Source organism: Salvelinus namaycush, chromosome 26, assembly GCF_016432855.1.
Source record: "Salvelinus namaycush isolate Seneca chromosome 26, SaNama_1.0, whole genome shotgun sequence".
NCBI classification, from domain to species: domain Eukaryota; kingdom Metazoa; phylum Chordata; class Actinopteri; order Salmoniformes; family Salmonidae; genus Salvelinus; species Salvelinus namaycush.
In genome coordinates, this window is record NC_052332.1 from 15236727 (window position 1) to 15358622 (window position 121896).

Below are 121896 nucleotides of genomic sequence, written 5' to 3' on the forward strand. Positions count from 1 at the left end.
TGTTATCTAACACTCTCGTCTGTACTCTACCTGGACTCTACCGCTCTAACCCCACTGTGTCACCTCTGACCTGTGTACTGTAACCCCCAGTGTCTGCCCATGCCAGTCCACCCACCAGCCCTTCCTCTCTATGCCCTCCCCGCCCTGCAGGTGGGTGACCAGATCCTGGAGGTGAACGGGCGCAGCTTCCTGGGCATCCCACACGACGAGGCGGTGCGCATGCTCAAGTCGTCGCGCCACCTGATGATGACGGTGAAGGATGTGGGGCGCCTGCCGCACGCCAGGACGGTGGTGGGGGAGACCAAGTGGATCACTAGCTCCCAGATAGCAGAGAGCTCCGCCAGTGGCAGCGTGGCCGGGTAAGAGAGATGGGGAAGGAGGGGGGTGGGGAGAGGCATAGGGAGAGGGTCTCTGTATGGCTGTACAGGTAAAAGAGAGGGGTGAGGGGAGAGATAGGGAGACTATGGTGGGTATAGGGTGAAAGAAGGGGGTGAAATATGGCAGGATGACAGAAGGGGAAGGATGAGATGGAGGTTTGGGTATGTGTGATATAGACGAGGGGATTGCAGAGGGGGTAATTGATTTTTGAAGATAAGCTACACTAGAGAGAGAGAGTGGTGGAGGGAGATGGGGGGAGGGGGTATTTAAAACTAGGATTCGCTAATTAAATTGGAATCTCCGGGTGGCACAAGCGCTGGATTTAATGTGCCATTTCAAGAGGGCATCGCACAATTTTTCCATCTTTGATTTTACAGTATGTCCTCTCCCTTTACTGGCCCCAACGGCCATGCTTTGAGTTGGCTTATTTTCTCATGGTCTAAAAACGAATGATGTTATCGGCTGCTTAGATTGCTACAATAAACTAGAATCACTTTCACAAAGACAAAGACGTTGGACTTCTTCGCATTGTGATGAAAGATACAAGTACCTGTTTATCTATTCTGCCCGTACTGTAGATCTATTCTGCGTGCATGTCATGAGGCACGTCTGTGTCGTAAATTCAGTTGAAAGACTTCCATACATTTCCATTCAAATGATTTTCCATGTCTGCCAGGTTATTTAGTGTCGCTCCCTGAAAAAGTTAAATGAGATACAGTAAAAAAAAGGACAAAATAGAAACTTCACTCAGACGTGAACGATGCAGTTCCATGAGAAATAGAGGAAGAAAAAAGGGAATATAAATGTCACCACTTAACCCATCAATCATATGGAAATGTCAGTTCCCAGCTAATCCCAAGCACATGAAGCACAACATGAACAGCTTGGTGTCTAAGCATACCTTTTGTGTTTGTCTGTCTGTCTCTGTCTGTGTGTGTCTGTGTCTGTAAGTGTTTAGAAAGTATTTACTAAGTAAACTGAAGTAAACAATAAATAAATAAAAATACAAAAAATAAGAAAATAGGTGTAATTGAGGTAATATGTACATGTAGGTAGAGGTAAAGTAACAATGCATAGATAATAAAGAGAGAGTAGCAGCAGTGTAAAACTGGGTGGGGGGGGTCAGTACAAATAGTCTGGGTAGCCATTTGGATAGCTGTTCATGAGTCTTATGGCTTGGGGGTAGAAGCTGTTAAGAAGCATTTTGGACCTAGACTTGGCACTCCGGTACCGCTTGCCATGCGGTAGCAGAGAGAACAGTCTATGACTAGGGTGGCTGGAGTCTTAGGACATTTTTAGGGCCTTCCTCTGACACTGCCTGGTATAGAGGTCCTGGATGTCAGGAAGCTTGGCCCCAGTGATGTACTGGGCCGTACACACTACCCTCTGTAGCACCTTGCGATCGGAGGCTGAGCAGTTGCCATACCACGTGGTGATGCAACCAGTCAGGATGCTCCCGATGGTGCAGCTGTAGAAGATCTTGAGGATCTGAGGACTGATGCCAAATCTTTTAGTCTCCTGAGGGGCAATAGGCGTTGTCATGCCCTCTTCACGACTGTCTTGGTGTGTTTGGACCATGACAGTTCGTTGGTGATGTGGACACCGAGGAACTTGAAGCTCTCAACCTGCTCCACTACAGCCCTGTCAATGAGAATGGGGGTGTGCTCTGCCCTCCATTTCCTGTAGTCCACAATCATCTCGTTTGTCTTGATCACCACACTGCCAGGTCTCTGACCTCCTCCCTATAGGCTGTCTCATTCTTGTCAGTGATCAGGGCTACCACTGTTGTGTCGTCAGCTAACTTAATGATGGTGTTGGAGTCGTGCTTGGCCATGCAGTCATGGGTCAACAGGGAGTGCAGTAGAGGACTGAGCACGCACCCCTGAGGGGCCCCCGTGTTGAGGATCAACGTGCAGATGTGTTGTTACCTACCCTTACTACCTGGGGGCGACCCGTCAGGAAGTCCAGGATCCAGTTGCAGAGGGAGGTGTTTAGTCCTAGGGTCTTTAGCTTAGTGATGAGCTTTGAGGGCACTATGAGCTGTAGTCAATGAATAGCATTCTGTCATAGGTGTTCCTTTTGTCCAGGTGGGAAAGGGCAGTGTGGAGTGCAATAGAGATTGCAACATCTGTTGATCTGTTGGGGCGGTATGCAAATTGGAGTGGGTCTAGGGTTTCTGGGATAATGGTGTTGATGTGAGCCATGACCAGCCTTTCAAAGCACTTCATGACTACAGACGTGAGAGCTACGGGTCGGTAGTAATTTAGGCAGGTTACCTTGGTGTTCTTGGGCACAGGGACTATGTTGGTCTGCTTGAAACATGGTATTACTGACTCGATCAGGGACTGAAAATGTCAGTCAAGACACTTGCCAGTTGGTCAGCGCATGCTCGGAGTACAGGTCCTGGTAATCCATCTGGCCCTGCAACCTTGTGAATGTTAAAGTTCTTATTCACATTGGCTATGGAGAGCGTGATCACACAGTTGTCCGGGAACAGCTGGTGCTCTCATGCATGCTTCAGTGTTGTTTGCCTCGAAGCGCACAAAGCTAGGGCTAGTTTTAGGGTAAAGGTTAGGTTTAGGTGTTAGGGTTAAGGTTAAGGTTAGGGTAAGGGTTAGGTTTAGGGTTAGGGGTTAGGGAAAATAGGATTTTGAATGGGACAAGAATTGTGTGTCCTCACAAGGTTAGTTAAACAAGAGTGTTTGTGTGTGTGTTTGTGTGCAGGAAATTAGAAAATGCTGGCAGTGATACCTGTGTGTCTGGAGTGAACTGTCATGAGTCATGAGTACAGTGCAATAATGTGTTCTTTATCTGTGTGTCCTGCAGCTTGTCCATGGACCAAGGAGCCTCTGCATCAGGAAAGGTAAGGCCCACCTCCACACAGAGATCTGTCTTTGAAATCAGTAGTCTTACACTTGTGTGTGCATGCATATGTGCTTGTCTGTGTGCATGTGTGCCTGCGCGTGTGCGAATGTGTGTGAGAACGCACTACTAACTTCCCGTGCTTGTGTGTTTGTGTGTGTGTGCTGGAGGCTGTGTGTGTGTGTGTGCACATTATCATATTTCAAATAAAATAAAATGTTATTGTCAGATGTTGTTTGTATGATCATATTTGCTCTCTCTCCATCTGTGTCCACATCTGTGACAGCGTGGCATCATGTCAGCCTGTAGGGAGAGAGGGACGCTGGCATTGCAGCCATGTCACGCGGTGGGCCCCAGTGTTATTGAGTGTGAGGGCATCAGCAGGGCGAGAGGCCAGGGTTAGAGAACATGACCTGAGGAGAGGGAGCGGGACTGTACATAGCTCTGGTCCAAGGCATTACGTGCAGCTTGCTGATGCTGTTCATTCTTTTCATTTTCCTCATCAATCTACACACAATACCCCATAATGACAAAGCGAAAACATGTTTTTAGAATAAAAATCAGAAATACCTTATTTACATAAGTATTCAGACCCTTTGCTATGAGACTCGAAATTGAGCTCAGGTGCATCCTGTTTCCATTGGTCATCCTTGAGATGTTTCTACAACTTGATTGGAGTCCACCTGTGGTAAATTCAGTTGATTGGACATGATTTGGAAATGCACACACCTGTCTATATAAGGTCCCACAGTTGACAGGTCATGTCAGAGCAAAAACCAATCCATGAGGTCGAAGGAATTGTCCTTAGAGCTCCGAGACAGGATTGTGTCGAGGCACAGATCTGGGAAGGGTATCAAAAAAAATCTGCAGCATTGAAGGTCCCCAAGAACACAGTGGCCTCTATCATTCTTAAATGGAAGAAGTTTGGAACCACCAAGACTCTTCCTAGAGCAGGCCGTCCGGCCAAACTGAGCAATCGGGGGAGAAGGGCCTTGGTCAAGGAGGTGACCAAGAACCCGATGGTCACTCTGACAGAACTCCAAAGGTCCTCTGTGGAGATGGGAGAATCTTCCAGAAGGACAACCATCTCTGCATCACTCCACCAATCAGGCCTTTATGGAAGAGTGGCCAGATGGAAACTACTCCTAGGTAAAAGGCACATAACAGCCAGCTTGGAGTTTGCCAAAAGGCACCTAATTACTCTCAGACCATGAGAAACAAGATTCTCTGGTCTGATGAAACCAAGATTGAACTCTTTGGCCTGATTGCGAAGCATCACATCTGGAGGAAACCTGGCACCATCCCTACTGTAAAGCATAGTGGTGGCAGCATCATGCTGTGGGAAGGTGTTTCAGCGTCAGGGACTGGGAGACTAGTCAGGATCGAGGCAAAGGTGAACGGAGTAAAGTACCAAGAGATCCTTAATGAAAACCTGATCCAGAGCACTCAGGACCTCAGACTGGGGCGAGGTTCACCTTCCAACAGGACAACGACCTTAAGCACACAGCCAAGACAGCACAGGAGTGGCTTCGGGACAAGTCTCTGAATGTCTTTGAGTGGCCCAGCCAGAGCCCGGATTTGAACCCGATCAAACATCTCTGGAGAGACCTAAAAACAGCTGTGCAGCAGCGCTCCCCATCCAACCTGACAGATCTTAAGATGATCTGCAGAGAAGAATGGGAGAAACTCCCCAAATTCAGGTGTGCCAAGTTTGTCGCGTCATACCCAAGAAGACTCGAGGCTGTAATTGCTGCCAAAAGTGCTTCAACAAAGTACTGAGTAAAGTGTCTGAACACTTATGTAAATGTGATATGTCAGCAAATTAGCAAACATTTCTAAAAACCTGTTTTTGTCATTATGGGTTATTGTGTGTAGATTCATGTGGGGGGAAAACAATTTTTGAATAAGGCTGCAACGTAACAAAATGTGGAAAAAGTCAAGTGGTCTGAATACTTTCCTAAGGCACTATATGTAATGTGGTTTGTGGTTGTCATTCTTCACCTACTTGACCATGTAGTGCTCTATCTGAACATGATGTCCCAGTATGCTTGTGCTGTAGAGAGAAAGAGAAATGCCTGATCAGCAGAAAGAGCCTGTAGTTAAAAGGTCCTCGGTTTCTCACAGACGCTCCGTGTTTTGTCTTTGAAAAATCTAATTTTATTTGTCAAGTGCGCTGAATACAACTGGAGTGGACATTACCTTGAAATGCTTGCTTATGAGCCCTTCCCAACAACGCAGAGTTTAAAAATAAAAAAGTAACACAAGAGGAATAAAATAAAATACACAAGAATGTACTGTAGAATGTACTGTAGAATGTATTGTATCACTTCCGGCCATGATTGGGAGTCCCATAGGGCGGTGCACAATTGGCCCAGCGTCGTCTGGGTTTGACCTGTGTAGGCCGTCATTGTAAATAAGAATTTGTTCTCAACTGACTTGCCTAGTTAAATAAAGGTGACATTTTGTTTTATATATGTACAGGGAGTACCAGTACTAGATCATTGTGAGAGGTACGAGGTATTTGAGGTAGATATGTACATGAAGGCAGGGTAAAGTGACTAGACATCAGGATACATAATAATAAGAGTAAAATAAAGAACAGAGCAGCAGCAGCAAATTATGTGTGTAAAAGTGTGTGTGCATGTGTGTAATGTGTATGTGTGTTTGTGTTGTCAGTCTGGGTGTGTGTGTGTGTTGTGTGTGTGTGTGGGCGTATGTAGTGTATGTGAATGTATGAGGGTTTTGTGTGGGCATGTCAATGTAATGTGTGTGAGTGTGTATATCTTTCCCGCTAACAATATTGTTTGGCCCCCCCAAAAGCCCCCCAATTTAATTATTAATATTTTTTTCATTAAAATAAAGAAATTAATAAATCTCAAACCCGAGATGCAAAAAGTCCTAAATGCAATATCCCAAGAAGGGAGTTACCCCACCTAAATAATGCAAACGTTACATTTTCATTTCATTCATGAGGAGAGAGAATGCAGGAGACAGTCAACTAATAAAGCAGGCAGCGGACCATTTTGTGGTGCTGAAACGTAAAGCTGCAACCTCAGTACAATCAAGAGAAGGTGAACAGCGCCTGGTGCTGAAAATATAGCTAACGTCTGATGCAAGTGGCGCACAGCAACAGATGGAGAAAAACTACACCAGTCAAGTAATTCATTTCAACTGTAACGTAGATGCAGGGAGTCAGGAAGCAAGTGCAGTTAGTGAGTTGAATGACGACGAACATGGAACGATACAAAACAAGAATAGCGTCTAAACATAGAAACATAAACAATATTTCCTGGTGGGTGATAACAACGGAGTGCTATGTAAAGGGGAAGTCATCAGAGTAGTGATGAAGTCCAGGTGTGCCTAATGAGGCGCAGGTGTGCGTAATGAAGGTTGCCAGGTGTGCATAAGAATGGGTTGCCAGGACCGGTGATCGCAGGAGAGGGGTCTAGTGGGAGTGGATGTGACGTGACTACCCTCAATGTCCAGGGGAGGCGGAGGGGTGTCGTGGGGGACGGCATCAACGTTGGAGCCTCACGTGGGCAGTGTCCCAAACCTCTACTGCGCGTCGGAACCACTCCTCCACCAAAGGGGCTTCAGTCTGGCTCAGGTACCATGGAGCCAGGGCCAGGTGGTACCCCAGGACGCACTGAAAGGGAGACAACCCGGTGGAGGAGTGACGAAGTGAGTTCTCCGTATAGGGAAGAAACCTCCCCAGCTCCTGGTTGGTCCTCTCCACCTAAAAGAAAAAGAAACGCACGCCTATTTAGGCGAGGTGCTGGCTAGCGGAGTAGAATCTGCCTGTTGGACTGAGGTCAGTACCTGGATGTGAGGTTGACCGTGACCCCCAGCTTCTGCATGAAGGCTCTCCAGACATGTGATATGAATTGGGGACCACGGTCAGAGACGATATCCTCCAGAAGGCCATAGTGCTGGAAGACCTGCTGAAACAGAGCCTCAGCGACCTGGAGGGTGGTAGGGAGACCAGGGAGAGGGATAAGCAGGCCACCAAAACGCACACAAGGACTCGGCTCTCCTGAGCGCATCCCTGATTTGTCTCGATGTCTGGAATTCAATCAGCTCAGTTTGAATTGCGGCCTCATCCAGCGAGGGTATCGTTTTCTTAGTAAGGGAGGAGAATTCTCCACCTGGGCGGACTGTGAGAAGAGTACGTACGCAACGCAATGATATTCTTGGGCATGCTGTAATCTTCAAATCTAGTGGAGAAGTTGTCCCTCAGCTGCTTGTTGAAATCTTCCATCACCTCTGTGACAATGCTGTGGCCTGGTCCCTCTGCCTGTTGTTTCTTCAGTGTGCTGAAGTGCAGTTGCCTTCTAGATGACAAGTCCAAATCGAACGACTCAAGCTTCCTAGTAAAGGCCTCAAGTTTTCCCACCATGTCCACAACTGTTTTCCCTCTTCCTTTTCACTGCAGATTTAACCTGTTTCATTTCCAGAATGTCAGGCAAAAAAGCTGTGAGCGTTGCTTGCAGTTAATGCCTCTGTCTGGGACAGGAAGTTCCATGCTTCAAAGTTCCAGATTCATAATGATGTCTGAGATTGAATTCTTTGCAAACAGCGACATTTTCATTACAAATAAGACACACTGGCTTGTCATTGGGAAAAGATGGTAAGATGAGCGCATATCTCTCTGCTCTTTTGATACTTTTTGAGAGGGACATTTTCTCTTGCTATCAAGCTAATTGTTCTGAACCAATGTTTTCCCCCACCAATCAACGCACAGAGAAATAGACACAAATAATTGAATAGAGACATGATTTTACGAGCGTAATCAGATCAAGATTATTGTTGTTGTCACTGAATTTATTATGTACTAATCAGATGTGTTAAAAATGTTGCTCAATTTGTAGTGTAGGCTAATAAATTGTGCTAATATTGTTCTAGCCCGCCGACTATTAGCACAGAAAGAAATTGGCCCGAGGCCAAACCTAGTTGACGAACCCTGGTGTATATGGTTTGTATAGTCTAGTGGGTGTGCTTGACTTTTGCCATCAGTGCCACAGGGAAGATTTATTTAGATGGAAAGGAGACAGGTGGAGAGTTGGGAGAGACAGCAGCTGCCAAAAGGAAGGACAGCAAGGGAAGAAGAGGAGAGGAAGAGACGCGAAGAGATCACCATCGATTACACATCTCCTCTCCATTGATATTACAAGGCAGTGTCTTCGAGTCCACAGGGACTTGAAGAGGAGAGGGGTATTGGGGAGACTTCCACAAAAAGTGTTACAACCCTTGTGTGTACAAAGTCAGTCGTCTTACCTTGTGGAGAGCTCTAAGGTCTCTTTAGCCCTAAGTGTGTGTGTGTGTGTGTGTGTGTGTGTGTGTGTGTGTGTGTGTGTGTGTGTGTGTGTGTGTGTGTGTGTGTGTGTGTGTGTGTGTGTGTGTGTGTGTGTGTGTGTGTGTGTGTGTGTGTGTGTGGTCAGAGCGATCTTGTAGGATGAACACGTTCCCTCGCAAAGTGTCATGAGCTTTTTTAGTGGATGAGTGAGCTTCATAAGATGCTGTGAAATCCCCCTCGGTTCATATCAATCAAATTGATTTAGAAAGCTCTTCTTACATCAGCTGATGTCACAAAGTGCTGTACAGAAACCCAGCCTAAAACCCCAAACAGCAAGCAATGCAGGTGTAGAAGCACGGTGGCTAGGAAAAGCTCCCTAGAAAGGCCAGAACCTAGGAAGAAACCTAGAGAGGAACCAGGCTATGAGGGGTGGCCAGTCCTCTTCTGGCTGTGACGGGTGGAGATTATAACAGAACATGGCCAAGATGTTCAAATGTTCATAGATGACCAGCAGGGTCAAATAATAATAATCACAGTGGTTGTCGAGGGTGCAACAGGTCAGCACCTCAAGAGTAAATGTCAGTTGGCTTTTCATAGCCAATCATTCAGAGTATCTCTACTGCTCCTGCTGTCTCTAGAGAGTTGGAAACAGCAGGTCTGGGACAGGTAGCACATCCGGTGAACAGGTCAGGGTTCCATAGCCGCAGGCAGAACAGTTGAAACTGGAGCAGCAGCACGGCCAGGTGGACTGGGGACAGCAAGGAGTCATCAGGCCAGGTAGTCCTGAGGCATGGTCCTACGGCTCAGGTCCTCCGAGAGAGAGAGAGAAAGAAAGAAAAGGAGAAAGAGAGAAAAAGAGAGAGAGAATTAGAGAGAATACTTAAATTCACACAGGACACCGGATAAGACAGGAGAAATACTCCAGATATAACAGACTGACCCTAGCCCCCGACACATAAACTACTGCAGCATAAATACTGGAGGCTGAGACAGGAGGGGTCGAAACAGGCAGGATATAACCCCACCCACTTTGCCACAGCACAGCCCCCACACCACTAGAGGGATATCTTTAACCACCAACTTACAATCCGGAGACAAGGCCGAGTATAGCCCACGAAGATATCCGCCACGGCACAACCCAAGGGGGGCGCCAACCCAGACAGGAAGATCACGTCAGTGACTCAACCAACTCAAGTGACGCACCCCTCCTAGGGACGGCATGGAAGAGCACCAGTAAGCCAGTGACTCAGCCCCTGTAATAGGGTTAGAGGCAGAGAATCCTAGTGGAGAGAGGGGAACCGGCCAGGTAGATACAGCAAAGGCGGTTCGTTGTTCCAGTGCCTTTCCGTTCACCTTCACACTCCTGGGCCAGACTACACTCAATCATAGGACCTACTGAAGAGATGAATCTTCAATAAAAACTTAAAGGTTGAGACCAAGTCTGCGTCTCTCACATGGATAGGCAGACCATTCCATAAAAATTGAGGTCTATAGGAGAAAGCCCTGCCTCCAGCAGTATACTTAGAAATTCTAGGGACAATAAGGAGGCCTGCGTCTTGTGACCTTAGCGTACGTGTAGGTATGTACGGCAGGACCAAATCGGAAAGATAGGTAGGAGCAAGCCCATGTAATGCTTTGTAGGTTAGCAGTAAAACCTTGAAATTAGCCCTTGCCTTAACAGGAAGCCAGTGTAGAGAGGATAGCACTGGAGTAATATGATCAAATATTTTGGTTCTAGTCAAGATTCTAGCAGCCGTATTTAGCACTAACTGAAGTTTATTTAGTGCTTTATCCGGGTAGCCGGAAAGTAGAGCATTGCAGTAGTCTAACCTATAAGTAACAGAAGCATGGATACATTTTTCTGCATCATTTTTGGACAGAAATGTTCTGATTTTTGCAATGTTACATAGATGGAAAAAAGCTGTCCTTGAAATAGTCTTGATATGTTCGTCAAAAGAGAGATCAGGGTCCAGAGTACGCCGAGGTCCTTCACAGTTTTATTTGAGACGACTTTACAACCATCAAGATTAATTGCCAGATTCAATAGAAGATCTCTTTGTTTCTTGTGACCTATAACAAGCATCTCTGTTTTGTCCGAGTTTAAAAGTAGAACATTTGCCGCCATCCACTTCCTTATGTCTGAAACACAGACTTCCAGGGAGGGCAATTTTGGAGCTTCACCATGTTTCATCGAAATGTACACCTGTGTGTCATCCGCATAGCAGTGAAAGTTAACATTATGTTTCCGAATGACATCACCAAGAGGTAAAATATATAGTGAAAACAATAGTGGTTCATATGCAAAAATATATATATTTCCATAGAAGTGATACCCTGCATGAGAACCCAGATACTATGACAGTACAGTCCTTTATAATGGCTTAGAAGAGGGGGAGTATCAGGTATCAAGGTAAGACCCAAGTGCAGACTGTGTGAAGTAACAATGTTTATTGTAACAGGGGCAGGCAAACGACAGGTCAAGGCAGGCAGGGGTCGATAATCCAGAGTAGGAGCAAAGGTACAGGACGGCAGGCAGGCTCATGGTCAGGTCAGGAAGAGTTCAGTAATCCAGAGGTGGAGCAAAGGTACAGGATGGCAGGCAGGCTCAGGGTCAGGTCAGGCAGAGTTCAGTAATCCAGAGTAGGAGCAAAGGTACAGGATGGCAGGCAGGCTCAGGGTCAGGTCAGGCAGAGTTCAGTAATCCAGAGGTGGAGCAAAGGTACAGGATGGCAGGCAGGCTCAGGGTCAGGTCAGGCAGAGTTCAGTAATCCAGAGGTGGAGCAAAGGTACAGGATGACAGGCAGGCTCAGGGTCAGGTCAGGCAGAGTTCAGTAATCCAGAGGTGGAGCAAAGGTACAGGACGGCAGGCAGGCTCAGGGTCAGGTCAGGCAGAGTTCAGTAATCCAGAGTAGGAGCAAAGGTACAGGACGGCAGGCAGGCTCATGGTCAGGTCAGGAAGAGTTCAGTAATCCAGAGGTGGAGCAAAGGTACAGGATGGCAGGCAGGCTCAGGGTCAGGTCAGGCAGAGTTCAGTAATCCAGAGGTGGAGCAAAGGTACAGGATGGCAGGCAGGCTCAGGATCAGGTCAGGCAGAGTTCAGTAATCCAGAGTAGGAGCAAAGGTACAGGACGGCAGGCAGGCTCAGGGTCAGGTCAGGAAGAGTTCAGTAATCCAGAGGTGGAGCAAAGGTACAGGATGGCAGGCAGGCTCAGGGTCAGGTCAGGCAGAGTTCAGTAATCCAGAGGTGGAGCAAAGGTACAGGATGGCAGGCAGGCTCAGGGACAGGCAGAGTGGTCAGGCGGGCAGGTACAGGACAGGCAAGAGTCAAAAACCAGGGGGACGAGATAAAGAGAGGCTGGGAAAAGACAGGAGCTGACAGGACAAAATGCTGGTAAACTTGGCAAACAAGAGGAACTGGCACAGACAGACCGAAAACACAGGTATAAATACCTAGAGGATAAGTGGGGAAGATGGGCGCCACCTGGAATGGGTGGAGACAAGCACAAGGACAGGTGAAACAGATCAGGGCGTGACAGGGAGAGGAGAGGAGAGGGAGGGGAGCATAACACTAGTTCCGTGTAGGTGTGCATGCGTATGTATGTGTGTGCATATGTGCATGTGTAAACAGAGAAAGCGTGTTATCTGCACAGTGTCCGTGCTCCAGTGAAGCCTACTATCTCCTGAAAAGGGCATCACTCAAATGGGATGTATTTGGTTTTCTTTGATTTCCTGGGTCAAACCATCCTAAACAATCTACATGAAATACTTGTCTCCAGATTCCTATGGGCCATAATCAAAAGTAGTGCACTGTGTAGGGAACACAGTGTCATCTGGGACACAGATTCAGAGTCCCACTAGTGAATAGCCAGCAGGCTTTTCCTGAGCCCTCTCACCCCCAGAAAGCTCTTGTGTCATGTCTGCCTGTGCAGAGCGCAGAGCCTCAGGCCAGCGTTTTAACACATATACAGCACGTCATTAGTTCAGGCAAATGCAGAGAATAGACTAGTGTTAGTCAAAGCATGGTGATGTCATCATCAGCCATAGGGTTGTGATCATAGAAATACAAATGATTATGGTTGTGACTAGGGTTGAACTGACCCCTCAAAAAAAGACAGGCAGGACATTGGTTTCATTAACAAACAAAAAAAACGAACTCTGTTGGGATGTTGTTGGACATCCAAGGTTCATTCAGCGGTTCTGTGATATGACCTGAAGCCATTATCTGTCACTCTGTCAGACGGAGGATAGATGTCAGACCCAATGTCAGTGTTGTTTTATGGACTGCCTGTCAAATCAATCAAATACACCCAGGCAGAGCAGGGTTAATCCCCATTGTAGCCTCTGGCCTTGTGTGTGTGTGTGTGTGTGTGTGTGTGTGTGTGTGTGTGTGTGTGTGTGTGTGTGTGTGTGTGTGTGTGTGTGTGTGTGTGTGTGTGTGTGTGTGTGTGTGTGTGTGTGTGTGTGTGTGTGTGTGTGTGTGTGTGTGTGTGTGTGTGTGTGCGCGGGCGCGTGCGCGTGCGGATAGGTGAGGTCTCTCCTGACCCCGATGACTGGTTACTGTAGTGATGGTAATTGTTGTTGCAGAGAGAAACCTCCAGCTCTGCTCACCCCTCCAGACATCTCTGAGCTCCTTCAATCTAACTTAAACACCTTGCCTTCAAGTAATTGGCAATCTGTGGCTGACGCTCTTAAAGGGATTTTGAAGTAAACAAAAACACAGGGCACTCTTCAGAGAGAGAGAGATGATGAGGAGAACAGAGGAAGGGAGAACGGGAACGAGAGAGAGTAGATAAGGAGGGCAATTCTACTGAAGTAGGGAGGGAGTTTCAATACATTTTCAAAGTGTACCCTAGCCAGTTGCTACCATGCCCAGAGCTAGCTGTAATACATGCAAGCGGGCAGCATGGCGTTGCAGTCTGAGAGCTGTTAGCTGAGAAGGCTGTTAATGCACTGTGTAACAGCTTCAGAGCTGTTCAATATGAACAGGGAGGAACACTCAGTAAAGTTAAATATCCATCCGCCGCAACCTCGTATACAGCGTCGACAGCTCTCAGCTCTCAACTCATTTCAGCTGTGAAGATACAGCAAGATGATGACATCTTAACAAGCCGAGAACTGTCGTCCTCTCCACACCCTTCTCTGTCCTCCACCTTGATTCAGTCCATCACACTGGTTATAGAAGGACTGTTGTTCGTCCCTCCACATCCCTCTTTCCCTTCCTCCATCCCTCTCTTTTTAATTAGAGCCAAAGGCCAGAATGGACCGATAAGCTAATTAATTAAGAATAGGTTGAACGGCAAACCGAGCACGGGTTCAGCACGGCAAAAGTCTCATAGCAAAGGATCAGGCATATGACCCCTTTCATTTCATGGTGAATGGATGGGATAGCCCAATCAGTGGCTATGCTCTAATTGATTTTGACACGGCTATTATTGGCTAATAGCTTTTCCCCCAAAGAAACCTTGTCTAAAGAATGACAAAGTCTGGTCTTACAATTAGATTGTAGAGGTGGATACGCTTTTACACACGATTCTCTCCGTTTCAGCCATCGATTGGAGAAGCTCACACAATCAGTGGAGAAGATAGCATGCTGGATTGTTCCGTTTACATCTGACAATGGAACAGTGGAACGCACACACACACACACACACACACACACACACACACACACACACACACACACACACACACACACACACACACACACACACACACACACACACACACACACACACACATACACACACACACTCCAGACCACCCTCCCCCCACCTTGACCCTTACCCTTAGTACCAGGATGTAGCCATTGTGTGGCTCCAGGGGCTCACTGCTCCTCCGTGACAGTCACACAGATAAGTTGCCCCTCGGTATAGCTAGGTAAGAGCTCATCCCTCTGATGAAGTTGAATCTAACGCTTAAAGATGCAATATGTAGTGATGGGAATTATAGATCTGTCATTCTCATCGAAAGCAAGTCTAAGAAGTGGTAGACCTGTTCTAAGTGCACTATTTCTATGCTTCATGTTCTTAAGTTTAATTTTTGCATCTTTTATTTTTGGTTTTGTACACCAGCTTCAAACAGCTGAACATACAATGTTTTTATTATGGAAAATATATTTCACAGCGGTTTAGATGGTACAATGATTCTCTGCATAATACTTGATTGTTTTGTCATACAAACTGAAATTAGGCAAACTATTCGAATTGATCAGTCAGGAAAATGGCATCGCGATTTCTGCATAGTGCACCTTTAATTGCTAGGTCAGAGGTTGATTTCACTTCTGTGGTGGTCAGTGATATGTGCAGGAGGATGAAGAGTGAGACTGGGAATATGTCCCAAATCACACATTTTGACCTGGTTATTAAAAGTAGTGCACTACACAGCTTTGGTGCCATTTGGGACACAGAGAGAGTTTGATTCTGCATGGTGCCATTTGGGACACAGAGTGCCATTTGGGACACAAAGAGAGTTTGATTCTGCATGGTGCCATTTGGGACACAGAGTGAGTTTGATTCTGCATGGTTTAGCAGGGGGTCCAAGATGCTCCAGTCCAGTACACTAGCTTGATGGTTATTGCTATGAAACAATAGTCCTTTAATTTCTCTATCGGATTGGATTAAGGAGAGCTGTGGTCTGGTAAAGTGATTTAATCAGCAGGCATTCCCCTGTGGGAAAGATGGATGTCAATCAATACACTAATGGCCTACCATCTAAAATGCCCAGTGTGAATGTGATAACTGCCTAGCTTTAGACGCTCAGCCACAAGAACATTTCATTTTTTTTCTCATTTTTTACTGTAAATCAACTGTTTGGGCTTGTTTTCGACATGTGGTGAAATTGGAAGAGGTAGAAATGTATAGCATGGTTTAAGGATTCTAGACTAGAGAATGTGTCCCTGGGCCTGATACCATTCCATTACATACGTGTCTGCTGGGTCCCACTCTCTGTAGGGATAGGGTTTAATACCTGGAGGTATGCCTTCCAAGGTCACACCTAATCTGTCCCACATCATGTGAAATCGATTTGTCCTCCCTTTGCGTGGACATTTTTCTTACCCCGTGAAAACTCTCCTCACCTCTTCCTCCTCCTCTTCCTCTGTCATTATAAATCCCTGAGCTGCAGCCTTGGATGTGTTCTTCCCCCTGTAAAAGATAATGTTCTAATTTCTCCAAAAACACTGAGCGTGAGGAAACAGAGAGAGTTGTCATTGTCACTAGGGACTGTGCTGAGTGGTGTCAGGCAGCATCGGTGTGTCCTGGTACAGTCCATACTGGGACAGAGAGGCTAGGACAGGCAGGGAAATAGACTGAACACCCTTCCCATGTCCTAGTTCATGTCCATTTCTTAGTTCTCACTGATCTGCCAGGTATGTTGCTTTCCCCCATCCAGTACTTTTAGTAGCAGTCAGGGCCGTAACCCCCCCATCCAAGACATTTTAAGAAAGTTGAAGCTCATTTACTACATTTCTTTACAATTTAAAAACAAAAAAATTATATTTGGAATACAGCAAAAACTACCCCAACCATTATCACATTTGATTGCTGTAGCTCCATTCACCTCAGTCGATCAACAAACATCTAGCCCATTAGCTATACAATTAGCCGCTACAAATTAACTCACATTAACTCAGCACTGGGATTCAAATCTATAATTTAATACGTACAGTAGGATCTGTTTGCAGAAAAAGTACGATAAAAACACACTTTTTGCCATGGGCTGGGGATCATTTGTTGCAGTTTTTAAGCTAATTTCCTGTAATTCTACAATTTGTTCCATGAGATGTCATGTTAATATGATATAAAAATCTATGGGGCACCCCTAGAGGTCAGGGCCCATGGGCATGTACCCTCTGTGCCCGGTCGGTAATTCACTATGATTACTACAAGTTTAGATAAATTAGTCTAGTTAGTCTAGCAAGCTAACTACAGTTGAAGTCGGAAGTTTACATACACCTTAGCCAAATACATTTAAACTCAGTTTTTCACAATTCCTGACATTTAATCCGAGGAGAAATACCCTGTTTTAGGTCAGTTAGGATCACCACTTTATATTAAGAATGTGAAATGTCAGAATAATAGTAGAGTGAATAATTTATTTCAGCTTTTATTTATTTATTCACATTCCCAGTGGGTCAGAAGTTTACATACACTCAATTAGTATTTGGTAGCATTGCCTTTAAATTGTTTAACTTGGGTCAAATGTTTCGGGTAGCCTTCCACAAGCTTCCCACAATAAGTTGGGTAAATTTTGGCCCATTCCTCCTGACAGAGCTGGTGTAACTGAGTCAGGTTTGTATGCCTCCTTGCTCGCACACGCTTTTTCAGTTCTGCCCACAAATGTTCTATGGGATTGAGGTCAGGGCTTTGTGATGGCCACTCCAATACCTTGACTTTGTTGTCCTTAAGCCATTTTGCCACAACTTTGGAAGTATGCTTGTGGTCATTGTCCATTTGGAAGACCCATTTGCGACCAAGCATTAACTTCCTCACTGATGTCTTGAGCAGTTGCTTCAATATATCCAAATAATTTCCTGTCTCATGATTCCATCTATTTTGTGAAGTGCACCAGTCCCTCCTGCAGCAAAGCACTCCCACAACATGATGCTGCCACCCCCGTGCTTCACGGTTGGGATGGTGTTCTTTGGCTTGCAAGCCTCCCCCTTTTTCCTCCAAACATAACAATGGTCATTATGGCCAAACAGTTCTATTTTTGTTTCATCAGACCAGAGGACATTTCTCTAGAAAGTACGATCTTTGTCCCCATGTGCAGTTGTAAACTGTAGTCTGGCTTTTTTATGGCGGTTTTGGAGCAGTGGCTTCTTCCTTGCTGAGCGGCCTTTCAGGTTATGTCGATATAGGACTCGTTTCACAGTGGATATAGATACGTTTGTACCTGTTTCCTCCAGCATCTTCACAAGGTCCTTTGCTGTTGTTCTGGGATTGATTTGCACTTTTCGCACCAAAGTACGTTCATCTCTAGGAGACAGAACGCGTCTCCTTCCTGAGCGGTATGACGGCTGAGTGGTCCCATGGTGTTTATACTTGCGTACTATTGTTTGTAAAGATGAACGTGGTACCTTCAGGTGTTTGGAAATTGCTCCCAAGGATGAAGCAGACTTGTGGGGGTCTACAATTCTTTTTTCTGAGGTCTTGGCTGATTTCTTTTGATTTTCCCATGATGTCAAGCAAAGAGGCACTGAGTTTGAAGGTAGGCCTTGAAATACATTCACAGGTACACCTCCAATTGACTCAAATTATGTCAATCAGCCTATAAGAAGCTTCTAAAGCCATGACATAATTTTCTGGAATTTTCCAAGCTGTTTAAAGGCACAGTCAACTTAGTGTATTTAAACTTCTGACCCACTGGAATTGTGATACAGTGAATTACAAGTGAAATAATCTGTCTGTAAACAATTGTTGGAAAAATGACTTGTGTCATGCACAAAGTAGATGTCCTAACCGACTTGCCAAAACTATAGTTTGTTAACAAGAAATTTGGGGACTGGTTAAAAAAACGAGTTTTAATGACTCCAACCTCAGTGTATGTAAACTTCAACTGTATCTAAAAATCTACTGCCATGGGCTAATTGAGTGGGTGACATATAACAAGAGGAAAACCGCTGATGTACAACTAACTTTCGAAATTGCAACCCTGTGTATTCTACTATTCTAGCCCTCAAGAGGAAGTTAAGACCCCAACTGAGTCCCCCCCCCCCAAAAAAAATTGCTGAGGTCTGGACCTGGGTGTTCTCATATGTATTTACGGCCCTGGTAGCAGTGTCATGAAGTTTAATATAAGCACTTTGATCCTACTATCAAAGTGCATTGATCTACATTGATCTACAACATTGATCTACAACAGAGTGCTAGACAGTGCAGTGGTGTGAATTGGACCTGTCTGGTCTCCATCTCGTCTTGTCTTGTTTTGGTCCTATCCCTCTCTCTGGGTAGTCATTGGAATGGTGTCAGTGGTGGTTGTAGTTGATGCCTTTGGTAAAGTGAGCCGTCATCTTGTCTGGCAGAATGGAGAATTGGCAAAGACCCCGTGTGTGTCCCTAATGGCACCCTATTTCCAACATAGTGCACAAGATTTGACCAGAGCTCTATGGGCCCTGGTCAAAAGTATTGCACTACATAGGGAATAGGGTGCCATTTGGCATGCAGACAGAATCCAGCAGCACACTGGCCATTGTAGTATTTGATTAATTATTAATTAATGGGTCTTAGTTTAACATGGGCTACAGGTTAGATCTGAGTCTTAGTTTAACATGGGATACAGGTTAGATCTGAATCTTAGTTTAACATGGGATACAGGTTAGATCTGAGTCTTAGTTTAACATGGGATACAGGTTAGATCTGAGTCTTAGTTTAACATGGGATACAGGTTAGATCTGAATCTTAGTTTAACATGGGATACAGGTTAGATCTGAGTCTTAGTTTAACATGGGATACAGGTTAGATCTGAATCTTATTTTAACATGGGATACAGGTTAGATCTGAGTCTTAGTTTAACATGGGATACAGGTTAGATCTGACACGGAACCCAAACCCTCTCCTCCTTCCAGGCTTTTTCTTCTCTGGACTGTATATTGCGATTGGCAACTTTCATAAATTAGGTGCATTACCGCCACCGACCTCGTTCGTCTTTCAGTCACCCACGTTCGTATAACCAATGAGGAGATGGCACGTGGGTACTGTGGTGGTTAATTTCTTTACTATCAAATGAGGAGAGACAAACTTATCACACAAGTCAGAGTTATACTTAAACTAAATCTTTAATAGTGAGAGCTTTGCAATAGCAATGGCTTGTCGACGAATCACCGTTTCTGATGATCCGTTGAGAGCGGCAACATAAAGGTTACTGAGATCTTTCATAGCAAAGATCCACCCCCTAGTCTACATAACAAACCACAGATGTTTGGGACGAGTCACAAGGTGAGACTTTTTAAATGAGAAAGGAGTATCCCGTAGCCAGATAGCATTCACTATAAATTATCGTTCAGTTTGGTCCCTAAGACGAGGTTCCACTCTCGTTCCTGGTACTTCATAGCACAAAAACACAAACTCATCCAATGGCATAAATCAATTGTCAACTCCAGATACTCCCATCTCATGTAAAACCCCTTCTTGACCCCACTCCTGGACAAGCTCACTGAGGGGAGTGAGCCTCTAGGTCATACACTAACCCAGGATAAGTGCAACATCAGAGATGACATACAATGGTTTCAGACACTACCACACACATCCCCCAATGCCAATGGAGGGAGTGACTGGCGCACAGACATTGTGGAGACAAGTAATTGGTTCTCCATTAATTATGCCATCCCTTCACATGGTTTAAGAATAGGTAGACGCATTCACATATGAAGACAATGTTCCCTCCTGTCCTCTTCCCTTTCTGATATTCTGCATAGCACCAGGGACATGTGAAAGACAAGCCTGACCTCTCCCCTCTCTGGGCCCCAGGTGACTGAGCCCCAGCTGAGGGAAGAAGTACAACTGCCAACACCAGAGTCCGAAGGGATACATTCAAATAACAAGTATATCACATAAGCATATTATGCAGATAAGACATCTTAATTATCTATGTTACCCAACTAATTCTGATTCTTCCGCCACAGTACCTGCTTCAATAAACCAATGAGGAGATGGGAGAGGCAGGACTTGCAGCGCGATCTGCGTCACAAATAGAACTGACTTCTATTTTAGCCCTTGGCAACACAGACGCTCGTTGGCGCGCGCGAGCAGTGTGGGTGCAATAATTCAATAATATAGATTTTTAAATGTATTTTGCAACGCTCGCGCACGTGACGCAAACGGTGTAGTCAGCCTGTGAGTCTTAGTTTAACATGGGATACAGGTTAGAACTGGGTCTCAGAGGCTAATCTCTTTAATTATTATCGTTGGAATCATACATGTCCTAACAACCATCAAATAAGTTGTCATTAAGGGATTTATTGTTCTTACACCTTGTAGGTTTGAACTATACTCTCAGGCTGTGTCCCAAATGGCACCCTATTCCCTACATAGTGCACTACTTTTGACCAGGGCTCTATGGGGATCAGGGTGCCATTTGGGACACAACCAATGTGCACTTTTCAATAGGATTCTTCAGGTAAATGCTTGTTGTAAGCATAGAGTTAATTAAGATACTGCCTAAGTGTGGTTTCACCTTGGGGTAGGGACTTATTTTTGGCAAAGGCTGCAACACCTCACTCCTCCAGACCTGGTGGCTAACACAGACGAATGAGAGTGGTTAAGAGTTTGGGATGAGGAGTCTGGGGCAGGTGGGGGAGGAGGGTGAGTTGCCCCTCTCTCCTTCCTTCCCTCCCTATCCTCTCTCTCTCTCTCTCTCTCTCTCTCACTCTCTCTCCCCATATCTCTCTCTCTCTTTCCTCTTTCACTCTCTTCTCTCTCTTCTCTCCTCTCCCTCTCCCCATCTTTTTTTCTCTTTCTCTCTCTTACACATAGCCTTGCGGCTGGTGACTTTGAAGTGATGTCTTTGATTAAGGAGTTAATTAAAGAAAAGCTGCTTGTGAGGAGATACAGAGAGCGAGAGAAAGAGAGATAGGAAGAGAGGGAGAAAGACAGGACAAGGAAGAGCGAGGAGAGAGAGAGAGAGTGTGTGTATGTATGAATTCGGGGTACAATTCTCATCTGGTTCTCAAGTGCCGTGGTGCCATCGCTGAGTGAATTGATTGGATTGGCTGAGCTGGCAGTGGCATATGAGAAGGGCAGTTGCATAGAGTAGGCTGTGGTTCTGTGGAAGAGATGAGAGCCTTAGTGCCCAGTGTTAGACTGATGTACTCTGGCCCCTCCACGCCAGCTGTGGGTGGGATAGATGGATGGATGATGAGCAATGACAAATGCATGTACATGGTTTCTCTCTCTTTTTTCTTTTTCTGTCCCTTTGTTTCTCATTTCTCATTTCCTGCCTGACACACACCTCCCCCCTCACCTCTGGGTCTCGCCTGTGTCACCTTCCTACTTCTCACCCACATACACACACACACACACACACACACACACACACACACACACACACACACACACACACACACACACACACACACACACACACACACACACACACACACACACACACACACACACACACACACACACACACTTTCTCCCTCACCTTGTCCCTTTTCCAACCCTCCTCCTCACCCCATCCTCCTCTCCCCCCTCCCCTTCCAGCCGGTGTTCTATAAGGGTGTGGCGGGCTCCCAGGTGACCCTGTCCAGCCTGGTGAACCAGAGCAGAGCCATGCTGGAGGAACAGGCCCGCCACCTGCTGACGGAGACAGAGAGGCAGACCATGGGCTACTACGTGGAGGAGTACCGAGACGGACACATAGAGGTGGAGCAACTGGTCATGGCCCTGTTTGAATTGCTCAACACACACGCCAAGGTGAGGAGTGATTGTGGAGAGACAGCGTGGGTTGGGTGTGTGTGGGTGGGTGTGTGGGTGGGTATCTTTTGTTTGTGTGTGTGTATGTGTGTGTGTGCGTGAGTGTGTGTTTGAGAGAAAGAGCGCAAGAGAGAGAGAGAGAGACTTAGAATTGTGTGTGCATACATGTGTGCAAGAAACAGAGAAAGACAAATTCCGGTGTGTTTTGCGTGTGTTCGTGCGTGTGCATGCGTGTGTCCGTTGTTGTGAGGTGCATCGTGTGTTGGGTTCTTGTGTTCCCTCACTCGTAGTGCTTATGGTGATTGCTTGCCTTTTCTCTGTACATCCATCACTTGAATGGCAAGTTTTGTGAGACTTTCCGTGATTTATGTTAAGGCTTTTGTGGTTGCTCAGACATCTGTTTTTCTCAGTATATTAGAAAGCCACTTGTCTTTCTGTCAATGCCCTTGCCCTGCACCTCATATAAAACAATGATTTATCAAATGTATTGAATTCACAATTGGTAAAGTGCTTTAAACAGTGTTGTTTTGTTGCAGTCTGCATTCCTCATGGTCTCCTGATGCATGTTATAGCTCCCTATAACTCTAGAACCCTGTCTCCCTCCCCCCCAACCCTCCTTTTAGTTCTCCCTGCTATCAGAGGTGCGTGGCCTGGTGACACCCCAGGATCTGGAGCGTTTCGATGGGATGGTGCTGCGCCGCGAGATCCAGGCTTTGAAGGCCCGGCAGGGGGGTGCCAGTGCGGCCGCCCTCCACCCTGACTCCCTCTCCATGGTTTCCTACCCAGATACCCTGGCCTCCTCGTCAGCCAGCTACATGACCTCCACCACCCTCAGCTCAGCACGGGTAGGAAGGCTGGGCCGCAGTGGACCCAAACTGTCTGTCTGGCTCTGTCTCTGGCTGGCTATGTTTGTCTGTCTGTCTGTCAGGCTGCCGTGTCCGTCTGGCCGTCTGTCCATCCGTCTGTCTGTATGTCTGTGAGAGTCTGAGTCACTCCTCATTTTTAGGTGTCACTTTTGTCTCGAAGCAGACCGATTTGAAGGTGTCCCTGTTTGATGGGTTGTAGAGGATAGAGCTGTTAGGATGACATATCGCACTTGAAGTGCATGGGGCAAGGACAAGGGTTTCTGCAGGACAGAGGTGCTGTGTCCCAAATGTCACTCTATTCCCTATATAGTACACTACTTTTGACCAGGCCCCTTAAAAAGTAATGCACTAAATATGGAATAGGGTGCTATTTGGGACAGGGATGAGAGCCAGGGATGAGAGCACTGTGCCCCTGCTGAGTTGGAAAGGGCTTAAACCAGGGATCATTAACTAGATCCAGCCATGGGCCGATTTTTTTCTGGAGCGGATGGACAGGGGGCCAGAACATAATTACAAATCATTTGTAGACTGCAAATTGACTGAAATATAATTATTTCAAACCTTGCTTACCTTTGTATAATATCACGTCTCTCTATTATGCATGGGAATACTTGGGAACAGATTTCTTAAATTTAAATCACTTGGAGCTGGTTTTCTGGTGTTTTTACAGTCTTTTATGTCCAACAATGAAAATTCCACATGTATTTTTAAAACCCTGGCCTAAACCCTTCACTAGAGATGAAAGAGACATATTTATCTCGAAACTTCCTCCGTTTAACCCCGACTCCCCCCTCCCTTTTCAAACCCCCAGGAAAGACTGCTGTGGTTGATAGATATGATGGAGGTAGGAGTTGTTGCCAATTCTCTTATTTTACATCGTTTTGCAGTGATTCTCTGCCTCTAATTTTGAAGTGAATACGGTTTGGAGTGCTTTAGTCTGCATTCATTTGTCAGGTTGCATAAAGACAATGGATATAACTTTTTCTGTTGATGTGACTGTCCTTTGAACATTTCTGTGTATCCCTGTGTGTGTTGTATGTGTGTGGACATATACTTGTGGGGACCAAAAACATTTACAAATTGGGGACGTTTTGCCGGTCCCCACCATGAAAAAGGCTATTTCTAGGGAGTTTAGGGTTAAGGTTATAATTAGTTTTAGGAGTTAGGGTTAGGAGTTAGGGTTAGGTGTAGGTGTAGGGTTAGGTTTTGGGGTTAGGGACAATATAATTTTGAATTGTGTGTCCCCCACAAGGTTAGTAAAACAAGACTGTGTGTGTCTGCGTATGTGCGCATGTGAGTGTGCGTGCGTTCGGCATACATGAGCATGCATGCTGGTGTGTGCTTGCATGCATGTGTGTGTATGTGTTTCCCTATTCGCAGTGCATACACACACATTGTTTCTGCAGGAGTAATTACAGACAGTCAGACTAAGCTGCTGCTGGCCTGTCCACTATTGATGTCTCCTTCTGGGGCGCAAACCAGAGAACACTACTAACCAGCTAGCTATGTCACACTCAAACACACACACACTCAAACACACACACAGGCATTCACATACACACACACACACCAAGGCATGTGCAAACACACACACAGGCATATGCGCACACACACAGCCACACAGACTCAATACACTCTGGACAGTTGAGATAAGCTGCAGCTGTCTTACCATAGTACACCATGGACAAGGCCAGACCTCCAGACCTGTGTGTGTATATGTGTGTGTGTTCGTGTGTGTGCATGTGTATATGTGTTTGTGTGTGTGCGTGTGCATGTGTGTGGTCTGGACTGTGGCCCAGCTTATAGTTGTTTATGCTTGAGTCACAGTTGAATGCTGCTGCTACTGTTTTGTAGAGATTAGTGAGTCTGGGGGATCACAAACATTGGATTTATCAACTAGACACAAAATGAGGTGTACAGTCACAAACCCAATCACATACACACACACACTGACAGCTGATCAAATGCGTGTGCACTCACACACACACACACACTCTCTCTCTCTCTCTGTCACACACGAACACATATAAATAAACAGCTTCCTCTCACCATGCACATGTGCAAGATAGAGGGAGGTAAGTACTCCCCGTGGCAATAGTGAGTGTATAATTAGGCTGAATTGGTAGGGTTTTGTTTTGGTACAGGAAGAGTTTAATGAAGGGCACTGCAGCTCTGAACTCACTAACAGTGAACAACATCATGCAGATATCTTTGGTTTCAATTCGTGTGTTTGCACTTTTTGTTGTGTGCAGTGTGTCTGTGCTGAATACCCACCTGTGGTATTGCGTTCCAAGCTTAGAGATTTGAAGGTGCGATATAGAGGTAAAGAGGTGTGTGTTTGTTCTATATCTACCTCCCAAACTTTGAGATTGGAAGGTAGATTTAGAATGATATTGAGTTATTTTTCCTCCCACGGAGAGATGGAACAACTCCTACGAAATGCAATTTGGATCAACATTTGCTTTGGGATAAACAAGCAGCTGTGTTTGTCATCTGTTCACGTACTCTCCCTCGTTCTCCCTCCTCTCTTGCTCTCTCCCTGTCTTTCTTCTCTCTCTCTCCCCTCCGCTCTCTCTTCTCTCTATCCCCTCATCTCTCTCCCCCCCTCTTTCTCTTTTCCCCTCTCTCTCTCAGAATGACAGTACGGTGGAGAGTAATGGGGGGGATACTCAGGAGAGTCTGGATGCGCTGCCTGACATATCTCTGGTGAGCCTTGCAGTAAGACCCAGACCCACAACCTCATTAAGATGGACAGAGCAGAAGATGGAGGGAGGGATGGAGGGTTAGGGCAAAAAACAACAAGGCTGAGTGAGGGAGAGGAAACAACAGATATGCAGTTTTATATATATACAGTATATGTAACGGGTGTCGTCGGAAGGAAGAGACCAAGGCGCAGCGTTCTTATAGTTCCACATAATTTAATCACGAAGTGAAACTAAAACAGGACAAAACAATAAAGAATACAACGACCAAACAGCTTCGATGTACAAACTCCCTGCACACAAACAAAGAACACGATCCCACAAAGAAAGAGGGAAAAGGGCAGCCTAAGTATGATCCCCAATCAGAGACAATGATAGACAGCTGCCTCTGATTGGGAACCACACTCGGCCAGAAACAAAGAAATACAAAACCTAGAATTACAGAACATAGAATGCCCACCCAAATCACACCCTGACCAAAACAAAATAGAGACATAAAAAGGATCTCTAAGGTCAGGGAGTGACAGTATACATACAGTACCAGTCAAAAGTTTGGACACACCTACTCATTCAAGAGTTTTTCTTTATATTGACTATTTTCTACATTGTAGAATAATAGGGAAGACATCAGAACTATGAAATAACACATATGGGTGTTAAAGAAATCAAAATATATTTTAGATTCTTCAAAGTAGCCACCCTTTGCCTTGATGTCAGTTTTGCACACTCTTGGCATTCTCTCAACCAGATTCACCTGGAATGCTTTTCCAACAGTCTTGAAGGAGTTCCCACATATGCTGAGCACTTGTTGGCGGCTATTGCTTCACTCTGCGATCCAACTCATCCCAAACCATCTGAATTGGGTTGAGGTCGGGTGATTGTGAAGGTCAGGTCATCTGTTGCAGCACTCCATCACTCCCCTTGGTCAAATGGCCCTTACACAGGCTGGAGGTGTGTTTGGTCATTGTCCTGTTGAAAAACAAATGATAGTCCCACTAAGCACAAACCAAATGTGATGGCGTATCTCTGCAGAATGCTGTGGTAGCCATGCTGGATAAGTATGCCTTGAATTCTAAATAAATCACTGACAGTGTCACCAGCAAAGCACCCCCACACCATCACACCTCCTCCTCCATGCTTCACGGTGGGAACCACACATGCGGAGATCATCCGTTCACCTACTCTGTGTCTCACAAAGACACAGTGGTTGGAACCAAAAATCTAAAATCTGGACTTATCAGACCAAAGGACAGATTTCCACCTGTCTAATGTCTATTGCTCATGTTTCTTGGCCCAAGCAAGTCTCTTCTTATTATTGGTGTCCTTTAGTAGTGATTTCTTTGCAGCAATTCGATCACGAATACCTGATTCATGCAGCCTCCTCTGAACAGTTGATGTTGAGATGTGTCTGTTACCTGAACTCTGTGAAGCATTTATTTGGGCTGCAATTTCTGAGGCTGGTAATTCTAATGAACTTATCCTCTGCAGTAGAGGTAACTCTGGGTCTTCCTTTCCTGTGGCGGTCCTCATGAGAGCCAGTTTCCTCATAGCGCTCGATGGTTTTTGCAACTGCACTTGGAGAAACTTTCAAAGTTGTTGAACTATTCCAGAGTGACTGACTTCATGTCTTAAAGTAATGATGGACTCGGTCTTTTACCAAATAGGGCTATCTTCTGTATACCACCCCTACATTGTCACAACACAACCGATTGGCTCAAATGCATTACGAAGGAAAGAAATTCCACAAATTAACTTTTAACAAGGCACACCTGTTAATTGAAATTAAATCCAGGTGACTACCTCATGAAGCTGGTAGAGAGAATGCCAAGAGTGCAAAGCTGTCATCAAGGCAAAGGGTGGCTACTTTGGAGAATCTCAAATATAAAATACATTTTGATTTGTTTAACACTTTTTTGGTTACTACATGATTCCATATGTGTTATGTCATAGTTCTGATTTCTTCACTATTCTTCTCCAATGTAGAAAATAGTAAAAATAAAGAAAAACCCTGGAATGAGTAGGTAGTGTCCAAACTTTTGACTAGAACTGTATATATATATATATATATATATATATATATATATATATATTAAACAACATTATATGTGTATATATATACCCTTCATCCCTTTCTTTCTTGTGGAGGAGTCTGTTTACAGACAGATATTAGTTCACACCTTCTTCCTGTTCCTCCTCTTCTTCCTCCTCTTTCTCCTCCCTCCTTACTAAGGAGGAACTAGTTCTCTGTTTGACACCTGAGGTAAAAGCTATAATCACCTACCACGGTTACCAGAGCAACGGTAACCGATGTTGATGGGAGGTTGTGTTGGTTCCAAGGCGATGTAATGTGGGACACAGAAAGCAGAGACTTGAAGAGTCTTAAAAACACTTGAACTCCATTCAGCCAGAACATATTTGTGTTAGTTCTGATTGCTTTCTCTTATAATTTTTTTTTACCAATCACTTCATTCATTCTCTGGCCACTCATGTTGCTGTTTTCGTTGTTCATTTCACCGTTGGTTTTGGTTGGAGGGGAGAGCTTGTTGCCGCGGACTGGGAAGGTGTAGCCTGAGGTTACACAAAGACCATAACTGAGTCCTGGCCTGACTAATTCAGTTGTGTTGAGTTCTGCGGCGTGACAGTTGGTGTTGTGTGTGTGTGTGTGTGTGTGTGTGTGTGTGTGTGTGTGTGTGTGTGTGTGTGTGTGTGTGTGGAATGATGAGATGTGCTATAGTATATGAGTGTTTTGTGGGATGAGGGGAATGTGATTTATTTGTTCTCCTCTTACCTTAGGATGAGGTGCACTCCACGTCCGAATCTCCCCCCACCTTCAAACCTCCACCCCCTCCAGGGGTGCAGAGACGCCCCAGTAGACGGGACCAGGTCAAAAAGCTTCCCTCCTCCGAATCCTCCCATTCTGGGCTCTACTTCACCGCCCCCTCCCGTAACCCCCACATTGACCAGAGGGGGGAGCAAGGACCCCCCTCCTCACCCAAGGTCCCCCCCAAAAAGGATCCCTCAGTCCCCCCGAAGAAGGACCCCTCTGCCCCCCCTAAGAAGGAGATGGCAACTGCCCAGCTCTCCATGGTCAACAAGCACCCTATAGGCCCCTTCCCCCGAGTCCAGTCCCCTACTAGGACCACCAAGCCTGCCGCCCCCTCTCCATCTCCACCCCCTCCGCCGCCGCTCACTGCCCCATCCGCACCGCCTCCACTTCCCCACAGCCAGGACAAGTCCTCCCCTGGCTCCAACAAACAGCACTTTGTCATGGTGGAGGTCCATAGGCCCAATGCAGAGTCTGATGTCAACGAGGTGCGGTCACTGCCCCAGGCACGAGGTAAGAGGCATGGGGGACAGCCAGGATTACTGAAGGGAGGAGGTTGGAAGTTGGACTCCGAAAACCATGAGAGCTGATTTGGACGCAATGGATTGGTTACACAAATAAGAGGAAGTGCATGTCTATGTGTACTCATGGGTGTATGTGTTTCTACCTGAGTGTGTCCCTGTGCCAGTCTCTAACCTCCTGCACCCATCCCCCCACCCCCCAGGTGCCAACCTGTCCCAGCTGTCAGACAGTGGACAGACGCTGAGCGAGGACAGCGGCGTGGACATTGGCGAGTCAGGGCGTTTCAGCAAGGAAAGCAGTCCCCGTCCCGCCCGCATACGCCCCCCACGACATCCCCAGGGGGCAGGAGGGGACACCCCCGCCAAACCGGTGAGGAGGACACACCAGCGGGAAGAGAGAAGACACAGAGAGAGAAAAGAGGGAGATGGATGGAGGGTTGAATGGATGGATGGGTGGATGAATGGATGGATGGATGATGGATGGGGGGGAGCCGAAAGTGAGGGATGACAAGAGGAGAAATAGAGCCGAGTTGTCTTCTGTCACTGCTCCCTTTGTCTTGGAGCTCGTTCTCAATCCTAACTGTGATTTCTTCTCTCTTTGTGCACATCGTTTTTCTTTCTTTGCTCATTGATTCATTTCTGTGTCCTTTCAATGATTTCTCATCCATTCAATCACATCTCATACTGCAGTAGAGGTCTCTCGTGTCCTCTGCCTGTCCCTTTATGCTTATTGCTGATTGGTGGTTGGGTGGAAGGGAAATTGTTGATTCGTTCCAAACTGAATGGGTGGACCAATAGGTAACAAAGGTGCAAAAGAAAAGTGTACATGGTCAGACCAGGCAGACCAGGCTCTCCAAGGTGAATATTTGAGTAAAAAAGCTGAGTTATGTTATCCACCCTCTCTCTCTGTCTTTTTGCAGCCGGGTCTCTTGGAGCCCACCTCCACACTAGTGAGGGTGGCAAAGAGTGCCAGCACCCTCGGCATCGCCATCGAAGGGGGTGCCAACACTCGCCAGCCCCTGCCACGCATCGTCACCATACAGGTGGGTGTCAAACAGCCTAAAATCCCTCCATCTCAAGTCATCTCCGAAATGACAGTTTGCCAGGCAATCCCCTGCACCTGTCAGAAATGATCCAACCATGGTACTGTTCTGCGACTCTGAGCTGTCATTGGTCCGTGCCGCCTCCTCTTCGAAATGGCTACGCAGCACAGCCTCTGTGAGATCAGTCTGCGTTTACATGCTGGAAGTAGAGAACTCAAACTGAGAGCTTTTATAGGTTTATAACCTTTAGAACACAAATGTGTCACCCTCAGAGAGTGGGGTCACAGCCAGGGTCTGCCATTCAATGGCAATCCTGGAGCAATCAGGGTTAAGTGCCTTGCTCAAGGGCACATCGACAGATGTTTCAACTTGTCGGCTCTGGGATTCAAACTAGCCACCTTTCGGTTACTGACCCAATGCTCTAACCTCTCGAACCACTAGGCTACCTTCCGCTCCACATATGGCACGTTCTGTGTTGGTATGCTAGCGAGAAACTGCTGCAAAGAGGGAGGGGTTTAGCTTCAAATATTGCAGTAGCCATAGCAACAGGGTCGAACATAAGGTAAGGTAAGATGTCTGTTGGGGGCTAGTTCAAGATGGCCCGAAGATATTTTAGGTATCTCGGATTGTTCTGGCAATTCTGACATAGAAACTTCATTGGGAGGAAGGATGTTTTGATCTGCTTTGTACATTTGTTTCACACATTTTTTTTATGATGAAAGTGGCCATTTTAGGTGCTTTTTAGACCTATGCATACCTTCTGTTTGACTCTATGATCTGTGAACTGTACATGAAACAGACAACATCTTGGTGACATTATACTTCTTATGTGCTCTCAAATATGGTGGTGCTCATAAAATGGATCAGAACTTTCCAGCCTCTCTGGAAATGTGATGTACTTGTAGAGTACGTATATTGTTCCTAATAATGTCTTAAAAAGACAAAATCCAAAATTGTACTCTTGAGATGTTACTATTAATATATTTCATGTTGAATAAATTAATGTGAACATTTTTATTTCTGAATCTAGACATACTACATATGTTAGAACAGTATAATGTCACCAAGATGTTATCTGTATCGTGTACAGTTCTCGGATCATAGGGACTTACAGGAGGTAAGGGCCACTTTCATCATGATAAAAAAAAAAGTGGTACAAATATCAAAAGCAGATCAAACATCCTCCCTCCCAATTAAGTTTATACATGAAAATGGTCAGAACAATCTGAGATACCCCAAATGTTATCGGGCTACGCTGGCGTTGGAATCACCCTTTCGCCTTTTACCCTTGCCAGGTGCTTGACATGAATGGACTACTCTAAAAGTACATCAAAAATGTTTTTGACTTGTTCCAAGCACCCTTTCACTTGTTTACGCAAGAAGATACAAGTTGAGCATGTTCTCTCCCTTTACCTGAAAGAGTACATCCACTGAGAGCACTGACCATTATGTGGAATAAAAGTGTTGCCACCTTGGCTGAAGGCCACAGCTATAAGAAGCTGAGGGTAATAACAGTGAGTCTGGCTGTAGCTCTGTTCTGCTCTGATTTGTCTGTGCCTCTATTTATTAGCATAAAGACTGAGGAGAGAGGAGGGCTTTGGAGGGAGCTGTGCTGTTCTCTGGAGTTCAGTGAACCACTGAAAGCCCCAGCTCGAAAGATGCTTTGGTGAGACCGGCGTGAAAGGCTAATGAAAAATAAAAGAGCCACTGATTGCGAGGAGAGCGACAAAGACTCTTGCTGGGAAATCAGCATATTCAAAATCAAAGAGAGCAAGAGAGGGAGGGGGAGAGAGGGAGGGGTGAGAGATATACAGAGACAGAAGAGAATATGTTATACTGTGTTAATAATAAAGGGGACGCGGACTGAGAAAGGGTGCAGAGAAGGGGAGATAGGGGAGGAAGAGAGAGAGGCGGGCTAGCGACAGACAGGCATGAGTGGGTTTTAATTCCAGGACCGTAGCTCTCCTCATCAACGGCTGTAATGGAAATGCACAGACAAAATGCATGAGCCATGATATATGGACGTGCTCTCCTCTCTTTTGTCTCATCCTCCTTTCTCTTTATTTATGCGCTTTATTTCTTCGCTTTTCACTATTTTAGGAGTTGGGAGTCGGCACAAAGTATCCGAGCGTGCTCGCCAACCAGGCTGATTTTCATATCAACGTGGCGCTGCCACGCTCCCCTACTATGACATCACAGTGTCCACAATCAGTCACCGGGGACACGGCCTCATCAGCATCGATATTAGTTGGGGGGGGGGGGGGGGGGGGGTCGGATGGTCCAATCATAACCTTTCCCATTCCACTGTAGCTCCAGTGAAGAACCCATGCCATTATCAGCGAGGTTAATATGGGACTGGGCGTTAATTGGCTCGAAATCACCTATAGAACTATGCGTCCCAAATGGCTCCTTGTTTCCTATGTAGTGCACTACCTTTGACCAAAGCACATCCTTGGGACGCACACTTTGTCCCGGACTCAGAGCTACAAGCCTTATCAATCACTGTAAACAGGGCTCACATCATACCCTAGCAACATTCCTGAACGATTGCTTACTCACACGTATACACATATAGAGTGTTCACCCCCGTTCACAACACCGAAGACGTTTGTTTCATTCAGGATGATACATTTGGGAATCATATCTAGGTCCGTCTGGTGCTCCCCGGGCCCTGTACAGCACTACAATAGTCTTTTAGTAGTAACGTTAGTTTTCCTCTTGTAGCTTCAGTCTCCCAGGTCAGCGCAGTCCACGATGTGGTGAACGTTCCAGGCCAGTAGCCCTGTAGAGTGAAGGCGCCGCTGCGGCCACTATCACTCCATACCACGCACCCTGAGCTGCTGCTGCTGCAGTCCCTATCACAGCCATCTCCATGTCGCTCCAGTGGCCCGGGGGTAATTGTGGCCGGCTCAGTAAAAAAAGAGAACCAATAATGCTCTAAATAACAGAACGTATAGTGATAATCATGCTGATAATGCATGAGATTTAAGGGACTGGAACTGTGGTGAGAGATGAGATCACAAAGGTCCTTTTGCCTCCTGGTTCGTTAGCAGTTGTAATGGTGACCAATCGCCAACGAGCATTTGACATCTGTTTGTGCTCTCTTTATCACTCATTTTGTTGGTCTTCCTCTCTCTCGCTCTCTCTCTCCTCCCCCAATCTCTTTCTTTCTCTCAGAGGGGCGGTTCGGCGCATAACTGCGGGCAGCTGCGGGTGGGTCAGGTGATCCTGGAGGTGAACGGGATTTCCCTGAGGGGCCGGGAGCACAGGGACGCCGCACGCCTCATCGCAGAGGCCTTCAAGACCAACGAGAGGGACCACGTGGACTTCCTGGTCACTGAGTTCAACGTGGCGCTATAGGAGGAAGTAGAGGAGGTAGAGAGAGACTTGTCATGGAGAAAGAAGGGATGAGGTATAGGCACGGCAGAGGTAGAGAGGAGAGGGGGGCTGTTGGGGCAAAGTGGTATAGGCCTACATACTGTATTTTACATGGGTTCATCTACCAACTACCCTTGGTCCCTCCACCTTAGTATCCTCCAGTTTAATTCAAGCTTTAGCCCACACAACTAGACACGGATACAGTTGCACTCTAAGTTGAGTTGCACCCATGAGATTTCGGTAACACTTTACTTGACAGCCAGTTTCATGACACATTCATAACCATGTCATATGTCATAACAGCTGACATAACGTGTCATAACCTGTCATAATATGGTCATAACACTGTCATGACCCATACAGTTACACATGTTGTGATATATATTGTGTTATTTTATGGCTGGTTATAAGAGTGCCAAAACCCACATTTATTCAATTTAGTTTTTTCCCTGCCCATAAGTTTCCTTTTATTTGAAAGTGTGTTTCTTAAATCCTTTGTTTTAAAATAACTTCATGGCACTGTCAAGAAGGTTTATGACCATCCTGTGTCACTTTACTTGAACTAAGAAAATACACTTTATGACACTGTCAAGAAGCATTACGACCATCATAATCATATAAGCCAGATAGGCCTATCACGTACATGCCCTTATATCAGTCATCAGTCAAAAAGAGGGTGTCTTGTCCTGCTCCTTCATTCATCCCATTCATCAGCAACAGAGTATTGGGGTAGGTGCATGTCTGACATCAACATGTTTGCAATAACAATGATCATTTAAAAACAAAATATATAAACTCAGCAAAAAAATAAACGTCCTCTCACTGTCAACTGCGTTTATTTTCAGCAAACTTAACATGTGTAAATATTTGTATTAACATAACAAGATTCAACAACTGAGACATAAACTGAACAAGTTCCACAGACATGTGACTAACAGAAATGGAATAATGTGTCCCTGAACAAAGGGGGGGGGTCAAAATCAAAAGTAACAGTCAGTATCTGGTGTGGCCACCAGCTGCATTAAGTACTGCAGTGCATCTCCTCCTCATCGACTGCACCAGATTTGCCAGTTCTTGCTGTGAGATGTTACCCCACTCTTCCACCAAGGCACCTGCAAGTTCCCAGACATTTCTGGGGGGGAATGGCCCGAGCCCTCACCCTCCGATCCAACAGGTCCCAGACGTGCTCAATGGGATTGAGATCCGGGCTCTTCGCTGGCCATGGCAGAACACTTACATTCCTGTCTTGCAGAAAATCACATACAGAACGAGCAGTATGGCTGGTGGCCATGCTGGAGGGTCATGTCAGGATGAGCCTACAGGAAGGGCACCACATGAGGGAGGAAGATATCTTCCCTGTAACACACAGCGTTGAGATTGCCTGCAATGACAACAAGCTCAGTCCGATGATGCTTTGACACACCGCCTCAGACCATGACGGACCCTCCACCTCCAAATCGATCCCACTCCAGAGTACAGGCCTCGGTGTAACGCTCATTCCTTCGATGATAAACGCAAATCCGACCATCACCCCTGGTGAGACAAAACCGCGACTCGTCAGTGAAGAGCACTTTTTGCCAGTCCTGTCTGGACCAGTGACGATGGGTTTGTGCCCATAGGCGACGTTGTTGCCGGTGATGTCTGGTGAGGACCTGCCTTACAACAGGCCTACAAGCCCTCAGTCCAGCCTCTCTCAGCCTATTGCGGACAGTCTGAGCACTGATGGAGGGAGTGTGCGTTCATGGTATAACTCAGCAGTTGTTGTTGCCATCCTGTACCTGTCCCGCAGGTGTGATGTTCGGATGTACCGGTCCTGTGAAGGTGTTGTTACCCGTGGTCTGCCACTGCGAGGATGATCAGCTGGCTGTCCTGTCTCCCTGTAGCGCTGTCTTAGGCGTCTCACAGTACGGACATTGAAATGTATTGCCCTGGCCACATCTGCAGTCCTCATGCCTCCTTGCAGCATGCCTAAGGCACGTTCACGCAGATGAGCAGGGACCCTGGGCATCTTTATTTTTGTGTTTTTCAGAGTCAGTAGAAAGGCCTCTTTAGTGTCCTAAGTTTTCATAACTGTGACCTTAATTGCCTACCGTCTGTAAGCTGTTAGTGTCTTCACGACCGTTCCCCAGGTGCATGTTCATTCATTGTTTATGGTTCATTGAACAAATATGGGAAAAAGTGTTTAAACACTTTACAATGAAGATCTGTAAAGTTATTTGGATTTTTACGAATTAGTTTTGAAAGACACTGTTCTGAAAAAGGGATGTTTCTTCTTTTGCTGAGTTTACAATATAAACATACTGTTGACACGTAGGCTATGGTGTAATGGAATGTTTTGCCTTGTGTGGTAGGTTATGTGAGTTTTGACACTCTTATGTAGCTGTCATAACCAGCCATAGAATAACGCAATATATGTCAACACAGGTCTAAATATATGTGTCATGACAGTGTTATGACATATTATGACATGGTAATGACCGTGTCATAACATGTTATGGCGCTGGGTGTCAAGTAAAGTGTTACCGAGATTTCTCCCATGGATCATGGACTTCCACCGTCCTTGTGACCTTGGTTTGTGGGATACTCCCTGTACCCTATGGGCCCTGGTCAAAAGTAGTGCACTAAATAGGGAACAGGGTGGGACGCAGGCTTTCCTTCCAGCAGAGAGGAAGAGGCAGGGGGAAACACAATTTTCCAATGCCATTTTGTTTTTGTATATGTACAAATGAACAAATGTACATACAACAAAAAAATATATATAAAGATAATCTATGAATTATAAAAACCTAATCTTATATGCTTAAAGAAATAGAATACTTCAAAGTGTAACTGTTAAGTCCCTTAATCGCTCCGCTTTTCTGCAAACATGTCCTCAAGTGAAGAGTAATGGAGATGATTGTGATTTAATTGCCCTCTCTGGCAACGCTAGTGTTTGTGTTTGCGCAGAGGGCTTGCTGGGACCTGTGTCACCTAGTAATTACTATGCCTAAGAAGTGGTAATGAGGCATTGGGGAAAAGGAACTGCTACAGAAGCTCTCTCTGAGACACACTCCCAGAACACACACGTGGACCAGCACACACACGCAGGCATGCCGTCTTACCACACACACACACACACACACACTCTCTCACACGCACACACATACTCTCTCACACGCACACACACTCTCTCTCACACACACACACACAAACACACACCCACATACATACATACGGGAATGAGGAGGGAGTCATGCCAATCAGAAAGAAGAGAGGAAGGAGGAACAAGAGGATTATTTTTTCCCCTCTCTGGGAGAGAGATAGGGAAAGGGGGTGTGCAAGGTAGTGATGGGAAGTTTGTCTCTTTTATTGACTAAGATTTATTTCAACTCGTTCAGTCAAAAGAACAAATTGTTCGACTCATTTCGTTAATTTGAGTCAGTAATGCCCAGAGCACACAGGACCCTCTAACACCGAGCGATTAACTGAAAAATCGAAAGAGTCATAATTCGACAAGTCTCTTGTTCACTTCTCGTTCACCATAGCGGGCTTATTGGAGCTGTCATTTGTGACTGAGACATGTAAACGTGTGCTATAAACAATGTACATTAGGCATACAAATAACATTAGCCTATTTCTTCATACATTTGAAATGAGGTGTGGTTGTGGCCGCAACCGGTCTAGATTGTGAAGGACTCTTAAATGACTGCCGTGAGGGTGATAAGCACAATGTCATTCGTGAACTGCAGCCCCCCCCCAACGATTTGTTCTCGAGTTCGAGTTTGTTGAGCAGAGGCTGTGTATGTTTTGGTTCTACAAATCTGTGTCCATCATAACATTCAATAATCAATTAATTGCATTCATTATTGCAATCAATTATCAGTTCTAAATATGTTTTTTTCTTCTCTATACTCGTGATCTATTTCCCTACGCACATGACAGAGAGTTGGGGGTCGGAGCACGTCTCTGGAGCCAGAGACGCTGAGCCGGAGGAGCGTGTATTAAAGGGGAATTTCACCCTAGGGGGAATCTGGGCTTGTTTTCATTATGTCTGCGGCATTTCGAGGACAGTGAGATGTAATTGCCCTGGAGGAAGGCAGGTCAGGGATTCACACGCTGAATGATACAACCAATGAAGACTTCCGGTGTATTGGGGGGGGGGGGGGGGGGGGTTGTCGTTTTTCAATAAAAAAACAAGAAGTCTTTCAGCGATATTCCTATCGGCAGATTCATTTCTAAATATACAAGCAGTCACATTTCAACATGAATTTGACGATGGAGCATCTATTAGCTACATGGTGACATTCAACCATACATGTTTCAACCGGAATATAGTGAAGAGGATTCTAAATAAAGAGTTGGATTTAGCTAATGTTAGAAGCCCAGCTACAGCCGATGCCAGCACCAAGAGGGCAGATGACAAAGTTATTTTTCCAGAAAGCCACCTAGCTAGCTAGCTAACTTTAGTTTATCTACTGAAACCCATATTGTGTATTGCTGGCAAACATACTACTGTATTACAGTGGGGGGAAATCTAATTATTTTTCTCTTTGCTAACTTAGCTAGCTATGTAGTAAGCTAACTGTCTCGCTAACTAGCTAAGTCAGCTAGCTAAACAACTACTGATAGCCATATCTATGACTAAAAATAGAAGTGGTTTTACAATCAGAGATCTTTTGTATCTCGATAGATATGTCGTAGATGTGGCCAGCTACTAAACAGCAAGCTACAATGTTACACCCACCCACCTAAAGCTAGGTTGACCAGCAAAGGTTAGCGCCTGCTAACTTGTTATGCGCCACGCCTCACATTTTTAACTTGTTAGCAAACGTGTAACATCAGCAACTTGAGATAATTTGACTAGCTAGCTACAGTGCGTACCGTAATTGACGAAGGTTGAAATTGGTTATGATTATGACCTTGGATGCATTTCAATCTCACAGAATTATAGGCATGACGCAAGATAGGATTCCCAACAGATATAAATAACAAGTAATGCATTTCCAGCCAGCTAGCTACATACGTTTACTAGCAAACAGTGAGGAGAAACAATAATACAACAATTTACTGTTGTAAATCTCTAAAACTGAAGCTGGTTTTACTATAAAAATATTTCCCACAGCATGCTTGATAGACATGGCTGTAGGTAGATACTGTCTGCCTACCTACCTAGGCACATTTGTACGGTCTGGTCACTGTAAAATGGTTGAGGGTTATGCCATATTTCTTTCTATTAGGCTAGATCATGATGTAAATGTAATCTCTCTGCCTGTGCACATGTATGCATGTTCAACTAGTCTACCCTAATGTTGATGTTATGCTGGCACGGTTCAACTGTTGCTCAAACTGTTCAATAGAGTATAATTATAATTTTTCTGTCTTAAAGACAATACCGTTTGGTGCCTGCACAACTTCCTGGAGTGGATTCTAGATACAGAAACAGAATTAATTTGCCTGCGTGTGTCATTTATAGCAGAACTGTATCCTGTGAACTGTATCCCTCTCGAGCGATTAGACATTATGCTGGATTTCAAGAAGATGACTCACGAGGAGCTGAATGGCAGTTTGATCATGACAACACTCCTCCCACAGTTTTACAAGCATTCCCAGATCTTACTGTGTTTCTTTGGAATGGTCATTTTATCATGACCACCTCTCCCATCATCTGCTGATCACCAGTTCTCTTAGCTACAGATTGTTACACCAGATAACACCAATGATTTAACCAAAGATGTTTGGTATCCATTACTGGGACTTACAGGACAGGTAGTGTTTGGTGTAGCACAGAGAAATCAACCTTAGCGGTGCCGTCTTTGTCCCCGATTCGGGGAAACAGGAGTCTCTCAAATGTTTGTGACCAGTTGCAGGGGGTCAGTTTGAATTTAGAAAATGCTCCGTTATTAAAATAAATAAGTAATCCATCAAGTAATCAAACTATGTGCGCCGCCATGACATAGAGCTCTGTGAGAGAAGACTTGAAATAGACAAGATGTCGGCAAAAATCTTTGGGTAAATCACATTATCTGGTGGAACAATCTGTATCTACAGTTCTCGGCACTTGTGTGTCTCTACACCTGAGAAACACTCTGACACATTGATCTGTACTACACTTTTCATACAATTTTTTTTGTATGTTACTTTTACCATATAACATTGTTGTTCTCTTAAGTTAGCATTAAATAGTGTACAATCTCCTCTATTTTAGATTTTGACAAATAAACAAACATTCTTTGGATATCTGAATGTCTAGCATCTGTTTGACACCACAGAGCCCTGGACAGCTTATATTAATATCGTCTGTGAATCCATAAGGGCAGACAAATGTTGATGATTGATAGATTCCTGGTTCTAATAATTAGCTGGTTGATAATCTGAACCAGGTTAGTGACAACTGGGTTTGGAGTGAAAACCTAAAGGAGGGTACTGTACATTTGGAAAGTATTCAGACCCCTTGACTTTTTACACACTTTGTTACGTTACAGGTTTATTCTGAAATGAATTTAATTGTTTTTTTCCCTCATCAATCTACACACAATACCCCATAAAGACAAAGCAAAACCTTATTTTTTTGCAAATGTATTACAAATAAAAAACAGAAATATTTTATTTCCATAAGTATTCAGACCCTTTGCTATGAGACTCAAAATTGAGCTCAGGTGCATCCTGTTTCCATTGATCATCCTTGAGATGTTTCTACAACTTGATTGGAGTCCACCTGTGGTAAATTCAATTGATTGAACATGATTTGGAAAGGCACACACCTGTCTATATAAGGTCCCACAGTTGACAGTACATGTCAGAGAAAAAACCATGGTCAAAGAAATTGTCCCTAGAGCTCCGAGACAGGATTGTGTCGAGGCAAGGGTACCAAACATTTTCTGCAGTATTAAGGGTCCCCAAGAATACAGTGGCCTTCATCATTCTTAAATGGAAGAATTTTGGAACCACCGAGACTCTTCCTAGAGCTGGACGCCCGGCCAAACTAAGCAATCGGGGGAGAATTGCCTTGGTCAGGGAGGTTACCAAGAACCCAATTGTCACTCTGAAAGAGCTCCAGAGTGAGAAACAATTTCTCTGGTTTGATGAAACCAAGATTAAATTATTTGGCCTGAATGCCAAGCATCACGTCTGGAGGAAACCTGGCACCATCCCTACGGTGAAACATGGTGGTGGCGGCATCATGCTGTGGGGATGTGTTTCAGCGTCAGGGACTGGGAGACTATTCAGGATCAAGGGAAAGATGAACGGAGAAAGTACAGAGAGATCCTTGATGAAAACCTGCTCCAGAGCGCTCAGGACTTAAGACTGGGGTGAAGATTCACCTTCCAAAAGGACAACGATCCTAAGCACACAGCCAAGACAACGCAGGAGTGGCTTCGGGACAAGATTCTGAATGTCCTTGAGTGGCACCACTAGAACCCAGTCTTGAACCCTGATCTAACATCTCTGGAGAGACCTGAAAATATCTGTGCAGCGACACTCCCCATCCAACCTGACAGAGCTTGAGATGATCTGCAGTGAAGAATGGGAGAAACTCCCCAAATACAGGTGTGCCAAGCTTGTAGCGTCATACCCAAGAAGACTCGAGGCTGTAATCGCTGCCAAAGGTGCTTCAACAAAGTACTGAGTAAAGGGTCTGAACACTTATGTAAATTAAATATTAAAGTTTTTTATTTTTAAGAAATTTGCTGAATTTTTTTTACTACTGTTTTTGCTTTGTCATTATGGGGCATTGTGTGTAGAAAAAAAAACAATTTAATCTGTTTTAGAATATGGCTGTAACGTAACAAAATGTGGAAAAAGTCAAGGGATCTGAACACTTTCCGAATGCACTGTAGCTCTCCAGGAACAGGACTGGAGATCCCTGTTCTACATGATCTTATGCTGAGCCACACTGGCTGCTTTTACACAGGCAACCCAATTCTGTTATTTTTCCACTAATTGGTCTTAATCACATCCAATCTTTTTCAGAACTGATCTGATTGTGAAAAAAATATCAGTATTGGGCTGCTTGTGTAAATTGTCCGGGTTCAGTAAGCTTTGTACTTATGGCAATGGGCTTGTCCTGTCTGCCGTGGACGGCCAGCTGGATAAGACTCTGCCGAAAGTGGTATAGGGCTTTTTAACCACCAACTGTTTGGGCCTCTTGCAGAAGATTTGCTGGTACTGCACGTCTCCTGGAATGACATGGTTGTGGTCTTAGCATTTTACACTTTTTGTGGAAGGGACGTAGGGCAAAACACCATTATGGGTAAAGGTATCAACCAAATGGGACTGGCTAGAGCATTGTTTAGGAACAATGAGGGGACGTTGGAGCTGGTTTTGAGGGGAAAGATCAGTCAACAAAGTCAATGGACTGGGTGGCGAAAGAAGGTGTGAAAAGTCTTTGGAATTCAGTTCTTACACAATATGAATTGTTGTGTATGGGAGATTGAGGAGAAATGGCACCTCAATAGCTCTCAAACATAACGATACATTTACTGTCTAAGCATAACCCTGCACAACCAAAAAAAAACTTCCTCTTCTCAAAGTTCTGTTTGTAAACCTCCCCCAGCCCATTGACTTTGACAAATCATTCTTGTCCATAGTAACCCTTTGCAGGGGAATTTTGTAGACATGTCTTGTATTGTGTTTTGAGAGTTTGCAGAGAGAAGAATGAGGTGGTTGTGTCATCACTGTTGTTGTCTTGATTTTATACCTTTCAGTGTCCCTTGCTAGTTTCTGTCCCACCATCTTCTCGTGCTCCATAACCACAAGGTGTGTTCGCTCCGTCATGCTTGTGTACCCAAAATGCTCCCGCTTTGGGGTATTTTCAGCAGGGCACTGTGGAATGACTCCAGACAACCTGAGTTTTACAAAAATAAAAGGTTAAAAGAGAAGCGGGGTAGACTAAATTGATTACATGGTCTGGAAGGTACTCTGTGGTACTCAGGCTACCTCAACCACCTATAATCTCATAGCACAAACACAAACCAAAACAAACACTACCCAATTCATGTTTATACCATGCTTACTGTAAATGTAGCTATCTTAGCCGTCAGCTTGTAAATATTTTGGCCAATTTACCTTCACCTTGTGCAGAGCTAGGGGTTAGAAGCTAATTTTGGTGGAATCAGATTCTGTACCACCTACAACAAACTACAAAACAATACACAATTTAACCACCCCACTAATTGTATTGATCTCTATTTGACTGGCTAGCTAAGCATACCTTATGTTAACATTCCAATATTGTCAGCTTGCTGTTAAGTAACTAGCGTAAAAAAAAATGGCAGAAAGATTGCTAAACAACTGAGACTGGCTGAGAACCACCTAACCAACTATAGACTATTTATACACATTCATCATTGCTACTAACACACAAACATAGAGTGAGTTAGCTACATCAACAATTCTATTTTTGGTAACGGAGTATTTTCCAGACAAGGGTGGAATAGATGGCTACCAGATAGAGATAATCTTTATTTGGTAACATTAGCTAGCTTACATTAGCTAACGTCAGTCAAAGATAGAACGAACAAACAAACATGTTTACTCTGCTGAAGGTAGCTACCAGTCTAGCAGTGACTACCATGGCATAGGCGAAATTGATTGACAGTGCGTATACCAAAATATAGCTTTATGATTTAGCTGATGGCTTTCAGAGTCCAATACAGGACTGTTATGTTAGCTAGCTAGCTAACTTCCCCGGTTAGGCTAGCAGGATAGCTAATGTTAGGTTACCTCTAACTCAGAATCTTAAATTTTGTTTAAAAATAATAATACAATTTATGGTATTGCATCACTTCTCAGCTGTTGTCGAAATAGATTCTCCGTCAGTTCTGCCTGAATATCCCTTTGATAATCTTTGGTTACTGAACCACTCTATAGCCGCTTATCACTGTAAGAATTGGTGTTAATCTCTGGTAGGTAGAATGGTGAACGATAACACATTTACTCTGGCACATTTACCAGGCACAGAACACCACACGGGCATGATGACAAACAGAGAAAAAACAATTTTTTTCAAAAAATCTTGCGTAGAGAAGTTGTGAGATTACTTTTTATTGGTAGTTCGAAGTAAACAACGCCGTTGTTCTAGTTTGTGGGCGGTATCAGCAATCGCTATGAATGCCGGACTTTTGAGTTTCAATATGAGCCGACGAATACACAGGGAGCTGTAACTTCCCGATTCTACAAGTGGAAAAATACATGTGCTCGTTCTAATTGTGATGTTTATGATAAAAACATGATGGTGTTTATATAGTAATGACTATATGCCGTTTCAGATACAGGGTGAAATTCCCCTTTAATCCTACTGTAGGGAGTAGGACTCATTGCGACTAGCAGTTCAATCGAATGACTAAAATGAATGAGTCACTCAGAAAAAAGATTCATGAGTCTCGAGTCAGTAAAAAGAGTTGTTAAAAAAAAAAGCGAATCGTTCGCGAACTGCACATCACTAGTGCAAGAGAGTGGGACAGAGGGGTTGAGTGAGGGAGGGGGAGAGAGGTGGGGTAAGTGAAGCAAAGGGACAGAGGGGGACAAACAGAAGAAAAAGAGGTCACATCTAATAAGGAAGAGTGAGTGAGGTGAGATAGACTGTGTGAGAGTGTGAGACAAAATACTGATGGAGGAGGACTGCTGGTTGCTGAAGTTTGACACACTAACCTGATTTATGACACGTTATCAAACCTTCTAGTGACTCACCCTTACAACTAACAAATCACCTTAGTCGCCACCGTAGACATACACTATATTTTACAGATATATTCTAGATTTATTTTAGAGATATTTCATATTCTTTGATATAAGAATATGGATGATAGACAGAGAAACAGAGAGAGAGAGTGAGTTAATTTAGTCATTGGTTAGGCCATTCCTTCTCATAGCAGGTCTGCACTGAGTGCAGCCTGTTCTTATTTGTTTCTAGTGGTGCGGTAGTGATCTGTCATCTAAGCACATCAGTATTTGTTGCGAGGAGCAAATTGCCCTCGGCGAATTCACAGCAAAGTGTCAGTTTGGCGACATTGGTACGCACCATTAAAACTAGAATCACCTTAAAACAGCAAATGCAACAAAGGACATTTGGCTGATTTGTGGTATTGTAGGCCTAGATCCTTTGTACCAACAATAGCCATCAAGTGTAAGTCAGGCTTCTCTTGATGTCTACTTACGTACAAGTGCTTTTTTGACCCCCTTCAGATGATAGAGGTTTTCCGTTATTTCATGCGTTGTATCCCAAACTCTGCATCCCAAATGGCACCCTATTCCTATAGCCCCCCCCAAATTATATCCCATGACTGAAACTTAAGTGGATCTCAGATCGATTTTCTGAGGCCAAATTAACCTCCCCTTTCATGTAAGAAAGTAATGACCATCATGCTTTTAGGGAAAGAGGATCATTTTCTATATGTATTAAACTGCGAGTTTGACAAAATCCAGTCTCCTTGCTAAGGGTTTCCCGGGGGTCCTCCCCTGGAGAATGTTTATGTAGAAGGACTGAGACTTTTTAAAAGGACATTCTACTCTAAAATGAATGAAAATTTAATTATGCTTACACCATCTAAAATGTAATTTCCACCTCCAGAAATAGGTCCAATAACATATTGGTAAAAAATTATGTTCAAATTATTTTAACATATTGGACCACGCAAATAACCTATGAATGTTCTACCTATATTGTCAGACGTGCTGTTAGCAATAAGCATCATTACTGATGAAGCATAGTGACTGTAACATGTACATAGGCTGAAGTATGGGGTTTGTCCATCTGCATTTACCCCATTGGACACAACATCCTGAACGTTATTATTCATTATTATTTTGTATTATTATTTGTAAATGTTTTGTTTGTTTCTATTGCCCTTTTAAGAAGACATTGGCCCTTTAAGAGCTTTGTTGAGCAGCTGTGCCTGAACCATGCTTGAAACTGCATTTGTAAAACATGCCACATGAGCAATTGAAGGAGTAGAGAAATAAACATGGTAGCAATGTATCATTTTTTTTAACAAAGGCCAAAACTGCTTTCAAAATACAGTTTGTCAAGACTGCTTTCAAAATTCTTTTCGGGCTATTGCATGAAGAATTGTTGTGCATTGACTGCTTGTCAGAACACAGAACACACAACAAGAAGCTGACTAGGTAAATAGGTCAACTGTTTTACAATGGGGTTGTCTGATTTGGTTTGAATAACAACATTACATGGCAAAAATACTAGCACTGGAAAGTTACATCCTGAGTGATAAAGTAGAGGCTTTGAATTACTTTGCCAGCAGCTACAGTAGACTACACACCGCTGTCTGAGTTGGGCGCTGCTGTGGTGTGCATTATAGACTATTTAATTCCCTTCATGTAAACACTGGAGTGTCATCAACAATCATGCATGTCAGTTCTGTCCACACAGCGTAACAGAGAAAATAAAATATTTGAGAATACATTTATTTGTGAATATAGTTCGTGCTTCTGTCTGTATTTGGCTATATCATCTGCAAAGCATCTGCCATTTGGGATGCAATGTTATTCTGTATTCATACTCAGGATATCAGACACAATCATGAGAAGACTCTCCTTTTTCCCCGGCAATGCTACCTCAAATGCTTATCATTCAGTGTGTGTGTGGGAGTATGTCCTACTTCTGTCCACAAGGCAGTCACTATTAAACACTGCTATCTGGGAGGAATCACACAGCTTCAGAGATGATGGCTTTGTTCCCTGAGCCTAGTCTTTACAACGTGCTCATGACACAGACCCTTCAGAGGGAGGAGGGTGTGCCGTGTCTAAAGTTGTTTCTACTTTGTTGCGCTGGAGACGGGAAGAGGATGCAGCGCGAGGGTAAGGAAGAGAGACAAAGAGAGAGAGAGAAAGATAGGTTGACCTGATGCAGGTGGAAGGAAAAGGCAAATACACACACACACACACACACACACACACACACACACACACACACACACACACACACACACACACACACACACACACACTGACTCAGGCATGAATCCACACACAGGGACTCTTGAAACAGATATCCTCCTTGTCCTGTAATGTCCTAAACACTGTTAGTAACATAACTACACCGCAGAAATGTGATTATAGCCATATCATTTGGGGCCCATAAGGTGCTGGTCAAAAATAGCGCACTATATAGGGAATAGGGTGCCATTTTGGATGCAAAAGTAGACTGGTCATTCTGATTAAACACATAAACCTGCACTACTCAATGGAATATATTGATAATCACTACTGTTTTTTCCCTGTCTCACTCGTGCCTCCCCATTGACTGCAAATGTTTATTTTAGCGTTCGTATTGCTTTCTACCCTGTAAAGCTCTTGAATTGCCTCCTTTTCGCCTTTATTTGCCTCTATCAGTCTGTCTATTTGCCTGCCTCTTGTACAGTTTAAGGAGAAGTGTTGTACACAGCCATGCTATTTATACAGAAAGTGTGTTTAATTTTCCAGTAAAGATACCTGCACAATAACTGCCTGGCTGTTTGTGTCTTTTTATTGCTAAGCCTTTGTGCTTAGGCAGTGCTGTGTGAGTTTATGACAATACAACAATGACATAGAAATATTAGAAATACTGGCATACACACTCACATTCAAGGCTACTAATGTTCCATATGGTCAGACAATACACAAACACGTGATTGTTACAGGAATCATACATAGTCATGAATAACTTATTAGGGTTGCAAAATTCCAGTAGCTTTCCCAACATTTTCAGGTTTTCCAGAAATCCTGGTTGGAAAATTCCCAGAATCAGCGAATAAGCAAGCAGGAAATCAGGAATCCTCCAACCAGGATCTCTGGAAGAGCTGCGAACTTTGGCAAAGTTACTGGGATTTTTGCAACCTTTATGTTATGATTCATTCTCTATCTGTCTGCTTGTCTGTCTGTTACTCCGAGTGCTGATCTAGGATCAATTTTGCATATTAGATCACATGGATAGGGGAGACTTGGGCCAATAATCATAAAGCGTCTCAGTTGTAGTGCTGATATAGGATCAGATATTAAGGTGTTAGCTTGACAGTCGTTGGACCGGAGTTCAAATCCCCCAAATTCGCTAAAACATATGTGGGAATAATGGGCGTTTTCATTCATGTGGAAAATAACTGCAGATACAGTTATCACACAATATGTCTAACAGCGCAATCTAGAGGAACAATAATTGATGGCATTAAAGTCGAGTTTAAATCTAAGAAAATGCTGCCCTCATGTGGATGAAAATTATACTAAATATGTTTTATCTCCCCCTTGATCAGTCGAGTCTTATTACATTCTGATAATTATTCGGGAGGCTATAGAGTTGATCTCTGACACACTGGACGTGCATTTATTTGATTCTGTCTACATTTCCATATTAATGTACTGTCAATGTTTATATCAGTGTATTTTTTGGAAACGTCAGTCCAAGCCAAGTCCTTCCCCCAAGCGATGCAGCGAACCAATCGCTACTTTGCTTTTGGTGTCAGTTTGGTTTCTAATAACTTTTCCGCCAGCAAAATCAGTGCCACGCTCCGAGAATGGAATTATTAGCCAACGATACTCTCTCGCTTTTTCCTGATGGATTGACGCTAATGCCCACGATCACAGGTATTATCAACCAGTTCATTTGCCTTAGCCATGATTTAGCCATGATCACATTTATGACCTTTAGTTTAAGTGATGGGAATTCGAATACTGATTAGGTAGATAAAATACTTGGATCGCGCCAACACAACATTGGAGAGTGTGTTCAATCCCTAGAAAGTGCAGAGTAGATGCTAAGCTAGCTAGCTAGCTACCTAACTATTACCCACTTTTTTAATGTACTGTATACTCTTTGCTATAGTATCTCCGATGGCTGAATTGAAACTGAACCTAGCTATAGTTCCGTTTGTTTTGTTTACTCAGGTAAAGTGGGTGGCATTGAGTGAAGTCGTGGTTTGCAATGCATCGCTTGGTGACATTGGGATGGGTCTTCTTGTAGTTGGTAAGCGGTTCTCAAGGCAACCAAGGCCTGCTACTTTGAAGTCTGCCAATGCTGCAATCTCGATGTCTCTCTGATTTTCTGCTTCAACTGCCTTGGATGGTATAAACACAAGGTAAGTTTAGAATTTGTAAATTTGTAGTGTTCTCGCATGTCACAAATAATGAGCATTCTTGAACAAAGTCACAAAGTGGATTCAGTCATTGATATAAAGTACTCAAAAGTACTGTGTGTGTGCGTGCGCGCGCGCGCGTGTGTGTTAGTACACTTAAGTAATGACAAAATAAAACAGAACTCCATTGCTATGCACATACAAAGCTATTCATAAAAATGTATACTGTAATTACTATGTATTACTAATGCTACTAGCCTACTACACAGGTATAACTTAAGATCAAGTTAAATGTCTGATGGGTTTTTGGGCTGTCTCTGTGTTGATGCTTTACCCCATCATGGACCCAAGGAACCCCTGAAACCCTGTCATTTTCCCCATACTTGCAGTCCGTTGTGGGACTATGTCTTCCACTCACTAGATGTAGGCTAACTGGTATAGCGTGTTGTCAGGATGGAAAGTCTTGTAAGTAGGCAGTTGGGAGACTTTGGAATTTTGCAACTCTTCCGTGGTCCCCTGACTTTGGTTTGGCTCAGTTATAACTGTGAGCGTAAGGCTATTCACAGCACTAGGCCCAGGTTGGTTTGTTATTCTCCTAGCTCTGTGTCTGTCTGCATGTCCTTATCTCTCCCCTCGCATTGTAAGAAGATTAGCCTACGTTGCTTAGTTAGTTAGTAGGCCATCTTAGCCAACCTTCACAGGACTGGACTCTCTCAGCGTGGGTGAAGTCCGGAGGCTTCAAAGAGATTCTCTGAATGGGCAGAATGCTCTGGTCCTCAGCCTTAACAAAACTGAAACACGTTGCTTTTGGCTCTGTTGACGTCTGTCCTGACAGCTTTGGGAGGGAGGGCTGGGAGGCTGCGAGAGGAGAGCCTGGCAGGTGCGCTAATTAGCCTAGCAGCTCTCGTTATCCCAGACTCAAGAGAGAGAGAGAGAGCTCCACAGGCACCCCGGGGATTAGCCTAGCTGTCAGTGGGGCTCTCTGGAGATGCAGGACTACTACTGGGTGTGCTCAACAGATCTGTCTGTCTGTCTGGCTGTCTGTTAGTCTGACTGGCTGTGAGCTGTTGGTGAGCCCCTGAGGGTTTAATAACCCAGCCTGACCACATAACGCAACCTCGGAGTGCCTCATGGACTGTATGCATACGCCGCTTGGATTTAAGCAACAGGTGAGTCCATTCTTGATGCTTCACAATCCACCAAATGGCTGTGATGACGGGTGAAGATGTGCATAATCTGAATGTATCAAAGATGCGATCTTCTCTTTCAATTCATCGGCCTATTTTAAGATCGACTGCCTAAATTGTTTATGTTGAATGCATTCTATCTAGGCTACATCAAAATAAGTTTGATGTTCACCGATGAACCAAGTCCCGGAGCTGAAATTGGCTGTGAAAAATGCCCTTAAATTGTTTGTCTGCCTGAAGAGCTTGTGTTCTCCCTGTTGTCTAAGTTTAGATAGGTTGTGCGTCAGCCCAGCTGCCTCCTCTCCGCGGAGAGAGACTCTCCATACATTTGCGTATGAAAGGAGGACAGAGGGGCCATGAGCCTGCTGCTTGTTCCACATATAGTGAGAGTCCTGCTTGTTTCCTCCACAACAAAGATGAGCTGGTGTGTGTATGTTAGAACACACTGCTGATGGGTTCGTGTGTCAGATTAGAAGCAGCACTCTCCAAATAATCTGCTTTTGGTAATCTGGCATATTGTTGAGGACCAAGATGCACGGTGGCCACTTTTCGTAACGAGCAAGTCTAAGCTTGCTGCTTCACTTTCCGGTTCTGTGTGTCTTGTAAAACTGATTTGTTTTCCCGTTTTTTTTGTTTTGTGTTCCATGGTTCCTCCTACAACACATTTACAAGTAGAATTTCCGTGTGCCTTTGTGAGGTGCTTTGAAGTGCATGAAAGAGTACTGTAGTATGGTGAGGAGGTAACAAGTGTCTCTTGTACAGATAAGGCTTTGTCAGCTTCCCCAGCGAACCCCCAGAAACGTCTCTCATTTGTCTTCTCTCCCTGCCTGTTGCCTTGTCCATGAGCCAATGCTCTGAATGTTATTTGGCTGAAGGTGGGGGTGAGAAGTGCAGCATTGAGGCCTGTTGTTCTTCGTGTTGGTGTTGTCGGTTACTATGGGGACAGTTAACAGCAACCCCAGAGCTCTATAGTAGGACTGAAGAGACTTTACACACCCATATTCCATGACATCCAGAAATAGTTGATCTTGATGTTCCCTGTTTTTGATAAAAGCCCATATGTTGTCCCATTGTTAGCCTAAATAAGCTATGTGCAATTTTTCAAAACTGAGCTACAAAATGTGAACCTCGTGATCTAATATGCATAGCCTAACTGATACTGCGTCACGGGGATATGTGTTTCTTCTAAGAGTACTGTACATTTAGGAATTCATTCATGCAATTTGTCTCCCCCTTTTTGTAATCTGTCTATGAATGAAGCAACAATTTTTTATATATATATATACGTATAGTAAATATGATGAAATGTAAAGATTGGGCATACTGAAGGAGCGACACATGGTTATCTGCTGATTGGTTTAGATGCTTCCATGTTAACAGTAGGGAGCAGCTGTGTATGAGGATGGAGACAGACTGTTCATTTCCTTGCTCTTTAATCACAGTTCATTAGCGCTGTGATCTGTGTTCTGCATCATATGAAAGACTGCCTGAAAGATGGCGTGCAGTTTGCGCTGTGGTGAAGTCACATCTTACAGAGAGGTAGGGATGCGGTAGAGAGCTGCATTTGGCTTTTCCCAATCGCCAGATGTTGAAGTGAATGTGTGTGTCCGTGAATATGTGAGCTTGCATTTGAATTGTGTTGTATCAGAACTGCGCAAAGTTATTTCTCTCACTATTCCTGTATTGTTGCTGCGTTTGGTTTCAGGGTATCAAGTGTCCCAAGTGACAAAGCTTTCCATAAGACGGACATAGGCCTTCAGCCAGTAGGCTAGATTCTAAGCCATGGCTTTGGAGGTGGTCTTCAGAGGAGCAGCCAATCAGGATACTGGGCGACACCAGACCTGGCTAGAGGTCAGAGGTCAGATCTGAGAGAGGATGGAGACCAGAGGCCAACGCACAAGGGCAGGAATTTTGTTCTGGACCCCCGCTCCTCAACGCCCCTCTCCCTTCAGCTCCATAGGCTCAGAGGTGGACTGGGGGGAAGAGGAAGAGGAGGATGAGGAAGGTTGGGACAGGAAAGCAGAAGAGGAGGAGGGCTTCCACACCCAGATGGATGAGAACGGGATCATAGGACTGGACGAGGCCTTGGAGGATGTGGGTCTGGGAGGAGAAGAGGAGGGAGAGGAGAATCCACCCCGGTACTCTGGAGCCTTGGAGGGGTCCCTGTCCCCCAGTAGGGCAGGTGGCCCGGGGCTGGTAAACCCTCTGGAGGAGCTGAGTTATAACCTGAGTGAGCTGCAGGACTCTGAGCCACCTGGAGAGGACAGGCACGCGCTGTCACTCTGTGAGTCACACATACAGTACTAACAATGTCACAACAATGTTATTGCTAACAATGACCAGTAAGGCTCCGGTCAAAAGTAATGCGCCATGTAGGGAATAGGGTGCCATTTGGGACTGGCAATGTAATAACTTCTTTAGCAAAATATCACATTTCAACCGAGCCAAAAGCATCAAAGGCCTAAGCTGCCTAAGGCCTGCAAGCAAGGGTGACCATGCTATGTGTGTATTGAAATTTTATTAAATAACCTAGTTTATGAACACGGTTACCGCTGAGATGGATGCATCTGAACTGACTCTTCTCCCATGCCCCTCTCTTTCTCTGATAGATGACGATCTCCTGGAGGACAAGGACAGTGTGGAGATCTGGAGTGAGGAAGAGGAGCAGCAGAAGGTTGAAGAGGAGCAGAGCTGCGTGGTCGACAGGCAGCGGATGGAGCATCTCCCAGAGAGAGACAGACAGCTGGACATGACGGAGGACGAGAAGGAGGTAGAGGAGGATGGAGAGGAGGAGGTGGACAGCGAGCCACACGCACACACTGACATGATGGCATATCCTGTCATAGCCGAGGCTGGGTCTGGCTGGGATCAGAGCCTTAGTGTCAGAGGAGAAGAGTGGGAGAAGGAGGAGAGAGAGGTCCGTGCCATAGGCAGTTATAGGGCCGACCTACAAATAGAGGAGACTAGTGAACTCTCAGAGAGTGACAACAGAGGGGGGGGACGGTTGGGAGAGAGTGTGTCTGGAAACCTAATTTTCCCTCCCGACCTGCTCTGTTCATCCCCCCAGTCTCTCCCCTCCCCTCCCAGGAGTTCTACCTTTCCTCACCTCCTCCACTTCTCCTCTGAGGAGTTGGCCTATGCTCCAGGGATTGAAGCTGAGACGTTCCCGGAGGATCCCACCTTCACAGAGAGCCTTCCGGAATCCCGCAGCAGCCGGATGAGCAACGCCCCCAGGCCTCATTGGGCGCTTGAGTCAGGGGGGGAGGATCTCAAGCCTAGGACCTCCCCTTACCCAGCAGCTATCTCTCCTGACTGTGGGATATCTTACCAACTCGGTGAGAGAAAAGAAAGGGGTGGAGAGAGCCCACAGGATGAGGCAGGCGTTAACCATCGGCAACACCCCTATCCGAGAAAGATAAGACAGAGCTTATCTGACACCCCACAAGCCATGGTTTGTTCCTCTCAGAAATCCTGGCATGTACCCTCACAGTCCCCCCTTCACAGCAGCACCAAGGACTGGAGCCAGCAGACCCTCAGGGAGAGCCCCCCCAAACCCCAACCCAGGAGTCAGGACCCTGACATGGACGAGGGCCGAAGAGGCCCACTGACCTACCCCACCCCAGACTTCTCCAAGGTAGAGCCCAGGGTCCACTTCCCTAAGAGCGGCTACACCCCCCCCAAGAGCAAAGGCTCCCCCAGAAAGAGGTCTCTGTCAGTGGAGCCCCCCCTGGTGTTCAAGTCCCCTGCTGACATAGTGAGAGAGGTGCTGCTGAGCAGTACAGACGGACCCCAATCCCCCTCGCCGCCCAACGGGCCCCACAGGCCCCTAAACTCTATGGTGCCAGAGGATTTCAGATGCCCACAACAGGCCAGCACTCTGGTACAGCAGCTGCAGGTACATACACAGAGATTAGGAGCACACCACGGGCACACACTCAGACTAACTCTGATTCCTTAGCGTTCTGGCATACTCAGACTTTTCAAGTGTCTGACACACTGACACCAATTTACTTACAAATTCACTGAATGATTCTCTAATTGACAATCTCTGGGTAGTGCTTCTCTACTTCCTGTCCAGCTCACAGTGTTCACTCTTCTCCTCCCTCCCCCTCTCCTTCCCCCTCTTTTCTCTAGGAGGACTACAACAGGCTGCTGACCAAGTATGCTGAGGCAGAGAACACTATTGATCGGATGCGTCTGGAAGCCAAGGTAGTCTATATGGTCTGTCCACTGAGTGTGCAAAACATTAGGAACACCTGCTCTTTTCCATGGCAGACTGACCAGGTGAATCCAGGTGAAGGCTATGATCCCTTGTTGACGTCACCTGTTAAAGCTGCAATATGTCACTTTTCGGGCGACCCGACCAAATTCACTCTAAAATGTGACTTATAGATCTGTCATTGTCATTGAAAGCAAGTCTAAGAAGTGGTAGATCCGTTTTATGGGGGCGTCCTTTCAGTTTTGAACACCAGCTTCAAACAGCTGAAAATACAATATTTTTGGTCATAAAACATTTATTTCACAGCGGTTGTAGATGGTACAATGATTCTCTAGACCATACTAGCTTGTTTTGTCATATAAACAAAAGTTAAATCAGTGTAGATGAAGGGGAGGAGACCGGTTAAATAAGGAGTTTTATGCCTTGAGACAACTGAGACATGGATTGTGTATGTGTGCCATTCAGAGGGTGGGCAAGACAAAAAATGTAAGTGCCTTTGAATGGGGTATGGTGTTAGGTGCCAGGCGTACCGGTTTGTTTCAAGAACTGCAAAGCTGCTGGGTTTTTCAAGCTCAACAGTTTCCCGTCTGTATCAAGAATGTTCCACCATCCAATGGACATCCAGCCAACTTGACACAACTGTGAGAAGCATTGGAGTCAACATGGGCCAACATCCCTGTGGAACGCTTTCAACACCTTGTAGAGTCCATTCCCCAACGAACTGAGGATGTTCTGAGGGCAAAAGGGGGTGCAAATGAATATTAGGAAGGTGTTCCTAATGTTTTGTGTACCTGTGTGTGTGTGTGTGTGTTTAACATTGTGTCAGCACACAAGTGTGTCATCTCGATAGCTGTATGTGCTACTCAACTTCTGTTGAGTAATTGGGTATAGACCGAGACTTCTCTTCAAGGCCCAGGGGCTGTATTTATCAAGCGTCTAAGAGTGTAAACTCTGATTTGGGATCAGTTCTGGCTTTGAGATCACAATATATCAAATGTATTTGGTGTCTCTGGCAGATGGTGTGGTTCTATTTAGTCCTCTCTGCTCTGCATCTGAATACATGCAGGCCACATGAAAGACAACAAACACAAAGCAGATGCTGGAGAGGGCCCCTCAGGTGGCCTGTATGATCATAGCCTGTGTTTGCCTCCCAAATAGCACTCTATTCCCTAGGTAGTGCCCTACTTTTGACATGGGCCCATAGGCTTCTGGTCAAAAGTAGTGCACTATATAGGATATAGGGTGCAATCCGGGACACTACTTGTTTCAGAGGGCGCCCCGCATGTATAATACACTACCTACAGAGGAAAAACACCAGCCTCTGTGGCTGTCGGACTTTTCTCATCACCTCTCAAGAGCCACAGTGAGATTGTGATTCAAATGATGGAATTAGACTCTCAAAGTGTGTTATGGAAAGGGAGTTGTAGAAAGAGTAGTAAACAGCTAAAGAATAAGATAGAACTTGTGTTACTGCAATCTGACTAGAACTTCTTTCAGTGCTGCTTGTGTATCCCAGTGTCCTATTTGGTAAGAGGGTTAACTACCCCACTTAGCTTTTGGCCATTTGCTTGATAGTTCTTAATTGCTCTCTGACCACCAATACTAGACACACACTTAATAGACCCATCCTGTCATGTGGGGTACAGTCATATGACCCTGCGGCTCACATTAGGACAATCGCGTGCATTGTTTTTGGCCCTCATGATGCAGTGGAGGAAAACAGGAAATGTCATCATTGATGTCCGAGCCCTGTAGGGGTGTCATCTCCAGATGGACAGGGTAGTGACAGTTTGTTGTCGTACTCTTGGCCGTTCACGGTACCTTGTCTCGTAATTGTTGGTTATAGCCTAGATGTTGATTTTAAAAGGCAATTTACAGAGAGGTAGGTATTCCTATCTGCTGTCTTCTATTCCATCTGCACCACAGTCTACTCTTAATACTAATTAAAATCTAGCTTACCCCCCTCCCTCGTGCCACCTCTCCTTACACACACTACCATCTGTCTCTCTCCTCCTCCCTCTGGAGACATAACAGTGTAGATGTGCTGGGAGGGCCAATTCAATCCTTTGTCAAGCACAGTCCAATACCTGCTTCTAGGTTTGCCTGCACAATTAAAGCTGCGATATGCACAGATACATGTGTGTTATAGATCTGTCATTGTCATTGAAAGCAAGTCTAAGAAGCGGTAGATCAGTTCTATGTGCTCTATTTCTATGCTTCCCGATATCAGTTCTATCATCCTGAGACCGAGGTAGAGCCGAGAGGGGTTGAAATAGAAACCTCTCCACAAAATGGAGGATGTGATGCATACGTGTACATTAAACACACATAGACGGTAGAGCCACCCATATACCTCAGACTTTCCTGTATTGTGAAGCATCTCTCCTCCAAGATAACCTGAACGTTGTGAAAATTCTGTGCAACTTCCAGCGCGTGTTTACTGTGAACACTGAGGCTGTACCTGCTTTAAGTTACAGTTTTAACAGTGGCCATGTAGACTACTGTGGCTATTTGATCATAATGTGGGCCTACCAGAGTGGACTAACATCAAAAACAATGGAGAAAATGCATTCCATAACATTTTAAACTGGAAATAGCTGTTCTATCATTCAGCCTACAGTAGCAGGTGTGTTCAATGTAGGCCTACATTCCATGAGACTTTAAAAAAAAACATGCAGGGCTTGATTTTAACTTGTTTTAACCTGTACTGCACGCCCGCAAACGTGCGCAGCTTGGAGGGAATATTACTCATTACATATGCTGCTGTTACTGTTTATTATCTATCCTGTTGCCTTGTCGCTTTATCCCTACCTATATGTACACTACCGTTCAAACGTTTGGGGCCACTTAGAAATGTCCTTGTTTTTGAAAGAAAAGCAAATTTTTTTGACCATTTAAAATAATGTGAAATTGATCAGAAATACAGTGTAGACATTGTTAATGTTGTAAATGACTATTGTAGCTGGAAACAGCTGATTTTTAATGGAATATCTACATAGGCGTACAGAGGCCCATTATCAGCAACCATCACTCCTGTGTTCCAATGGCACGTTGTGTTAGCTAATCCAAGTTTATCATTTTAAAAGGCTAATTGATCATTAGAAAACCCTTTTGCAATTATGTTAGCACAGCTGAAAAATGTTTTGCTGATTTAAAGAAGAAATAAAATTGGCCTTCTTTAGACTAGTTGAGTATCTGGAGCATCACCATTTGTGGGTTCGATTACAGGCTCAAAATGGCCAGAAACAAACAAAGAACTTTCTTCTGAAACTCATCAGTCTATTCTTGTTCAGGGGGTCCTGCAGATCTCTGCAGATCTCGTACAACGCTGTGTACTATTCCCTTCACAGAACAGCGCAAACTGGCTCTAACCAGAATAGAAAGAGGAGTGGGAGGCCCCGGTGCACAACTGAGCAAGAGGACAAGTACATTAGTGTCAAGTTTGAGAAGCAGACGACTCACAAGTCCTCAACTGGCAGATTCATTAAATAGTACCTGCAAAACACCAGTCTCAAAGTCAACAGTGAAGAGGCGACATCGGGAGTTCCTCTGTCCAGTGTTTGTGTTCTTTTGCCCATCTTTTCTTTTTATTGGCTAGTCTGAGATATGTCTTTTTCTTTGCAACTCTGCCAGCATCCCGGAGTCGCCTCTTCACTGTTGACATTGAGACTGGTGTTTTGCAGGTACTATTTAATCAAGCTGCCAGTATCTAAATTACCTTGTAGCCCTTCACAGTGACTCGGTACTGGTACCCTGTGTATATAGCCAAGTTATTGTTACTCATTGTGTTATTTTTTTGTCTTTTTGTCTCTCTGCATTGTTAGGAAGGGCCCGTAAATAAGCATTTCACTGTTAGTCTACACCTGTTGTTTACAAAGCATGTAACAATAAAAAAATGATTTGAAACTCTTATCATTTATAAAATTTGTAATTTTGACTCCTGTTTTTCCCTGTTGTCTCTATCTCCAGGTGAGCCTCTACTCCGACCCTCCCAAGCCCAGTCACGCTGTCCAATCAGGTGTACTCCATGAAGGGTCAAAGGTCATGACCCTAACTTTTCCCCACGCTCAGAGGGCGGAGCTCAGCTCAGGCTCTGTTTACCTAAATGGACAGGCTGCCCACCAAGGTACTAACAGCCATCTTATATATGCTTCCCAAATGACACCCCAATCCCTTTATAGTGCATTACTTTTGACCAGAGCCTTATGGGAATTAGGGTAACATTTGGGACACAGCCATTGCTTTGTTTCAATACGTTCTTACACTCCATTGACATTGATTCTGCCTCTCATTCAACATTTCTTTACACATTTCTATTGTCTTTTACTAAAAACCTATTTTCTCCCCGCACTACAGGACATAGTGGAGTCTCCTCTGTCTGTCCCTCCTCAGCGGCCTCCTCATCCCCCAGAAGCCTGGGCCCTGGAGTTGGAGAGCAGCTGACCAGGGCTCTCTCAAAGCAGGCTGAGAGGTTCCTCCAGCAGGTGCAAACATTTGAAGAGCTCCTGAGGAGAGGGAAACTTAAACCGTTTGAGCAGATGAAGGTATTGTTCTGATATTTATCTAATATGAGTCTTGCATATATTGTATAGAGGAGCGTCTCCCAGTGCTCACTGGCCACCATGTTGTTTGAGTAATGATGTGATGTTGTGTCCCTGCAGGGTTTGTCCCAGCTGCTGCAGGGGCAGGATTCTCTGGAAAGAGGTTATCTAGCAGCACGAGACGAACACAGACTTCTACTGCAGAGAGGGGCCGAGCTGGGCCCCTTTGACCCCGGCAGGTAAGACCACACTGCAGGATTATCTACAACACTGTGTTTAAACTGTTAGATGAAGTGGACATTAGGAAATACAAATATGGTGGACATCAAGTGTGTGTTTGGTTGTGTGTGTTTGTGCGTGTGTGATAGGGAGTTGGAGGGCCGTATATTCCAGTGTGGGATGCGTGTGGAGGAGCTCAAGGAACAGGTGGAGCAGACTGAACAGGATCGGCCCACCTCAGAAGCTCCTCCCACTCCACCTCCTCACCCCACCCCCTACTCCATGTCTGCAGGGGGCAGCGAGCCCATGCCACTCCCTGAGGTACCGTGACAACACAGCTACTGAAGATACTACAGTAGACTAGTCACTATTCATCCCATAGAATAAAGGCCTGCATTTCCAAGATTGTTAACATCTCTCACTCTCTCGCTCTTTCTCTCTCCAGAGCCCAGTGTTACCTCTGCCAGGGGAGTCTGGGGTGGGGGTGGAGGTGGAGGTTAGCTCGGCCAGCGGAGAGAGCGAGGGAGAGGAGGGAGGGATGCCATCCCTGCTCCTCCATCCCTTACGTCACAAACACAAATGCGTAGAAAGAGACTTCAGCATGCTGATGGACCAGTAAGTCTCAATCGATTTTAAACACTTTGGAATGATTTGGACATGAAATACAAAACATTCTAATATCAGGGATCATTTTTAGACTGCTTACAGAGTAAGGAAATATGTCATTATGTAATTTGGATGAACTATCCTTTTAAAGAAGGTCTAGTCTGTAATACATGACGTTGTAGAACAGAAGTATTCAAAATCAGCCAATGAAAGGCAGGCTGTTCTTTTGTTCTAAACATAATCATGCTATTGGTCAATTAACAGTCATGTAAATATCAGTTTGCTTACAAATGCCCCTTCCAGCTACCAGAGTTTCAGGGAGCTGCCCAGACTGCTAGACCTGGATCTGACAGAGGGAGACCATGACTCTTCTGATGCAGGAGAAGAAGCCACACATTCAGGTAGTGAGGGGACAAGAGAGGGACCACACCCAAGGACAGGGAGGGAGAAGGGCCACACAAGTCTCGCTCAGAGGTGAGCCTGAACTCTGCACCAGGCTTGTATTCACTAGGAAGCAAAACAGAAATGGGGAGTGACTACCTGAACTTATCCAATAAGAAGCCCTTGTTTTCGTTGCAGAAGGTTTTGCTACAGTATGCACTGTGTACTAATGAATACGAACACTGGATAACATTTATATTACTCTAAATTATATTATGTGTTTTCAGACGGCCAATGCAAGGTCAGCAGGACGCTACATTCTTTCCAACGGCGAGACCAAGGACCAGCAAATCAGTTCCTCCTTCCCCAAAGGACCTCAGCCAGTCCACTGCATTTCCTGATCTGCTGGCCAATGACAGCAAGAGGTCAGAGGTCAGGAAGTCTCATGGCAGCAGTCTGACCAGTCTGGAGGACAGTGCTGCCTCAGAGAGGCGAGGCTCCAAACTGCAGCCTGGGACCAGGAGAGTGCCGTCCCAGGTCAGTTATATCTTTTTTATTTGTTATAATAAATTAATGATAATTAAGTTACACATTTATCTCCACAATTCAGCAATTTCTACTGAGCCTGAAAGAGTAATTTGTCTGTCAAACCCACTGTGTTGACCAGGATGGGATCATCTCACCAGAGACTGACAGTGGTTTTGTTGGCTCTGAAAGCAGTCGTCTGACTCCTGCAGCACCTAGTCCTCTCCACCAGAGGGCCATAGCGAGGTGAGCTACTGGTGCCATCTCCCCCTCCTTCCCTCTTCCTCTACCCTCAGTGACTCGGCTGTCAATCTCACAGAACATGACAACACATTCCCCAGTGTCTCACACAAACACTCACACATACACACACACACACACACACACACACACACACTACTGACACACCTACACACAGCTCCGCACTGTGCCCTCACAGTGTCCCTGGCTAGTTGCCTACAGATCTTAACCTTCCCCTGTTTTGTTCCTATTGCTGTTTGCCCAAGACTGACAGGTCATGGGTTCCCTTGTAATCTTATCAGTGTGTGTTCCTGTCTTTGTTTTACTTTCCTTTGCCTTAGCCTGTCAGTCCCTGAGGAGCAGAGCTCAGGGAAGCCTCACCACACAGCCCCCGTGTCAGGGCAGCCTCTCCCCTCTCCCTGCACCCCCTCACACAGACCACAGAGGCCAACCTTGCTGGAGCACAGTGGAGGCTCTCGTCTGAGCACCCCAAGGCAGGTACGGGGGTCTTCAGGGAGAACCAGAGGGGAGGAAAGGAGGGGCACCTCCGCCTCCAGTTCCCCCCAGCACAGGGCCAGCAGGACCCCCCAGCCCTGGGCTGGCAGTGGGACCAGTGAGTTTGGACCAGACAGTGACCACAGTGAGTCCATGCTGTTCTGTCTATAACCGTCTTATTTAGGTTAGGTTTTTGGCAGTTAAAAAAATAGAAAAGCCAATAATTGACATTTGCACCTGCCGATTTTCCGGGAGAAGAAAAAAAATCCCATTGCGAATAATGCTTTTTAGTCTATTCATGGATGGAAATACCAGTTGATGGAAATACATTTTGACCAGTCATGCTTATCGGTCTATGGGTTAATTTGCATAATTTAGTGCAATTAAATTGGCCCGTGTGTATATTCGTTATGTATCTTATTTATCACACGCATACAGATACAGAGCCTTTGAGCTGAAAATCTGTCAGACAGTGCTTTTATAAGCCCAATCATTGCACAACAATTCTAAATGCAATCGTGTGTTAAAAATAGTTTTTTGGCCATGATTAAAAATAGCTATTTGTTTTTCAACTGCTAATTGAAGCGCGCTTCCCATTCGCCATTCAAATGCACAGGCAACGGAAGGTAGGCTTCATTAGCATTTTGAAAATAGTCTATTGGTCTACTGGTCTAAATAGTCTATTGTTTTATAAAGACTTCCATATGCCATTGAAACCAGTAGTCTATTTTATAAAGACTTCCATATGCCATTGAAACCAGTAGTCTATTTTATAAAGACTTCCATTTGCCATTGAAACCAGTAGTCTATTTTATAAAGACTTCCATTTGCCATTGAAACCAGTAGTCTATTTTATAAAGACTTCCATTTGCCATTGAAACCAGTAGTCTATTTTATAAAGACTTCCATTTGCCATTGAAACCAGTAGTCTATTTTATAAAGACTTCCATATGCCATTGAAACCAGTAGTCTATTTTATAAAGACTTCCATATGCCATTGAAACCAGTAGTCTATTTTATAAAGACTTCCATATGCCATTGAAACCAGTAGCCTATTTCTCTCATGTTCTATTGGTTTTCAACTTCCTTTCATTGTCTGGTAGCCAAACGCAGATTCGCGCGTCATCTACTGCCCTGTGCGCATCTCTGCGCTAATGTTTTGAAATAATAGGTTATCAACATTTTAAGCTAAACGTTCTGATCTGCTGCCTCAGATTCAGTGCTTTTTAACTTTTTTTATTTATTTTTTATGTAGCGTAGACCTACTGGTTGCATGAATTTGGAGATCTGTACCAGAGTCTGTTTGGGCTATTTCTTTCCCAACAAGCTGACCTACAGAATAGGTACATTTTTCTACTATGGGGGATAGAGATTGACATAAGCTCACAGACGACGCGTCCATAAGACTAGGGGAAGCTAAGCTTTCCCTAAGTAAATTGAATTAAATTGCCAAAATTACAGTATATAGCCTAATTAGACTCGTTAGCCTATTATATGGACAAGGTCGTTTTTATTGATCTGTTTGTCAGTGTCAGCACAGTGGGATACCCTGTGATTTATCTTAGTAGCCCTTTCCTGCAGTCAAATTAACTAGTGGCCTCATGGGTGGAATGTTATTCATATTTTTCATAATTTCATAATTCGTTTTGTTATATTTCAGTCTTCTGTGATGAATATAAAGTGTAATATTGGGATTCAAACTCTAAATGTAATACATTTCAACTCTATATCTGACATGGTACAGGCGTCTTCTTTTTTTTAAGCTCATAACCATGTGTGTGAGGTGTATACTTTTGTTTCAAAGTAGATTTGTTTGAGACTACCAAGAAACACTGTGTGACCCTGATTTAGCTCACTGCAGCATTAAAAATATTCTACTAATGTCTTCAGTCATATAAAGTGTAGTAGAATGGCATGAAATGTATTTTTCCCGTTCAAAGAAAGAAAAACGTATCTGATATAGCCTGAAGCCCAGGCCTGTACGCTATACGCCCTCGGCCATGCCTTCAACAGTCTTTTTTTACGAAGTGTTTGAGTTATATTATTAGCTTGAATTATGACTATCCAATCTACTCATCACATTACGAATAGTAGGCCATTTTACATAAGTCTGCAAATGTGATGACGCATGGAATGCTTTATTATAAAGGTGCATTTTTTTTATGGTGAAAATGTACATCCCCAAACTTTAAACTCACGCTCCGCCTGCAAAGGCTAGTGATTTAGCTGTTCATTACTCGTCTTGTTGGCTGAGGAAAAGTAAATGTGGACAGGTATTCTAACATCTTCCATGTGAGCGGTAAGGACACACGGCGTTGCATCCTCCACTTGCATGTTCTGTTAAGATGAATTACCATAAACGAAATGTGAGTTCGGTCATTCTGAACACCGTGGGTGGGCGCCCTAATCCGGTTATGCACCCAATGCATATGGTTCCAGTAAATTTCTCACGTGTCCGGTAAATTTTAAAATGCTGCTGGTGAAATGTCCAGCGGCACATTTTCATACCTGAAACCCTGGTACACAGTCTACTCTGTGACAGAAACATGTACCCTCCTGAGAGGAAGCAGGGAGGCAGCTATTAGCTGTTTGGCTATGTTTCTTTGCCCGTGTCAGTTAATTTAATCCTCCACCTCTCCCCTGCCTTCTGTTTTAAACCCCTCTCTCCTCTTTAATTCCTCCTTCTATCCTAAGTCCACTCTGCGTCAGGGGAGGATGAGGGACGTAGTGACCGTTCCACCCGAACGACCCAGCATCGCTACCAGCCAAGCCCCTCCCCCACTGCACCCTATCACCATGGCGATCCCCTCCGAGCCCTGAGCTCTGGTCAGCTGACCAACCGCAAGTGAGTCTCTCTCTACACAATTGCTCCCATGGCGATAGTAACACAAACAAGCACAGATTTATGAGTCTCTTTGGAAAGTATTGGCTGGGAGGAGAAGAGGGCCGCTTCACTGCAGCAAAAATACCAGCTCAGCTCAAAGGCATTTTTTTCTGGCAACTCCCAGTAGAATCTAGGAGGGGGGATTATTAGACGTTTTATATTTGATTTCCTTTTATGCTGAGGGTGTTGACTGGCTGGTGTCTATGTTTTATCTGGGAAGTGAGGTTCTGGTATTGGATCCTACCAGAGCCATATCTTTATTATATCATTAATATGTATTTGAAAAATCTATCTCTGGATCCTACACCGTTTTATTGGCAGGTGTCAGTGTGTGTCTAATGTGTACGTCTCCCTGGGTCAGGCAGAGTCTGATACATCAACTGAAATGCCAGTCAACCTGAGTTATTTTTACAGTCTGTATGATTTGATTTCATTACAGACATGGAAGCTGGTAAATGTGGAGACTCAGGAGGTACATACTGTACCCAGTGTTGACTTTTGCATGGTGTGACACTGCATGAGTGGACCATATTTATTGACTCACATTATAGGAATGAGTTTAGAAAAAGATTGTGTATGGTTTGGAATGTCAAATCGATTCGATTGGCTGGGTCAATTGTACGTTTTAACACCTATAACAGACGTGATATTACTACAATATTACTAACTACAATATTTGGAACAAGTAACAGTACAGTTACCAATGGAGTTGAAATGGCAGTGTCTACTCTATAACACTGAGGTAGAAAATGTCAACACTCTCTGTACTCATTCTCGCGTGTGTTTGTGTGTGTGCGTGCTTGCATGTTCGTGTGTTTCTGTGTCTGTCCCTCAGTGAGGCCATCCAGTCCCTGCAGGCGGAGGTGGGCAGACTAAAGGAGCGACTAGAGGGCAGTCTGAGACAGACCAACCCTCCCAGTCCTGTTAGAGCTCCCCCCTCAGCCCAGGATGGCCACACACACCCTCTCAGCTCAACACCTCGTACCAGGTTGGCCTTTTTTTTACCTTGTCACTTTTTTTAAGGGAGATCTCATCAGACTTTTGTTACTGTTGAAACAGGTTTATTGACATTTTTACTGGCCCATAGGGCTCTGGTCAAAAGTAGTGCACTAAATAAGGAATAGGGTCTCGTTGTCTTTCTTTCAGAGTTTCTGATTTGTAATGTTCCTTTTGATTTCTCTACTCTCTCAGGTCTGCTCAGCGAAGGAGGGATGGTGGTAGAGAGGAGAGCAGGGAGGAGAGGAGGTTGGGTGAGGAGCAGCAGGTGGAGGAGAGGTCTCCCAGGTTGAATGCTAGAAGATCAGCCTCTGTACCCAGACAGAGACCTGAACTGGACATCAGTGAGTTATGGGCTGACTGTAATGCAGAGTTTTTTTTGTTGCAGCATACATAAACGTTGCGTCCCAAATGGAACCCTATTCCCTAAATAATGCACTACTTTTGAACAGAGCCCTTATGGGCCCTGGTCAAAAGTTGGAAATATGTTGTACATAATGTTTTCGCCATTGTTTCCTTTGACCAAAATGAGCTTCTGGCCATCAGAACAGCTATCACTATTCTCGATTTGGATGAGGACTTCTGCTTAAGTGAGTCGTTACCGAAGGACATTTTGATTATCCTGGGCCAGGCCCAAATCTCCGACACTCAGAGAAGGAGGAGGCGGTGCTATAGAGGCCGTCGTGCGGGATTCCTGACAAGACTACGTTGGAGAGTGGATAAACCGCCTCTGCTTTCCTTTCAATTGTCGAACGTGCAATCACTGGAGAATAAACTGGACGAGCTCCGTTCGAGACTATCCTATCAACGTGATCTGAAGAACTGTAATACCCTATGTTTCACCTAGTCGTGGCTGAACAAGGACATGGAAAATATTAATCTAGCTGTTTTTTTCTCTACATCGGCAGGACAGATCGGCAGCGTCGGGAAAGCTCAGGGGAGGGGGTGTGTTTCTCTTTGTTAACAACAGCTAGTGCATAATCTCTGATATTAAGGAAGTCTCCAGGTTCTGCTCGCCTGAGTTAGAATACCTCATGATAAGCTGTAGACCATACCATTTACCAAGAGAGTTTTCATCTATATTTTTCGTAGCTGTCTATTTACCACCACAAACCAATGCTGGCACTAAGACTGCACTATAGGGCCATAAGCAAACAACAAAATGCCCACCCAGAGGCGGTGCACCTAGTGGCCGGTGATTTTAATGCAGGAAAACTGGAATCCGTTTGACCAAATTTCTACCAGCATGTCACCTGTGCAACTAGAGGTGAAACAACGTTGGTTACCTTTACTCCACACACAGGGACTCATACAAAGCTCTCCCTCGCCCTCTGTTAGGCAAATCTGACCATAACTAAGATTGAATCAACAGGACTGATCAACAAGACTAAAATTGAATCGTACTACACCGTCTCCGACGCTCATCGGAACTATTACAGACTACAAAGGGAAGCACAGCCGTGAGCTGCCCAGTGACACGAGCCTACCAGACGAGCTAAATTACACTACCGGTCAAAAGTTTTAGAACACCTACTCATTCAAGGGTTTTTCTTTATTTTCTTTATGTCCATTGTTCGTGTTTCTTGGCAAGTCTCTTCTTATTATTGGTGTCCTTTAGTAGCGATTTCTTTGCAGCAATTCGACCATGATGGCCTGATTCACGCAGTCTCCTCTGAACAGTTGTTGTTGAGATGTGTCTGTTACTTGAACTCTGAAGCACTTATTTGGGCTGCACTTTCTGAGGCTGGTAACTCTAGGTAGGCCAGTACATCACTGGGGCTGATCTCCCTGCTATCCAGGACATGTATATCAGGCGGTGTGGAAGGAAGGCCCGTTAAAATCATTAGACTAACCACCCAAGCCATAGACTATTATCTCTGCTTCCGCACGGCAAGCGTTACCGGTGCATTAAGTCTGACACCAGCAGGCTCTTGAACAGCTTCTATCCCCAAGCAATAAGACTCATAAATAGTTAACAAAATAGCTACACAGACTATCTGAGTTGACCTTGTATCTTTATTTGCCTTTTATTACATTTTTATGCACACACACACACACACACACACACACACACACACACACACACACACACACACACACACACTCACATACAAGCTGCTGCTACTCTGTTTATCTTATATTCTGTTGCCTAGTCATATCTACCTCCATCACTCCAGTATCCATGCACATTGTAAATACGGTATTGAACTGACCCTGTATATAGTATGCTAACTAACTTACTTACTTATTGTGTTCTTCATATTTCTTCTTATTTCTCTTGTTGTTTTTTTAGTAATACATTGTTATTAATTATTGCGTTTTAGGGTTTTGAGTTTGCATGAAAGGCATTTCACTGTACTTGTGTGTGTGATGTTAAAACTTGAAACTTGAAGGCCCTAAAAATTGTCAAAGACTCCAGCCACCCAAGTCATAGACTGTTCTCTCTGCTACTGCATAGCAAGCGGTACCGGTGTGCCAAGTCTGGGACCGAAAGGCTCATGAACATCTTCTACCCCCAAGCCATGTGACTGCTGAACAGTTAATCAAATGGCTGGCAGGAATATTTACATCGACCCCTTTTTATTTTTCACTGACTTTCTTTCACTGGACTCTACCCACACACTAACACATACCACACTGAAACTCCAACACACACACACACACACACACACACACACACACACACACACACACACACACACACACACACACACACACACACACACACACTACATACGCTCACACATAGACACACTCTTCACATACGCTGCTGCAACTCTGTTTATTATCTATCCTGATTGGGTAGTACTTCTACCCCAACCTACATGTACATATTACCTCAACTACCTTGCACATTGACTCGGTAACGGTACTCTTAGTATATAGCCTCGTTATTTTGTGTTACTATTTACTTTTTTTTCTAATTTGCAATTATTCATTTTTTTTAACTTTTTAACTGCATTGTTGGGAAAGGGCTCGTAAGTACGCATTTCACAGTAAAGTCTACACCTGTTGTATTTGGCGCATGTGACAAATAACATTTGATTTGAGCCTCATGTATGCTGCATTACACAGTACATACAGTGGGTATCATAATTATTCACCCCCCTCTTGGATTTTGTTGCATTACAAAGTGGGATTGAAATTGATTCAATTGAGATTTTCTTTTGCCATTGAGCTACACAAAATATTCAGTGAAAGTGAAAATAAAATACTGTAAATGTTTACAAATTACAAACAATGAAATAACTAAAATATAGTTGTTGCTTAAGTATTCACCCCTTTGTTCAGGTATGCCTAAATTAGTTCAGGAGTAAAATTTGGCTCAACACATCACATAAGAAGTTACATGGACTCAGTCTGTGTGAAATAATAGGGATTTACATGTTTTTTGTTTTTTATGACAACCCCTTCCTCTGACCTCCATAAAAATACAACATCTGTAAGGTCCCTCAGTCAAGTATAGAATTTCAAGCACAGATAAAACTATAAAGACCAGGGGAACTTTTCGAAGGCCTCATAAAGAAAGGCAGTGATTGGTAGATAGGTAACAATAACAAATCAGACATTGAATATGTCTTTAAGCCTGGTCAAGTTAATAATAATACAGTCCTCCTTTTGAACTGAGCTGCAGGACAGGAAGGAAACTGCTCAGCGATGTCACCATTAGGCCATTGGTGATTTTAAAACAACTACAGAGTTGAATGGACGTGATGGGAGAAAACGAAGGAGGGATCAACAACATTGTAGTTACTCTGCAAAATTGACCTAAATGACAGTGGGAGTGAAAAGAAGAATGCAAATAAACATATTTCAAAACATGCATCTTGTATGCAACAAGGCACAAAAATTATACCGCAAGAAGACATGGCAAAGGCATAAATGTTTTGGCCTAAATGCAAAGCCTTGTGTTTGGGGCGAATCCAACACAACACATCGTAACTGCCTCTTCATTTTCAAGCATGGTGGTGGCTGCATCATGGTATGGGTATGCTTTCCATCGGCAAAGACTGGGGAGTTTTTCAGGATAAAAAGAAACTGTTACAGTTTTGACTTAAATGTGCTTGAAAATCTATGGCAAGACTTAAAAATGGCTTTCTAGCCATGACCACCAACATCTTGACAGAGCTTTGAATTTTGAAAAGAATAATGGACAAATATTGCGCAATCCAGGTGTGCAAAGCCCTTATAGACCAATTCCATATTAGGATGGTGTTCCTAGTTTTTGGTATACTCAATGTAGTATATATCTAATATATTAGTGTTTCATTTGACATACATTTTAAAGAAATGTTCTTTTTTTTTTTTTGTAGATCTTTGAGAGAAAAAAAGACAATTAAAATACATTTTGATCCCACTTTGTAGCACAATAAAATGTGAAGAAATCCAACAGGGGTGAGTACTTATGAAACCCACTGTACATACACTTCAAAATCCACTTCACAATACAATAGCTTTCATTCTTTATTTACTAGAATGCTATGTTTTCTGGGTACCCTAAGTATAAGCTATCAGATTTTTGGGGGATTTAGTTTGTTTTATCCTCCAGCGACAGAGTCGGAGCATTTCCAGTCCACACCCAGACTTCGGTTCTCCAGGCGTATCCCAGTGTCCCCTGCAACGTGGGGAGGCAGCCGTGGCAGAGCAGAGACCGTCAGGAACAGCGGAGCCCACACAAGTAAGAAAGACTTCTGTTTTATATACAGTATGCTACACGCTGATATAAACGTAAAATATAGTATTTTAGGGCTGTCAGATTTGATTAGTTAACTCTGATATAAATGTAAAATATAGTATTTTAGGGCTGTCCGAGTTAATCAGTTAACTGTACATTTTTGGTAATATTAGTACACATTTTTTTATTGTAATTTATCGCATTGTCTGAAAGTGTTCAAAATAGACTGAAAACATCCCAAATATATAATCTATACAGCTAAAAACAACAATACCATGTAAAACCGTGTTGACGTTGAGCTTAAAGAAAGTGTGCTTTATCCATTTACCTGCTTTTTTTCTTACCGCTACTTTGGAAAAAATCAAGACTTCAATATCCTTGTAATGCTTTCTGTATACAAAATATTAAATTACAGCTCAATTTCAGCAATTTCTGATTTTGCGATTAATCGTGATTTATCTGTATTGTATTGTGATTGCAGGGCAGCATGTCAGTATGTCTGTAGGTGGAGATGGTGGTGATAAACCTGACTGTAGAGGGAGGCAGGCCCCTGTGTGTCCACAATGTTCCCCACAGACACACAGCCATGGACACTCTACACGTAAGAGCTTCTCTCTCATGTCCCAAATGGCATCCTATTCACAATAGTGTACTACGCATTGGGGTCTGGACGAAAGTAGTACACTACATAGGGAAACGGGTGCGATTTGGGACACATCCACAGTCTGTGGTGTAATGGTGGTTTGTGTGTCACAGTGACAGTCAATCCTGTGCCGTCTCCACTCCTTTCTGCTAACTCTTTATTCTTCTTTCTCTTTTCTTCTGACTGACGGGACCAGATGGGGGTGGTGGTGACACTGAGCCTATCCACAGTCATACTGGTCTTCATTCTCGTCACTGTCCTACGTGTGGAAGGTCTCAGACGTACCGGAGCACGAAACACGGTGAGCAACAGACACGTCCAAGTTACCATCTACTTCCTGTTTTATGTTGTGCTGTATTGCTTTGCCATTTTAATTGACAACAAACGTGTGCTGATTTTTTTTTATTCGCAGACCGACGGACAGAGAGCGACTCAGGTCCCGCCCACAGAGGCAGCTGGCCAATGAGCTCCCCCCATGGAGATGTGAGAGGCGTGTTCTTTGCAGCGCCGCCCCCTCCTGTGCTGGGCAGTGTGCCACTGGTCCAGTGTGTGCCAGTGTGCCCGCCAGTTCTGTGAGTACCCTGCTGTCTCTCTCTGTCTGGCCATGAAGTGGCCATTAGGTCATTTCGCTACAACCCCATCTGTTGCCAACCCTAATGAAATTTCTCTGCGCTGAGACGCACGATCTTTTGGTATTTGTTTCATTAGTCGATTGTTGATATAGTCCCAAAATGTTTTGAATGTCAGCAATCAAGTTTTCAAGATATAGAACTTTCAAAATACAGAAATACAGCCGGTATGATATGATGTAAAACACAGCACACATGGTGCAGGAGTTCATCTTTTGGCCAAAATCCTGACTTGAAGATGTAGGTGGTTACATTTGACATAAATCATCTAATTATTTTATTAGTGTGAATATTTCAATCACAAAGGTGCAATATGCAGAAATCGCTCCGCCATTTCCTGGCTGCTAAAATTCTAATAGTTTGCCTAATTTCAGTTTATGTATAGTGTAGAGAATCATTGTACCATCTAAACCACTATGAAATATATTTTACAATACAATATTTTGGGTATCTTCAGCTGTTTGAAGCTGGTGTACAAAACCAAAAGTAAAAGACGCAAAAACAAAACATAAGAGCGGGAAGCATAGAAATAGCGCACATAGAACAGATCTACCACGTCTTCGACTTGCTTTCGATGACAGACCTTTAACGCACATGTCTATGTGATTTTGGTCAGGTCGCCCAAAAGGGACATATTGCAGCTTTAAGAGGAGTAGTAAGTGTAGTTAGAAGGCCTGTTGTTGTTATATTTACCTGGCTTGTTCCCTGCAGGTACTACTCCAGCCCTGTGATGAATGTAGCTCCATCCCACCCCCAGCCCATCTACGTGTCTCTGGGTGGGGGTGTGGCCACTGGGGTTAGGGGTCATCATGAGCAGGTCAGAGGTGGAGCCGGCCGTTCCCTGTCTGCTGACCAGCGCTCTCTGAGCAGCTCTCTGAACCATGCTATCGAGGCGGCCAGGGGGATGAGGGAGGCCTCCCGACGCATGGCCCGCACCATCGCCACCGGACTGCACCACCAGGAGGCGCTGTCACAGTCCTGCATGTACTGATGGACCAGACCAGACACACACACCGGGGTTGTATTCATTAGTGTACACCGTAGCAAAATGTTTTGCAACTTAAAAGGAGAACAAGCGTTTCTTATTGGAGAAGTTCAGGTACTCGTACTCCCTACCCGTTTCGGTTTGGTGTCTAGTGAATTTGACCCTGGCAAGTCTTTGGACCAGCCACTCTGTACTGACATGGACATCTCTAAATGTGAAGTTATTGTACTGTGCACTATATCTTTAGTATAACAGTTTGGTATTTGGGGTAACATGAAGCAAGTGCCTGGGTACAGATACTAGGGCCTCAAGCCAGTCCTTAAGCTGCAGGTTTCTTGGTTGCAGGGAGTGAGGAACTACAGACCCTTGACATCAGTATTTGATCATCACCCAGTGGCTCAGCACTGATAGGAAAGTAGGGTCTACAAACTGTACTTTTTACAGGTTACTACAGGTTACTTTATACAGTACAGGTTATAGCTTTAGATGAAAGGTGGAGTGGCTATGTTGCAATCTCAGGTATCATATAGAACAACCGTTGTGGGATCTGGCAGCTTAAGTGGACAACAGCAGCAGTTCATCTCTTACTCATAAAAATGCACTAGAATCTGCATATTAATGATTTACGTTTCGAAATAACGGACATCTGCACATGTTTAGTTTGCTATGAAACCTGGAATTAGTTTTGGACATTTGTTTTGTTACATTTGTACAATGGATGTGAGACAAAGAAATTAAATTGCTGCTATGGATCTTCAGATGAGATGAAACATTCACACATTTTACCCTAATTTATTGATTCTAAATCAGGGTTCTCCAGCTGGCGGCCTGCAGGTGGTTTCATTTGAAATTATGTTTTAGTCAAACATATCCGTTTCAGTTTGCAGTCTACAAATGATTTGGAATTATGTTCCGGCCCCCTGACCGTTCGCTCAACAAAAAAGAAATCGTCCCACGGCTGAATCAAGTTGATGATCCCTGTTCTAAATGGTTTGTTTCAATTTTATTCTTCATCATTTGTGTAATAATGAGTTAATAATGTTAGTAATTGGTCGTGCTGGTCGTATTTTTATAGATGTCTTAAGAGTTTGTGTTGAACACAAAAATAAGACTTTAGAAATACACATTTCTAGGATTTCGGAAATGCAGATTTAAAAAAACAAAAACAGATCCTGACGTCTTTTGTACTATGATTTATTATCAAATGATTTTTTTAAACTAATATTTTGTAGCAAAATATTTTTATTTTTGCTTTGAAGCCAAATAAATGTTGATGGTGAAACAACTAATAGTTGTTATTAAGTAAACCAGATTGTTACTTTTGGCCATGAACTGCAGGTACAGTATGGATAAGTCACCTGACGGTCACTGTCAGAGGCCCGTCTGTACACACTGAAGTTGTACAACCATTTTGATACAACGCAGCGTTTCTTTGCACAAAAATAATAACACAAGCATTGTAGAGACACTACACAATGGATGTATACATTTGTATCACAGCCATCATGTAAAATGTGCTGTAGATCAGTCGTACAACCTGGGTGTGTATGGGGCAGGAGGTCTTCAGGGTCATACTGCACAATGAACTGTGAGCCTGAAAACGAGAGGGTTAACTCACAGATACAGCAGATGCACTACAGTGAAGAACAGCAGAATTGCAACAGAGTACCTTACAATGTAGCTACAGTAAGAACGTGCTGAGTCTTTCTCCTTGTAATGTAAGCCAATTTATTAGACAGCCTTGGTACATTGGTACACATGAAGTATAGTTTTGTTTGTGCTTCAACACTCGCAAACATAGAATCCCAATGAGTTAAACAGGTTTAGGACAGACTTACATTTTTAAAGATTTGTTTCTCTGATAAATAACTTTGATATACATGAATTGAATAGACAGAGACCCTATACAACAGCAACTGATAATAGGAAACAATTCAAATTAAATTAAGCGTTTGCATCACAGAAAACGCATAGTGCAATATACAACCTGTTTGGCCAGGCAAGAGAAATAAAAAATAGATATAAAACGTTGAAATATTGGTGTTACATTTTCTTTGCAAAGCCATTCGCCGTTGGAAGAGTTAACATTGCACCAGCAGAGAAAAACTAACGGACAGACAAACAAAATATAGATATTAGTTATTTTCCCAGTTCACCACTACAGCTACAGATAAAACATCACAGACACACGTGGCTTCACATTCGCATTTTTTTTAAAGGAAATCTTTTACTACTTCACTGTCAGAAACATCACCAGTCAACAGTGAGACACTAAAAACATCAACGTATGCCATATACACAACACACTACTCAGTGCATGACCCGGTTAAACATTTTGATACTAACCAATGATGACTTACACAGTGTACAAAACATTAGGAACACCTGCCCTTTTCCATAACCGGTGAATCCAGGTGAAAGCTATGATCCCTTATTGATGTCACCTGTTATTTCAACTTCAGATCAGTGTAGATGAAGGGGAGGAGACAGGTTAAAGAAGGATTTTTAATGCTTGAGACATGGACTGTGTATGTGTGCCATTCAGAGGGTGAATGGGCAAGACAGAAGATTTAAGTGCTTTTGAACCGGGTATGGTAATAGGTGCCAGGTACACCGGTTTGAGTGTCAAGAACTGCAACGCTGCAGGTATTTTTTCAGCTCAACTGTTTCCTGTGTGTATCAAGAATGGTCCAAGAGCATCCAGCCAACTTGACACAACTGTGGGAAGCATTGGAGTCAACATGGACCAGCATCCCTGTGGAACGCTTTCGAATACCTTGTAGAGTCCATGCCCTGACAAATTGAATCGGTTCTGAGGGCAAAAGGGGTGCAACTCAAAATTAGGAAGGTGTTCCTAATGTTTTGTGCACTCAGTGTATAATGTGACAGGATACAATACTGAAATACAAGCGGCCCTTCATGATTATTCTGTAAACATCTGCAAGCAATGGCCTTTTTGACACTAAAACGTAAAATCTCTCCAGAGAAAAAGGAAAAGGATGTGGCGAGTAAATACAGTCTTATGGCTGGAGGAGGGATGCTTCTAGCATTCTGTAGCTATTTACACAGCCCCGTTTCTCTCTATCCTCAGACCTTGGGTCAGTCTAGCTGTTTTGTCACTGTCTTACTCACAAGACAGAACTGTGATTGAATGATTTCTCGAGTTGCTTGGTTACGGTATTGCCACACTAAAGGATATACAGTAACAGTACGGACAATGTTCAGGCATGCTACTGACACAAACATCTTGACCAGCTAGGATTCTACCCCCTGATAGGACAGGGATGAGTTATGTTGCATGTTGAGTGATATGATTTTACTGCATTAACTTAACCTAGTGCCAACCAACTATAGTAAGGCATCCCTCCTCTACCCACTATCAATAAAAATCACACCAAGAAGATAAACTGAGGGGAACAAACAGAGAAAACCTCTACCTGTTACACTTTCTAGCAGGTTTCATAGCATACGATATTACATTTGGTACTTTCAGTTTCAAATGGCCTTAGTTGATATTTAAACTTTTTTTTATTTTAAATACTTTCCGTTATTTGCATCCATTGTAAAATATGAGAATACTTGTAACATGATTTAGATCTGTTTAAACATTTATTTTGTTCATTAATGCTATCATTGTTTTTGTTTGTAGTAATTTTTTTTGCTCAAGCAAGATACATACAGAATGAAGGTAGGATCTGGGGAAGGTGACTGGGGGGAGGTTAAGGTGAGAAGACTGGAAGGAGATGGATGGGGCTGGGCGATTTTAGCTCGCCGGTTCCTCGTCTGGTTTGTTCATGGTCTTGAGCTGTTCCAGGAGGGCGGTGGGGGTGAAGACGTGGGTCGATCCTAGAGAGGTGGACAGATACGCAGCAGAGGACACACACAGACAGAGCATGGTATTAGAGTTGCCTAAACATTAGCTCGCTAGGAAAATGTGTTTTCAGCTCTTGGCTATGAATGCTTTGATGGAAGCACTATTCTTGAGAATTTTTTTGGGGGGGGAAATAAGATAAACATAAGTACAACCAAAAAACTTGAAATCATAGTCAATAGCCAGCATTTAAAGAATGTATTGGTTATCATTATTGGTTATAATACGATGTGTGGGCTATTCACGCGTTTTTAAAATCAAGGAAGTTTGGTGACTTGTGATCTAGTGCCTGCCAACAATTCACAAAATTGTATGTCACATGCAATTGGATCGCTTGTGATTGGACAGTGATGTACTGACATCACAGAGCTGGCTTCTGAGCCAGCTGCAAAGCACTGGTGGTAGGAACCCTGTGACGACAGCTATAGGAGGGAGCAGCAAATCAGGTGTAAGCGTGTGCATGTGATCTAAGAAGCTTTTATCGCAGTGCATGCAAACAGTCTAATAGCAATATGTAAAATATGTAAAAAGCAGATTTCTGTCCAGCCATTCTCTGATTGGATGACATCAGGGAAGTTATTGTGCCTATGCTTGTAAATAAAACGTGAAATTAAAAGCTAAACATAACAGCACCACCAAAATATGAATGAGCTGACTTTTTCATAGCTGAAGACACATTTTGGACACAGTATAACTCAGGAGGTATTCGATTGGAGTAAACCAAACCTTTCTCCATATAGTTTGTCACCAAGTCGCTGAATGTGTTGATGGCTTACCCGCCATCTTGGACAAACCAAGGCTTTCATTCATAAAGTGAACCGCTGGACCAAAGTTTTGATTTACTCCCCACACCTACTAAGCAGTTGGATTAGTATTGTTGTTATTCTTCATCTGTTTGTTTCTGAAGCAAAGCTGCATGTTTCTGCCATTTTGGCTCACCAAGGAAGACGCTGAGGTTTATCTGTGCTAGGTACAATTCATTTAAAGCTCAGTAAATCTGATTGCTCATGCCAGTTAGGCCTTTCTAGATGTGATATTGACAGCCAATCAGGAGGGCTGGTTTATCCCATCATCAATAGGTACAGGCAGAGACAGGAGAGGAAGAGGCGAGTCCATCTTAAGTTGGGTCACCATAGTGATGCAGGCATCTTGGGTGTAAGGGAGGGTGGAGTGGGGTGTAGGTGAGCACTAGTCACAGACCAACTTTGGACTGGCGCCTGGTTCTCTCCTGTCTCTCAGCGTCTGAAACACACAGCTTTGCAGGGCTCTGGCCAGAAACACAGTGAGCCACGTTGCTCCCCAACACCCACTACATGGGTAGGATTATATCCAAACACCAAATAACAGAAACAAACAGTCTGAGTAAATTAACAATGGACATTTCGTTCAGGACGGGTTGAATACGGCAGTATATGGTAAAGCCTCCATACTGCACGTGGTGATTGATACTTACAAAAAAAATACCAAAACCATAAAACCAAAAGTTGTTTGAAAAAGATATGGCTTTAGCAGATAAGCAAGAATGAGATGGATGCCCTTTAATGCTGTGTTCAGGGAAACTCACTCAGGTGGCAATTTAACAAATTGTGCAGAATATCGCCACCTTACTTGCAAAATCCCCAAAATAGGCAGTGATGCGGTAATTGCTAATATTGGTGTTTGAAAAATATACCTTTCCTAGACTATGTGCTTTTAGAATCCTGTCTCTGTGTACCAAAACCCATATTGGTCTACTATTGGTTAACCATGCTGTATGGGCCACATATGGTGTCGCAAAAGGGAAAATATGGAGCTATATGGCGAACAAAGTGAGGGGGAAATCGTGAAGGCTTTTTATGATGTGTCGCATCTTTTCTAGGCGCTAAAGCATATCGAGTGAACATCGCTACATTCCCAGTGTCAGTGTCTGCAGAGAAGCACTGTGTCCGAGCGAGCAGAAATAGCAGTAGGGAGCTGAAGTTTATTCTTTGACCGAATGGTGTGGAGACCAACATTAGTGTTCTCTGCAGATGACTCCTGGGCCATGTAAGCATGCATGTGATGTCTGGTGGACCGAGAGAGCGTGAGTTGGAGGAGAGGTGGAGGAAGTTGAAAGATTGGGAGCAAAAAATACATCTACGAAAAAAAATGACAATCCTTCCTTGAAAGCCAACATCAACTCAAGGACCTATCCTGAAAAAAAACATTAAATCAAGGTGATTGTCTTGGAGGTGTTATTTACAAAAATAATTAGTAATAATAGTAATAATAAAGGAATAAAGATGATTCTCGGGGGTAGATTAAATCTGCGCCAAAAAATGATAAATTCTGGGAAACAGGTTACGAAACAGTCTGAGAGGGACGATTTAATCCACCCAGTTGAGATGAGGTGGGGGTGGAGGAGGGCAGCAGGGATGGGGTCAGGACGCCTGTAGCATGGCCAGCCCACATAGGCTGCACATCCTGAAGGCCCAACAGATAGATACTGCAACACATGCCCATTCTATCTGTCAGCATGACAAGGCCAATCACTATTGGCTGTGGGGGTCACCAATCACACTGTCTTACGCTGTGATTGGGTGTTGGCCTGCAAGAGGTGGAGCCTGAGGTGACTGGGCCATGCAGTGAGCCAGGGGCCAGACGGCCATCCCTGAGGGTGGGGCGGAGTTCAAGCAGTAGTGAATGTAGTAAGAGGAGTACGGAGGGAAAGAAAGCCCTTGTGCTGTGGGCGTTCAGAAAGGGCTTCTTTGCGCGGCTGCCTTTACTTTGTCAGAGTGTGATTTCTCCCTCCCTCCCTCTCTCTTTCTGTCTCACTCGTCTGAGCCTGCGTCTGGCTCCTCAAAGGACACCCTAGTGGACTCTCGGAAGTCAGGGTGCTGCAGGTCCGTTAAGAATTTGATGGGGGTGATGGTGTGGGTGGAACCTGTGGAGGAACAGAGGGCGCTTCACGCTCAATTCTTATCACATGCCATGCCACGCCCCCCATGCCACGTTCTCTTTTCTGCCACTTTCTCTGCCATCTCGACAAAAAGGGGTTAAACACACCACTGCACAGCACTACCCACATACTGTGAATAGTCATACACGCGCCCACACGCAAACACACGGACACGAAACCCAGACGCACAGAAAAAGACAGGGCGTAGCTGCAATTCAAAGACAACAGTGTTTTAGACAGAACAGGACTGAATCCAAAAGCATAGCACAGCAAAAAAACAGAGAAGACACACTCCCTTATGACAAGAACTGGCTGACCAGAGACAACATTCAATAAACAGGGAACACACGTCACCCAAAAGGGGTTTACACATATCACAAGGGGTATCTTAGAGAAGTGTTCATCAGAAACATAGCGTTTTCCGCCAGCTAAGTAGCTAGATCCTTAAGTAAGGCAAACTAGGGTCATGACATAAGCTTACTCTTCAAGAATCTTTACTGACTGGGATTCGTGGTGTGTGTACAGTGCCTTGCAAAAGTATTCATCCCCCTTGGCATTTTTCCTATTTTGTTGCATTACAACCTGTAATTTAAATGTGTTTTTATTTGGATTTCATGTAACGGGTATACACAAAATAGTCAAAATTGGTGAAGTGAAATGAAAAAAATCTGAAAAGTGGTTAAGTGGTGCGTGCATATGTATTCACCCCCTTTGCTATGAAGCTCCTAAATAAGATCTGGTGCAACCAATTACCTTCAGAAGTCACATAATTAGTTAAATAAAGTCCACCTGTGTGCAATCTAAGTGTCACATGATCTGTCACATGATCTCAGTATATATACACCTGTTCTGAAAGGCCCCAGGGTCTGCAACATCACTAAGCAAGGGGCACCACCAAGCAAGTGGCACCATGAAGACCAAGGAGCTCTCCAAACAGGTCAGGGACAAAGTTGTGCAGAAGTACAGATCAGGGTTGGGTTATAAAAAAATATCGGAAACTTTGAACATCCCACAGAGCACCATTAAATCCATTATTAAAAAATGTTAAGAATATGGCACCACAACAAACCTGCCAAGAGAGGGCCGCTCACCAAAACTCACGGAACAGGCAAGGAGGTCATTAATCAGAGAGGCAACAAAGAGACCAAAGATAACAGTGAAGGAGCTGCAGAGCTCCACAGCAGAGATTGGAGTATCTGTCCATAGGACCACTTTAAGCCGTACACTACACAGAGCTGGGCTTTACGGAAGAGTGGCCAGAAAGAGCCATTGCTTAAAGAAAAAAAAATAAGAAAACACATTTGGTGTTCGCCGAAAGGCATGTGGGAGACTCCCCAAACATATAGAAGAAAGTACTCTGGTCAGATGAGACTAAAATTGAGCTTTTTGGCCATCAAGGAAAACGCTATGTCTGGCGCAAACCCAATACCTCTCATCACCCCGAGAACACCATCCCCACAGTGAAGCATGGTGGTGGCAGCATCATGCTGTGGGGATGTTTTTCATCGGCAGGGACTGGGAAACTGGTCGGAATTGAAGGAATGATGGATGGTGCTAAATACAGGGAAAGTCTTGAGGGAAACCTGTTTCAGTCTTCCAGAGATTTGAGACTGGTACGGAGGTTCACCTTTCAACAAGACAATGACCCTAAGCATACTGCTAAAGCAACACTTGAGTGGTTTAAGGGGAAACATGTAAATGTCTTGGTTTGGCCTAGTCAAAGCCCAGACCTCAATCCAATTGAGAATCTGTGGTACGACTTAAAGATTGCTGTACACCAGTGGAACCCATCCAACTTGAAGGAGCTGGAGAAGTTTTGCCTTGAAGAATGGGCAAAAATCCCAGTGGCTAGATGTGCCAAGCTTATAGAGACATACCCCAAGAGAATTGTTTCACAACAACTTTTTTTGCATCTTCAAAGTGGTAGGCATGTTGTGTAAATCAAATGATACAAACCCCCCAAAAATCCATTTTAATTCCAGGTTGTAAGGCAATAAAATAGGAAAAATGCCAAGGGGGGTGAATTCCTTCGCACGCCACTGTATATGGGAGTAAGGAAGCTAATTGAGGTCAAATATGTTGTTGTGTGGATAAGCCAGAGTTTTAATGAGGTCGAGTGCGGTCGGCGCTCAAATGAGAGAAAGATTATCTGGATGAATTCTCTCCTTCGTCCTTCTTTATTCACCTGTGGTCAACATAGTGGGAATAGAATACAGTTGCATTGGCACTGATGATGGCAGACACGTTGGCATTTGTGTCCTGCTGACCACAATGAATGGAGACTAGGGCTGTGGGGGTCACGAAATTTCGTCAGCCGTTGATTGTCAAGCAAATAACTGTCGGTCTCACGGTAATTGACAGTTAATTAACAAACACATTTAGCATCTCCTGGCTTCCACATCTAGCCTACAAGCCACTGATGCAGAACTTTGAAACGTCTACATTTTAACAAGTCTAATAAATCCATGTAATATAGCCTAAACCTTCACAATAAATCCATTATTTATTATAGACAGGTCTAAAGAAGAATGATATGAAGAAAATTTAGTTTATTTCAGAAGAACAGAATATCATACTCGAGTTGTCCTTATGTTAGGTCCTGATCTGGCTATGACAATTGGCTGCGGGCTACACTAGTTCATTTAGCAGACAAGATTTGCTTAGAATTCCATGGCATTATTTTATAGTATGAAGAATACAATTGAACAAAGCTGAATAAAATAGAAAGGATCTTTTCTCCAAACGATTTGAGGGAGTGCGCATATATGCAGCTATTCTGTGTGGAGTGGTTAACAAAGAAATAGGTATTCTATATGCTTAATTTACAGTTATTAATGTAACTTTGTAGTTGTTCTACAAACATTGGGCTATATGTTTACATTTGTAATACATTGTAAGGATGCATGATGTGACTCTAATGATGATTTGAAAAAAGTCACTTGAAACGCATGAGCTCTGCTTTATTTTTTGAGCAGGCTGTACACACTTCATCAGTCTCTCATTCACAATTTGACAAGCACTTGATAATGCCTAGAATTTTACAGTGGCATCCCCTTTGTGTGGCCGTAATGCACCCTAAAAAAATACATGCCTTTTGCGGCCAGTGGCCGTTATGCCTTTCTCCCTGAGTGCTGCGCGCTCCGAATCACCTCTCACTCACATGGCTCTCCATCACGTGATCGGGTCTTTCTCACAGGCTACAAGTGAAGACAGACACATCGGGGTGTGTGCGTCCTTATCCAATTCTGAGGTGCATATTGAAGATATTGGAAGAACTGTCCACATTTACTTTGTCAGCCAACAAGATGAATAGGCCTAACGAACAGCAAAAACACTAGCCTATGTCAATCTACTATCCCCCATAGTACAAAAGTTGACCTATTGTATTCTGTGCGAGAAATACATATTCCAAACAGTCTGGGACAGTTGTGGGATGCAATAGATCCCAAATTAATACAACCACTAGCATAAATGTTTTGTATTTTTTACTATTAGTCTATTTCTTCACATTATAAGCGCAGCAATGCGCACATTAGTAGGCTAAAAGTGCAAATGTTCCATTAACGGAAAACACCATTATCAAAAATGACCGCAAATGCGATTATGCATGTAATGCTTTTATTATAAAGGTGCAGTTTAATGGTGAAAATTATCTTCCCCAAACTTGAAACTCACATGCTGCTTATGTATGCCAGTTAGGTTCTACTCCCCTTGTAAAGAGGATTAATGTGCTTAATTTTAAGAAGTTATTTGGCCACTTTATTTGTGATACAAACCTTATCAAAACATATAGGCCTATGGGCTAGGCTACATGAAATGTGATTTGATTTGACTATGATTTGAAAAAGTGCTGGGCATCATTCACAAGTGATAATATATCATTCACAAGTGATAGGGTAATATTGTCACCCATCAGACTATTCTTGATTTAATCTTGTCTTTATTATTTTGTATATGTGTGAAATATGTATCGAAACAGGGGCAGCGGGGAAAAATACATAAATAGCGAATGGAGGACACTTTTCCCGTGGTTCATTTTCATGCCAGCTAGGCAGGCTATACTCCTGTTGTAAATATAAGCAATGTGCTTAACATTAGGAAAGTTGAGAAATAAATATAGTAGGCCTAACCTATAGAAAGCTGATGAGATCCTCCTCTTTTTAGTAGAGGCCATCATTCTGTTTTCTCATGCAACTGCATAGCCTATAGAAATGTTGCGCAACATGAGCTCATGGGCTCTCATGAAGTGTTTGATTAGATTTTCGATTACATTTGCATTGATACCAGAGTGATTAGAGGGACAATAGAGTGCTGAGTACCAGGTAGTTAGTACGTTTGGTAGGCTACTAATGACCAGCAGCAGCATCAGAGCATGGAGAAGCCTAATTACCGTGACTAAACGATCACGTGGAATTTGACTGCCTTCATGACTTGTGACCGCCGGTGTGGCGGTAATATGGTCACCACAACAGCCCTAATGGAGACCAATAACAGAATTAGCCAGTGTACGAGAGTCAGTCAGTTAGAGAAGTACACCCATTTCCCAATCTACGTCCTAGTCCCCCATCCTTAGGCACTTTGTGTAGACCCTGAAAAGAATTGGGTAGGTATAAGCCATTCCACCTAGCCTATCAGAGGGCATGGTGGACATATTACCTATTCAGACTGTTCAGACCTACAACAAGTGCCCAGTGGGAGGGGTTATATGTCCATTCGAAATGAGTCTGCATTCTTGCATAAATGAAAGGCAACTGTGTGTTAATGTACCAGTAAGATCAGTCTATGTAAGTGTATTTTCTCTTAGGACTGTTCTGTCACACACCCTATGGGGGAGTGCCTCCCTACCACCTCGGCCTGCGCTCAGTGGCGCCCCCCGGTGTCAGACTCACCAATGATGGCCTCCCACTTCCCGTTGGCCTGCGTGACCTCGTAGGCAGAGCGCATCTCGCTGAAGGACGCGCCTCCGATGATGAAGACCATGACGCGCGGCCCGGTGCGGTACTCGCCTGGGGTCTTATTCTTGTGCCATTGGCCATACCGGGCACTGCCAGGGAGGGAGAAGCACAATCAAAAAGGGTGACATATCACAGTGTTACTCTTCTTCACTATTTCATCACTGCTGTACTGGGCAGAGTAATGGGCAGAGAGAAAGGATCTTTCTCCATCTTTCTCCAATACTTTTGACCAGAGCCCTCTGTTGCAGTACTGTATGTTTGACTGAATACACAGCCCTCTGGTTGTCTTTTCTCCTGTTTGTCACTGCTTAGTTCCGCCCTTCACTCTTTTACAGCCAATCAGAGTATTCATCTCCCCTCTCCCTCAGAGCCCAAATAACTATTGCTTTGTCATCTCCGTAGCGCTACTACACTGCAATACATTCCTCTGTGTGTGTGTGTGTGTGTGTGTGTGTGTGTGTGTGTGTGTGTGTGTGTGTGTGTGTGTGTGTGTGTGTGTGTGTGTGTGTGTGTGTGTGTGTGTGTGTGTGTGTGTGTGTGTGTGTGTGTGTGTGTGTACCTGACTGCAGTGCTGCTGAAGGAGGCAGAGGAGCGGGTAGATATGTAAGGGTAGTGCTTGGTGTCCAGCTTATCTTCAATCACATCCTGCAGGGATGACAAGGAGAAAGGCAGAACAAGAGCATGGTCAGCAAATATAAAAACACAGACAACTGGGATGGCCTGAAACACACACACACACACGCGCGCGCGCGCAAGACAGAGTCTTGCGTAACTGTCTAGTAACTGACCTCCATGATGTCCTTGACCAGTGGTGTCCAGCGTGACAGCTGATAGGTCTGCTCACTCACACGTTCCTTCCTGTCCAGCTTCTTCCCCCTGCGGAGGGTGGACTAGAGGGAGGAGGAACATGGGGTGAAAAATAACAAAGGGGGAGAGTTAAATTACTGCAAATATCAGTCTGATCGAAGTGTTTAATTGAGACCCATATGAAAGGAATAATATGGTAGGAGAGAGAGAGAGAGAGAGAGAGAGAGAGAGAGAGAGAGAGAGAGAGAGAGAGAGAGAGAGAGAGAGAGAGAGAGAGAGAGAGAGAGAGAGAGAGAGAGAGAGAGAGAGAGAGAGAGAGAGAGAGAGAGAGAGAGAGAGAGAGAGAGAGAGAGAGAGAGAGAGAGAATGTATGTAACAGGTGTTGAAAAGGTGGCGGTGCATCTGTGTCCTTGACTGCAGCTGCAGGAGGGACAGAAGAGGAGGCTGGCCAGACACAAAGTGGCCAACAACAGGAAGTAGGAGTGCTGACTCACGTCTGTGATGATGGGCACACCCAGGTGGGCCATGTTGGTGATGATCTCACTGTCCTCGGGAGGGATCTGGGCATGCTGGATGAGCTTGTTCAGGTTCTCCTCTGTAATGCCTACCCAACAGAACCCCACAGGTTGTTAAGCTCTTATAGGTTAACTTTAAGCCTAATTTATACACTACGTACGTGCACAATGCAAGAAAGCAATTAGCTACATAAAATGGTGATACTGCATAGTTGGATGAGTTACAAATTGCGTCTCTGCACACATTTGCATATTGCTACACAACTACTTCCATTTTGCACAGCTTGTAAATAGGGAAAAAAATAGGCTTTAGGAATAAACAGGAAAAACTGATCCTAGATCAGCTGTTAGAGTTAGGGTTGTGTTTGAGGCTAGGGTTAGGGTTGACTCAAGATGTGGTTATGAAGCTAGGGTTAGTTATGGTTGAGGCAGGACGGGAACATGAAGCTAGGGTTAGGGTTGTGGTTGAGGCTAGGGTTAGGGTTGAACTGGGATGTGAATATGAAGCTAGCGTTAAGGTTAGGGTTAGGTTTATGGTTGAGGCTAGGGTTGAATTGGGATGTGGACATGAAGCTAGCATTAGGATTATGGTTGTGGTTTAGGTTAGGGTTGAACTGGGATGTGGATATGAAGCTAGCATTAGGATTAAGGTTGTGGTTTAGGTTAGGGTTGAACTGGGATGTGGATATGAAGCTAGCATTAGGATTAAGGTTGTGGTTTAGGTTAGGGTTGAATTGGGATGTGGACATGAAGCTAGCATTAGGATTAAGGTTGTGGTTTAGGTTAGGGTTGAACTGGGATGTGGATATGAAGCTAGCATTAGGATTAAGGTTGTGGTTTAGGTTAGGGTTGAACTGGGATGTGGACATGAAGCTAGCATTAGGATTAAGGTTGTGGTTTAGGTTAGGGTTGAACTGGGATGTGGATATGAAGCTAGCATTAGGATTAAGGTTGTGGTTTAGGTTAGGGTTGAACTGGGATGTGGATATGAAGCTAGCATTAGGATTAAGGTTGTGGTTTAGGTTAGGGTTGAACTGGGATGTGGATATGAAGCTAGCATTAGGATTAAGGTTGTGGTTTAGGTTAGGGTTGAACTGGGATGTGGATATGAAGCTAGCATTAGGATTAAGGTTGTGGTTTAGGTTAGGGTTGAACTGGGATGTGGATATGAAGCTAGCATTAGGATTAAGGTTGTGGTTTAGGTTAGGGTTGAACTGGGATGTGGATATGAAGCTAGCATTAGGATTAAGGTTGTGGTTTAGGTTAGGGTTGAACTGGGATGTGGATATGAAGCTAGCATTAGGATTAAGGTTGTGGTTTAGGTTAGGGTTGAACTGGGATGTGGATATGAAGCTAGCATTAGGATTAAGGTTGTGGTTTAGGTTAGGGTTGAACTGGGATGTGGATATGAAGCTAGCATTAGGATTAAGGTTGTGGTTTAGGTTAGGGTTGAACTGAGATGTGGATATGAAGCTAGCATTAGGATTAAGGTTGTGGTTTAGGTTAGGGTTGAACTGGGATGTGGATATGAAGCTTGGGTTAGGGTAAATGTTAGGGTTAAAAGTCGAGCATCTTTCAGTTTCACCGTTCTTGAGGAAGATGTAGAGGAGGATGATGCGGATCTTGTCGTGGGTGGTGACGTTGGCGTCCAGCAGGATGGGCACGATGGCCCTCATGGGGTCCTTGATCTTCTCCCCTTCAGCGTCTGTACCCATGGCCAAGTCCTACATACCACACAGACAGGAGATTAGCGATACATCCCAAATAGCAACCTATTCCTTATATACAATACATTCGGAAAGTACTCAGACCCCTTGACTTTTTCCACATTTTGTTACGTTGCAGCCTTATTCTAAAATGTTACATTTTTTCCTCATCAATCTACACACAAAACCCCATAATGACAAAGCAAACAGGTTTTTAGACATTTTTAAATTTATTAATTTATTACAAATAAAAACTGAAATACCTTATTTACATAAGTATTCAGACCTTTTTCTATGAGACTCAAAATTGAGCTCAGGTGCATCCTGTTTCCTTTGATCACCTTTGAGATGTTTCTACAACTTGATTGGAGTCCACCTGAGGTAAATTCGATTGATTGGACATGATTTGGAAAGGCACACACCTGTTTATATAAGGTCCCACAGTTGACAGTACATGTCAGAGCAAAAACCAAGCCATGAGGTCGAAATAATTGTCCGTAGAGCTCCAAGACAGGATTGTGTCGATGCACAGATCTGGGGAAGGGTACAAAACATTTCTGCAGCATTGAAGGTCCCCAAGAACAGTCTCCTCCATCATTCTTAAATGGAAGAAGATTGGAACCACCAAGACTCTTCCTAGAGCTGGCTGCCTGGCCAAACTGAGCAATTAGGGGAGAAGGGCCTTGGTCAGGGAGATGACCAAGAACCTGATGGTCACTCTGACAAAGCTCCAGAGTTCCTCTGTGGAGATGGGAGAACCTTCCAGAAGGAAAACCATCTCTGCAGCACTCCACCAATCAGGCCTTTATGGTAGAGTGGCCAGACGGAAGCCACTCCTCAGTAAAAGGCACAAGACAGCCCACTTGGAGTTTGCCAAGAGGCACCTAAAGACTCTCCGACCATTAGAAACAAGATTCTCTGGTCTGATGAAACCAAGATTGAACTCTTTGGCCTGAATGCCAAGCATCATGTCTGGAGGAAACCTGGCACCATCCCTACGGTGAAGCATGGTGGTGGCAGCATCATGCTGTGAGAATGTTTTTCAGCTTCATGAATTGGGAGACTAGTCAGGATCGAGGGAAAGATGAATGGAGCAAAGTACAGAGAGATCCTTGATGAAAACCTGCTCCAGAGTGCTCAGGACCTCAAACTGGGGCGAAGGCGAACTTCCAAAAGGACAACAACCCTAAGCACACAGCCAAGACAACGCAGTAGTGGCTTTGGGACAAATCTCTGAATATCCTTGAGTGGCCCAGCCAGAGCCCGGACTTGAACCCGATCGAACATCTCTGGAGAGACCTGAAAATAGCTGTGCAGCGACGCTCCCCATCCAACCTGACAGAGCTTGAGAGGATCTGCAGAGAAGAATAGGAGAAACTCCCCAAATACAGCTGTGCCAAGCTTGTTGTGTCATACCCAAGAAGACTCGAGGCTGTAATCGCTGCCAAAGGTGCTTCAAGAAAGTACTGAGTAAAGGGTCTGAATACTTATGTAAATGTGATATTTCAGTTTCTTATTTTTAATGCATTAGCAAAAATGTCTATAAACCTGTTTTTGCTTCGTCATTATAGGGTGTTGTGTGTAGATTTATGAGGGAAAAAACGATAACACATTTTAGAATAAGGCTGTAATGTTACAAAAAAAAATTAAAAGTAAAGGGGTCTGAATACTTCCAGAATGCAGTGTAGTGCACTATACTGTACAAGTAAGTAAGTAAGCTTGCGAGTCGGAATGGTAGATTGTGTTGGGTGAAACGCGGAAGGCAAATTTCGGTTGAATGCATTCAGTTGTGCGACTGACTAGATATCCCCTTTCCCGTTCCCAATAGCGTGTTTCTGTAGCGTGAGGCAGCTTGATGTACAAGTACATCCCTTGGACAGGACGCTAGTCTATCGCAGGGTCGTACCCCCAATCTATCTCCTTAATGCTGAGCCAAACAGTGATGCATTGGGCTATAGTGCCCTAGAATGAGCCTCTTCTTCATCCTCTCTGTTCCTTGCTATGCCTCCTCTCTCCATCCCCTCCCACCTCTTCCCTGCCATCCCTTCCATCCCTCATCTCCCCTCCATCCCTTCCTCCCCCTTCCTGTTACCTGCTCCACACGACACAACTTGTCCACTGTGCCCTGGTAGTGCTTCATGCAGTCCTCAGCCAGCTGCAGGTGAGTGGAGTACTGAGACACACAGTGAGACAGGGTCAGTACACACACGTCATGTGCACACACAGACACACACTAACACACACACACTAACACAGACACTAACCTTGCTCAGCTCCTTCTGGTACTGGGGCATCTTCTTCAGCATCTGAGAGAGGTCCCTCATGGTGGTCTGTTGGAACACACAACATGGTCACGTTCTCTCTCCACTCAGCCGTAGGAACGTACTGACAAAGAGTATTACCAGACAGGGAGGCTTTCTGAAAGCATCCATCCCTCCATACCTTTTCTCCAGCAGTGTTCATCCTCTTGCTAGCAGAGAAGTCCTTCAGTTGGCGTGTCACCTCCCTGATGGCAGTTAGAGAAGATAGATAGAGTTAGCAGAAGAGAACTAGTAAGTAGGAGAGCTTGACTTTGTTATGGCTTTATTTTTTCAAACAGTGGCAGTGATATGGACGAGAGAGAGAGAGAAACGGATGTGTGACTTACGTGGACACCTCAGCGATATGTTTGTGTCTGAGCCCCACCCACAGGTCATCGTCCTCGTGCAGCAGGACCTCCTTCTGAGAAGTGTCTCCCATCCCAGGGGAATCATATCTGATACAGACAGACACGTGAATGGACAGTCAGACAGATAGACAGGGGGAAATAATTAGACAGGTAGATAGATGGAGACAGGAAGCTAGACGGAGACAGGAAGCTAGACGGAGACAGGGGGAGAGGCAAAGATAAATTGGGTCCAAACATGCAAAAGCACTCATATATTTACTGTAATCAACATCAGCAGCCAGCAACAACATCGTGTTACTTTTCTACACTACACTATATAGAAACTCCAGCACATAGAATTCACAGCCAAGTATTTAAACACAAGACCAAACGGAATCCAGGCTAAACTGCAAAGCCATTCTACGAACCTGGCACAGATGCACAGCCCTGAATGTAAGTGTGTTTGGGAAAGGTACTCTGATCGAAGTCTCTAGCGATCTAAAACACCACTGATGATTACCTTGTAGTGAATGATTCTGTGGGCGCAACAGCTGCCCTCCCTGACCGGATTATTTTCTTCTATTTACAGTAGTTACACCTAAACCTTAGCAGCTAGCTAGGCCTCAGCCTGTCTCTTTCCTTGGAGACTGCTGAAGGGAGGGATGTGAATGCCGAGACACACACACACATAGGGGAACACGCACATACACACACGCACGCACACACACACAAATGCACCCAGACGTACCTGTAGACGTCATTTTCGATGGGCAGCAGGTCGTAGCCCATGGCCTGGAAGGTGAGCTCATGTAAGACGGGGGAGACGGGGTCAAAAGCCCTGTCCAGGATGATCAGCTGAGAACGAGCCTTATCGGGACCCTGCAGAGATAGAAGGATGGAGAGATAGAGGGGTAGAGGAGAGAGGTGCAGATTTACTCTGTGTCCTGATAGCTCCTACATAAAATATGTATACAGAAATATAAATAATAGTAATACATTTAATTTATAACACCCTTCCATTGAAAGACAATTGCAAAGTGCTACAGTGAGGTGTGATCTTTTGTAGCTTGCTGGTTGTTTGTTAAAGTAGCACACGGTAATATCTTCTATGTTCTCATATGTTCACTGCTAAAATATTTCCTTCTACCTCTAATCTAATAAACACTCGCTCCCTCATCCTTCCCTTGTTCCATCCATCCCTCACCTCTCCCATGGTGGGGTCATCTGCCTTGTAGGCGTCCAGTTTGTCCTGCAACAGCTGGGCCAGGGTGGCATTGTCTTTGTACTCCCTGAGAGAGAGAGAAAGAGAGAGAGAGTCAGGGAGCGAGAGAGAGGATGGGATTTAACAATATGTTTCTATCCCATTTACTGAACATATTAGCCCTGACCCCCTGTCAATGAGAGGTTGCCTCCCAAATGGTAACATAGTCCCTTTATTACTTCTGACCCGTTCCCAGTAGTTCTTACATAGGGAATAGACTGCCATTTGGGACACAGTAATATTGCTGTTTCTAATGTCCCCATTATCTGAGATGAGCCCCCTGTGGCTCACCCTCTGTATCTGACAGCAGGGTACTCCTTCAGGGTGGCACACAGGGTGGCAAGCTGGTCTGCCAGCCTCTCCATCACTGGGTTCTTAAGCTGGGTCTTATGGGGACTGTAGAAACTTTGGAAGGCATCCGGGTTGTCCAGAGAGTACACCTGCACACACACACACACACACACACACACATTTCATCAATCAAATGTTATTTGTAAGCAGAGCTAACAGCGGCAAATCAAATCCCCCCTACACAGAAGGAAGAAACCTTGAAAGGACCCAGTTTTATGAGAGAGATCCCGCAGTATATATGTTCGGTAATACTTTAACTGTACGTCATACCCGTGTGGCTCAGTTGGTTGTGCATGGCGTTTGCATCGCCAGGGTTGTGGGTTCGATTCCCACAGGGGACCAGTACGAAAATGTACTGTAAGTTGCTCTATATAAGAGTGTGGTTTGTTGGTTGGTTGGTTGTTTCTGAGGGCAAACTCAGGCCTCCTGGCTATTGTATGTGTGTATGATATGCAGCGTGACAGTGACGTGACTGTGGCCTTTCCTTCCAGTATGTGTGTATGATGGGACAGTGACGTGACCGTGGCCTTTCCTTCCTGTATGTGTGTATGATATGCAGCGTGACAGTGACGTGACTGTGGCCTTTCCTTCCTGTATGTGTGTATGATGGGACAGTGACGTGACCGTGGCCTTTCCTTCCTGTATGTGTGTATGATGGGACAGTGACGTGACCGTGGCCTTTCCTTCCTGTATGTGTGTATGATGGGACAGTGACGTGACCGTGGCCTTTCCTTCCTGTATGTGTGTATGATGGGACAGTGACGTGACCGTGGCCTTTCCTTCCTGTATGTGTGTATGATGGGACAGTGACGTGACCGTGGCCTTTCCTTCCTGTATGTGTGTATGATGGGACAGTGACGTGACCGTGGCCTTTCCTTCCTGTATGTGTGTATGATGGGACAGTGACGTGACTGTGGCCTTTCCTTCCTGTATGTGTGTATGATGGGACAGTGACGTGACCGTGGCCTTTCCTTCCAGTATGTGTGTATGATGGGACAGTGACGTGACCGTGGCCTTTCCTTCCTGTATGTGTGTATGATGGGACAGTGACGTGACCGTGGCCTTTCCTTCCTGTATGTGTGTATGATGGGACAGTGACGTGACCGTGGCCTTTCCTTCCTGTATGTGTGTATGATGGGACAGTGACGTGACTGTGGCCTTTCCTTCCTGTATGTGTGTATGATGGGACAGTGACGTGACCGTGGCCTTTCCTTCCTGTATGTGTGTATGATGGGACAGTGACGTGACTGTGGCCTTTCCTTCCTGTATGTGTGTATGATGGGACAGTGACGTGACCGTGGCCTTTCCTTCCTGTATGTGTGTATGATGGGACAGTGACGTGACTGTGGCCTTTCCTTCCTGTATGTGTGTATGATGGGACAGTGACGTGACCGTGGCCTTTCCTTCCTGTATGTGTGTATGATGGGACAGTGACGTGACCGTGGCCTTTCCTTCCTGTATGTGTGTATGATGGGACAGTGACGTGACCGTGGCCTTTCCTTCCTGTATGTGTGTATGATGGGACAGTGACGTGACCGTGGCCTTTCCTTCCTGTATGTGTGTATGATGGGACAGTGACGTGACTGTGGCCTTTCCTTCCTGCCTTTGTCTTTGCTGTAGTGCTCTGCTCCCCACAGCCTTTTTCACATTCACTCTCGCTCTCAGTCTATCTCCTCTGCCATTCCTCTCTCGTCTACTGCTTTTAGTGTCTGTGTGTCCTTGTTGTGTTTTTATGGCGTATTAATTGGTAATGTACAGGGCATTCGGAAAGTATGCAGACCCCTTGACTTTTCCCATATTTTGTAATGTTACACCCTTATTCTAAAATTGATTAAATAAATAAAAATTCTCATCAATCTACACACAATACCCCATAATGACAAAGCGATTTAAAAATATTTTTTGGCAAATGTATATATACAGTATATATATATATATATAAAATAAAATAAAATATTTGCATAAATATTCTTTGCTGAGACTCGAAATGTAGCTAATGTGCATCCTGTTTCTGATCATCCTTGAGATGTTTCTACAACTTGGAGTCCATCTGTGGTAAATTCAGTTGATTGGACATGATTTGGAAAGGCACACACCTGTCTATATAAGGTCCCACAGTTGACAGTGCATGTCAGAGCAAAAACCAACCAATGAGGTCCAAGGAATTGTCCGTAGAGCTCCGAGACAGGATTGTGTCGAGGCACAGATCTGGGGAAGGGTAACAAAACATTTCTGCAGCATTGAAGATCTCCAAGAACATAGTGGCCTCCATCATTCTTAAATGGAAGAAGTTTAGAACCACAAAGACTCTTCCTAGAGCTAGGCACCCAGCCAAACTGAGCAATCAGGGGAGAAGGGCCTTGGTCAGGGAGGTGACCAAGAACCAGATGGTCACTGTGACAGAGCTCCAGAGTTCCTCTGTGGAGATGGGAGAACCTTCCAGAAGGACAACCATCTCTGCAGCACTCCACTAATTAGGCCTTTATGGTAGAGTGGCTAGACGGAAGCCACTCATCAGCAAAAAAGGCACATGACAGCCCGCTTGGAGTTTGCCAAAAGGCACCTAAAGGACTCTCAGACCATGAGAAACAAGATTCTCCGGTCTGATGAAACCAAGGTTGAACTTTTTGGCCTTAATGCGAAGCGTCACATCTGGCACCATCCCTACGGTGAAGCATGGTGTTGGTAGCATCATACAATGGGGATGTTTTTCAGTGGCAGGGACTGGGAGACTAGTCAGGTTTGAGGGAAAGATGAATGGAGCAAAGTACAGAGAGATCCTTGATAAAAACCTGCTCCAGAGCGCTCAGGACCTCAGACTGGTACGAAGGTTCACCTTCCAACAGCACAACGACCATAAGCACATAGCCAAGACAACGCAGGAGTGGCTTCGGGACAAGTCTTTGAATGTCCTTGAGTGGCCCAGCCAGAGCCCGGACCTGAAACCGGACTTGAACATTTCTCTCTCCATCCTACCGTTCTCCATCTCAATCGATCTCAAATCAAACCAAACAAAATTGTATTTGTTACATACTCAGTTTACAAAAGCTATAAAAGGTGCAGTGAAATATTTACGTGCTAGCTCCCTCAACATTGTAGTACAATAATCAATATCAATAATAATAAGCAGCATAAAAGAACAGGTCATTAGAAGAAGGCAATATGCATAGTGGCAGTAAACTGATATGTACATAACTCTCTGGCTATTCTAGGATCCCTCTATCTCTGGATCTCTCCCTCTGGCTCTTCATGTATCGCTCAATCTCCCTCCATCTCTATATCTCCCTGCCTCTCTCGTTCTGTTTCTCTCCCTCCGTTTGGTACCTGCGATTCGTAGGGCAGGAAGGCGATGTTGATCTCGGTCAGGGTCTTGATGGATTTGGAGGCACGGCTCTTCACTACCTCGTTGAAAAGTGGGTCTGGGCAGGCTGAAACAGGGAGAGGTTGATGTGAGTGTGAGTGGTGGTTCTGCGTGGCTCAGTTGGTAGAGCATGCACGGCACTTACAACATCAGGATTGTGGGTTTGATTCCTGCTGGGTCCACACGTATGAAAATATATGCACACACTACTGTAAGACACTTTGGATAAAAGCATATTGAAACATGGGCTGGTATATTAAGAACCCTTGTTCCAAAGGATGATGATGCTGAAAATGATGAGCTCTATTTTGGGTGCCTAGATCAACTCTGGTTTTGTAATAAAATGAACAGTGAAAAAAAAGTTTTCATTGCACATTATTCCTTCCATAAAGTCCTTTTACCAACGTCACAGCCCTCTCCACCAAGAATGAATGGTTGAGGTTGCACTCATGTCCATTGAGCTGTGTAGTGAATCCGCGGAGCGCTTGAGGTGTAGTGGAAAGGCTCCTCCGGGGAGCTACTCACAGTCAGTGAAGAAGACGTGGGCTGCTTTGTATTTGGCTGAATGGGGGTCTTTGAAGTCTCCAATTAGGGTCTGCACAGACTGGAGAGAGAAGGACACAAGAGAGTAAGACGTCTGTCGTGTGTGTGTGTGTGTGTGTGTGTGTGTGTGTGTGTGTGTGTGTGTGTGTGTGTGTGTGTGTGTGTGTGTGTGTGTGTGTGTGTGTGTGTGTGTGTGTGTGTGTGTGTGTGTGTGTGTGTCAGCGTGTGTCTGTCAGCGTGTGCCTGCATGTACTGTACGTGTTTGAATAAGGATGGGAGAGGTAGAGAGTAAAACTGGTAGAAGGAAGGAAGGTAGAGTGCAGTCAGCTAGAGATCCTGTCCACAGACACACATGAGTATTGTGTGGTTTGCGTAGGCTGAGTCAACAACCCTGGGTTTGGGTACCATCTTATACAGAATGGTGGCATATGGTCTCTGTGTACAGTGAGAACAGAAAGCTGCCAGAGCCAGTGTTCTAAATATAGACTGTGAGAGGGAGATGATGGTGTGTGTGTGTACCTTGTCCGTGGGGGTAATCAGGTAAATGGCCTCCAGGGTGGGAAGAGGCTCTCGCCGCTTGTTTATGTCCTCCACAACTAGGGGGGAGATAGAGAGAGAGATAGAGGTAGAGAGAGAGAGAGAGGTGGTTATATCATGTTAGCTGATGACTGAGTCATGGTAGCCAAATGGTAGCTACAGTGCATATGTAACAAGTGTTGAATTTCATGTATAATTACACAATACCTGAATAGTTCCCATGCCTGATACTAGTGTACATTCCTTTTGTTGTTGTAAGTTGCACACTTCACTCTCCTTCTGCCCCCCCCCCCCCCCTCCTTGGGTTACTGAAACATTTCCCCATGAAATCATAATCAATCATATATGTTACAACACTTATAATGAGTTTATATGGTCACTTACATTATAATGGTCTCCCCCCAATATATTGGGATATTCATGTTAATTTGTACTTTGCAGAGAAGTTTGGTGTATTAGGGCAGCTAAGTATTTGTTCATGGAAGTTTTTCCTGTCATTATCAGGTATGTCATGTGTTTTTGTTTGTCAAGTTATGTTGACGATATTTAACTGTTAGTTTGCAAGTGCATGTCATGTACTGTACTGTACTGTACGTAAATGCCTGGCTGTTATTGAGAAAGTTGGCTAGTCTAGGCCTGTAGGCTATACAGTGCATTTCTCTTTCATAATGTAAATTGCATTTGTCTTACAATGTTGTCATTCATGAGCTTATTGTTATATGCCCTGTTTACTGTACCCATGTGTAAGAGAGGAGTTTGGCGTATTAGGGCAGCACGGCATTTGTTCATGGACGTTTGTCCTGTCATTATCAGAGAATAAAAGACCCACACCAACCCTGATCTTTTGGTCGTATGTAAGCCAATCAAAACACAACGCAGAGGCAATCTACACCGGTCACACATACAGTATAACAATAGAGGCTGATGAGGTTTAAATAGAGCAGAGTGCTTACTGGTGATGCCCTCTGACATGATGTCTGTCATCTTGCAGCAGGAGGATAGCATCCTCATGCTCAGCTGGTCCACAATCAACGCCTGAGACCGGGAAGAGAAAACAATGAGAAACCAGGGAGAGTGAGATAGAGGAAGGAGTAAGACAGAGGTTTTGGAAAACAAGGTTAGGACTCTAATCATATTCAAATGTTTCATTGGTAGCACTGGTGCAGTGCACCCAACTTAAACATGTCAGGAGCATCACACAGTATTGAGGAGCACCAGAAAAAGAGATTGATTTAAATTAATTTAGATAGCCTATATGACTACTTTTGATGTAGCTATCCAGAAGCCCTTTTCTAGTCATTATACAACATTAACAATGTCTACTGTATTTCTGATCAATTTGATCAGAAGTAGTCATATATTTTTTGGCTATTTTAAATGGACAATTTTTTTTTGCTTTTCTTTCAAAAACAAGGACATTTCTAAGTGACCCCAAACTTTTGAACGGTAGTGTAAGTCGAAGAGCCTTATGGTGTTGTCAAATAGCTGTCATGTGGTGTATACCACTATGGTGGTTAACAGTGAATGTTCAGGGTACAGTAATCATGGGTTCAAGGTACCTTCGCATCAAGCTTTTTTATTAAGGAAAAAAAAAAAATTCACTCCTGGTCGTCTATGCTGAATTCAAATAACGCATACGTGAGGGGATTATTATAATAATGCATATCAAATGTTGTATATGTGAGTGTCGCCTAAATAAGAAATTAAGTGGTGTTTTTGGTCTAACAGCAACCCTTTAATATGATATTATAGTCAGTATGCTAGGCCTGTGTCGAATACTAATGAATCATTCAAATATATTGCGAGACATTGATTCAGCTTGATCTGAACTTTATTAAACGACCACCATTCTGAAAAGTGGTGTCGCTCTGGTGCGCTCCGGCAGCACTACACTACCCAAGAGACTCCAAGAAGCTCCTCATTAAATATATGTATCCCGTTTCAAGAAGCTAGGCGTATGTTGCATGTAACTACTTCATGGGAGAGGCATGTGAAAGTTTTTTTTTTAATATAAATATTATTTTAAATCAAAATACATTTTGACAGAAATGACTTCTGGAACATGTGAACATTCATGTGCCTTAATAACAAACTTGTATGCCATCTTTAAATACAAATCTTTAAATACAAAAATTGTTAAATTAGGAGTCTAGTTGCTTTAGCCATGGAAAAATAAAGGAACCTTCCCGCTAGCCATGATTGGCTGAGATAATGGATGATAACATGTAGCATGTTTCTGTCTATAACATGAGCTGGTCAGAATGTGTGGATAATCCTTTCTACCGCAGCTTTTTTTGAAAGATATCATGAAGAAGTGAAAAAGTGTTGCATTGCTGCACTGAAGTTAATAGCGCTGAGGTTAATAGCGATGGTCTACTTTCTGGAGGATGATCGTGCCATGTTGACTCTCTCCGACTCTGAAAACTAATCAGATGATGAAGAAATCCCTGATTTAGGTAAAAACATTTTCATTGAACCAGACATTGTAGAGTCTTCCCCATCACTGTCCTCATAAAAAAAATGGTGATCAACAGTGTTGTTGTCACGGAAGAAGTTTTGAAATCCCTGGAACACCCATTGGAAGCAGAGAGATGAAATACAGAGGGAGTTGAAAAGAGAACACAGGAGGCTGTTGTATAAAACACCTGTCTCCGGATTACATCTTCAAACTAAGGGCAACCATGGCATCTGTGACAGATGGAGAAGCGTTCATCCATGTATACGGATAAGCGTCTAGCTACATTTTCAGATATCATACATTTCTAATTTTGTCAGAAAGTTGTTTTCATTGCAAGTTAAAGCATACTGTTAGCTAGCTAACATTAGCTGGCTGGCTCACTAGCTAACGTTATGTGAATGATCTGTGTAGTAATATAAATGTTTTATATCTCAGAAAGCCATTTGCATTGCTAGTTATAACCTAATGTTAGCTAGCTAGCTAATATTGAACCTAGTTGGTTAGCTTTAGCTACCTGCAGATTCATGCATGGTGCATGCATAGTATCATGAGTTAGGATTATGGTTAATTGTTTAGTTAGCTACATGTCTAAACAAAAGACTCCATTATGCAAGTAACCATTTCACTGTACCGTTTACACATCCTGTATCCTGTGCATGTGACCAATAAACTTATAGTATGTGTTTACCAGAGACAGTAATGTGAAGAACAACATGACCTGCAACAAAGTCAGATTAGGATATAGGCCAAGGACTAGATAAAGTGTATTTTTACTACTACTTTTTTCTACTACTTTCACCACTTTTAGTCCTGAAAGCTTTGGTTGTTTACTACACTACCTTATTCACTCTGTTTAGCACATGGCCTCACATGTGAATCCTTAAAGAGATGGGTGGGGCTATGGCTTAAGAGGATGTGAACAATACTGAATGGTTTAGACAAGGAAGAGCTCTCCGGTAAGTGTACCAAAACATTCACGGGCCATTTTCTCAAAAGTGGGGTTACAAGTTTATCAACTTCAAAGCAGAATTACTTTCCCATTGTTCCTCAACTGCAGTGTATTATATACCATTTCCTAGCTCTCTACTTTTATCCAATGTAAAAAACACAATTTCAAATTTTTCTACATAGGACCAAATCCAGGCGGTGGGTGACATATTTGTAATCTTGGTGCACTTCCCTTCGCAACACACTAATCACAATAAATGTAATTCTATACTTCAAAGGAAAAAACTATATCTCACCTGGGATTCGAAGTTGCCACAAACTGTGAAAATTACCAGGAGCCAGGCTTGCTACACTGTGAGCTATTCATGCTGTTTTTGTGCCTGTTACGGACACTTTCATGACTGTGTTCAAAAACTAACTACATCAACAGTTGTAATTGGCTGATGCAAAATATGTCCAGCTGGTCTTGTTAGCAAGACCTGAGTGTGCTGGGTTATCTGATGGGAAAAACTAGCGTAACGGTCTATCATGTGCAACTACGTTGACAATTTTAATTGTCTGGTGTGGATTTTGAGACTAGAAAAAGTTTAAAGTTAAACTTTTTCTCAATGTTCTCAAGTATGGACCTGTAGGTTTTACTTTTAACAATAAAGAGGGATTTTATCAACTTCCACTCTCCTCAAAAAGTTGCTGAATTTCCTCTTCACTCTCACAGGTGAGGTGAAATCATACAATGTATCCTCTTTGCTTGTGATGTATGTTGCTCAAATAACGATACAATGTAACAACAGCCGGACGGCACAAATATAATTTTGCCATTCAATGTATTATCTGGGTGAATATTTTTCTAGGTGCCTGGTGACACCAAATAAAAACTCCAGGTAATATTTACGATAATACACAACGAAATGTTCACAATTAGACCAAAGGCTCTATGTTTCACTGAACAATTTCACTTTTATCTTTCCATCGTGGGAATGAACTCTGTCAAGTGTTTTCGGTCAACAAAGCCTGAGAAATCCTGATTAACAGAATAGAAAAAAAGCTTAAACTGCAGTATAACAAAGACAAATACTAATGGGCCTCTCACCTTCCATTCCCCCTTCTTCTTCACCTTCTTGATGACATCGTTCATAATCTCTGTGAAGGAGAAGAGAGGAGACGAACAGGTCAGAACATTCTTTACTTCACATGCTTCTTCACCGTGTGCAACCTTCCAATGTCAGTTGATATGATTTTCTTTGAGTCATTTTCAATGTCAAAACCACTCACATGAAGATTTGAGCGTACAGTACTGGTTAATAATATACAGTAATTTTCTCTGATTTGATTCATTGACAGGAATCAGATTGTTTCCATATAGTGATGAGTGACAGTCGAGCACAGGACACAAATGAGGACTCTCTCACACTTATAATCATGCCTCTGGGAACAAGGCTGAAGAAGAGTTATTCCGCTATGGAGGATCTACACAAGTATTCACTTCCAGATCAACCAAAGAGCACATTAACACTAAAATATGCTTCTATCAACATCAGAGCACACTGAAATATGCTTCTATTTATTTATTTTTGACTAGGTAAGTCAGTTAACCACTAGGCTACCTGCCGCCCCTCTATCAACCACAGAGCACGCGGACACTAAAATATGCTTCCAAAAATATGCTTCTAAAATATGCTTCCAATATGCTTCCATCCTTCTTTCCTTTTCTGTTTGTTTTGTCTTTGGTTCTTTCACACCTGGTTTCATTTGCCTTAATTTCTGTGTGTATAATTTACCCTGTTGCCTGCCTAGGTTTGTGCGGGATTATTTATATTGTGATGTTGCTCGGTTAGGTTGTGCCCATTTTTGTTTCACGCATTTATACTGAGTGTGTATAAATTTAGGAGCTTTGTTTGTTCCTCCTTTCGTGAGTAACGGGTTTCTCTGTTGTCGAGGGCGTTTTATTTTTGTATTGTGCCTTACCTGTATTTGGTGGACTTGCCCATTTAAAATTACGCATCTCGGACATCTCTGCTCTCCTGCGCCTGACTCCTTCACCTACCTCTAAACGCAATACTGTCACAGAATCCCGCACCAGTTCGATGGACCGCACCAGGAGCTGACGCGCTCCCAACATCTATGGAGGAGCGCGTTCAACACCACACGGCAGTGTTACACCGGCTGGGGACCGCGATGGATCAGGTGATGGCGACGATGGAAAGATGGGAGAGAGGTGGCCTTCCTACACCTCCACCAGCCACACTCCAACCAGTCCCACAACCCTCTCCTTCGTTGCCTGGTCCCAGTGGTATTCGACTCGCGCTCCCGAGGGAGTACGATGGGACGGCGGCCGGGTGCCAGGGGTTCTTACTCCAGATGGAGCTATACCTGGCAACCGTTCACCCGGCTCCTTCGGGAGTTGAGAGCGTGAATGCCCTCGTCTCCTGCCTCTCAGGCAAAGCTCTGGAGTTGGCCAACGCGGTGTGGAACGATCCAGACTCGGCGAGGGACCACTACCTAGAGTTCACCCGCTGCTTTCGGGCCGTGTTCGACCACCCACCTGAGGTGAACGTCTGTTCCATCTAAGGCAGGAGAAGAGGAACGCACAGGACTTCGCTCTAGAGTTCCGGACCTTGGCCGCTGGCGCGGGATGGAACGACAGGGCCCTGATTGATCACTATAGGTGCAGTTTGCGCGAGGACGTCCGTAGAGAGCTAGCCTGTAGAGACACCACCCTCTCCTTGGACCAGCTGATAGACATGTCCATTCGGTTGGACAACTTGCTGGCGACCCGCGGATGTCCGGATCGGGTCCTGTCAGTTTCATCCCCCAGCCCCTCCACTCCAATGCCCATGGAGCTAGGAGGTGCTGCAGCGAGGGCGACCGGAGGAGGAGCCCTTTCCTGTACCAGCTGTGGTCGTAGAGGGCACACTGCTGACCGGTGCTGGAGGGGTCCTTCTGGGAGTCGAGATGCCAGGCCGAGCACTGCTCGGACACCCCAAGTGAGTTGGCACCAGGCTCACCCAGAGCCCCCTGTTGGTCACATGTATGTGTTAATTTCTTTTCCTGAATTCTCCCCTCATTCCCAGCATAAGGCGCTAGTAGATTCAGGCGCAGAAGGGAATTTTATTGACCACGGTTTTGCGCATAGTTTAGGGATCCCCCTTGTTCAGCTTGACAAACCCTTCCCAGTGCACGCCTTAGATAGCCGACCATTAGGGTCAGGGCTAGTCAGGGAGGTCACGGCTCCACTGGGCATGGTTACGCAGGAGAGTCATGAGGAGAGATTTAGTCTCTTCCGCATTGATTCTCCTGCGTTTCCGGTGGTGCTGGGGATCCCCTGGTTGGCCCATCACAGCCCCAAGATTTCGTGGCAACAGAGGGCTCTAAAGGGGTGGTCAGAGGAGTGCTCAGGCAGGTGTGTAGAGGTTTCCATCGGTGCAACGACGGTGGAAAGTCCAGACCAAATCTCCACCATGCGCATTCCCTCAGAATATGCCGATTTGGCTATCGCCTTCTGTAAAAAGAAGGCGACCCAATTACCACCTCATCGATGAGGGGATTGTGCGATAAATCTCCTGGTAGACGCTGCACTTCCCAGGAGTCACGTGTATCCCCTGTCACAGGAGGAGACGGTGGCTAGGGAGACATATGTCTCTGAATCTCTGGGGCAGGGGTACATTCGGCCCTCCACATCACCTGCCTCCTCGAGTTTATTTTTTGTGAAGAAGAAGGAGGGAGGTCTGCATCCGTGCATTGACTATAGAAGTCTAAATTCCATCACGGTGGGGTACAGTTACCCGTTACCTCTCATTGCCACGGTGATTTAGTCATTTCACGGGGCACGCTTTTTCACAAAACTGGATCTCAGGAGCGCGTATAACTTGGTGCGTATCCGGGAGGGAGATGAGTGGAAGACAGCGTTTAGTACCACATCCGGCCATTATGAGTACCTCGTCAAGTACGGGTTGAAGAATGCTCCAGCAGTCTTCCAATCTTTTGTAGACGAGATTCTCAGGGACCTGCACGGGCAGGGTGTGGTGGTTTATATTGATGACATTCTGGTCTATTCCGCTACACGTGCCGCAATGTGTCTCTGGTGCGCAAGGTACTTGGGCGACTGTTGGAGCATGACCTGTACTTCAAGGCTGAGAAATGCTTGTTCTTCAAACAGTCCGTCTCCTTCCTAAGGTATCGCATTTCCACATCAGGGTTGGTGATGGGAGTGTGACCGCATTGCAGCCGTGCATAATTGGCCAACCACGGTAAAGGAGGAGCAGCGGTTTTTAGGGTTTGCCAACTACTACCGGAGGTTTATCCGGGGTTTTGGGCAGGTGGCTGCTCCCATTACATCACTGCTGAAGGGGGGGCCGGTGCGTCTGGGGTGATCGGCTGAGGCGGACAGAGCTTTTGGTTGCCTGAAGGCTCTGTTTACCTCGGCTCCCGTGCTGGCTCATCCGGATCCCTCTTTGGCATTCATAGTGGAGATGGATGCGTCCGAGGCTGGGATTGGAGCCGTGCTCTCACAGCGCTCGGGTATGCCACCGAAGCTCCACCCCTATGCTTTCTTTTCGAGGAAGCTGAGCCCGGCGGAGCGAAACTATGACGTGTGGAATCGGGAGTTGTTGGCTGTCGTCAAAGCTCTGAAGGTGTGGAGACATTGGCTTGAGGGGGCTCAACAACCTTTGCTCATCTGGACTGACCACCGTAATCTGGAGTACATACGGGCGGCGAGGAGACTGAACCCTCGTCAGGCAAGGTGGGCTATGTTTTTCACCCGATTTAGGTTTACTATCTCATATAGACCAGGTTCCCAGAACACTAAGGCAGACGCACTGTCCCGACTGTATGATCTGGAGGAGCGGTCCATCGATCCTACTCCCATCCTTCCGGCCTCTTGTCTGGTGGCACCAGTGAGGTGGGAGGTGGACTCAGACATCGAGCGAGCATCGCGTGTAGAGCCTACTCCACCACAGTGTCCAGCTGGACGGGTGTACGTTCCGCTGGAGGTTCGTGACAGGCTGATCTGGTGGGCTCACACGTCTCCCTCCTCTGGTCATCCGGGGATCGGTAGGACGGTGCGATGTCTTAGTGGGAAGTACTGGTGGTCCACTTTGGCCAAGGACGTGAGGGTTTATGTGTCCTCCTGCTTGGTGTGCGCTCAGTGCAAGGCTCCTAGGCACCTGCCCAGAGGGAAGTTACAACCCCTTCCCGTTCCACAGCGGCCTTGGTCACAGCTGCCGGTTGACTTCCTGACCGATCTGCCTCCGTTACAGGGCAACACCATGATCCTGGTCGTTGTGGATCGGTTTTCTAAGTCTCCCTACGGCCCTACAGAGTGCGGAGGCCCTGTTTACTCACGTCTTCCGGCACTACGGTGTGCCTGAGGACATTGTTTCTGATCTGGGTCCCCAGTTCACGTCCAGGGTGTGGAAGGCGTTCATGGAACGTTTGGGGGTCTCGGTCAGCCTTACCTCGGGTTTTCACCCCGAGAGTAATGGGCAAGTGGCGAGAGTGAACCAGGATGTGGGTAGGTTTCTGCGGTTGTATTGCCAGGACCGGCCAGGGGAGTAGGTGAAGTTCATCCCATGGGCAGAAATGGCCCAGAACTCACTCCACCACTCCTCTACGAACCTGGGGTATCAGCCGGTCCTGGTACCATGGCATCAGAGCCAGACCGAGGCTCCTGTGGTGGACAATTGGGTGAGGTGTTTGAGGGAGACCTGGGAGGCCACCCACGGGTACCTTAAACGGGCCGAAGGGATGCAGAAGGTAGCGCTGACCGCCACCGCAGCGAGGCACCGGGGGACCGGGTCTGGCTCTCGACCCGAAACCTGCCCCTCCGCCTGCCCTGCCGGAAGCTGGGTCCGCGGTTTGTGGGGCCGTTTAAAGTCCTGAGGTGAATAAACGAGGTGTGTTTTAGGTTACAGCTTCCCCCTTATTACCGTATTAACCCCTCGTTGCATGTGTCTCTCCTCAGGCCGGTGGTGGCTGGTCCGCTTCAAGAAGCTGAGGTGCGGGAGGTCCCTCCGCCCCCCCTGGACATCGAGGGGGCGCCGGTGTATGCAGTTCGGTCCATACTGGACTCGAGGCGTCGGGTGAGGGGCCTTCAGTACCTCGTGGATTGGGAGGGGTACGGTCCGGAGGAGAGATGCTGGGTGCCGGTGGAGGACGTATTAGACCCATCTATGCTGAGGGAGTTTCACCGCCTCCATCCGGATCGCCCTGCGCCTCGTCCTCCGGGTCGTCCTCGAGGCCGGGGTCGGCGCGCTGAGGGAGCCGCGCTTTGGGGGGGGGGGGGGTACTGTCACGACTTCCACCGAAGATAGTTCCTCTCCCTGTTCGGGCGGGGTCGCCAGCCTACTAGCCATCACCGATCCTTTTTTCCTTTTCTGTTTGTTTTGTCTTTGGTTCTTTCACACCTTGTTTCATTTGCCTTAATTTCTGTGTGCATAATTTACCCTGTTGCCTGCCTAGGTTTGTGCGGGATTATTTATTGTGATGTTGCTCGGTTAGGTTGTGCCCATTTTTTTTTCACGTGTTTATACTGAGTGTGTATACATTTAGGAGCTTTGTTTGTTCCACCTTTCATGAGTAACGGGTTTCTCTGTTGTCGAGGGCGTTTTATTTTTGTATTGTGCCTACCTGTATTTGGTGGACTTGCCCATTAAAATTACGCATTTCTGCTCTCCTGCGCCTGACCCCTTCACCTACCTCTAAACGCAATACTGTCACAGATGCCATTCAATTTGCTACGTTCCAGCCATTATTATGAGCCGTCCGCCCCTCAGCAGGCTCCTGTGCTTACACTGTAGCTAGCAAAATGGAGGGCTGCTGCTACACATGAGTCAAATGCATCTTGAAACACAGATGATGCCTTCTTATGCAGTTACATTCCAGAATGGCTTCCATAACAGAACTAAAGAATCAAATGTATTATCCAATACGCAGAGAAGACAAATTCTTGCCAGATGCAATTGATTCTCTGAATGAAAACAACAACAAATCAATTATTTTTGGTTGACTGCCATTGGCCGCAGTTCTCCTCTGCTGCAGTACGAATGGACTAATCCCATAGGTTGTCTGTGGATCAGGCCAAGGCAGGCGGCCATGTTTGTGTGGCGATGCCACTATTAGCCCGATCACTGTTGTTGGCCATCTGGCTGCAGTATTGGGAGAAATCCATTTAGGATGACTCTCTTTAATGTTTTGCAGTATCACCATATAAAACGGTATTAAACTGCTAAGCCCTTTGGATCAGCAGTGCCCAACATCTAGGTGTACACAGAGATACAGACGGATAATCACAGATTAAACAGGATGTGTGTGTGAATGGGCTGTGTGGAGACTGCAGGGCCTTTCAGAGAATGAAGTGGATTTGTTGGGTAAATGCTGCCAATAGTCATTTGTGTAGACAACATTCACCTCATGGTTAAATTACAAAATTACATTTGTTTTCTTACCCTGTAAGCAGTCTATGTATAGGGCCATTTAGGTGGACTATCCCTTTAAGCACAGACCACTCAAAGCCAGGGGGTTAGGTCTGTACAGGAAAGCAGCACTCTAGACGTAGCTGCCCTGATGTGACCATGATGTAGATGATCTGAGAAAGAGGATACTTATCTGAGCTCCATAGGGAAAGAGGACAACCTTGGAATAGACATGCTCATTTAGTTGTAGTCTTTGTGGGGAATAGCTGAGAGTGAATCGCTTATTCAGCTCTTGTCTATTTCCAGCTCTTTCTAGGCTATGCCACAGGAAACCATTTCAGCAGACAGGATGCTGTTCTGGGATTGTTCTGGCTCTCCCTTGACCCCCCTGTGTGGCATAACAGTACAGTCACATAGCAGGCAGTCTGAGAGGAGGGAATGAAACTTAAAGCAACTGTCCAGTGTTTCCAGATTTCTATGAAATATGTAATTGTACAGTGTAATTGAGTGTAATTGATTACAATATGTTTTAATTAAGTATGATAAAAGCAGGTTTTCTGTGTTGGAATGGTGATGGCGTACCCCAACAACAGAATGGTGTGGGCGTACAGCAGTTATTAAAAATATTCATGCGAGTAAACAGCTAATTGGCCGGCTCATCCTTCAAATTTTTGAAACGGTCTGTTTGAGATACAAGTTTGAAGTTGGGTTTTTTATCTGTTTTTTCTCCAATTTATGCTTTGGCCACAAATACTAGTATAGGATGAGTCAACAACATTATTTGGGTATGATGTATGAGTTAACAGAATATTAACTTTTAAAAGTGAGATTTTCACTGGACAGTCACTTTAGTTTAACAAACACAGAGTAGAGCAGAGTAGAGTAGAGAGGCTAACCAGCAGAGTAGAGGCTAACAGCCTCGCACAGTCACAGACAGGAGTCTCCAAGGACTGTGAGCTATCGTTCTCCGTGTCCAGCGTAAGTAAGACATTTAAGCGTGTTAACCCTCGCAAGGCTGCCGGCCCAGACTGCATCCCTAGCTGTGTCCTCAGAGCATGCGCAGACCAGCTGGCTGGAGTGTTTACGGACATATTCAATCTCTCCCTATCCCAGTCTGCTGTCCCCACTTGCTTCAACATGTCCACCATTGTTCCTGTACCCAAGAAAGCAAAGGTTACTGAACTAAATGACTATCGCCCTGTAGCACTCACTTCTGTCAACACAAAGTGCTTTGAGAGGCTAGTTGAGGATCATATCACCTCTACCTTACCTGACACCCTAGATCCACTGAAATTTGCTTTCTGCCCCAATAGATCCACAGACGATGCAATCACCATCGCACAGCACACTGCCCTATCCCATCTGGACAAGAGGAATACCTATGTACAGTATGCTGTTCATTGACTACAGCTCCGCCTTCAACACCATAGTACCCTCCAAGCTCATCATTAAGCTCGGGGCCCTGGGTCTGAACCCTGCCCTGTGCAACTGGGTCCTGGACTTCCTGGCGGGCCGCCCCCCAGGTGGTGAATGTAGGAAACAACAGCTCCACTATGCTGATCCTCAACACAGGGGCCCCAGAAGGGTGCATGCTGAGCCCCTTCCTGTACTCCCTGCTCACCCATGACTGCGTGGCCACGCACGCCTCCAACTCAATCATCAAGTTTGCAGACAACACAACAGTAGTAGGCCTGATTATTAACAATGACGAGACAGCCTACAGGGAGGAGGTGAGGGCCCTGGTGGAGTGGTGCCAGGAAAATAACTTCTCCCTCAACGTCAACAAAATAAAGGAGCTGATCGTAGACTTAAGGAGACATCAGAGGGAGCACGCCCCCATTCACATCGATGGGACCACAGTGGAGAACGTGAAAAACGTCAAGTTCCTCTGGGTACAAATCCCTGACAATCTGAAATGGTCCACCCACACAGACAGTGTGAAGAAAGCACAACTGTCTTCAACCTCAGGAGCTTCTTCAACCTCAGGAGGCAGAAGAAATTGGCCTCTAAGACCCTCACAAACGTTTGCATATGCACCATTGAGAGCATCCTGTCGGGCTGTATCACCACCTGGTACAGTAACTGCACCGCCCTCAACCGCAGGGCTCTTCAGAGGGTTGTGCGGTCTGCCCGACGCATCGCCAGGGGTACACTGCCTGCCCTCCAGCACACCTACAGCACCCGATGTCACAAGAAAGCCAAAAAGATCATCAAGGGCACCAACCACCCGAGCCACGGCCTGTTCACCCCGCTAACATCCAGAAGGCGAGGTCAGTACAGGTACATCAAAGGTGGGACCGAGAGACTGAAAAACAGCTTCTATATCAATGCATTTAGACTTAAACTGGCCTCTACGCAGTACCCTGCCCTGAACTTAGTCACTGTCACTACCCGGCTACCACCCAGTTACTCAACCCTGCACATTAGAGGCTGCTGCCCTATGTACATAGATATGGAATCACTGGTCACTTTAATAATGGAACAGTGGTCACTTTAATAATGTTTACATACTGTTTTACTCATTTCATATGTACAGTGCATTCGGAAAGTATTCAGACCCCTTGACTTTTTCCCCAGAAATGTACGTTATAGCCTTATTCTAAAATTGAATAAATAGTTTTTCCCCCTCATCAATCTACACACACTACCCCATAATGACATAGCAAAAACTTTTTTTTCTTTCTTTGCAAATGTATTAAAAACAAAAAAACTTAAATCTAACATTTACATATGTATTCAGACCCTTTACTCAGTACTTTGCGAAGCCCCTTTGGCAGGGATTACAGCCTCGAGTCTTCTTGGCTATGACGATACAATTTATTTATTTTTATTTTATTTATTTATCCGTTATTTTACCAGGTAAGTTGACTGAGAACACGTTCTCATTTGCAGCAACGACCTGGGGAATAGTTACAGGGGAGAGGAGGGGGATGAATGAGCCAATTGTAAACTGGGGATTATTAGGTGACCGTGATGGTTGAGGGCCAAATTGGGAATTTAGCCAGGACACCGCTTACAAGCTTGGAAAACCTGTAATTTGGGAGTTTCTCCCATTTGTCTCTGCAGATCCTCTCAAGCTCTGTCAGGTTGGATGGGGAGAGTCGCTGCAAAGCTATTTTCAGGTCTCTCCAGAGATGTTCGATCGGGTTCAAGGCCTGGCTCTGGCTGGGCCGCTCAAGGACATTCAGAGACTTGTCCCGAAGCCACTACTGCGTTGTCTTGGCTGTGTGCTTAAGGTCGTTGTCCTGTTGGAAGGTGAACCTTCACCCTAGTCTGAGGTCCTGAGCATTCTGGGTCAGGTGTTCATCAAGGATCTCTCTGTACTTTGCTCCGTTTGTCTTTCCCTCGATCCTGACTAGTATCCCAGTCCCTGCCGCGGAAAAACATCCCCACAGCACTTAGAATAAGGCTGTCACGTAACACAATGTGGAAAAGTCAAAGGGTCTGAATACTTTCCGAATGCACTGCATATACTGTAGTCTATTCAATGCCACTACGACATTGCTCGTCCTAATATTTATATATTTCTTAATTCCATTCTTTTACTTTGAGATGTGTGTGTATTGTTAGATACTACTGCACTGTTGGAGCTAGGAACACAAGCATTTCGCTACACCCGCAATAACATCTGCTAAATATGTGTATGTGACCAATAAAATGTTATTTGATTTGGTCAGTCTGGCATATGCTACTAAACATAAATAGTCGACTAGAGTAATACATTATGCATGTCTAAGTGTTTGTGTCAGTCTGTGGCTCTGACCAGACCAGTGTAAGCTCTGGGATGGGTTAGACCCAGAGCTCTTTCAACTGTAGGTGAATCAGGCATAGCTGTCCTCAGCCTGAGACATGTGTCACTGTAAATACTAAATTAATTTGACATCTTATAGATATATTAAACATCACGTCTCATATGTTCAAATTAGGTGGACACGTCACCTTCACCTGATGCTGACTTTGTCATCCAGAGTACAGCAGAGAGAATTGGAACGGCTGAGACATATGCAGATGTTCCCCAACCATTCACCTCACAGGGAGGCGGTGTTCTAAGATCACAGCATAATGAACAGCTGTCGCTTTAGCAGCCTAGCTTTAGCATCAACATTAGCATTAACATCAACCCATACCACAATGCTAGGCTAGCATTAACATCAACCCATACCTCAATGCTAGGCTAGCATTAACATCAACCCATACCACAATGCTAGGCTAGGATTAACATCAACCCATACCACAATGCTAGGCTCCAGCAGGAGTCATTCAACAGGATATCAGAGACCATTATCCTTTCCACTTCAATATGCTTTGGTATCAAACATTATCATTAAGTATGAGTATGCTTGGCACAGGGTTTGTCAGCCTTTTATCCACACCGGAACAATTAGTCTCATTGAGAGGTTGGCTGGCTGTTTGTTGTGTCATTGATGTGTATTGGTTATGTAATGGTTGTGTATTATGTCTTCCACTCCTGAAGAATCCTCAACCTTGACCCCAACAAACAATGCCTAGCCCTAGCTACTCAATACTGTGAATTTAACCCTTTACCTTCCGGTTCTGCCTTGGGGGTCAGCGACTACGATTACATGATCCATTTTCTCTAGATCTCAGCATCCGTCCCAGGGAATGTAACACCCCTGCTCTTAAAGAGTCAGGCGGCCATTTTAAGCAGGAAACAGCCCCTCCCATATTATTTTCCCTCTCATCTTCTGGACCATGGAGTACCTATGCTTCTAGTCCTGGAGGGCACACAGCAGGAGCCACATTCACTCGTAATTGTCTCAGTCAAAACAATTAGCAACTCGACTGGTTTGGTCCTGGCTGACATTTTGGATGGCTCTTGAAAATACAAGAAGAGAATAGACACATTTGGTTAAATTATTTGGTTAAATTATGCCCTGGTCATATTTCATTAAGCATACTAAACACAGTTATAACATGTATACAAAACAAATATTTAAAAAACAGAGGAAAATCGATTAGAGGTATAAATATTGACTACTGCTCTCCTTGGCGTGATCGTCAGTAACAGAAGGAGTAGAGTGTCTCAGAGTGCCCTTCCACAGACTTTGCCGTTTACAGACACCCACGAGTCAGTCAGCTCTGTGAGCCCAGTCTGCCGTTACGCAAACTTGCACAATGCCTTGCCCCTTTCCCACTGGTCGTGGCTACAGCAAAGGGTCACACTCACATCCATCCATTTCCTGCTCTGAGCGAGTGGGCATGACCTGCAGCCAGACTCTGACAACACAAACAGATCCCAGATCAGCTAAGAGACATCCCAGGAGAACTGAACAGGAATAACAAGCAAGCAGAAACAACTCCCGTCCACATCTCAGCTGGGGTCAAAGGTTGTGTTGTCAGAGTCTGGCTGTAGGTCATGCTGACTCTCAGAGCAGGAAATGGATGGATGTGAGTGTGACCCTTTGCTGTAGCCACGACCAGTGGGAAAGGGGCAAGGCACTGTGAGAGGAAAAATAATATATAGAGAGGTTTAATTCTAACAAGCGCAGACAAGATGAAGACCCTGAACAATCCCTCACGAAAGTATCTTATTCTTAGTATGTTGAGGTAACCTGAGAAGTATTTTTCTGCCACAATCTCTTGGTGTGTCTGGGTGTTATATTCCATCTATTTTCCATTTTCCTACAACACAGTTTTATGTAATGATAGCTGGTATAATGTATTATGCAATTGGCATGAAAAACATATAAATGTTGGCATTAGACATTTATTTTAAAGGCATGCAACTGGGACTGGCACAATTACCGTATAACCGTGTAAACAACAGTTATGGATGTAGACCATCATGGAAATAAAATAACTGTCATAAGCGTTATTATTATTAGATTCTTTTTTTTTTACAAACAGCTGACGGCCAGGCATTCATACAGTTGAGTTAGTTTCTGTGGTAACATGGACCCTTAATGTGATTAACCTTTGCTCCTCCTTGCTGAAACAAGAAACTAGCAAACAAGTCGGTGGTTGCCTAGGCAACACCCCCCACAATGCAGCAGCAGCACACATCGAAATAGAATGAAAAGAAATAGAATGAATAGAACGGGCTTGGAACTTCTAACCCTGGCTGGTAAACTCACGGGTATACTCACAATGGCTGTCTGGTATTGTGATAAAATAATGGCCATGGTAATGTAGAATGTTCATTCAATTTATGTTAACTGATGTGGCTCATGTAATATTCTGAGTCGATATTCATGTAATAATAAGGAATTCCCCTCGACCACGCCCACAAATTGGGGAAAACAACGATTATTTTCCATTGACCCCCAGAGTAAAAGAGCCAACTTTGTCGTCACAGAAATAACAAAACGTGCCGAAAATCTACTGTGTTCTTCAATGCACATGTAACCAGGTCAAAAATCCTGACCTATGGTTAGCAATGCTCCCACGTAGGAAAATAGAGCCTGCGAGAAGAGTCCTGTGGCTTCAGGCTATTCGGCGTGGGAAATGTGGGGACCCGGTGTCCAAGGCGGCTACACGTAGCTATGTGTGGAAAACATTTCATCACAGGTAAGACATTCAACTTGTTTAGTATAGTCCGTTTGTAACTCCACTCACTACTTGTAGCTGTATACCAGAGGTGGGACCAAGTCATTGTTTTACAAGTCACAAGTAAGTCTCAAGTCTTAGCACTCAAGTCCCAAGTCAAGTCCCAAGTCAAGTCTCAAGTTCTAAACTTTGAGTTTCGAGTCCTAAACAAGTCACAATGTGCTCTCACCAAATGTAATACCATTTCATATTTTTAACATGAGTAATAGTTAGTATATTACATTTACCCAAATCATGAATGCTTTTAAAAATATTTATTTATTTATTTCCAAATAAACGTTATATTTCTATGGAAATACATGGGTAGCCATGAGAAAGACCCCCCCCCCCCCCCCTCCCCCCATAGTGATCGACTATCGAGGATGGCTATGGAGCGCAATCGGGCGATGTAGGCTTGTACACAATCGCCCAACCTTAACACACACACACACACACACTGTGGTTACAGTAGGCTAACATATGTCAATGGTTTTAGGAACAGCAGTAACATCAGGCAGAATTTAGGCTACCAAATCAAATCTAATTTTATTTGTCACATACACATGGTTAGCAGATGTTAATGCGAGTGTAGCGAAATGCTTGTGCTTCTAGTTCCGACAATGCAGTAATAACCAACGAGTAATCTAACCTAACAATTCCACAACAACTACCTTATACACACAGTGTAATGGAATGAAATAATATGTACATAAAAATATATGAATGAGTGATGGTACAGAACAGCATAGGCAAGATGCAGTAGATGGTATCGAGTACAGTATATACATATGAGATGAGTAATGTCAGGTATGTAAACATATAAAGCGGCATTGTTTAAAGTGGCTAGTGATACATGTATTACATCAAGATGGCAAGATGCAGTAGATGGTATAGAGTACAGTATATACATATGAGATGAGTAATGTAGGGTATGTAAACATTATATGAAGTGGCATTGTTTAAAGTGGCTAGTGATACATTTTTTATATACATTTTTACATTATTAAAGTGGCTGGAGTTGAGTCAGTATGTTGGCAGCAGCCACGCAATGTTAGTGGTGGCTGTTTAACAGTCTGATGGCCCTGAGATTGAATCTGTTTTTCAGTCTCTTGGTCCCAGCTTTGATGTACCTGTACTGACCTCGCCTTCTGGATGATAGCGGGGTGAACAGGCAGTGGCTTGGGTGGTTGTTGTCCTTGATGATCTTTATGGCCTTCCTGTGACATCGGGTGGTGTAGGTGTCCAACTGCCTAGCCAGTTGTAGCTCAATCTTGGTTGCAATGATCACGTTCCCGCACGGACTGACTGTGTGGAGGCTCATTGATTTAACATTACGTTAGCCTACATGCTACACTAGTAAAGTAATAAAATATATAGCTGTTGGCTATATTAGCCACGACTTACCGTTCTTTCTGTTCTTTGTACAGCTTCAAATGTCGAACAAAGTTGGAAATTGTTGCGTAATTTTCTTCCTGCATGTTTTGCAAGTTGCAATCTGTTTTTTGTTGATACAGCGTCGTCTTTGTATCCGAATTTTTTTTTGGGGGGGGGTATCATCTTTCCAAGGGCTCCATCTGAATTCACCCGCCGACGTTCCTCTGCACTGCCACGCACAACTTTTTCTCAGCTGGCACAATTTGATTGGCTGCTGTCCGATTCAAACTGTAATCCGTTAAATGAAGAGTTGATGCGCTGCACACTTTTTAAAATAGCATAATTTTTTATATTTGGGCTTGGGGAGGGTATCAAGTCAGGTCGAGTCATAAGGCTCAAGTCACGAGTCATTGGTGTTAAAGTCAAAGTCGAGTTGCAAGTCATCATATTTGTGACTCGAGTCTGACTCGAGTCCAAGTCATGTGACTCGAGTCCACACCTCTGCTGTATAGTTCGGTTGCTTGTGTTGTTGGTCGTGGCTAGCTTAATGTTCTGGTCGGTAGCTAGCTAGCAATCACTCACTCAAGTAGCTGCTAGCACCGTCATGAAAAGGGGCATGAGAGAAGCCCTAAAATATTATGTTTTTCTAAGTAGTGAGAACGCTCGGTAGCAGGCAATGTTGAAAAGTCATGTTTAGACATGTTGTATTTACTTAAATGTTGTTTTGTAATTGACTAAAACAAGCAGACAACAAGAAAATTGTGTTTGAAAAAGGTGACGTTTTTGCTGTGAGACAATGGGTTAACCTAGATAAACACCGGTAGTTTTCCACACAAGCGGAGGGTGCCTTGAAGTTCTATCCAGTACTGACTGGGATTATGGAATGTAGTTTTTGTTATGTCAGTTGAATCAACAAATCACAGAACATATTGATGGTAGGTATGCCTAATCTTCCTACTTTTGCTTCCTGCTTTTACTTCCTGCTTTGCTCCTAGGTCAAAATATAAAATATACTGCACCTATGTGTACACTTGCAATGGCTGCCAGCCCACCCATTATGCCATCATTGACTTGAATGGGGGTGGCCGTTCTATTCATTCTATTTCTATAGAATGAATGCACCCATGTGTATTTCTGTACACATAGGTGCAGTTTGTTTGGGGTTTTAGGCTGGGTTTCTGTACAGCACTTTGTGACATCAGCTGATGTAAGAAGGGCTTTATAAATTAATTTGATTGATTGATATAGCAACACATGTAGTCAGGAGCAAAGGAGAGGAGAAAATGTGTGTAAAAAAACATACATATATTCAGTACCGGTCAAAAGTTTGGACACACCTACTCATTCAAGGGTTTTTCTTTATTTTATACAATTTTCTACATTGTAGAATAATAGTGAAGACATCAAAACTATGAAATAACACATATGGAATCATGTATTAACCAAAAAAAAGTTTTAAACAAATCAAAATATATTTTATATTTGAGATTCTTCAAAGTAGCCACCCTTTGCCTTGATGACAGCTTTGCACATTCTCTCAACCAGCTTCATGAGGTAGTCACCTGGAATGCATTTCAATTAACAGGTGTGCCTTGCTAAAAGATAATTTGTGTAATTTCTTTCCTTCTTAATGCGTTTGAGCCAATCAGTTGTGTTGTGACAAGGTAGAGTTGGTATACAGAAGATAGCCCTATTTGGTAAAAGACCAAGTCCATATTATGGCAAGAACAGCTCAAATAAGCAATGAGTAAAGACAGTCCATCATTACTTTAAGACATGAAGGTCAGTCATTTCGGAAACTTTTATAGTTTCTTCAAGTGCAGTTGCAAAAACCATCGCTATGATTTAAGATGAGTTGGACCGCAGAGTGAAGGGAAAGCAGCCAACAAGTGCTCAGCATATGTGTGAACTCCTTCAAGACTGCTGGAAAAGTAATTCCAGGTGAAGCTGGTTGAGAGAATGCCAAGAGTGCAGCACTGCTTCTTAATCAGGGAGAATGGCATTTTATGACTGCTCATTAATTCTCATAATCATTACTATTCTAATCTAGCATTCAAGTGGTCTAGTCCGTGTGTAGTCTGCCATTAGAATACAGATTAAATGTTGGGTCTGTCTGTGTGTGTTTACAGTGGCAGGCTGCAGACACTGCGTCACACAATGAGCTCAGATGAGTGTGTGTGAGGTAGGCTGAGTATCTCTCCCAAGGTCAGTGGAGAAGTTTGCGCGCACGGTCATGTGTGTGTCCTGGTGTTGGGCTGTGCAGCTGGTGAGTGCTTGGGCTGGGGGTGGGCTAATGAAATGTTCAGTAACTGCCTCTCTCTCACTATACTGCAGAGTCTGGTCAACCCTGAAGTCCTACAGGGAGAGGTGTCTCTCTTCCTTTCCAGCCTCCTTCCATCCCTCTCCTCTCCCTGCCTAGTCACCTATCTGTCCTTCTGATTCACTTTGAAATAACAGCTTAGCAAGCCTCGGAAAACCAAGGCTTCTTTACGTTCTGTTGGAGATTTGGAAGGATGGCCCAACAAGATCTTAGCAGGAGTCATAGTTCCAATGGGGATGTGGGGTGCTCTTGAGCTATTTCTCACTGTAGACCACGAGTCACTACAACAAGTAGTAAGTCATTATACTTGTCACTTTAGGTAAAGTGTTAGACATATTTAGCAATGTTTTTATGAACGATCAATGTATTTTATACTGGTGAAATATTGCTTATGACATCAAACTGTTAATTTGATTAGATACCAAATCCTGAGAGGTTGCCATTAGTGCAATTAAGAAAATTGGTCTGGCAAGGGGCAATCTAGTGTGCGAAAAACATGAGAGAATTCACTGGACTTATGAACTAGATGTCAGAAATAGATGAAAAGAAACTAGGACAACACTTTACCAACAGGTACATACTTTATTACTCATATAAGTGCCTTTTAAAGGTCTAATAGCGATACTTTTACTAGGCCATGTGTCGTGAATCCCCTTTGCTTTCAAATGTTAATTTCATGGAATGTTTGAATGAAATGGAATGAAAGTGGTTTGCTGACACACACACACACACACATCATTTCCTTGGCTTCTGGAATTAATATCTTGTAAATCAAGACTGATTCCAGTCAAATAAGTTGAATGAAGAACTGTCATGGCGATTCAAACAATAAAAAAACGTTGTGTGATTTAAAAATACACAATCAAGCAGCAGGAATAACAAAGCAGGAGAAACACCATGAATCATCGGGTAAGATGCAGACTCTTGGCCCAGTTTGTCTGCTGTTCCTCTCCCTGGCACGTGTCACTAGATGAACAGTCATGATCACAGACTAGCCTACTCCCTGTTCCCTCTTCTGCTGTGTCAGGCTCACTATACAATACTCACATCTTACCCTGTAGACGCAGTCTGACAGAAAGGCTCTCATATAATTCCGCGCCATTGTGATAATATTAAAATGCATGTTTTAGGCAACATATTTCCAACATGTAAATAAGAAATCGGTCTCTTTATTAATACAGCCTCATAACTGGGGTGAGAACTGAATGATGTGTGTACAGGATGTGTGACATCCCTCTTGACCCAAACCGGCTGCGCGCGTGCGCCATCGTGCATAAATTTGTTTTGTCCCCACACCAAACGCGATCACGACACGCAGGTTAAAATATCAAAACAAACTCTGAACCAATTACATTAATTTGGGGACAGGTCAAAAAGCATTAAACATTTATGGCAATTTCGCTAGCTAGCTTGCACTTGCTAGCTAATTTGTCCTATTTAGCTAGCTTGCTGTTGCTAGCTAATTTGTCCTGAGATAAACATTGAGTTGTTATTTTACCTGAAATGCACAAGGTCCTCTACTCCGACAATTAATCCACACATAAAACAGTCAACCGAATCGTTTCTAGTCATCTCTCCTCCTTCTAGGCTTTTTCTTCTCTTGACTTTATATTGCGATTGGCAACTTTCATAAATTAGGTGCATTACCGCCACTGACCTCGTTCGTCTTTCAGTCACCCACGTGGGTATAACCAATGAGGAGATGGCATGTGGGTACCTGCTTCTATATAGCAATGAGGAGATGGGAGAGGCAGGACTTCCACCACGTTCAGCGTCACAGATAGAACTGACTTCAATTTTAGCCCTTGGCAACGTAGATGCTCGTTGGCACGCGCGAGCAGTGTGGGTGCAATAATTGAATAATATATATTTCTACATTTATTTTGCAACGCTCGCGCACGCGACGCGAGCGGTGTAGTCAGCCTGTTAGGCGTAATTTTGCAAATTAGGAATCCAATAGGCATTGAGATCCTGTGTCTGCCTTTTCTTTCCCAAACATTATTATGCAATCTGCACTTTAGAAGTAGGTCTAGACCTTTATTACAGCCAAGACAATGTACTATGGAATGCCGTTTGGGTCTTTGCGCATCAAAAAGATACACATCAAATAACACTATTTGACGCGTCAAATAACAATATGTAAACTATATGCAAATGTTGGCCAATCACTATATGAAAAACTTCTCATTCGTCACCAACAAACGACTAAGTCATGTCGAACCTTGAAAACATGAGACCGCTTTTTAAGTTTTTGCCAGCCAAATGCGTCAAATAGTGTTATTTGACGTGTATCTTTTTGACACGCAAAGACCCCAACGGCGTTCCATAATGTGCCAGTGTATTATTATTTAACGTACTGTATTTAAACAAGCCATATTGCATAACTGTCATTAGCTCATGGAATGTTACAAAGGATTTTGTTTTGGCGAGGTCTAATCCGCAGCCAAATTACCCAGATCTACTACTGAGCTGATATCATTCATACTATACATATTACAGCTTTATGACATCCATTTAAAAACCACTATAAATTGAAAACGTATGACTCAGCTGTCCTCACTATAGTCACACTCCAAACCAAGGTAGGCCTTTTGGGTTGCAATGGTCATACACGCCTGCTTGCATATTTGGAATGCGTAGGCTAACCTGATCTCTTGAGAATCAAGCTGTTGGGTTAATTTATTTCATATTATTTGCATATCTAATTGCGCTACCATTACTGAAGTAATCGATTTGTATACCTTGTTCATCAGTGACATGGGCAGTGGATTTAGGTATAGGTAACATGGGCAGCCGCCCAGGATGTCATCTTGCCTTGGACGGCACGGGGCGCCTGCACACATTTTTTGGGAATGGTGACATTTGCGCAATCGGTTTTCTATCGCTCATTTGCACATCACGTCAATGATATCATGTCACCATGTGGGACTATGGGTCAATTAACCTTGTCGGAGTGGGTGGTGCCCTGATTCTAGTTTGTGAGCTAGGCAGGCTACTGCCTGGGAAGGTCTCCCACTCAGAAGTACGAGATGGGGCGGGGATAAATTGACCTCAGGTCTCCCCACTGGAAGCCCGAGGTAGGTGGAGCGGGGGGAATCTATCACATAGCGCACCTCTAACTTTGTACAGAACTAATGCAATTAGTAAAATCAGTCACACTACGAAATGCTACCAAATAATCCACAATTCATTCATAATACTGTGAATATATAATTTCACAGACATATTGTTGCATTTTTTTCTGGTTTGTGCGAAATTGTTTATAATATAAAACCAGTCTGCACACCTCCAAGGTGAATTGGTTTAGTCTTGACTCCTGGTTGACAGTGTTGGGGGATGGGTAACGTATTGATGCTCGAGTGCCAAATCAACACACATTTGTTTGTATTTGTCTTCTTTTTGCATATATTTATATAGTTTTAAATGTTATGATTATAATTTGTGTTGTTCCAAATGTCTGAATAAAAAAACAGTAAGTGCGGAATGGTGCTATTTTGTTGGGGGTGGGGGGGCTCGCCCAGGGAGCCATACCAGCTAGAACCCCCACTGGACATGGGTATTCCAAAGCTTCGTGTATCACTGGTCTGACGGCTAGGCTAGGCCTAGGCCTATACATCCATAACCTCTGGAGATAAATGTGCAATCAACAGCAACGGAGTTATCGACAAGGGGGTAGCTGCATACTTGCCATTATCCGAGAAGAACATGTTTTATCTTACAATATGATGCCCGATATTTAGTGAGCCTTCAGGACGAGGAAAATTCCTCACCCCGTCATAAATCTGGTATATGTTTAAGCTGCGCACCCATTTTCCAGTGATTTGTGATGCTACTGAATAGCCTACTGCTATTTCGTTTGAACAGTTAGAGAGAGATGTCCAAAAGCCCCTACATGGCCTACAACATCCACGGACCTCAACCTCAGGGGATTGGGCAATAGGCCTAGTAGCAGGTCCGTCTAAAAACAACCACCGATGGTTATTTTTAAACCATACACCGATGCTGTTTTACAACTGCTACTCATGCTGCATAAAATATGCTTGTAGCCTTCATCGTGGGCCAAGTGGGTCTATGTGCATTGCCTCCTGTATATGCGGATGAAAGCACAGTAAAACCCGATTTCGAAAAGGTGTTACCATACCGAATGCGGATTTATCTCCGGGTTTATCTTTATCTATGGAGCATCTCCGTGCTCCATACAGAGGACAGAACACACCCTCCGCCATTATCTATCTAATACTGCAGACCAAGACTATCATCAGACTGTTCAACCTACATTTCCTTGTTTGAACCGTTCAACCTGAAAGATGACGTTCTACGCAGCGTGTTGTAGGCTACTGGTGATCCATCATAGGGGTGAGGCATTGCTGAAACAGCGGAATCCCGTAGACGCAGCGCTCCTGGATGGAGAATATTCATTTACAATCCATCTATATAATTGTTATAGGCCAACAACGTTCCATTGTGCCTAAATAAACGTCATGGGCCTGGAACAGCCTATGATTTTAGACGATGTGTCCTAATGTCACCCCAATGACGCACAGTTTGTATTTTAATTTCCGATTGGAAGTATATTATGGGTGTATCTGTCTTTCTCGACCTTCTCATGCAGAGTTCGATTTTTATCATTGATCATTGGCCGCAGCGCGCGAAGAATAACCATGTGCAGTTTATATTAATACGCATCAGCATCGCTGGAGCTCTGGGACAAATGACACAGGTATAGGTCCCTGACGCATGCTGATAACCACAGTTGCACAATGGTAAATCAGCGCACAACAACCTGCCGCATCCTGGGGAAAAACACGCACCCACACATTTACTTCACCACCCCATCCGAGACAAATGCACAGTGCATCCCATCGATGCGTTTCCATGGATGTTTATTCCATATCAAATAGTAAAAAGGGATGTATAAATATAATAAGGTATTCTTACTTTCACCGACCACCGCCTTGAGTCCAATGGGTGCCATGATGCTATTGTGTGTTTGACCGTATTCTCTCCCTATGACTCCCTCTTCCTCCCTTGCAGTATTCCTCTCGTTTCTCTGCTCGACCGAATGTGCATGCCTCACATCGCAGCTGACTGCAGAGCTTCGAATAGAGACGTCACTCCGTATCCCTCCGCCCCCACATCAGTGGCTACATTAGCCAATTAATTTATACATTTGCCAATTTCATTATTATACGGTTTATAATGTTTTACATATTTACTTTTTCATTCATTAAGTAGTTCATCTTTTTTTCGTTTTTTCTCTTAATGTGAAAAAACACAACTCTATTTTAATTTGCAATTTGCACCTGTATGTGTTTTATTGATAGGCCCATATTAACTTTTGAATAGTCGAATACATTTCTAGTGCAAATATGTTGTGTAACCTATACGAATCACTGACGCGTTTTAATTGGCTGTACCTTTTTTTAGAATTTGCCAAAATTCTTCAGCCAAAACTGGATGAAAATCGTCTGTGCTGGTCCTTTTAACGTTTGCCAATGTCGACGTTCCACACGGGGGCGCAGTACACCTCTTTTGGCCAGTCTCATCCCCATCTCTTTCACTCATCATCCTCTTCCTAAACATGGCATCGTTAACTGTCAGTGTCAAAGATGACTTTCTTACCAAAACAGAAGTCAAACAATTGACACGAATTTAACAGAATGACATGTCATCATCAAACATGATAGATGGCTGTAGTCTATCCTAGACTAGTGTTAAAAAACGATTATTAGCCTACATTTTCCAAAGCTAAAAGCAACATTTCCTTACGTCAATAATGAAGTTGAAATTTGGGCCAGATATAATTTCTGTAAATAAGAAAAGGT

General features: G+C 44.3%; 3 protein-coding genes across 3 annotated transcripts in view; 2 read left to right on the forward strand and 1 right to left on the reverse strand.

Annotated features, from left to right (window-relative positions):
- Positions 1-33261, forward strand: part of LOC120021889 (whirlin-like) — a 126091-nt gene extending 92830 nt beyond the window's left edge. Inside the window, exons 5-15 of the mRNA XM_038965729.1 lie at positions 151-359; positions 3205-3241; positions 3527-3625; positions 6727-6921; positions 21733-21945; positions 22569-22790; positions 25446-25517; positions 28307-28850; positions 29062-29228; positions 29779-29901; positions 33079-33261. Of these exons, the coding sequence (XP_038821657.1) occupies positions 151-359; positions 3205-3241; positions 3527-3625; positions 6727-6921; positions 21733-21945; positions 22569-22790; positions 25446-25517; positions 28307-28850; positions 29062-29228; positions 29779-29901; positions 33079-33261 (2064 nt within the window). The remainder of the gene's footprint in view (positions 1-150; positions 360-3204; positions 3242-3526; positions 3626-6726; positions 6922-21732; positions 21946-22568; positions 22791-25445; positions 25518-28306; positions 28851-29061; positions 29229-29778; positions 29902-33078) is intronic.
- A 17965-nt stretch (positions 33262-51226) lies between these two features.
- akna (AT-hook transcription factor) lies at positions 51227-72815 on the forward strand. Its single transcript, XM_038965730.1, has 21 exons — positions 51227-51788; positions 52114-52274; positions 52377-53399; positions 53639-53713; positions 57693-57849; positions 58080-58267; positions 58385-58503; positions 58633-58804; positions 58929-59098; positions 59393-59563; positions 59758-60007; positions 60138-60241; positions 60577-60875; positions 63425-63575; positions 64450-64602; positions 64806-64954; positions 69160-69288; positions 69767-69886; positions 70125-70229; positions 70341-70500; positions 71269-72815. The coding sequence occupies exons 1-21, from the start codon at positions 51380-51382 to the stop codon at positions 71546-71548; spliced, it is 4545 nt and encodes a 1514-aa protein (XP_038821658.1). The 5' UTR covers positions 51227-51379; the 3' UTR covers positions 71549-72815.
- A 1510-nt stretch (positions 72816-74325) lies between these two features.
- On the reverse strand, positions 74326-121120 carry LOC120021253 (syntaxin-binding protein 1-like). The gene is made up of 19 exons (XM_038964923.1): positions 121010-121120; positions 99510-99559; positions 95967-96048; positions 94996-95072; positions 94459-94537; positions 93897-94000; positions 90513-90661; positions 90165-90249; positions 89709-89839; positions 88961-89068; positions 88756-88819; positions 88578-88643; positions 88406-88486; positions 86193-86331; positions 84587-84696; positions 84074-84175; positions 83845-83930; positions 83220-83374; positions 74326-75388 (listed from the first exon to the last, which is right to left on the reverse strand). Exons 1-19 carry the CDS (start codon positions 121044-121046, stop codon positions 75306-75308), a joined length of 1788 nt encoding a protein of 595 aa, XP_038820851.1. The 5' UTR covers positions 121047-121120; the 3' UTR covers positions 74326-75305.
- Positions 121121-121896: the final 776 nt, after the last annotated feature.

Bases quoted from the DNA above. Each gene is read 5' to 3' on its own strand.
- akna (XM_038965730.1), top strand. From the start codon at position 51,380: ATGGAGACCAGAGGCCAACGCACAAGGGCAGGAATTTTGTTCTGGACC. The intron at 53,714-57,692 runs GTAGTCTATATG...CTCTATCTCCAG, and splicing joins GGATGCGTCTGGAAGCCAAG to GTGAGCCTCTACTCCGACCC. The intron at 59,099-59,392 runs GTAAGTCTCAAT...TGCCCCTTCCAG, and splicing joins TTCAGCATGCTGATGGACCA to CTACCAGAGTTTCAGGGAGC.
- LOC120021253 (XM_038964923.1), bottom strand. From the start codon at position 121,046: ATGGCACCCATTGGACTCAAGGCGGTGGTCGGTGAAA. The intron at 88,820-88,960 runs GTAAGTCACACA...AACTGCCATCAG, and splicing joins CATATCGCTGAGGTGTCCAC to GGAGGTGACACGCCAACTGA. The intron at 75,389-83,219 runs GTGAGTCTGACA...CCACCTCTCTAG, and splicing joins GAAGTGGGAGGCCATCATTG to GATCGACCCACGTCTTCACC.